Source organism: Thermobia domestica, chromosome 5 (genome assembly GCF_964235325.1).
Source record: "Thermobia domestica chromosome 5, izTheDome1.hap1.1, whole genome shotgun sequence".
NCBI classification, from domain to species: domain Eukaryota; kingdom Metazoa; phylum Arthropoda; class Insecta; order Zygentoma; family Lepismatidae; genus Thermobia; species Thermobia domestica.
Window position 1 is genome coordinate 44,671,273 of NC_137458.1, and position 144,179 is coordinate 44,815,451.

The window sequence follows — 144,179 nt, forward strand, 5'->3', positions numbered from 1 at the left end:
CGCCCTTATGACGCTCTATGGAGGTCCCATGTTCACTCTGTCCTTACGCAAGTTCACGGTGTAACTGAACTGCCACAACCAGGTAGTATGTTGGATAGTTCCACACCAACAACTGACCTTCGCCTTATCTGCATTTGCATTCAACTCACGGTGTGAAGGCCAATTAAAAACGAACTTCACAAAAAGCGGAGGAACTTTCTTGGTTACCTTTATAGAAAAACTATATCTTTTCTTACGTATCTTAGGAAACCAAAGCTTTTATTATTATTACTATTCGATGTTCGATCCAGACAGCATATATTTCTATAATGTACGTGTTTGGAAACAGGCAATCCAGTCTTCTCTACTAGAGGATAACACTGTTCACTCAGTATTTCCAAGTTTTTCGTATTTTCTTAAATTTTCCACTAATACTTTCGTCATTCGTCCATTTTAACTTACGAGGTGTGATGAAAAAATACGGTGAATAATTTTATTAAGAAACAAAGTAACAAGCTTACATAGAATTTGCTTTAATCTCCTTCAAAGTACTGTCTTTGGTTAGCAATGCGCTTATCCCAACGTTGAATCCATAACTGGAAGCATTTCTGGAAGGTTTCTTTCGGAAGGACGTTCAGCTCCAATGTCATGGCCGTCTCAATGTCAATAATGGTGTCAAAACGTTTTCCTTTAAGCACGGTTTTCATTTTTTGGAAAAAGCCAAAAGTCGCGCAATGTTAGATTTGGAGAGTACGTTGGAAGTTGACAGACAGGAATATTTTTTCGACTGATGAACAATAAATTTTAGCCGAAAGTCGGGGAACAAATTTCGCACTCTTCTCATTTCCAAATCGATGGTTGAAATGCTTTGTGCTAACCCGTACGAATGTTTAGTTCTTTGGAAACCTCTCAAATAGTTATTCGCCTGTTTGAACGAACACTCCAATAGTTTGATGCCACTTTTTGCACCATTTCTTGTTTTTGAGGTTAATGGACGTCCCGAATGTTGCTCGTCTTGTACCGACTCATTTCAGATTTAAATCGCTTGTACCAATTGTAAACAGTCTTCAGAAAATGAAACGAAATGAAATCTTTAACGTCCCACGGTTATGCCGGTTAGGCTAAAGGAGACGGTGATAATGAGTGAAATGGTGGAATGAAGAAAGTGGGAGGAAACGGGAGAACCCCGAGAAAACCCACGAGCACGGTGTTTGTCCACCACAAAGTCCACACGGCGCGAGTTGGGATCGAACCAGGGACCCCAAGCACCGGAGGTGAACGCTCTACCACTGAGCCACCACGCCCCCAAACAGTCTTCAGAGTTAGCATCATCGCAAAACGCCAATTTCAACATTTCAGAGTATCTTTGGCACCTTTTTGCAACTTGAAACAGAACTTAATGTTCACGTGTTGTTTGATGCGCGACAGACATGCTAAACACAACCTCACTCTAGCGGCTGTGGACGCTGACTGAGACAGAACATGTTCCAACTTTACTCTGCCTGTCTCAACGGATCAAGCTATGATTAAATTACATCAAATAGTTGTAGCATCAGCAGTTGCTGCTTTTAAATAAATAAATAAATAAATAAAATCACCGTACAAATCATCACACCTTGTACAAAGCACAAATTGGGTGTTAAATTAATTATTTTGGTAAATTTCCTATCGAATTCACCTCTATTTACCGAGCTTACATAACCTACAAAAATCACAGAAGAAGCAAGAGGGACAATCATACAAAAAAACAACAATAACAGTTCCAATAGTTTCTTTATTTCTATATCAGGCCTTCGAACTGATTCTTGTAACACTTTTTTAACATAATAAAACATATTATATTATACACAACAGCATATAAAATAATCAGACATTTGATACTTATACTTACATAATTACAGAACAAATATTTGGATCCACTGTATGCGAACGGCATTTTTTCGGTTTTTCCTTATTATGCCAATCATAATTACTATGATCTTTTTCTTCCTTTTGTTTAGTTTTGTGCATCATCTTAATACTGGAATCTCGCACTGGTAACTGCTTTTACAACTAACCAACACTTACGATAGCGTACTTCTTGCATTTGTGTACTTAAATATTGCACTTAATATTTATATATATATATATTTATATATAATTTCATACAAAGTACATTTTATAAGCTGAGATGAGTGCATCTTTGTATATATAAAGATGTATGTATATATATGTGTACAAATTGTGACGTGTAATATATAAATATATATATTTACTTTCTATATATATATCTATGTACCCTTCCAATTTTTGCAATGAAATTTTCTTTATCCTTATGTCATTACATTTTCCTCCATTTTAAATATAAAAGTTACCTGAGAGGGCTAAACACATCACATTTAAATAAAGGCTTCCAAGTTACGTCAAAACAGTATGTGTTGATGGTAGAAGTCACAGAGAAAAAAAAAATAAACTGTCCCATATGTGTAGTTTTATATTAAATTTAGAAATTGCGTTTGGATGGTGGCATCAAGTGTTCTGGCAATTCTGAAGGTAAATCATGTCCGTCTAATTTCACGTTTATTAAATGCATCGCCAGTGCAAATTCATCAGCATCGAGGAACCCATCTTTATCGATATCTGAAAGCTTCCAGATCTTGCCTAGCACAGAATTCGGCAATTTGGATTTCACCATCTCTGATTTTGCCGCTAAAAAGGAAAAGGAGAAATTAACATTAAAACTTCGACAATTAAATATATCGAGTAAAGTTAAAATTAACTTTAAAATTAAGTTTGGTACCTTTTTAATATAAATTTCCACGATTAAGCCCTATACGACAAATGATATTATGCACTGTAGGCTGAAGGAGACGGGATGGAAATAAAGGATTTTGAAAGAATCAATGAAATGAGGATGTGGGTGGCAATGGCCGAACATCAAGGAAACTTACGGATCACTAACATACGTGAACTGACATTGACTCACAGACTCTTCGCACCCGGGGTGAACACTTTACCACTGTCTCCTGGGATAAAGGAAAATGTTATAAAAGTAGTGGAATGAAGATAAATGGGATAAAACTGGACACCATGAAAAAATCTGTAAGTCTGCACGACTTGGGATTGTACAAACAACGTTTCCTACTAGAGATATGCGTTCTACTAATCACCATCTCCTCCCCTGTTCGAGCAGTTGTATAACGATTATTGCAAGAACATATTCAAACACTAACGCGCGCGCGAGAGAGAGAGAGAGAGAAAGATGGACTGTAATACCTTAAAATTGCACTGTAATAGTTGTGTAATCTAGTTAGCACTATTCTATGAAACTGGCGATTAGATATTCAACAATTCTAAAGGGGAAAGAATGCTGGAAGATGAGATGGGCACAAAGTGCTTATAAATGTAATATTTGCTATTACCATGTAAATGAGAGTTACCATGTCCAAATAAGACACAGATATGAGAGTTTGTTACTGGTTGTTTATGAACTAAGATTACAGAAAGATTATGAAGAAGTATTGGTTAAGATAATGATACAGGATAGGAATGAGAGTTCAATGAAGATTATAGATGTAAAAGAATTATAAGAGAGATACGGCGAAGATTAATTACTATGCTACATTTTATTGTGAATTATAATTATTCATTAATGGTATCCATATTTTATCCACGTCTCCTTGATCCGAGTTTATTTATTTTAAATGAAAACTAATTCGAAAACCTTCCCTTTCGTGCTATGTTGTAAGAAATATAGAATTCTGAATCACCAAAATTATTGTTCGTGAATTGTGTATATTTTTCATTTTCATGTGTGTTTGAAATATATATATATATATATATATATATATATATATATTTGTTTGTTTGTTTGTTTTACTTCTGTACTTGTGCCTGTATGATGCACGTTTTCTTGGTAAGGACTACAACAAACACTTCAATGGAATTGCGAATATACTCCACGACTTTCTGCAACCTTCCACACGCATTTAAATATATAACGGTGAGTGTTAACTATTGATGAGTGTACAACCAAGATGTAAGAATTCACTACTTATAAAACTAATTAACTAAGCTTCAATCAAAAAACTAATTAACTATGTTTCAATCAAAAAGTCCCTAATGACATCTGACTGTCACTGTATGTATGGACTTACATGAACAACAATATTAAAAATTCTTTAATATGTTGCAACGTAGATTGCTTTTGCTCAAATAAATTAAAAGGGTCATCGGTCCTTGCCAAACATTATTTTATTTTTGTACTTATTTTAATATTACAGTAATCAAATAATATTACAAATGTCTGTGCAACCTTCTACGAAGTACAAAATAATAAACAAACCAATGCGTTTCAGATGTTCTCCGTTCTTGCCCAGTTTTTTACCTACGACTATGACATTCATTTGAAGACAATTTTCAACCATGGAAAAATATATCGAGAATAAAAACTGTCACAAAGTGGTATCTTTTAAATCTAATTAATTACTCAAAAGAAATTGTTGTTGTTACTATTACTACTACTACTACTCCAACATTTTGTACAACGTAAGAGTGGAGCGTGAGACGGATAATCATCTTTAAATGGCAAGAACAAACTTTAAGTAGTACTAAAATTTGCAGACAAACCGCTCCAACTGTCGCTAAAGTGTTTATACCACATGCATTATTTTCCATTTCAAGAAGATACGAGGCAACAATCAAATCGAGCTAGTTTAATCCAGTTGATTTATGCATTCATTTCTTGAGCTTCCTTTGGCATTGATCCAAAGGTTGTTTCTTGGACACAGCTGTTTTGTTTGTCATGAATATTGCATGAGTTATAGTTGTCGAATATATTACGACTACATTTTCCTACCACACTAGTATTTATCGAGAGGAAGCATTTCAAACAGACACTGAATAAACAAGGTCCACAAGGCCAATATAAAGGATTCGTATATCTAGTATAGTTTGCTGGGTTTAATTCCTTTTCGGCAGCGAGAATTTATGAGACGTGGACCCTAGGCTAACGTGAGATTGAAATCATATGAGCTTCCACTGAGAGTCAAACTCGGGCATCCATCACTGAAGGTGTGCATGATAACCAATCGATTTGAGTACCACAAAATTAAAATCATTTTCGATGAAAGTATGTAACAGAAAAACTGATGACGCTAGAGGTCCACCTTTAGTCAATTATAGAATTATAAACAAACTACTTTGCCTTATAGTTGTGTTATTTTCCTATTTAGACTAATTTGTACTTCCAATATTTCATTCGCTCAGATTTCTGCGAACTTTTCTGTTAATACAGTTTCAAATAACAAGCGCGTGAATTTCTTGCATTTTATTTAAGTTGAGTTGCGCTGATTTTGAGTTTAACGGTCCTTTGAGCAGCGAGGTTATATGAGACATGGAGCTACTGATTAACGTAGAATTCGAACCATATGAGCTCCCGCTGGGATCGAACCCGGGTCTCCCGTGCCAAGGGCACGTACTGCGTTTTATTTGAATCCATCTTTTTCAAATACCTAAAATCTACACTAAAAGAGTAAAAATAATGGAGTTTGATCAAATAATTTCAGTGTTTTCATAGTTGGGCACGAATTTTAGGTATTTAAGAAAAAAAGATGGATTAAAATAGTGTGTGAAAGACTGTACGCATCTCCTATTTGAAACTGTATTACAAAGAAAATGAAATGAAATGAAATTATTGAGTTTTACGTCCCACGTTTATGCCGGCTAGGCTAAAGGAGACGGTGATGATGAGAGATGAATGAAATGGTGGAATAGAGAAAGTGGGCTTGCGGGGGCTGTATTACATAGTAGTTCGCAAAGTCTCAGCGAACACAATATTGAAAGTCCGAATAGGAAAATAATACGAAATTCTACGGTAAAATAGTTTCATTTATTCTAGTACCTATTTTTGCGATATTTTCACAGAATACAACTGGCTGTTTAATAAAACTTCAAAGAATTTCCACTCCCAGTTTTTCGTGTGGAAGTTATTTTATTCAGCAAAGTATACATATTACCATTTGCTATTTTAAATCACATTTTTCTTTGTTTACGATGTATCAAACAGGGACCTATAGTTTATCGTAGGATTTGATCAACATACTTCGAACAGGATTTTTTAAACCAAATGCGACAATGTTACTAAGACATATAATTAAAGAAAAAATGGATTTATCAGAAGATATTTCTGAGAATTTATCTTCTTTATCGTAAAAGCATCTTTTAAAGACTTGATTTTAATATGTATGTATTAATCGATTTTAACATTCAAACTGACTTTTAACAATTTTTATTATGAATGTTTAAACAAATGAATTTTACTGTGGAAAAAGGAACAATACCCTTTAACGTGCCCTGCTTGTTGCTTTCACCTTGTACAAATACAGTATGTCCTGGAGCAACAGAAAGTCTATAATGTCATGAGGAGTAAGCAAGCAAGAGGGACGTATATGTGAAATTATCTTAAAAATCCTTGTTAACAAGGTCAAATGTGTTTTGATATCGAATCATATACATTATTGATGATCAAATAAATATGAAGTCAAAACTAAAGACTCACTATTACTAAAATGCCTGTTGATGTAAGTTTTAATACTAAACGTACCTGCTCCAGTGATCTTGCCGTCAATTGGACTTAACGAGTCGAAGAGTGAATCGTATTTGTACCGCTCTTTCGCCACAATCCACTCTGGCTCTCCTGAACCTGCATCAATGCCTTCGCCTCTCTTGTAGCCAAATGGACTCACAGTGTCTTCCACACCTTCAAATGCTCCACCTACAACCAGAGACAAGGAAGTAAGAAATCTAGTCATTTACTACAACACATCAAAGATCAAACGAAGTCTTGTGATTATCATAATGCGGTTATATCTTACTTACTATATTTGGATCAAAATGAGAAAAGAATTGACATTTGGAGGTTACCATGTTATCCTGTCTGCACGTTAGTCGTATTCCGCTGAGGTGCTCGCTGTGCTCCCTCCATTCCCATTGACAATACCTCTGAGCGTGTGTTACGCGGAAGTAACATTGTAATACTTTCTCCCTTTCTAAAGAAACCTTCCATTTGTAGCTACCACCACGACGTTTACGACTGGGCCCTCTCTCGGTAGTTTATTAGCCTTGTGATGTAATTTCCCTTTTTAACACAAATTTCCAATGGTACTGCTAACTCGTTGCTAATTTTGATCCGAGTATAAAAGAGTTGCTCAGCATGCACATGAATGGAGATGAAATGACTTGTGAATTTACTAGTTAAGAAAACAAAAGCGAACTCGACAAGACGTAGTACCATAAGCAGTCATCCCGTTATAATGAGAAATACCCTTCAGAAGAAAAGTTACAAACATACTAATAACTTAATTATACCGATGCAGTGTCTCAGTGGAAGAGCATTCATTTTTGCATTATTAAAACAAGCGTGCGAACGCTTACATAGAATTCCGTATTGTTTTCTCTATACCACAGAAAACTGTATATTTATTGATTCTTAGTTGCTTGAATCATCCAACTTCTGTGAACAGGTACCAAGAAGAGAAATAACGACTGACCATATTAAAACGACAAACGCTGGTGTAAAGGACAAAGTGGAGAAAATTTGGAGTATCGTCCTAGTGAAAAGTACGCATAATATTAATCCATCTAACCCTTATTAAAATGGCGATGAGATTAAAAGTATGATCAAAATACTCCCTTGTGCAAATTTTACTACTCCTCTTTACGTAAGTGATTATAAAGAAGTACATAATGGAGAAAAAGATTTTGCCAAGGGAATTCAATTTTCGTATGATAATAAAATATTTCAAAAACAAGAAGGATCCAAACATTCTGTCCTTGTCAATTTTTCCCAATATTTTTTTTAGCAGAAAGACCTTACCCTGATACGACTTTTATTAAACTAAGAAAAATATTTTTTAAGTTAGCAAATAAGGGCAATTTTATTTTAACAATATTATTTATGAGAATTTCATTCGAGAAAATAATTTCTTTACCGTATTTTTTCAGTATCCATTTTTGCAGATTAATAGCATTAAATATTCCGTTTGTTGTCCCCGATCTCTGATTCTCGTACAAAGATATTTAAATGTTTAAGCGGATTTTGGATAAATAAAAGAGAAATTCTGATAGCTTTTTTTGAAGATTTCTTGATATATCATTAGAATGTAAGAGTTAAAAAAAATTAATTATCATTTTCTTCTTTCTTTTAATACTTCAATGTTATCACTGATCTGATTAAACTGTTAAACAACAAAAGTACTTAAGATTCCAAACATTTATACAAAAACAGTTAAACTAAAAACTAAACTCATAGCGCAATAGTTCTTATAGGGACAGGCTCTACCGTCTGGTTTATGGCACTCATGCTTTTAGGGTGATATGTGATCAGCACACATAGACCCCCCCTTCCGTTTATTTTGGTTTCCATGACCGAAGCTCGCTATTTTTCCCCCCCTCTTTCTTTCAAGTTGCTCTCCAATTGTTATCACTACGACGGATGGACGCCGAAATGACACCACCACCTGAAGAATACGAACAATCGACTATTTCCTCTGACCAGACCAAGCACCGCTTGACATCGCTGATATCACGAGACGCGGCATTCCAGTGCGGTTAGGTTATTGGAACACAAAAACAGCCACATAGTCACTACATTCTATTTTGGGAAAATGCAAAATGTTTGTTCCGAAACGATTTACGTTACGAGTGTTTAAATGCCTTCTTCTATTCAATTATCCCTTACAGTTTCCTTTTATCGTCTTAATAAGACTATCACAGTTCAGAGAAAATCTTTACTCTTTTCCATACCTATCTCTGGACTGAGAATTTATGAGTGATAATTTATTATAGGTTATATCGCATGATATCCAATTAAGTATTCACATCACGTCATTCGCTCTGATTTGACAAACAAACAAACAAACAAACAAACAAACAAACAAACAATCAATCAATCAATAAAATAAATAAATAAATAAATAAATAGTTACTAGGAACATAATCTGCTATTTACATTTGTCGGTGACTTCTGCAAACAATTTCTACAGATACAGTACAGATATGCAGTAGGTCAAATCAACAACAATCACTGAACTTACAGCACATCAGATAGCGAGGCAGTTACAATAATGCAACGGTAAGTCGAGAAACTAGGATGCCAACTGCATTTCGATTCTCAGTCCAATTACATTTTTTCATCGAAACCTCACCTATAGGGAATACGGGTAAAAGAAAATAGGTTGACTTCTCTATTTCTCATACAAGCTCTTCAATTATTTCAACTTTTCAGAAAACAAATTACGAAGAACTATTACCGCCACTGTTTCTAATAACAATCATAATAAACATTAGTAAAAACGATGAACAAAGGAAATCTATAGGAATATGAATCATACATTAAATAGATACCAATTGTGCAATTAATTGTTTTCTTTATATTTTAGTCACATGATATATGAGTCAATACACCGACGTTATTTTCTGCCCATTATCAGACCACAATTCATTACTTCTTAATTCAAGCACCTCTCTTAACTGCATCACGACGCTAAGTGAACACAAACAAACTCGGGGTCACCCAATAAGCTAATATGAAGCATTTTGATTATGCTATTCACTCTTCTTAAACTAGGTTTGTTTATTTGCGACTTTCGTCAGATAATTGCAGCAATGGGGCAAACTTAAGGTAGTAGTGGAATTGGTTGTACGTTGGTTACACTGAATAAACCTTAGGTATTTTTGAACAAAATTGCAAGAAACTTTTTGCTTTTATCGAGGACCAGAACCCGTATGCGAAGTTAGTGTATTCCTGGAACACGCTGTATATGAATAAGAGAGGTACTAAACAACTGAAGCATCTCACCTTTAATAAGAGGCTCCGAAACTTTCATAGTTTCTTCATGTGGAATCAATGCCATTAACCGTGCAATGTCTTCTGCAAGCATTTTATCCACTACTTCCAACAATCGTGGCTTCAAAGGATGGAATTTTGTGAAGTCATGGTGCACTAGTTGCTCCTGCAAGAAAACAACACAATGCGCTATAGTATTGTTGTTGTTACTTATTATAGAAAAACAAAATAGTGACCTGCTATACATCTACAAATATGAAATTGCAACTGCAATATACAGTATATAGCAGAACAATACACAGTGTGTCACATAATGAACACACTTACATCAGACACTGTAAATAATATCTCACAAAGCTAACAACAGTATTAAGTGTAGTCACAGTAAAAGAAGGATTTTCGAAGGGATTGCTTATCAGGTCCGAACCACAGTTTTAAACTCACTACTCTCACAAGAAACCAGTTTTAATAGTGAAGTGCTCTGCCTGTACTTTGTGTTATCCGTAGTATCCACTAATTTTCATTGTGAAGAAAAACTTTTAAAAAAAGGGGAAAAAAAGCAAAATAGAGCATAAGTATTTTATTAGAGCTATTGACTGTAATCAATGTAGAAACAACAGAAAATTGTGTTTCCTTAGAAGCAATTAAATATTTTTTCATTATCATAATTGCCTTAGAATGCTGGAACTAACTGAGCAAAATAATCGTAGGGAATGCATCAGAATGCAACACAGAGAATTAATTCTCCCACCCCATGGGAAAAGCGCCAGTTTTGGTCTTTCAACCTATGCTATCAGTAAGTACGGAAAGTCTTAAAGAACGGCTACATCTGTCCATCTGTCTATCGACACGTATCAGAGCAAAAGTGGCAAGAGAGAGAGCTTTTAGTGTGCATTCAGAGTTCCACGAGTAAATTTCGTCTCGGCCTTTATGCCTATATTCAAACCGTGAACAGTGAAAAATCTTCGATTCCGGTTTCAGCACTGACGAACTTAGTATACAAACGATAAGATATTTTTTTTAAATGAATCTGAACTATATGTTAATACAAATAAAATCAAAGATCATTAATCATTACTACAGAATATTACAATAGAAATATTTCACTTATTATCTGATCTATTAATCTGTTGTCGTACACTGCTTACTTGAAATTTTGGAAATCTTTATATAAGCAAATCCTTGTTGAATTGTAACAAAATTCGAAGAAAACAATATTAAATAGATCATCAGCTAACAGACAAGTTGAATAAGTGGCTCTACGTAAATATTTCGCACCCCCACAATAAAACTGTCGTAACTCCGAAATGTCAATTTTACAAGTAAACCCAACAAAATCGTTGTATCTAAAGAAACTTTATTATCTCGTCTGTTTCTGAGAATTGTAACGTTATTTCAATATGTATAGTAATAATTACAGCAGGGAAAACCTTTCTTAAATACACACAAATTGCAATTATTACAAGTTAAAAATTGATAGCAATTTAAAATCTATTTTGAGTTACGACCATCTTATTCTACGAAAAATCTTTTCCTTTGTATCTCAAGTTATCTCAGAATGATTTGCCGCGACAACTTTTCTTTTTCCTTTTTTTTTTTTTTTCCTGAACCAACAAAACAATCAGTTGCATGTATCAGCGCGTAAACTAGCTAAAGGCTTGTATTTTTATCTATGCTGTGGACGATAATACTTCAATCCCTGTGAGGAAACTCATAATTATCATGTCTTCTGTAGATCTACGTCTCATACAATATTCCGAGTTCGATTCCTGGTGGAAGTGGATAAAAATTTGAACGAATTACGATGGTTCGAATTCCACCTTGAACTGTAGGTCCACGGCTCACATAGCCTCGGTGCTAAAAACGGGTGCTTACATTCAATCCAAACAACGAAAGGGACTTTGTAACAAAATTAATTAAATGCACTTCAATTGATTTTTCTGATAAATCGATCTCAATTATCACCACCACTAGAAATTCTAATCAATATAATCACCATATACTAAAGCAAGTGACTGATTTTCAGTTAACTGTCAGCAGCTGTACGTATACGAAGAAAGGGAATGGCTTTTTCCTTTCATTTTAATGTTAGTGACACAAGAATAAATTTTCGAATTAATTCCTTTGATATAAAAATTTCTAGTAATTTCCACACTTGGTAACTTTGACTTTGTTACAGCATTTAAATGTATTGTTTCTATCGTTATCATGGCAACAAGTGTGGTCAAGTATCAACGACTGTGTGGATGATACAATTTCACCATTCGATACTAACATGTCTTTCTTTCCCTCTCTTTTTCTTTCTTTTCACATTGCCATTTTACTTATAATTTTACAATCAGTACGTTATAGCCCTCATTTATCGCTTAGGAAACAATTAAAATATCGTGAAGAAAACACGTTGGATGTAAACTACTGAAAATTTACACCAATATTAACTTTTCTTGTCCTCAAGATCCCACTTAAGTTCCCTGCACACACAAATCATTTGGAAATATTTTTTCCAAACTTTTACCCTTCAGATATATTTTTTTTTTTTTTTTACTTTCTTTCGTTTTTCATTCGCTTTTAGGATCGTTAGCTAACCCCCTTCGCATATATAAATTATCGTTACCCCTCAAAATATAGTTTCTACCCAAATTATGTCCCAAGTCATTTTCTTTTTATTTTAAGGAAAATTAGCGTCTGTCAGGTAGCTGCCTATGCTGTAAACAAAACGAAAGGGAGGGCCCTTCGCCGATCACTGTAGTATTCTTTCATAATATTCTTTGGCACCAAGGCTCTTAAACGTTGAATCTTATCAGATTAAGATTACAGAATGATAATTTGTTAAACGTTTCAAGTTTCCACCTCAGACCTGCTGCCTCCATAGTTGCAGATCGTTTGGCAACAGCGCCTCCAACACATCATGCGTTCTTGCCGGCTTTCATTACAAGGTTCCTACTGATCTGGAGAAATTTATCTCCCTGACTTCTCCTTAACCATCCCTGACCTTTGGCAGGAAATTCCCTGACTTTCATGACAGATATTGGATGACGTTGACATATAAATAAAAAAAATAAATAAGTAAATATTTATATATGAGAATATTTATTCCATAGAGAAAAATAATAATCACTTGCTCACACGTACATTCCACTTGCCACCCATAAAACTATGAGCAACATTCCATACTATGATCATTAATAGTTGGGTAAGCTGAAACGGGTGTATAATTAATGTCAGAAAAAACATTTTCTAAAATTTCCCTGACTTTCCTTGATTTCCAGTCCTTTTTTCGAGTTTCCCTGACCTGCACCATTTTCCCTGAGTTTTCCCTGACTTCCCCGCATTAATTGGACAGCAATTACTTTCTCGTTATTTCCCGCTTTCTCTTCACACTCATATATCAAAAGTATTCAGTCCTTTTTCGTCGCTCTTGTATAATGTTTATGTTTGTGCCCCGCAGAGTAAAATACTCCACAATTTAATGATATCTAAACTCTTTATTTAAAGACCCGCAAAATAACCGTTTATTCTTCCAAAATGCTTCTTTCGCCATTCTTATTCTTGGTTTTTGTTTCACTAAGTTTTCAAAATGCAAATTTAAATTTATCCTCTACTTTTAACCAACATTAATTTTCAATCTGGAATATTTGGTTCCAAACTTTTAGTAACAGGAAAAATTTAAGATTCCAATACTTATTTCTCTGATACTCTGACTGGAAATCTATCCACAATGTAGCTATCAATGTGTACCTTGTACGAGGCAAATGCATATCTAATCTTATCCTTCTCTCGAGCTCAAGTCGCTTATATCAACATTGTTATCTTGGTACTTATAGCCATAATCTTATCATTTTATCAATTATTCATTTCCATACAAAAGAAATTAACGACAATGCGTGGCTTCGTCATGTTGACACACATTACGTTATTTACGGTATGAGTCACTGAAGTTCAGGCTGTTGACCCAGCAATAACAGGAATCAAAAGAAATCGGGTTTCACGTGAACTTGAGTGGTAAAACGTACTAATTTCCATCTGAAAGACTACTCAGGAATGGTTTGTCAAAAGCAATTAAATGAGAATTATACTCACCAGGCCGCCTTCGGACCTTTAGATAGGTATTATTAACATCGAACTAACGTAAGTTAATAATAAAACTTTGAAAAGAGAACTTAATTCTTTATTCAAAGGAGGAATCCCGTTAAGACTTTTGGTACTCATCTTGCCTATATATTTCTAGCAGAATACCCGTTCTTCGTACGGGAAGAACGTTTCATTTTGGACATAAAGGGCTGTATTTGGATCATTTTATATATCCCCCTCTCCCAAGCTGCACCGTCAAAGTGAGACGATAAAATACATCCAGGGCCCGAACCCCATCTATGTTAAAAATTTAGTGGAGATCGGTTGGATGGTTCATTTTGTACGATACGAATATTAACATGAGAAACTTGTTAGACACGCTTAACATTACCAGATTAACAGAGTTACCAATCCAGCATTAAAAAAATATATATATATATTTTTCAAAGAACACTACGTCAGATTATTACACCTTTCAAACCTACATGCTAAATGAAAACTTATAATACCACATTGATTATTCAGGTTTAACAAGTTGTAAAGGCTACTTATCGCAAACATCAACATTTAACAGGCCTCGACAACATAATAAGCAAGTGAGGAGAATATAAAGTGCCTTAGTGTCGAATACTAAGATCATGACAACGTAATTCGAACAAATAGGAACAAAATTATAGGGGAGTGAAGATTTGACCTTCTCAAAAGGCTTTATTTCGAAAAGAAAGAAAGGAAAAAAAAAAAGAAATTTCATAAGTTCCATATCTAATCACTTAGGCGTTTTCAAACAGATGTAAAAATCATAAAATGTTGTTTACAGCAATATGATATTTTGGAAAGTTTGGAAATTAAAAACATGCGTAGTAAAGACTGCTATACTGCTAAAATTACGTGTTTATGGAATTACTTAAAATGACTTGTTATCTTCAGCTTCTGTACAGCAATAGTTTTTGGCAGTTCTAATTATAAGAAATTCAACCAATTACTATGATCTAAAGAAAATCATGTACTACAACAACACATGTTTAAATTCCGATAATAAAACAGTACCTAACACGTAAACTGCACGTATGTAAATGTAACATACTAAGTGATGCTAAAACGCAGAATATTAAATAATTATACGCACACAATAATAATAAAATACTGAAAACGCCTACCTGCATTCTTTTGAGATCTGGAAAATCGCCTGGTGAGATCTGATGTTCCCTTTGAAGTTGGTCATATATCTGACCTAGATTTTTGATTAGATCTTTCTTCTTGCTATCCTTCCCAAACACTGACGGCATATCCTTTCGTAAAGCACTTATTATGTAGGCATGGACCTAGAAAGCAATAAGACTTGTAAATCAATATTCAAACTACTACTAAAGTGCGAAAGAGTTTTCATGACCAAAGAATGATATTGACCACTACAATACTAATCCTGCAATGTATGAGGCAAATACGTCGACTATTAACAAAGCACCAAAATTTACGTTAAAACCTAATTTTTCCTCCCATCTCTATACAGGGTTATTAAAACCCAACAGTACAGAACTAGAGATTTTTTTTTTTTAACTACAACAACATACAAAACAAAATTACTCGGAAAGAAGAAAAAATGGTTAAGTTTTTGTGAACAATACAACTGTTGGAAATTAGCACCCTGGGTAACACGGCAAACGTCAAACCGATAATTCCGTTCTTGCCAAGTGCGTCGCAACATATCCTAGGTTATCTACTCCACTGCACTAGACATACGTTGCCTCAAACCTTCCAGGTATTATGGCAATGACGGAATGTACACAATCGTTCACACACTCCCACAGAAAGAAGCCGCAGAGCCGTCAGATCGGGTGATCTTGGCGGCCAGGTCAGCATCGCCAAATCGTAATATGCATTAATTGCTTTTACAATTATCACTTCTAGCGACTTTGAACTAAACTACAAGCACAGACTATAAAACTTACAACTTTCCTTTCCGACGAATTTTACTTTTGTATGTCGTTTTCGTGCAAAATAAACACACTTTAGTTTTGTACCATTCTTTTTGAATAACCCTGTATATAAAAACTAAATATCCACTGTTAACTGGAGTCGAAGATTTCTGATCACAGTAAGATATTTAGATGTGTAATCATTTTGCAGAAGACATGCCTTTCGTAGAACTAGCTCCATGTTGTAAATTTATATGCAGATCAAACAGAAATCAATCATGTATGAAGCCCATAAAGTAATGGAAAGAGAACTTAGTTAAACCATTGGTCCAAACATGCTCCCTGCAGGCAGAGCTGGAATCTTATACAACCCCCTACTTTGAAACAAGATACACACAGTGTATAGTAGGGAAAGACTGCAAATTTTAATTACGATTTGTAACAGTAATCAAAGGGAACAAAAGTCACGAACGCCGCTGTCTTATTTGGCAGTACATGAACTATTAAGAAAGAAACTGCTCCTGCAGTTATGCACTTTAACTCCAAAAATTCATATTTTGAGATTTTCAATGCCAATCTAACAAAACACGACTATTCTGTTTCTCCTTTTCAGAAGCTATTAAGCTAATTCGCACCTAAATTTCGCTATGAATATATACGACACTATGAATAAAACACTTTTACATGAGAAATACAATAATTCTACAATATTGTTAGCATTTAACAAGAAAAACTACCTAAAGATAAGATATAGATAAATCTCATCTAGCTGAACAAAATGATGTGTAAATACAGGGCGGCCCAAATGTAGGAATACAACACCGCACTGATCTGCATATGACATTTTATATAGTTTCTTATTGTTAGCCGTACAGATATTGACAATTTCTTCTATTGCTTGTTCTTAACTTCTTTTCACTTACATCTTAATCTCGGAACAGACGGAAGAAAATAAAATTCATATTTTAATAAATTAAAATGTCATTCTTGATCAATGCAGGGTTGTACACCTACTTTTGGGCCACCCTGTATAAAAGCTCATTCGCACTTATGGAGAAAAACTAACCTTCTAAACCAAGAAAATTAATGTTGTACGAGATTCACGTCACTCATTGCGGTCAAACTGATACTAAAATATACCATTATTTAAGGAAGACAATCGTGCATAGATTATAAGGTTGTTAATGAGATACAATTTTAAATTTAATATTTACTAATTTATATATATAACTTATAAATTGTATTTTCTGTTCGACTAAAATATTATTCAGTTAGGCGATAAATCACATCAAACTAAACAACATAACCTACTTGAGGGTAATTTTATTTTCATGTATAGTTATCGAGAACATATTTTTTTAAAAAAATAGTTTTGTGATGCTAAAAAAAATATATATATACGACTGTCGTTGCTAATAACTTACAATTACTGGAATATGGTGATATTTGTCTATGTAGTGTATATACAAAACACACCGTTACCTAGCACTGTGGTTCTCAACTTTTTTCGATTGATGACACACTTTACTGAACATGGGGCCACGGTGGCTCAGTGGTAGAGCGTTCACCTCTGGTGGTTCGGGTCCCGGGTTCAAATCCTGCTCCTGCCAAATGAACTTTGTGGTGGACAAACACAGTGTGCGGAGGTTTTCTCGTGGTTCTCCCGTTTCCTCCCACTTTTTTTCATTCTACCATTTCATTCATTTTTGATCATCACCTAACCGGCGTAATCGTGGGACGTAAAACTCCAAAAGTTTCATTTCATTTTACTTCACTGAAACGATCATGACATTGCGACACACACGATTGTTTTTTTATAAATAATAATAATAATAGAAAACCTATTAGTCCTTATAATGAGACTAACACTGAGCATTATTACTGCCGCTGGAAGTGTTGACTGGAACAGTCTGTCTCGATTTTAACCAATTATTATGATTTTTAAATTCTAAAATTTCAGGACACATTGTGGGGCTGCGTGACACATTAAAACGAAATGAAATCTTTAAGGTTTACGTCCCACGGTTATACCGACTAGGCTAAAGGCTAAAAGAGATGAGAAATGAATGAAATGGGGGAGAACCCCGAGAAAATCCACGCACATGGTGTTTGTTGAGCACAAAGCTCACTTGGCGCGAGCTGGAGTCGACCAGTTTGTCGCGCCACATCGATTGAGAACCACTGATCCGGCAGATTGTTGTTTGTTTTTTTCTAAAGGTGATATACTACTTGTAAAAATTGTCAAACTGTTCCATTATCTACAGTACGTAAGTGAAAACATCAATCTATTGAATTTTGAAATTTATCTTAAAAAATAAAAAAAAAAAAAAAAAAATCCTTTAATTTATTCTATATTAAAGATTAGTTCAAACTACTGTGCTATATGTATTAGTTTTCAGCTGACACGTTCTTTCATTTGGTAGTCTAGGTTTTTTTTCCTTAACTAAATTAACTAATTACTATATAATACTTAAAATATACTGAAACAAGGATGGAGAACGCGTTCCCAACAATAATAGTACATACAGAAATACCACTAGTTACATAAAAAATTATGCCAGAAAGCTTGTTATATTTTACTAATATGTAAGAAATTTGCTTTCAAATCATGACGAAACGAAATCAATGACAGCATGATTCTTCATAACAAATGACTCCACTACAGTTTTGAAATTTACAACTGATAAAAACCAGTTACACAAAACGTGACGTTGGGAAACTAGTCATATCGCAATCACTGATTCACTTCCTAGAGGGAAATGTACCTGTTGCTTCAACAAAATAACACTTCCTTTATATACAAACGAAAGTACAGTATAATAAAACCAAATAGTCCAAGAATACATACACTGTCACTATAAAATTTAATACCGTTATTAGACTAGTAAAAATGCAATCCATTAATAGTCAGTGATTATATCTATATATATATCTAACGTACTAATATGAGCTTAATAAATAGAACATGCAATTAACTTACTCCTGCGACTCATTAAGGGCTCCATATTTCTAACACTCTCCCGTAATCCATTAAGACAAGTATTTGTGAAATGTAAAATTCGCATTATATTGCTGCTAGAAAAATACCAAATACACTTCGAAATATATATATAACAGATGATTATTTACAAATATCTGTCTGGGGACAAAATACCTTATCTGCTGACATCCCCATTAAACTAATTAGTCAATCAAATATCTATCGGTCGGAAACATTGAGGTGAGAGATAAAAATATAATTGTGTTCTTTACGTTATTTCAATGCTGTATTCAATATCAATATCTGAATAGACATAAAAGTTACTAAAAACGAACATACTACGGCAATACATAACTATTGTAAGTTCAACACAGCATTGTACGCATCCCTTAATATTTCGAGAAATCAAGAATACTAGCCAAACATGGCGGTATTATAGATTGTAGGCTCCATACATATACACAAATATACAGTGTGTTTCAAAACAACACCGACAACGTTTGGGAAGTGATTCCTCACACCAAGGTAAGACAAAAAGTATAGACCAACCTGGGTGCACAAATGCTTCATTTCGGAGTTATAGGGTGCCGAAAACATGCAAAAATAAACTTTAAAGGTCCATAGCTCCAAAACTATGGGACCTATCGTAGTCGGGTGAAGACTACACTTAGGAACTAGTAGGTACCCTATCCAAATATCCATGTTTCAGAATACTGCGTACTTCCGCAACAATTTTTATAGAGGTAGTTGGTGAGTACTTCAAATTATATACCCGTAGCCAAATTTCCTCTACAAAAGTTTGCGTGAGTATCTTAGGATTCCAAAACAGACTTTTGGATAGGGCACATATTAGTTCCTAAGTGAAGTCTTGACCCAATTACGGTAGGTTCCATAGTTGTGGAGCTACGGACCTGTAAAGTTCATTTTATTCATGTTTTCGGCTACCTGTAACTCGCAAAACAAGCATGCACCCAGGTTGGTCTATACTTTTTTGTCTTATCTTTGTGTCAGGAATAACCTTCCAAACAATGTTGTTGATGTTTTGAAACACCATGTATATTAAATAACAACAACACGTCATATGCTAAGGATACCACGTGTTTTAAGAAGTGTGGTGGACATTTTTGAAGGAATCCGAAAGGTCAGTCAGGTAACCGAAATCAATAAACCAACGCGCATATTGGTGAGTATTCTCAGTGTATCATTTGTTATTATTGTTACAAAAATAAACTATGTATTAACTCGTGAACAAAATTCAACTATTATTACCTTTGCTAAACGCGCTCTTTTAATGAGATCATTTAACTTCCTCAAAGCCGCATTTCTTGGTAGAGACTGCATATCCTTGAACAAGTCCTGCTCTTCATCCTCAAACAATCTACGAAAGATTTAAGCAAGCAATAAATTAGAATTGAGAAACACACTAACAAAAAGAATATAAATGTTTACAACTGGATCTTTCATCACAAATGGACATATACGACATCTCACAAATGATTTACTCATGTTCGTGATAAATATGCTCTATGATTATTATTAATAGTTTAGTTGTCAACGTTAACTTGTCTTAGCTTGAGATACTGAGCACGTCCAGAAAAGAAAAAAAAACATGGGAAGATTCGAGAAACAACTCAAGAATAAGAATACGTTGTAAAATAGGCATAATCCTTAATTGCAAATCCCACTTCTAAAAGTAGATGATTATGGAAAAAAATGGTGGAATGTGAATGTGGAAGAAAACCAGTTGAGTTGATTTTAGTTTAGCGTCCCGTTCAGCAGCGAGGCTATATGAGACGTGGACCTACTGATTAACGTGGAATCCGAACTACATGAGCTACCGCCGGGAATCGGACCCGGGTCTCCCACGCCAAAGTGGAAGAAAACGAACGAACCCGAGAAAAAAATTCATGGGCACGATGCTGTCCGCCACAATCTCATGTGGTCTGGGATACGAATCACGGACTCCTCGTATCAGAGATAAGCGCTCCACTACTTGAGCTACTGTGACTCTTTAAGTATACTATTTCTTTGTTGACGATTAGTGTCTCTTCAGTGCCGAGGCTAGATGAGACGTGGGCCTACAGCATAAGATGGCATTTGAACCACAGCAACGCTTCATCTCCCACCAGGAATCTAGCCCGGGACCACGTGCACCAAAATTGCGCGTGTGCGGTAGTCTCTTGACCAGCAGAGAAAGTTAGAGAGTTAATATCAAAGTCATGTCGTCAACTATTTGACGAAGGGTTGTATCTTACAATCTCACTTGTTCAGACAGAATAAAGGAATAAACAATAATTCCGTACACAGGAAAGCAGATGAAAATGTAATAACTCGTAACTTGGTGCAGATAAATATGTGGAATACATGATCCGTTATTACATATTCAACTGCATTCCTGTCTACTAATTATTATTTCTTTGTCTGAAAAAGTGAGATTTGAGATACGACTCTTTGTCAAATTGTTGACGATGTATACTATGTTCAAGCTTCAAAAATGATCATAAAGTGAATCAGAACCACCTATACAACACTAAAGATATAAAAGGAATACCGAACCTAACCTATCCTCACGTTTATTCATTGAGAATATACAAATATTATAGAAATAATAAGGAATATTTGGATTAGAGCGTAAATTCTGCATATGGATTATAATCACCGGAACTAGAGCCGGATAATATTTTATGAAATAACAAGTATCAATAAAGAAGTAGAGATCTCACTATTTTATTTATATTTTAATCTCACTGTTGTAGAATGAGATTTAGCTGAACATCCTTCCCCCGTGTCCCGTGCTCTAAAAGAAGTAGATAAAAAGGTAAAGTGAATAACGTTAAGTAAATTGATGGAATAAATGAAACGGAAAAGCTCCGAAAAAATTTTGCAAGTACAGTATCGTAAACCATATGGTGTCATGGTCTGGGGCCACTCAAGGATATTTTTTAAACAAATTTGGTTAGCTACAGTACCGATTGTTACGCTCTACCGTAAGACTCAGCTCTAAGAATTAAACACTATTTACAAAACAGCCTACATGAATAACCGAATGCTTCAGGAATTTTCAAGAACAACCAAACATGAAAACGGAAGTTAAATCACAATCCGATATTATTATCTTTCGTGACATTACACATGTAGAATTTCTCCAGTTTTCAACATTCAACTTATATCCAAACATCACGGAAAGAAAAGCAGCATTGTTATCTTGCAATGCCTCGAAACTTTTCTTCACTCGCATTGCATTCAAGTGACCTTCAATTGGATTCTTCCGAACTCTCAATCCATTCACGATTTTCAATGGAATTAAAAGACGGAAGAAATAACAAAAGGTTAGCTATAGGTGATTCAGACAGGAAGATCATTTCTGGTGCTATTGAAAAAGAGTATGAGGAAAACGCCGCATCTTTCTAATTCTTGGTAGATGTCTACTCTTAAAAAACTGAATACTTATCTAAAATATTCCCTTAATTTTTGAAGCAGAAGCGATTAAAAAATATAATACTTGTAAAGCTTATGTATTAAAGAGTACACACAATAATAATAATAATAATAATAATAATAATAATAATAATAATAATAATAATAATAATATAGGGGTATGTAGGTTAGTGGTAAATCGCTGGTGTCCCTGGGTTCTTCTGTTTCCTCTCTACTATTACATCAATTATTTCAAACCAATGGCTCTTATTATTGTGCTGCCAAAATGTCTTGAGCCGTGGCAAAAATGCGAACTAAAGCGCACACCCTCACACACCCACGCGTTCAACCAATAAGGGTTCAGCTGTTGCTAAGTGAGAGAAAGTGAGTGGAATTCCTTCAGCCGATAGCAGCACTTGCGACGGAAGACTAGGGATCAAGTCAATGTGGTATATTTATAATCATTTGTCTCTTTTAGCCTTCATGGCATAATCGTGGGACGTAAAACTAGAAATTTCATTTCAATAACAAATAATAATCAATGATAGTATCTTACTATCACAATGAATACGTTATTATCACGTAATAAGAAGAGGAAATAACATTTCTTTTCACATAATAATTTCTCCCTTGGTGTAATTTTAATGATATTCAAGGACTGAAATAGAATACACGACTGGACCAAGAATCGAACCCGAGTCTCCAGCTTATCGTGCCAGTGCGTTAACTATGCCATCCAATCCGTTCACTTACTAGTCTCACACACATACTTGCACTCTTGAGGTCTTTGCTCTATTATTATATACGTAATTCAACGGCCATAAAGTACAGAAAAATTAAATTAAATTTCTACTCTACGGTCCCTCAACTGAGTCCTTTGGGCTAAAGATGGAAGATAACTAAAAGTGAATGATTAAGAAACAACCGGTGGTGTGAGAATGTGGGAGGAACGGAAAAACTTCGAGAAAACGCACGGATACAATGTTGTTCATCACAAACTCATCTGGCTTAGAATCGAACCAGGGATCATTCGCACCAAAAGTGAGCGCTCTACTATTGAAGCACCGTGCCCACTCCACTGTTATAAGTGTTATGTAATACAGTAACTGGGTTATCAAACCAGGAGAGGAGTTGTGGTAGAATCCATACGGTCTGAGTAGTTAAGAGTCTTCATCCCGGCGAAATTAAAATACCGCTAATTTTACAGTAATTATGTGATATCTTCAAATAGATAAAAGATAATCGAAATGTGGAACAAGAGCGCCCTAGACAATATTATTTTACATGAGAAACCGTTATCACGACTCACTTATTTGCTTTCGATTTCGAGCCATTTTGAAAATCGGCATTTATTTTCGCGTTTCTAAACAGCTGAAAACGGAAAGCCGCTAGGTGACTTGTGATAACGGTACCTCACGCAAAATAATATTGTCTAGGGCGCTCTTGTTCCATATTTCAATTATCTTTTATCTATTTGAAGATATCACATAACTACTGTAAAATTAGCGGTATTTTAATTTCGCCGGGATGAAGACTCTTAAGCACCGAACTTAAAGTCGAAAAATATATGGCTAGTGCTTAGTGTTTAACGTACCAGCATAATAAACTGGAGACCCGAGTTAGATTTTTGATTCAACGGTGAACAGTTACTTATTTTTACTTTTAAATTTAATTAAAGTTACGGCTTGCATTACATATAAAACATTTCACAATTTACTGGGATACAATCTAACTAGCTTTTATATTATATTCTTCTGTACAGTTAAGATTGCTCATGAATAAATGCAATAAATATAGCTACTACATTAGGAAGAATCAAACTTCTTTTCGATTCGGGTAAACATTTTCTAATTTCTGAAATTTCATACACTTCAAAATACATTCACAGTAACACGATCCCACCCGCTTTCAAAACGAATCTAAATTATTAAGACTTCCCCTTGCTTTTCCGAGTTAAAGAAATTAACATTCAAGTCTTCGATTCACCGTAAATGGAGCAAATATAGTGACAAACAAAATACATTCGTAGTGTATTTCTACGAATGACCAAGAAATATTTTACCACAATTGTACAAAATGTATCCCATTTTCCTAATAACAGCCCTTAAACTTTACCTAATTTAAATTGAAACCTACAATTTTAAACAGAAGTACACTTGAAGAATGAAAAATGGAGTAAAAGAAAATTAAATGAAATCATTTAGTTTTACGTCCTACGTTTAAGCCGTGTAAGCTAAAAGGAGACTGTGATGATGAGAAATGTATGAAATACCGGCGTAAAGAAAGCGGGAGAACCCTGAAAAACCCACGCACATGGTATTCGTCCACCACAAAGCCCACCTGGCGCGAGCTGGGAACAAACCAGGGACAAACGCAACAGAGGCTAACGCTGTACCACTGAGCCAGAACAGTCTCCAAAAATTAAATAGGGAAAGTGCAATAATTCTTAAAGAAAAAAAATTACAAAAGTACCAACCAAAAACTAATCACAAATTCGGAAAATGAGTGAAGCTTCTAGTACAGTGAAATTGATTAGAAACTTACTAAGCGATCGAGATAGATGAAAGTCGTTGCGTTGACCATACATCACCCAAGTAAACACGCGCCACTTGGCCAACCATAGCCCTTCACGGGATGTAATGTTAGTTCTAGCTTCATGACAATAATCAAATCAATTTGATGTTTTAAACTCAAAATACACACAAACTAGTTACGATATATATCTGAAATTCGGATGTACGATATCTCCAATATAGGCAATATTGCACAATATTGTTTCTCGCTTCTAGCCACTCAGCAATTATTCAGGTTTCTTTATTTTAAGAAAAGGACAACTAGGCTGAAAGAATGGAGTTAATTTCTCTTGGCTCTCTAATATGTTCTCTGATTGTGACAATTTGTTTTTTATCGTCCTTGCAAATTCGCCATTACATTTTTCTATTACCTGTTACTCCGAAGATCGCAGTTTTATATTTTCCCGTATTTCTTTCATACAGACTGAATGACGTTCAACGCACTCCTACTATATCAACACACGGGAACTCGAAATATGAAATACGATTGAAATATTCCAAGTATAACGTATGCATAAACTATTATATGTGAAATAGACACCAAATAGCCAATTAACTATACTTTACATTCCCTACCGAACTCCTTTCGGCGACATTTTTAACTATCGATGCAACTAATCCCTTCATGAACTAATTCTCTTAATGAATATGGTTTGTTCGTTCCCCATTACATCTATCTTGCTGATAATAATACATTGCTACCACTAATGACGTAATTTATGTAGACTTACAAACCACTGAGCCACATCTCAAAAACAGACAAAAGAAAAACTTCAACTATTGTTGTCATAATTGTTTTCGTTTTATTATATTAAAATATCCCTTTAATGATGGTAAATATGTTTTGTAAACAGCTACAAAGTAAATTGTTGGGGGGAAAAACAAAACTAAATAGGTTAAATTTCAAACAAAATACAGAATATGATTTCGAAAGAAAGGATCTGTCGCACATCCTACACTAGCCCAAGATTAGTGTAGCACTTCGAACAGTGTAATCCATGACTTTTGTACGGTGTGCCATCAGTCAGTATATATATATATATATATATATATATATATATATATATATATATATATATATATATGTTCCGTCTTTATTAAACACAAAAATATTGTGACCCATCAAACAAGGAAATATTCATTTATGAGTAATGTTCTGAAGATCTTATTTAAACACCAACACTACTGTATCAGACTTTTCCAGAATTATTTATTTAAAGAAATAACTGGTGCATTTTTAATACTATTTAAAAAGTGGTAGTATGGCTTCACCTTGTCTATCACGCCATTTACAATTTCTCCCGTACGATTTCAGTCCTTTTATTATTGTGATCTTTCTCAATAGGTGAAGTTTCTAATAAGAAGTACTTATATTAATATTGTTGTCACTCAATAGTGCTTTATTTCTTATGGAGGAAGTTGCATTTCAGAATGTACATTCACATTAGGAGGCCTTAACCGTTATGGGTATAATTATAGTGTCCAGACATGTGCCATAAAAACGACACTGAAAAAAAAAAAAAAAAAAAAAAAAAAACACAAGCCAAGCTATGCTAACGCGGCCGCTACAGAGTTGGGGCATGGCGAAGCTGGTGGCCGCACGAATGGGTCAGCAAGTGTAGGTACGCGTATAAGCGAGTATGGTGGAAACATACTGTGACTAATTTTCTTACTTGATTTTATCTACTTACCCGATGATTTGATCTGTAGGACAGTTTTATCGTTACGGATCATTACACACTGGATTTACATACAAAATCAGTGCATTGGGGTTTCCTTATGGACTACTACTTGGTTTGAAACATACACTTAGGACTTTTTGTTTTTAACCTTTTATTACGCACGTCACATGTAAGATCTCGATATATTTTGAGTACTTATATATTCGTTTCTTGAAACAACACTAGGTACGTGTTTCGAAAATTTTACAAATCTATGATCCTGTAAAATAAGCCAACACCAGACTTATAATGCGATTCTAAAATCTAACTAACCCATCAACCAATCAAAATAGCTACATAAAAATACGAAATGTAGGCTACGAAGAAAACATTCCACATGTCATGAATTTGATGTTTTTAGCTTCAATCCTAACTTATACTGCGTCTTTCAAGTCCTGTACTCAAAAAAATTTAAATTTTCAGTTAACACTAACAATCTGGGATGTAAAGCATCGCCACACTCGCTTTATATTTAGTAGTTTAGAAGTATTGTATAGGAATGCATTGGGTGATAAAGGTGCAATAACAGAATAGGATGCGCTACTATTCTAACTCATTACAGAGGAATTTACGGAAGGTTCTCCTTGCCGGTTTATAACGAATTATACAGCATGTCAGCTACATTACTTACAGACATGAACACATTCAAGCTACGAACTAATCCCGAACATAACTACAGCTAATAAACTAAGCCTCAAAGTACAACTATCTTCGTAGACAGTTAACTTAGTAGCCACAATAAGAGAAGGTTCTAGAATACAGGTCCATCCATATAGGTCAATAGCTAGGTTGGTTCCTTTGTACCAAAATTTAATATTTAAGTCATACAGTAGTGCCGAGCGAGCGACAGCGAGTGAAGGCGGGTTACAGCCCCACAGGGCACGTTGTTTTCCGTCTTTATTACAGCTATTAGAACATTCTATTATGTTCTAGAACCCTGCCCCCCAATAACAACTGTAAAATTCCAAGGCCTAAGGAATGGTACGCACGAATAGGTTGTACTATTTTTGTACTTTTTAACCATTATTTCTGTGGCAAGTAGTAATTTCTATTTCAATTTTGGAACGAAATCCTATACACAAATTACCATACTGAGCTTTTCGCAGAGTAATTCTCGGAATACTGAGCTAAGCTGATGAACGCCCTACATTGCAAGAGTAAAGTATAGCCAATTTATGCCAGTCATTTCATCAGAAAACACTTAGTTAAGTTCCGATAAGCCCTGTACACGTCAAACCTATGTACTAAGTGAACGAAACCAAATCTAACCTAACCTATTCAAACGCCACCATTGTCGTGTTAAAAAGCTAGCGGGGGTTAATGAAAGAAATGCCAACATTTATATACAGTGTATAATGAGTTAGCTAGACTGTACTTCGTCCCGTAATAGCTTGAATTGATATTGAAAAAACTAAATGGAGCCTTACCTTCTATTGACATCATAGCGTAGTGGTTGGTCCCAGAATGATCCAATATAAACCCGCGCAACTTCGGGAGTGTTCAATACTTTTCCCAATGACCACATTAACGCACCATAAACCCTCATAAGTTGTTGATGATCCACCATGTCAGCCTTATTCAACACTATTCGAATTTTGTCGTCATGTCCCCTTAATGCTTCGATTGACCTTCTGAACTCATCAGAAATGTCAAGTTTATGAGCATCAAACAAAAGTATTATTCTGTCCACCCTTTCGGCAAACCACTCCAACACACCAGTAAAATCGTAACCACGATCCACACGCTGTTTTTCACCGGATAAAATACCTGGTGTATCTACTATCGATATTCCTTTAAGAACAGGTGAGTCGACTAATGAACACTGAAATCTATTCAAGAAAGCGTTTCCAAACTTTGAAAGCGGCCTGAATTGTCTCTTCGGATCTACAACCAAGGCATTTCCTGGAATTACACCTTCTTGGTCTCCATGCATTACAGCTATAAACCTGTCAGTCGTGGGTTCGGGTCCAATGCGAATCCCAGGGAAATCTCTCTCCAGAAGATACCTAATAAAAGTTGTTTTGCCTGTGGAATATTGACCTACAAGTAAAATCATGGGCTTTGCATCGAAATCTGGATCATCCAGTTGAGGCGAGTGGAAGTCATGGAATTGATAGTGTTGTTCCAAAGGCAATAGTTTCGTTCTATATATTTTCTTAAGGCCTTCCACAACATTTTCGAAAAGTTCGGGGCTCTTTTTGTTTTCTTCTTTACTTAACCAACTAAACATTTTCACTCCACTAGTCCCTCCAGACCTAAATTAACTACACTAGCACTTGTTAAGGTCCACCTATCACACACTACGCCCAATGCCACCAGACCAAACCAGACAAAAAATGTCACTGATGATGTCAATAGTTAGCCGTGATGGTGATTCATCCTCTTCCATACGGAATAGTTTAGGAATGACGTAATTCAGTTTTTATGAAGAGCTTCCTACAAACCTTTTAAAAGCTTTTGAAGTTGAATCTTCAAAACTCACAAAAATGTTAAGTAAACAAATTTGTCCGATACATTCCGTAACGATTTGTGTTAATGCAATTAAAATGTGGAACTTACTTTGAGATTATCAGCATAACATTAATTATTAACTTTTTGCGTTGCATTGCGTTGCGTTGCTGTCTCCAGAATTAGGATACAAGCACCTCACTCCGTAGTGCATTACGTAAGGAAATGCACAACAAGCATTTTTGTTTAGGATTGGGGAAATTACAATTATAATAATTTGTTACATTATTTGCGTTGCGTTTCAATGCACATAAATAGTGGAAACGGCCTAGTACTTTTTACACACTGTCCAAGCATTCGCTAAAATTGCAGAGTATAACGCAATTCAAAACTAGCAAAATCAATTAAACTGATATAATTATTATCGCAAACTAAAACGCAGATTTTGCGTTCCACTCATGCATACTGTTATCGAATGGGGCTCCTCACTTTTAGAATTGTTTACTATCAACGCGACGAAAATTAGGCACTTTCGTTTGCGATGGTCCGAATAACAGTTAGGCGTGCTATACACCACGAGATCAATCCTAGGAAATGTCTTAGGATTTATCTTCGGAAAAATGTTATGACATATCTTGTAGGAAATCCTACCCTTTTTGTGCCATACACGTGAAGAGTTTTCCTGTCTGACCGAATGACGTGTATCAACATTGTGAAATAGTTCTATTTAATAAAAGTACAAAATTGAAGAATTACTATGCTAACCATACTGCACATCCCACTGATATTAATAACAGACGTTATATTGTTAAATTGGATACCTCTAAAAAAGAACATAAATGTCAGAAGGGTGCTGTATACTTTTGGTGCACCACATGTTAGAAGATTTACAAATAAAATTTAATCCTTTGCATGAAAAGATATATTTATAAGGATCAAATTTCTGCAAACAACAGAATTAAATACAAAGTAATACAGCTGTATTTTATGTTTACAATTGTAGGGTTACTAGTGTAAAATTATTTATAAATGTTTTAACGACCGTAAAATAGGTGAGAGACAATGTTTAGCAGAAAGGGTCCAGCTATTTTTTCTAAGAAATGCTACAATTTCGGTAGTTTCTATTTACATTAGTTTAGTTTAGGCTGGTTCAGGTTAGTTACGGTTATGTTACGTTAGATTATATTAGTATATGGCTCCAGCTAATTTTCAAAAAGTGATAGAATTTCGCTTACTTCTATTAATATTAGGTTAGTTTAAGTTAGTTAATTTCATTAGGTTAGATTTGGTTAGGTCCAAGTACTTGTATCTTCCATTTCTCCTGTAAATTTTGTATGTTTTGCCTACTTTCGGACCCTTCTGCGAAACATTTACCTAAGTGAATGCATATGAAAGATGACCGGTGATATTATTTTCCACCACCGGTTTATTTCTGTATAGTTTACAGAAGCTATAGTTTATGTTTACAAGTGCAGCGCTACCACCACGATACCATGACAATTACTATGCAAACTCGTATCGTTGCCGAAACCCACTTGTTTTCACTATATTAACTGACGCGCCTGCTTCCTTCGCTTGCACCCTCTGACTGACGCTGGGTCCCCGGCTTCGCCCTGCCCTGACGGTTAGATAGCATTCGTACTTTGCAGAGGCCACCTAGCATAACTTGGTTTGCGTTTTTTGCATTATAGTTTTTATGCTATATATCCGCACCCTGTATTTGTACGTAAATCGTAAAAGAATTGTAGTTTATCATCAATTGCTTTTGATGGTTCTCTTGAGGGATTTTATTTATGCTATGTGAATAATTTTCATGTGGGTCAACGTAAATCATTTAGGAAACAGTGATAAATTATAATTTTTCAACAATTATTTCGAGTGGTACACCTAAAGTTAACCTGTACGATTAGACGATTTCTCATCAGTTGTGTTTTCACCTTCTCTTACCTGATGTCGCTTAAATCGAAATCTTACGAATTTTCTTTCCGAAATAGAGCGTGCTCTAAACAAGAGAAATCTCATAGGATCGTTCAGAACACAGGAAATGACATGCGATCTGATGCCATACACGTTGAGATTTTGACTCTAGGACAAATCGTAAGAGATTTCCTAGGATCTATCCTATAGCACGCCTTATCATTACTTGTTGCAAAATTTGAGATGTGTTGCCATCCGTAAACTTTTCGAAGACTGTTGTGAAATGAAGACCGGAGGCTGGTTACTCAAAAAAATAAAATATTTGTATTGTTACAGATATAAAATACTACTTATGATTCTTTTACAAAGCTGAGATTACGTTAGTCTTACCTTTCAGCCATGCCAAAGCAAAAAGAACAATATAGACCTTTATCAATACGCCCACTTCCATTTTTTTAAAAATCCCCTGACTGTAATATTATATATAATAAAGACACTTCTTCAGTATTTTCAAAGAAATCTTCATATTATTATGATATTTCAACAGTTCATTTTTTTTTTACTTTTTAATGAAATAATACGAGAATTCTTAATCTGTATCTCATCAAATTGTTCAAATGCTATTTCTATTCTTAGTATTAACCCTACAATGCATGATTTTTTTATTTTCTGTGTAAAAAGTAGTTTTGCAATTGAAACAAAAAATGAGTAACGGAAGTACTGATACGCTTAGTAGTGCCATCTATGGGGAAACTGTGGAATTGCAACTGGATTTGAACTTTCCCATTCTAGTTCAACATGCATTAGCATGTACAAACCGTTATGTAGGAAAGCACAGATTATTTACCACTATAACCCATATCTGTCCCACTATGCATTGTAGTGTTAACTCTTATGTGTTGATTTAAAAGAACGCCATTTACAATAAGTAAATAAATAATCATGGCTTTCCTGTTTATAATGTTAACTACGTGAACAATTAACGAACTTTAAGAAATACTTAACTCATGCCCACTGTAAATGTCCACGCGCAAGTTTCCTTGACCTATGACGTGTAGAGTGTGGAGTCTATCGAAAGTCGGAACGATAGTTTTAATATACAACATTGTCTCCCTTAGCCTAATAGGTATAATGGAGGAACGTTAAATTGATTGATTTCATTTTCGTATTTAATATATAGGTTATCTGTCAAACAAGTAAATATAATATTTGTTTGTGAGTCTGCCATTCGTTTGGAGAATATGAGAATGAAACCAGTCAAATCTGTAGGTTAGTGAGGATATCCAATAAAAGGACAGAAGTTGTAAGTTATGTACGAGTTATAAGTAGTAGATAGAAGTGACAACATAAAAGAGATACGAGAAAAACTATGAAACAAAGAAAAACGTCGTAAAAGCAAGGATCTTATAAAATAGAGGATCTGCCCATGTATATTTTCATCCTATTGAATAATAAAGCCAAAAATCAACCGAGCATCGGCACGTCTGATTGACTAATCTCGTTTCCGCCATCGTTTGATTGGCTACTTTCGTCTCCGCCATGTTTGTTTGCTCAAAACATTGCGATCCTATTGGGTGGAGTGGGCAGAGTAAGTGTGGCGAAACTGTGACGTATGGCTTCAAGATTTTGTTGTAAGGGCAGATCCTCTATTTTATAAGATCCTTGCGTAAAAGATTAGAAGTATTGCCAGAGACTGGGATTGCCACTAAAAACGTTAATGGGAATGTCATTAAAATCTTCAGGATTACAATTAGGGAAACATACTATCAATCCAACGAGGAGCAGTTCGAATCTAATCAAGAATATCTTTTATTATTTATAATTTTTTCGGTGCTTGAAAGGCTATGCCAAACGTTTTAATATTTTACGCTAAAATAAGATAGACTTGGTATTGTTGTTGATGATAGAATTGTGACGATGAAAATAAGGTTTGTGATTACAAATACTGTAGTATTGAATTTAGTCACTTTCTGCCTTATGCAGAGTCGTTTTGGCCTATGATTAGCGTCATACTAAAGGCCTGACTACTGCAGGAAACATATGTTAGTCGAACTCTTTAGTATGGCACTAATCAACCTTCATAATGACTCTGCTTAAGGCCCTTTGTGTCTAGAACTCTCTAAACATTTCGAATCGATTGCTCCAAACTTTGGCATGATTCATTGTTTTTATTTTACTTTTTTTTTTTCCACAGAGGCTATATAGGGCGTGGGTTCCGAACCACTCGATCTTACAGGGAATCAAACCTGGGACCAGGTGCACTAAATGTAAAAGGAAACAAGCTACAATGTAGGATTTCTTTTCCAAATGTAAGAGAACACTTTCTATAAACTATTTGACAGATCGGAAAGTGTTCTACACAACTTAAAAGTATACAATAAGTTGCAATCAAATTTCATTTCAAAATTTTCATAAACATCGCACGGCATCATATTTCGCAAGGAAACATAGAGTTAATTTAGAGTGAAATTCAAATTGTCTGCATTCACGAGGCAATTAGATAGTAGAGTACTTATTGTCCATTGCCCGTTTATTTGCTCCGGTGAAAATTTCAAGTTTTCCTGTGGTTTTAAGGGATATACATAATGCAAAGCCTATGAGATATATATTTTAGCAAAAATAAGAAAAGATGTAGATCTGATTCTCAGCATCCAAAATTTTACTGTCTTTGTAATGCGCTCTGCTAAGCAAGATTATCTGTTTCGTATAATTCAAATGATTAAACATCGGGACTTGTTCTATCGTAACGCACATATACAAGGCCCCATGTATATAATACTTGAGAAGTTACATTCACTTTTAATTGTGTTGAATTACGTTTGATAAAAATGCTCATTGTTTTGCTCTATGTTTATTTTTCTATAAATTAACTTTTACGAGGAGAGAATCTGATTTGCGAATTTAATTTCGAACTAGCAGTAGTCTATTAACAGACGAAAATCATATTAACGAAGAAATTAAATGTCGACTAAAACCAGGGAATTCGTGTTATTATTCAGTTCAAAATCTCTTGTCGTCGCGAATTCTGTCGAGGAATTTGAAGCTTAAAATATATAAAACGATAATCATGCCTGTTGTTCTGTATGGTTGCGAAACATGGTCGCTTACTCTGAGGGAAGAACATAGACTGAAAGTATTTGAGAACAGGATCCTGAGAAGAATATTCGGACCCAAGAGGAACGAGAATGGGGAATGGCGGAAGCTTCATAACGAGGAACTACATAGTTTATACGGTTTACCCAACATTGTTAGGGTCGTCAAGTCTAGGAGGCTTAGGTGGGCAGGTCATGTAGCTAGAATGGAAGAAAGTAGAAACGCTTTTAAAGTCTTGACTGGTAGACCCATAGGAAAACGACCATTAGGAAGACCTAGCCGCAGATGGGAGGATAATATTAAGATGGATCTCGCAGAGATAGGAATACAAAGTAGAAACTGGATCCAATTAGCTAAGAATAGAAGTCAGTGGAGAGCTTTTGTGAACGCGGCACTGAACCTCCGGGTCCATAGGCCATAGAGTTAGTTAGTTAGTTACTAGCAGTAGTCTTTCAATTACTTAAGATCAACAAAAATACGCTTTAATTGCTATTTAAATGCTATTTATTTAGTTTTTATTATGCCCAATGATTTAGAAATTCCATTGTGCAAAAGTAGGGAACCAAAAGTCTACATAATGTAATATTTCACACGCTAAGGGACAGATTAATCATCACCCAAGTTCTATCCTAATCGGATGAGTTTGGTGCAAGCGATTTGCTTTCGAAAATATGATGCGAAATTCGACCGCCCATAACTAGGTAATTATAAGCCTGCATAGCATAATGTTTCATATGTTTATGTAGAAGGCTAAGGTCTACCATCATGAGAAATTTGATTCCGATCTGATCGTTTACTTATATATGAGTATCTGGAATTTGAAAATATTGCCCAAAATTTTACCGTCAGTAAGTCAGGAACCATAAGACTGTCTAACATAATGAGCTTATTGAGGATTTAACAGAGTAAACTTTATTAGTGAACAGAATGATACAGAGTATTTTTTTCAACTTCTTAACAGGTGAGACTGCCTTCTTTCGTTTTTGTTATTTATACACTTGAGTTTAAAGATATGTTTAAAAAGTTAAATTACACACAGTAGGACACTTTACACATTATCGATACTCTCTGAACACCTCCAGATTACAAATATTCACCTCTTTTAGGTGCTCTGTTGTATAAGTATGTCCCAGATGTGTGTACAAAATGTGCAAAACAGCAAATTCTGAACAGTTAGTTATAAAAGGAAAACTTCTAATAATTTGCCAGGAGGTAATGCACCTAAAATGGAAGCCACATTTCCTCGCTGAACTGCTATGCTGAAACGTTGTATCAGAAAAATAGTAGCCAGCTTGTCACCAGAAACGTGTGTAATACGTTGGCCTACTTCTTTGATGAAATTGAGCACTTCGACGCCCCTAGTGCCGCTCGATTCAATGGCTACTGGCACGAACACGTATCTATCGAGTAGATCTTTATATTTTCTTCTTTTCTCACATTCTCTGCGAGCTGCAATAGCTCCTTCTCGAGATAAAGAAAGAGTGAGATTAGATGACGCGAAAGTGTCAGAGCAGGTGAAATCCTAGAGAAGAATCTTCCCCTCTTCCATGGTACCAACGTCATGCCATCTGGTCTTCTGCCATCAGATCTGTTACACCCCGCAGGTTCACGAACAGATGGAACGTTGCCGATGTGAGTGCTCGCCAGATGATGTCATTCACGTTCGAATACCTCACATGTCTTCCGGAGCTACTTATACAAGACAGAACATTCTGCTTGTAGACCATTCTGCTTGACTGAGGCACCACATTTAGAGGAGCTGTATGATTCACAGATGTCTACTCCTAGGCGAAGTGCAACTGCAATACGAAAACTTTCGTTTGGAAGGTGCAGTCCTAGGGTGTGTGAAGGTAATGCCTGTAGCCAATTCCAATTCCTGTAGGGATGGATGAGCTTATAATTCCCGATTTACGCACGCTTTGATATTAGGTCAAGTTCTACTAGTACGCCAACTTTGATGCACAACTGGATGAACTCGATACATAGGTTTTCTCTGGTGACTTCAGGTTTTCACTAGTAAAAATATGAAATCTGAGCGGCAGAAATGGAAGGATATAGGAGTTGGAAGAGTCTATAGATAACATTGTAATCTCTGAAAAATCTAATTTGCACATTTTTCTCGAACTTGTACAAGCACTCCTCACTAATCTAATGGTTATTGTATGTGTTTTTAGTGGGCGTGGTTCCGGGATCAATTGTTCCCGATGAGAAAACACAACATTTTAAATTCACAATCATTCACTTTCATTACTCATCAATCCCATTTAACCTAAATGGCATAACATGGAACGTTAAACTCTTAAAAGAATCATTTTTAAACTTCTAATATATAAAATATTAATATACAGACACATTAATATTGACAAAGACCCAGAAGATAAGAAGTCCACAATTAATGTGGGAAAAAGACGAGAACAAACATTCATACATCAAGGAGTACAACGCATTACCGTCAAATCACTTATTTTCTCTCTCCTCCAATTCTCCCTTTCTTATCTGAAAAGGTATTGCTTGATGTATGAATGTTTATCCTCGTCTCTCTTCCACTAGTTGTGCAATTCCTGTCTTCTGGACATTCGTCAATCTTAATGTATCTGTATATAAACCAGGGCGAAGCTAAGGGAAGGCCAAGGGGGGCCAGGCCTCCTTGCTCAAATTCTTGGCTCCCGTAGTGGCCCACCTGCACAGTGATATTGCTGTAGGTCGACAAACGGTGAGTGGGTCGTTGCTACAAGTGAAACTACTATCAAAACGTCTCTCGACAACAGAATTACCAGTCACAGAATACCGTATGTTGCAATAATCTCCGCTCCGAATAAAATATCTTTACTCGTTTTTGCTTGTAGTTCAGCAAGACCTAATTCACTGAAATCTGTGGGGTGCATATGCATTTACCTCACCACTTGAACATTCCTTTAACCTCTGTCCCTTATCTAGTTATCTCCTTTGTTTTGGACAAAGAACCAGAAAGAAAAATCAAATCAGTCGGCATTCTCAATCGCTTCAATGTTGAAAGTCATACTAAAATATGAGATGCTTACTTACAAATAGCATACATGTAGAAAAACATTACACTTGCGTTGGAAGAAAGAAGTTTTCGTACATTACTTATTATAATTTGTACACTAAGTAATTAATTCCCATTGATTATGGCGACATAGAACAAATGCATAGCATCCATTAAATAATTTGGCATTATTATTATTTTCAAAGCATCTTAATATCAAGCCGTCTTGTTTAATTAACAATAAAAGAAGAAAGCAGAAGATTTTTATTACTTGTGAAATAATTATTCTCTCTGTTGTATGCATCCCGATCATTTGAGAAAAATTAGATGCTGAATACTACGAATAAGTATTATTTGCTACCGATGTTGGTTCTCCCGCTCAATTATCTTCTGGTCTTTTCTTTAGTATGTCTAGTTTCCTAATGCTCTTGGTCATTAGCAATTCTGTAGAATCCTTCTGGTACAATGTTAACAAGCGGTACTAGCGGCCTCCAGGAAAACGGAGTCAGCGCTTGATGGACCGATACTACTAACTAAAGCCTGGGGAAATGTAATAAAATTCAGTGATTCTTTGTAAATAAATCGTTCAGAAGTATTTTCCTTTTAAAAATTCAACTGTAGTTTAATCCCTAAAATGCTACTTCATAGAGAAATTCCAAAGTTTATCACAGAGACAGTGTTACAATCACCTGATCACTAACCATCAGGTAAGATACCGAAATGATACAAGTTGGTCGCGGCAGTAATGTTATTTTGTGTAAAAATGGTGGTTACTCCCTTGACCAGGTTGTGTCATCCCGTTATCTTATCTGATATTTAGTAATCAGAGAGATATCAGGAATTTACGGAACTGGTCTATAAAGACTCCATTCAGTGAGTTCAGTCATTGAATATCAAATTTTATCGCAGATTTATATATGTTCTTCGTCAAAATATTCTTAACCATTTCCGAGAAAATTATATTATAGGAATTATGCAGAACAATAAATCAGAGGTGACGTGAATTTTGAACAGGATATAAGCCTACTAGTTAATGCTGTGCATTCATAGCCAATCTCAAAACTAACAATATTAATTTAGCATCGACTACAGGATAGTAGCGTTAAGTTACTTCAACTACATTTGAATTTATTTTAAGGCTTTGAAACATCCGAGGCTCAGAGAATAGAAATGAGGGAAATGAGTCAATTGGGCCATAAACATTTCGCTAGTGAACTAAGGAAGAATCCTGGTAAACTCCTAAGTCGCAATATTTGCCCACGAGGATCGATCACATCATCTTCCGAATCTGAAGTCATTGTTCTACCGCTAAGCTCAAATACACATGGTTGATCGTACTTTTGTTTTTGTATTCATATGCAGTTCTATTATCTACCTAAGTAAACTACAGGCTTTTTTGTAATGTAAACTGTTACAAACTGGTATTGATCAATGCTTTTATGTGTTACAGCTGTCAAGCACACAAGTGAAATTAGTAATTCAACAACTATAAGCTATTTTAACAAGACAATATAGACGAAGCGCGAACGAAGTTCTGTTTCTCTTCTGTTGAAATTTATAATCTTCCACGTTTTCTGAAATAATACTGTTCGTTCTACCGTTTAACACAATATAAATTAATTTGCTTTGGCACGTAATAATACTTGTTTATTAAAAGTTTTAGAAAGGTAACGAAAGTGTATAATTTATACAAGTGTTTGAAGTGTTATATTTAATGTTTTTCTTTGTTGTGAGAGTGAGGAAAATCATTACAATAAATAGAGTAAGTTCAGTTTACTTTTAATGGAGTTTCCACTAGTCTGTTTGTGAAAACCTAACATAGCAGTATGCATATCAGCTTGATTCGAAACTACAGCTAAAGTTCTGGTAGCTCTGCCTTCGTATGTAATAAGCAAATTCCTAAAATAACTAGCATCATGATATAAGTGATAATTTCAACGAGGCACTTTATTCCCTAAATCAATCAGTCACACATATTTTAAACGCCGTGATTAGTAACTACTTATATTAGAATGGAAATCAATTGTATAAATGCTCCCTAGTTGTTTGAGGTAGTAAGTTCTTATATTTTCGCTGTTTTGAACAACAATTATGAACATGAATGAAGATGGAAACATTCATCTTGAACACACACACACACACACACCTCTCTCTCTCTCTCTCTCTCTCTCTCTCTCTCTCTCTCTCTCTCTATATATATATATATATATATATATATATATATATATATATATATATATATAATTTATGTGAATCAAGTTTTTCATCCATTGGAGACGGTCCCCTCAAATTTTTTGGGCCCTTCGTTGCCCCCCCCCCTGAAAAATATTCTAGCTACGCTACTGATATAAACATTTCATATAAAACCAGTTGAAAATGCTCCAAGAACATTGCCAGAAGGAAAAGAATGGAGAGATGGAGCAGAAAGGAAAAAATGAAGTGAAATCTTTGAGTTTTACGTCCCATGGTTATGCCGGTTAGGCTAAAGGAGACGGTGATGATGAGTAATGAATGAAATGGTGGCATGAAGAAAGTGGGAGGAAACGGGAGAACCCCGAGAAAACTGACGCACACGGTGTTTGTCCACCACAAAGTTCACTTGGCGGGGGCTGGGATCGAACCCGGGATCCCAAGCACCAGAGGTGAACGCTCTACCACTGAGCCACCGCGGCCCGGAGCAGGAAGGATAACTGTGGTTGTTCCATATGTAAAAGTAAACATTTTTATCTGGGACCTTCTTCTGTTTCTCGCAAAAATTAGCAAAATATCACTTCTCTATGACTTACGGTTTCAGAGATATGGCTCCTTAAATCTCCCTAAATTCGAACTTTTTTCGCCAGTATCTGGGAACGGTGGCCAGTTGACCAGGGGCCACCGGTTACTATTTGGTACCAAAATGTTCACCATCTTCTTAGGTATTGATAAAAAACAATATGATCTCTCTATGACTTATGGTTCCCGAACTATGGCTCCTTAAATCTCCCGAAATCGGAACTATTTTTTGGCCAATATTTTGGGAATGGTAACTCATAGAGAGATGATATTGGTGTTAATCGATACCTAAGAGAATTGTAAACATTTTGATACCAATATTAACTAGTGGTCAGTTGGACAGTGGCCACCGGTTACTATTTAGTACCAAAGTATTTACCATCCTCTTAGGTATTGATCAACAAGAATATCATCTATCGATAACTTACGATTTTCGAGATATGGCTCCTTAAATCTCCGAAAATCGGCCATTTTGGAAAATATATCGGGAACGGTAATAGTTATGCGAAAAATTCCACCATTTTCTCAGATAATTTTTTGATGCTCTATGGAATGGAGAGCTCAAAATTGAAAAAATCGGAAAGAACAGACAGACAAACACACAGACATAGGGAATTCAGTAACGAACTTTTTAAGTTCGTTGATAAATTAGAAAATATATTAGAAAACATAAATTAGAACAGATATTTCTGGGTTTTAAGGTCCCACACTTATGCTCATTAGGCTATAGGAAAGGGATGGTTAATAAAATTGAATGATTATGAAACTAAAATGTGTTCTCCCACCAGGGTTAGAACCTGAGACCACGTGCAGCAAAGTCGCACGCATTATCCACTTTCGCAAGAGGGATTGTAGAAGTCCGAGACTGACGTGCAAATAGACTTCCATAGATTGCAATGTTAGCTTTAGACTCCTGTAACTCGTATACCTTTTAATGTCTGTGCTTAGAATTCGTATGTTTACTAATTTTGGTTAGTACTTTATGAATATACAGAGAGTCCATAAAGTCCTGCAGGAAGTAAAACTCTATAACTTGGAAACTACGTAATGTATTAACAAATACTTTTTGGTGCACTTAGAGAAAGGTTCAAAGTTTTGTTTCAGCTAGTTAAGGTTCATCGCCAAACCTCCAATTGTGCACCATTCACGTCCAAACACTCTTGCAGTATTTTTGGAAAACCAAGAATTGCGTGTTGGCCGTGCTCGTCTGGAATGTTCAAAATCACATCAGTTATTTTGTTCTTGAAATCGTGCAGATTAGCTGGCTTTTGCGAATACACCTTGGTCTTCACGTGTCCCCACAGCCAGTAATCACAAGGCGACAAATCTGATGATCTTGCAGGCCAAGGTGTGGGTCCTCTTCGGCCAATTCATCTCTCCTTAAATTCTTCGTTAAGAAACTGTCGAACTTGAAGGGCATAGTGCGGCGGTGCCCCATACTGTTGCATGTGGATCTCATTAAGGATGCCTAATGTAGTAAGTCTGGCAAAAGGAATGTCTGTAGCATGTTCAGATAATTGTTACCATGTACCGTCTTTTCCTTGAAGAAAAAAGGGCCGATAATGTAGTCCATTGAAACAGCACATCACACATTGACTTTGGGACTACCCCGCTTGTGCTCCTCGAATTCACGTGGATTTTCCACCCCCCGAATTCGGCAGTTGTGCCTGTTCACTTTTCCCGACACATGAAATGTGGCTTCATCTGAAAACAGAAATCGAGACAGAAGGTCACCATGTTCTTGTAAGCGGGTAAGCATTGACTCACGGAATTCCATTATCATGTTACAGTCTTCCTCTATCAGCTCGTGCACAAATTTTAACTTATAGGACCGGACCTTCAAATTCTTGCGTACGATCTTGTGTAATGATGACTTCGGTATTCCCAGTTCCAATGACCTACGTTTAAGCGACTTCATTGGACTCCTGGTTACGCAGTCCTGCAACGTGTGAATCACATCGTCACTCGTTCCTGGCCTTCTACTGCGTGGTAAATCTGACACACTTCCCGTTTCTTTGAACTTCTCGTACCACCTTTTGATACTTGTTTCTTCTGGAGGTGTTTTCCCCAGGAGCGTCATTTCAGATTTTGTTTTGGGGGCGGGGGGGGGGGCAAGACCTCTTGATGTAAGTAAAATTTCGCATTTTTCACTGATTTACTACTATTCTAATGATAAAATCTATATACATCTAAAACTCAGGGGGGGCAAATGCCCTTCCCTACCCTCCCTAAATGACGCCCCTGGTTTTCCCATACATTGTTTAGAACTTTCTCCGCACTGAAACGCAAGATTTTAATTCCGAAAACCACAAAACACATTGTGCCTTTTCTTTAATAGACGCCATCTTAAGTAACGTGATTACTAGCGCAAACGTCATCGAGCATTGCGGCCAGAACAAAACTTTAGACTTCCCTTCTTCCAACCCCAAAAATTTATACACTTAAACGTAACAGTTTCCAAGTTATAGAGTTTTACTTTCCTGCAGGACTTTATGGACTCCCTATATATATATATATATATATATATATATATATATATACAGTGTGCGAATTGAAAAATTTTCCCAGGGGGGGATGAATTTCACCCATATGCGCACCCAGTCCTCCCCCCATATATATATATATATATATATATATATATATATATATATATATATATATATATATATATATATATATATATATATATATATACTAACAAGTACAAAACAGTTGAGATGTGAGATCTTTCATAAATTTTCACTCAAGTAATATTTAGGTTAGCTACGCAAAGTAGACCTATTTATCTTTATGTCCACTTAAAAATACTCCAGAGGGGGAAAAATTTATCCCTGCCAGGGATAAAATTTTTCTTCTCCAGGGTGGGAAAGATTTTTGTCAGGGGGGGAAATCCCTGGCATCCCCCCCGCCAATTCGCACCCTGTATATATAGTCCCGATTGTTGGGTAAGAATGTTCATTTGTAAGGCAGGCTGCTTTTAATGTTTGTCATATAGCTTCATGGTACATCCGTACTCCAAAGTCTTCCGACTGGCTATCGACTGGGCGCGCTTTCTATACAGGGATTCATTTCCTTTGTTGTGGTACTTCTTAAGTTTGAGTACACACTTCTAGACAACAGTTGGTTCTGCTAAGGTAAACAATTGACGGAGATCATTGACCTTATTGAACATACAATGTTCTTTTGAAAACATCGTCTATAATTGCCGGGAGAGCGATCCTTGCTAAGGCAAGTAGCAACCGCAGAAGAACACATTGCGTTTCTTCGAGGCGCAGCGACGACATACCGAAGATGATAACTGCTTTCCTTTTTTTATTTGTAGCCTCTGTTATACATCCGGGTCTAGGTCAAAACCCCCACAGCCAAAACCTCCACACTCAAGAAATGTCAAAACGCCCACACGATCGGTCATAACTCCCACACAAATGGACAAATCCCCCAAACGCACGAACGGTCAAAACCCCCACAGCCAAAACACCCGCACTCAAGAAATGTCAAAACGCCCACAAGATCGGTCAAAACTCCCACACAAATGGACAAAACTCCCACGCATAGCAACGGTCACAATCTCCACATAAATGGACAAAACCCCCACACAAATGGACAAAACCCACCACACAATCGGACAAATCCCCCACACTCTGAAAATATCGTGATTGCACGTCTTTGTTGCGGCTCTTTACGACGCCCACTTTAGTGTTTCTGTCATTACAAAACAGTGCAAGAAGAATAGTTGCAACATCGGTTTAAGTGGAATAAATAATGTTATTAAAAAGTACAAGGGCAAGACATACAACTAGGATCTTTCAGAGTGTGGGAGATTTGACCGATTGTGTGGGAGTTTTGTCCATTTGTGTGGGGTTTTTGTCCATTTATGTGGGGATTGTGACCGTTGCTATGTGTGGCTGTTTTGTCCATTTGTGTGGGAGTTATGACCGTTGGAGGTTATGACCGATTACCAGTGTGGGGGTTTTGGCTGTGGGGGTTATGACCGTTTGTGTATTTGGGAGATTTGCCCATTTGTGTGGGGGTTATGACCGATCGTGTGGGCGTTTTGACATTGATTGAGTGTGGGGGTTTGGCTGTGGGGGTTATGACCGTTCGTGTGTTTGGGAGATTTGTCCATTTGTGTGGGGGTTATGACCGATCGTGTGGGCGTTTTGACATTTCTTGAGTGTGGAGGTTTTGGCTGTGGGGGTTTTGACCTAGACCCGGATGTATAACAGAGGCTACAAATAAAAAAAGGAAAGCAGTTATCATCTTCGGTATGTCGTCGCTGCGCCTCGAAGAAACGCAATGTGTTCTTCTGCGGTTGCTACTTGCCTTAGCAAGGATCGCTCTCCCGGCAATTATAGACGATGTTTTCAAAAGAACATTGTATGTTCAATAAGGTCAATGATCTCCGTCAATTGTTTACCTTAGCAGAACCAACTGTTGTCTAGAAGTGTGTACTCAAACTTAAGAAGTACCACATTTCGTTTTGACATTTCTTGAGTGTGGGTGTTTTGGCTGGGGGGGGGGGGGGTTGACCGGTTCCCATACATCCTACTTGCAAGAAAAGTTTCATCTACTTCCACGGTTGCTCGGAGTCCTTCTATTTAGATGTTTTTAAAAAGTAATTTTTAAAAAGAGCACTTTCTTGATTTGGACTCTTGGAAGAGGGGAGTGTTCCAGAACTTTACTTCTTTTAGTTTCGTGTTACAGAGCCATGTAAAATAATGAATTCCACTGATATAAAACAATGAATTCAGTCCTTTTTGTTTCAATTTGGTACTAATTTCCAGCCCACTGCAGAGCTAGGACTGTGGCAACACTGTATCATGGATCCCTGAACTGGCAACAGCGATTAGGAGCAGAGGGAGGTTTGGTTCTATATTTTCGGAGGCAATGGTAATGGAAATAAGTAGTACTGGTGTTTTCCTGTTTTTTTGAATTGAAGCTAATACGTGGAATAGCTCAAAACTACTGTTAAATACCGTTGGGTCGAAAGGTAAGAGAAATCTTTTAAATTGCGAAAACTTAAGAGTACATAATTACTGTCAATATCTTCGATTGTTGTGCCTTGGAAATTGAAATACTCATACTTTTAAATTTCTTAACATACTATAATGTGATAAAACTGCTGTATAAGGTTATTTCAATACTTTCATTAGTACCACAATAGTAAAGATCTACATCTTAAATAAATAAATGCAAACTTGTGAAAAGGCGGGAATATGAATCAGCTGTCATAATACGGATAACAAAAATTAGTTCACGGGAGCATGAACGTTTGAAGTATACATTTACGTTTTGCGTTGTAGTGATTTATTACGATAGTTCTTGTAATTTGAAAATAGGAGAAGAATCTCTCTCATTCGATGTCATTTTTAAAAGAACTGTAATCTGTAACTTTGCCGCAGAGTAACTATCCATAAATTTGACAGTGCATTGTTTTCTTTCCTTTCTGTGTCTAGTGCAATATTGAATATTGTTCAGGCATTTATTCCTTTATCGCCCACTTGCTTTTAATAAACAGAAACATCAAAAAATTTCAAATCGTTTACGAAAGTACTTTTTACTGTACTGTATACCCATAAAAAGGGATTCATATCTCGATCCCACGGGTTATAGGGCACACAATTACGCGGGGCATAGCAATACCAAAGTCAATACCAGTTTCACTTCTTTTCATAGGCAGGGACAGAGCATGTTGGTTGTCTTTATCCTTAAGTTAGGTTTGTAGATTTTGTGATTTGCGTAATAATATATTTTTTTCACAGTAAAAATGCTTCTTTTAGGTTAATTCTAATTGCGGGGGGGGGGGGGGGGAGGGGACAATACAAACCATGAAGGTAAATACGAACTCCATAACGGAGTACGTTGTCTATGTTTAAATTGTGATAAAAGGTAGAAAACAACTATCCATGCGGGGCTTTTAACCCCCTTCGCTCGCTCACCTATATTTTGTGATGTAATTGTGCTCTCCCCTTCCCATAATTAGAATTTATCTGCTGCTTTTTCATTTGTTAATTTATTAGGCTGATATTTATTGTCTTCTCCAATCTAAGTAGTAGGTGTAGGGTAGTAGTAGTAGGAGTAACACTAGTAGGAACTGGTTAGAAGCCCCGCAGGGGTTGGTTGGGTTCTGTTCTCGATATAAGATAGGCAAATTAAAGAGTTGGGGGAGATACTAAATGCCATCCATTTATTAGGATATTCTCTTTACTTGATATCATTAGTGTTTATTTATCTGGTGTATTCTACCTAGAAAATGCAGAAAGGAGGTAAATATATAGATGTAGTCAATTACATATTCGGTGTCAGTTCTGCCTGCATAGAACTAGCTTACTTCACACAAATTCTCTATTTCCTCGATAAAGTCCCTTTGCAATGAAATAATCTTCCACCACGGCGGTTGTTATCGAAATTTAACCCTTCAAATCATTTAACAACCGGTTCTATAATCAGTATAGTAAATTGATTTAATGTTATTACACGATTATATTGTTATTACTTATTCCAGTGATACTGAATTAGTGACTAGGATGGTCGTAATAGCATCTGTGTATTGATGTTTTGTAAATTGGTTTTCAAAATACCACTAGTGATTTTTATTCGTAAGTAGCCTACTAGATGTTGAATAAAGAGATTTTCAATAACCAGTTCCCGGAATCAGGGATATTTTAACAACCAGCTTGGACATTTTATCCTCGTAAGTACTGGATGTAGAACTGAAAAGAGATTAAGTACCAGTTCCGGGAATCGGAGAAATGTTAACGACCGGTTCGGACGAACCAACTGAATGGCACCACTGAAGATACCTACAGAACAGAACGGTTAAGTTCCGAAAGGCAATCATCCATTGAATCGTACAAATATCAAAATAAGAACAGTGAATACAGGATCATGCATTAAGTATTATATGCATGGTACTGGAAGAATTTTAAGTTTCGTAAGGGCCTTTTTTGCGAAGTGTAACATTCTGCCTCATAGATGGTAGTCTTCGAAACTTAAGCCCAAACATCTAATGAAAATATATACGTTTAACCAATACAAGACTTAAGCTAATTTATATACGACACAGTGTAACTTTTGTCTCACGTTTATGCTCCGAGGCTAAAGAAGACTGTGATGATCAGAACAAAATTATGGAGTGAAGAAAGCGGGAGAAAATAAGGAACTTTACGCATACGGTGCTGCCTTTCACAAAGCTCGCGTAGCGGAAGGTCGAATCGAACCAGAATTGAGTGCTACTTCCATCACGGCCTCTAAAATGTTGTTATAATGAGTTGTTTCATACTTCGAGAGTTTATTATTTATGTTTATACTGAAATGTTAAATTCTGACATGAAGTACAGACTTGTAATAGAAATGGTTTCGTTTTCTTTGCAGGGAATATTTTTCCCAATGTCAGCTGACCAGATACAATATTCGGAAAAATATTACGATGACGTTTATGAATACAGGTAGGAATTTTAACATTTAAAGAAGACCCGTAGAGATAAGAAGATATTAGGCTAATCTTCTGATTAAAAAACTAAAAGATAACCTAGTATTTCGAAATTGTTTATGCTTGATAAATTATAAAATCTTAAATGCCCATGTTGATTTAACACTCCTTGTAATTTTCGTTTCTACAAATATCCTGTTTTATGAATACATATAAAATATTAAGTTGTCTACAATGTATTGAACCTTTGGAGGTCAAACTTGAGGATAAGTTTATTGTGATTTGAAAATAGCTTTATGAAGCCATGTATGCTCCATTTTGTTTGATGACCTGTTTTTTCTTTCTTCGACAAAATCATTATCCTGTCGCCATAGATCTTCTTTGGTTTCTGGTCTCAAAATTGTGACACGTGATGTTAACAGATCTCTTAGCAGGGCTTGAAAAATCTTACTTGCAAGTACTAAGCAGATCAACTCGCCAAATGTAAAAGAGTACTCACCACTGGCGAGCAGGCGAGTGGATTTTTCAAGTTCTGTCTCTTTGGAAACTAACTTAACACCGTTCAGGAAGTTCTGTAGATTCTGAACTAAATGATAGTCGGATTATGCCAGGTCCGGGCTATATGGTGGATGCATTAAAGTATCCCGACGAAATTCTGATCGTTAGTGATGTATGCAGTTTGATGTTTTCAGCGTTGTGTACGACACCCTTTCTGTTGACCAGTTTCGGCCGTTTCTTTTGAATAGCTACGTGCATTTGCGCGAATTGTTGACGGTACAGGTCTGAGTTTATCGTTCTGCTCGGAGGCTGCATCTTATTATGCATACTGTCCTTCCAATCCAACCAAAAGCAAAGAATAACCCTCGTAGACATTAGTATAGGCTTCACTGTAGAGCTTTTCCTTGCTTCGATCATTATCTTTTTCGCACAATATTGTCGTAGGTTATCCAATTTTCTTCACTCATGATCAACCACTTCAGAAATGATTCGAGTTCGTTACGTTTCAGTAGAGATTCACAGATAGAAATTCGATCTAGTAAATATTTAAATCAGATCATGTAGCACCCAAACGTCAAGCTTCTTTTTTCCAGCCACCTTTATGCAAATGGTTTAGCATTGATAATGGATGTTTAGATCTTTGACGATGTCATGACTGCGTACATGTCAAAATTGCTGAACTTTTGTCAATATAATTCGCGTTTGTCGTGATTGGTCGCTCACTGCGAGGAGTGTCTTGGACATAGAAATTTCCAGAACTAGTGCGATTGAGTCGTCTTGTTGATAATTGCTTTTGATAAAGTATCTTGTCCATAAAAACAGTTTTCTTCTCGGGTCTGCACAGATTTGCAGAAAGTTCTCTCATCTTCACGCCGCAACAGCATACGTCTGATAAGGAATTTCCACACTTTTTGCACATCTACAAGCTTCAGCTGTCAGCCGTCAAATGACTTAGATCTGACCCGCTGTGACTCATTTACCTTGAGATTTGAGACGCTAACACCGTCTCGTGCGCAAAAGGCTCACTATTTTATAGACTACCTAGTATTCATCAAAGATAAGACATAAGCCACAGAAAGTAAATTTACAAGAGATCTGTACAGTAATGACTTAAAGAAACTAAACTGAAACGTGATTACAAATATTCACGTGCACTAATCTTGGTATACGACTGTCATTATGATTCATTTCAGATAAGCTGATAGGAGAGCAAACTAAGTTTTCTCCACCATCAAACCCTGCAAGCGGAGGTGTATATAATGTATTTAAATGTCTAAAGAATGAATTATAACTTTCAAAATACAACTACATAATTTATAACACTTCATTAGATTTATTGGTATTAGTGAGATAATTAAGACATCTTTTAACCCGCCGTAGCACGCGCCGCGGGGTCACACTCCGCGAAAAGAGAAATTTTAGTTAAAGGAGTTTGTGCTGTAAAACATACGTGGGCAATTGTCAAAAACATTGCAATGAAAATATTAAACAATTTAATATCGCTTCAAAACAAAACACACATTAAAACAAAATAAATAAATATTGCGGAGTGAGACTCTGCGCGCGTCCCTCGTGGTTACAATTGACCACGCGGGCTATGGAGGGTTAATATAATGGTAAAGTTGAACACTTTTTTGTATTTTTGGCAGTTGAGGTTGTGAAATGTTGGAAAGGCAAGAGATGACCGAATTAAAATTTAATGAACACTTACTGTGTTCATAGAATAATTTGATGATATTTAACCCGAGAGCAAATATAATCTGTGTTGGCACAGTATCAGAGCACAAACATAATAATGGCAGAACTTGAAAGGATAAGAAAAAAAATCTCACATAAACAGTTGTTCTTACAATTAACAAGAAAATAAATATACTGTTCCAATAATAACGTTAGTTTGCTTTGTCTCCTGCAGAAAAGTGGAATGAAATTAGCTTGATTGTCTTTAAAAAATTATCGATCTCAATTAAAAATAGTCATTACAAATTATACTGCAGACAATAATTATTTTGAAAAAGGGATATACAGTAGTTATTATTTAAATTGTATTCTAACGAAAGGTACAAGATAAATATGAAGTATAAAGGTAACCAAGAAAGTTCTGTCGCTTTTGTGGGAGTCTGTGTTCAATTGGCCCTCACACCGTGAATTGAATGCAACTGGAGATAAGGCGAAGGTCAGTTGTGGGTGTGGGTATATTCAACATACTCACTGCTTGTGGCAATTCAGTTACACCGTGAACTTGCGTAAGGACAGAGTGAACATGGGACCTCCATAGGGCGTCATAAGGGCGTGTAGGCTGTACGAGTTCAAACAGGTCAAACACCGCTGCAGCGGAGCGGAAAATACGCCATACCTTTAATGAGGGTGTCGTGACTACGCGAATAGTGCAGCGGTAGTTTAACAAGTTTAACCGGAAGACCAACACATGTACAAATGAAGATCTTCAGGCACTTATTGAGGCGAACAGTGGCCAGACATGTAAGGAACTGGGAATCCAGTGTGTGTGTGTAGGGGGGGAGGCGATGGGTCCCACATGACTTTACTCCGGGCCAGAAGGCAACGCGAGCAGACACTTGTGTTTCTTTGGTTTCTTGTCTGAGAAAAGAGCCATTTCTGGACAGGGTGTTCACATGTGATAAGAATTTGGTCCTGTACCTACCAGCTAGTCAGAGCATCAATGCAACTGTGTACTGTCAGCAGTTGAGCCGTGTTCAAGAAAAACTAAAAACTCTGGAGCCAGCACTTCTGAATCGCAAATGGGTCCTCCTGTTACAGGACAACGCTAAGCCCCACATGGCTAGGATGACCAGGGAAACAATTCTACGTCTTGGATGTGAAACACTATTGCATTCACCATACTTCCTGAACATCGCACTGTCCGATTATCACCTGTTCCGTTCCTCGGACAATCAGCTTAAAGAACGCCAGTTTAAATCCCTAGTAGAGGTGCAAAATGCACTTGATACCTTCTTCGCTTCATAGCCCAGCAAGTTCTACCGCGATGGAATTCATAATTCCAGAACGTTGGCAGAAGGTCGTCGGTGCTGATTGGGACTAATTTTGATCTAGGCACGTTTTAGGTGACATACGGTATCGATGTTCGAAAGTGGTGGGTGAAAAAGCGATTACCTGTCTAGTTGAATTACAAGGAAATAACTAATATTTTGGCATAAAGAAGCTGAAGATGTCGCAGCAGAAATAAGCATTTTAATCCATTCCCGTGCCAAGTCAATCAATCACAAGTTGCCGTTACCCACTCTTCAAGGATCGTGCTTTATATTATCCTCACACTTTCTTCATTGTGGTCTACATAATTGTCTCTTTGTCTTAGGTTTGACTTAGTCAGGGTGCCTGGTTTAAACCGTGGTTTTAAAGAAACGGTTGGTTTAAACTAAAATAAATTAATTTAAGAGCAAAAGTTGTGTGAAATTCATGGTGATATTTCCTCGTAACTCAAACCATCTAGAAGAGTGTTCCCTATGTCTGATCCACAGATTCTCGCTGGAAGGCGAGAGACTGAAATGGGGTCCGTGGGAAATTTTATTTTCATTAAACTTTGTTATCGTGTTGCTTATACAGGTCTGGGATTTTTGTAACATGCATTAGCTATCTTTTCAACTAATTGAAAAAAATAAAATACCAAAAGATTAAATAATAAAATTACCAACCTTGGGTGAAAAAAACATCACTCACCGCATTAGGTGAATGTTAAATTCATAATTTTAGGCTTAACTGGTTTAATCGCATTTTTTTCGAATATCTCCGTTTATAAGAGTATTCTATTGTCATAAATAACACATAAAATGTATATTTTTAAATCATATTTGATTTCACGAAAGGCCACGATATCAAAAAGATTGGTAAACGCTTATATAGACGATCTTTTCTCATACATTGTAAATTCAGAAAAGATAAATGTTTTATTTAAATCACAAATATTTTTTTCATATGTATATCTATAAATGGTTGAGAGCCAAATTGAACCGAAATGCTTCGTATCTTTATTCACTTCTTTTATTGGTATGCGAATTGAACTTAGTCGTTTTATTTCTAACTCATTGAACTAACTTGTACTATCTTCTGTACTCTGTAGTCTTTTTAAATTGTCCATTTATTTTAATAACGTGTAAAACTCTGTGTAGTGATTTCACGTGTACAGTTGCATGTCTTTTTGTTCATCTAAAGTGTCTTTTAAAATATTTACAAAGTATACAAGATCAGTACAGTGTGCCAGGTTTCAGAGAGAGAGAGGAGAAAAAAGGAAAGATCTTAAAATTTGTAGCGGAAAAAGATCAGAGGATGTGTGATATTGAGAATTTACGTATAACAGCATAGTTTTACATAGTAACATAGAATTAATTTTGATCGGAAATTGGGGTAGCTTCATTAAAAATATATAAATCACAAAAAAAAAAAAAAATGCATTACAATTCCCAGTGGGAGATCATGTGGTTCGGATTCTACGTTAAGGTTGGTTTAAAGGGACAAGTCTTGCCGATAGATGTCACTACAGTCTTCATATCTCTCCCATATATTTTTTACCTCTCACGAAAATTCATAATTTCTCTTACAAATTTCAACCTACAAACTTCAAATTTTTAGAGAAAGAACGTCATAATTTATCGAAGGCAATAATCCGTGCCGATTTTTTATTTAGAACTTTGTTCATTGTTGAAATTGCTTGATTGTTGAAATGGTTATCTAAATCTTTAACAATGGAACTGTTTCAACAATAAGGAAAATTCTAAATAAAAAACCGGCACGGATTGTTCCCTTTGATAGGTTATGAAGTTTCTTCTCTAAAAAATTGAACTCTCTAGGTTGAAATTTGTAGAAGAAATTGTAAATTTTCGTGAAAGGTAAAAAAATACATGGGAGAGATACGAAGATTGTAGTGACATCTATCGGCAAAACTTGTCCCTTTAAACTATCCTTAAGCTTCGTTCTCGTCTCATATAACGTTGGTACTGAAACAAACGCCACAGCCAGATTCAACCAACCAAATATATTACACAAATTTTTTGTTGCCTTTTAACAGTATTTTAATGAAGATTGCATCTCTTAACAATCCCAGGTTCTTTTTTAAACGTTCAAAAATACTTGCAGTGGCACATATCGAAATTCACGAACGCACTTGGAGTTCTACTTTTATTCTTTACATCAGTATACCACGATCGATCGAGACGATGACGTTGACAGATGCTAAAACCAAATTATTTTTAATCATAAAGTTGGGGTGTCGGCTAGATAGGAGATGAAAACGAAACCTGTTTTATTTTCTCTTTGAATTCTAAGTTACATTGTGGGGTTGCATTGTTAACATTGTGCGAAAAGTAATTCCTCTGATTGGAATTTAAAAAAAAAAAAACTAAAAGCAGTTTTTAAATTTCCAGGGTTATGATTTCTTTAATTTCTTAAAAAAAGCATAGAAATCGAGTGTTCACGGAGAAAATAAAAATGTATAACGTAAAACTTACGGGAAAAACGTAAGAACTAGCAACCCCTATTTAATCTGTAGGTCCCGTTCTGCATTAGTCGATTGTTGCATAAGGACGTTAAAGCCAAACAAACTTGATTGTATCCATATGCAATCTAAATAAATTAAATCTATTTAAGCCTTGCCACTCTGTATGTGTCATATATTTACATGCTGCAAAGAGAAGTTTATTAGAAGTGTATTATTAAATGTAATGTATGGTCATCCATATTTTTCTACTGGCTGACTGGTTATTTATATATGTGCCGCAACCAAATAATTACTCTCATATTTGACTCTGAGGTATCTAATTGTGAAGGCTCATGTAATGTGTCATTTGTTAATAAACTGAGATTTGTGTCTTCATGCGTAAGACCACTAACTCTTTCCTGCTCTCTGTTTCCAAATGTGAACTAGCGATTGCGCGCGAACCAAATGTTTGCCGAAACTAAAAATATCAGAAACTTATAGAACAAACCAAATTTAATGAGATTTGAGTAAAAAAGAGAAAAGGTGTTAAATAAAAAATCAATTTGGAATTAAATGGGTTAAATTAGAATATCATGAAAATTAACTTCATAACATGAGTTCTAATTTCTAGAAATTCAATTTAATAAATACGACTGAAACTTTTAGTACATAAACAATTATTTTAAACATGAAAATTAAAAGTAGTAATTCCTGGTAGCAGGGTTGAAAGTAGTTAAAAGAACCGCAGTGCTTTCTCAACGGCATCAGGTGTGAGCGAATTAAGGTAAAATTTTAGATATTACAGAATACTGTATATTGTAGGGAGAAGTTAGTTTGATTGCCTATCTAGTAATTGCCAATATTTTCGATTGGAACTTCCATCTTCCTTAGCTCGTTTTCTTAAAGCATTTACAGCAAACTTATCACATTGCTGAGAAAGATGGGAGTTCCCATTGAAAATACCGCCAATTATTTAATGACAGACGTATACCAAGATTAACCCAAGTGAAGATATGAACAGTTTTACATTATATCATGGATTTTTCTTCCTTCATACGGTTTCAGGGCTCTTTTGCATTTCTAAACGTTGCTAAACTGTGCATGTATGCTAAAGTTCCTTCTTTCATGTGGAACCCTTTTGGGAATTAGTAATCTTAATTTCTTAGAACTATAAGAAAATTTGCTTCATAGAAAATGTGTGTTCCACAGGATTGACGGTTATCTCGCGGTGACATTTTCCTCACAGGGAGAATAAAGATTTTATTTGATTTTAGTGTCTCGTTCAGCAGTGACGCTATATGAGACGTACACCTACAGCTTAACGTGGAATCCGAACCACAAGAGATCTCGCGAGGAATGAACTGGATCTCTGCACAAAAGGCAAGTATGCTATCTACGTAGCCACGACGGAGCTCAGGAAGAATAATTAATAATATTCAGGGTGGGAAAAAATCATGATTTTTTTAAAAAAAAATCATTTTCGTTGACTTTTTTGATTTAAATCGATTTTTTTTATTTAAATCAAATCTTTCTTCTCGTATAATACAAGTCGCGAACTGAAGAAAAAGCATTAGGAGTTAGTATTAAATGCTAATTATGCCATTTAAGTGAAAGTATTGGGGTTGAATTTTGAATTATCCCAATCGTTAAGCTATATCAATCCCAAAGAATGTTTCTTAACCATTTTAAATTATAGCTCTTTTCAAAGGTAAATTATAGACTTTCAGTCAAGCAGCTACAGCATCATCCCTATTCATCCTAGGATCATGATACTTACATCACTCTCCTTAGAATAGAACAGCTTTTGAAACGGTAACATTCACATTTCCCTATCATGTCCCTGAAGCGGAAAGTTTTGAGAGTAATCGGCATTTTTTAAACTTTTTTTTTAAATTTTTGATTCCCTCTGGATTCCCCTGTGTTAACGCACAGATCTCAAAATCAACTGGGAAATACTAAGGGGTGTACTGAATGTGTGTACAAAATTTCAAGCTTCTATCTTGAGTAGTAAGGGTAAGGAAACTATTTAACAATGAGCTAAGAACATCCCCACAATGCCCCGGATGTAATATAAAAATTTCCTCAGACATCCCTATTTATCCTAGGATCATGATTTGTACATTATTCTCTTCAGAATAAAACAAATTTTCAAACGGTACCCTTCAAATGTCTCCATCGTGTATCTGGGGCGGGTAAATCACGAAAAAAGGAATTTTCTGTTAAAAATATTTTTTTTAAAAATTCTTACCTCTGTGGACCCCTCCCCCTGTTTTAAGGCAGAGATCTGAAACAAATCTGAAAAATACTGAGGAGTGCACTGAGTAAATGTGCAAAATTTCAATTTTGTAGGTGCAAAAGTAAGCCCGCGAAAAATAGTATTCCCCAAATACCCCAGATTTCCGTATAAAACAGGATCTCAGGTAATAGTTTCCTGAGACATCCCTATTTATCCTAGGAGCATAGTACATACATCATTTTCTTCAGAATAGAACAGCCTTTCAAACAGTACCATTCATATGTCTCCATCTGAGACGGGAAAATCACGAAAAAAGCTATTTTTTGTTTAAAATATCCTTTTTTAAAAAACATTTTTGCCCCTCTGAAACCCGCTGTTTCCACAGAGAGATGTGAAAACATCTGAAAATTATTAAGGGGTGCGCTGAGAGCGTGTGCAAAATTTCAGTTTTCTGAATGCAAAATGTAAGCCGCCAAAAAACAATAATATGCATAACAAAAAATATCTTTTTAAATTTATGACGTCATCACATACTATGCCTCAACGCAGAAAGGCATGAAAACATATGTAACGTGTTCTAAAATGCCTCCAGTATTGAAGAAAACGAAGCAAAAAGCCTTATTGGTACTTTTTTAATCGAATAATGAAGATTGTACGCTATCACCTAAAAATAGGTGATATAATTTAAAAGGTTAAGCATTAAGGAAAAAGTACAACAACGTTTATCAAAATGACACCTTTTATCACAAAAGTTACTGATATTTGGCAAGGGCCTATTTTTAAAAACTCAGAACTAGCTTGCCGCATGAAATACACAAATTTCGCCAAAAGCTATAAAATTAACAAAAAAATGGAGGGGATAGGACCCCTCTAAATACGCCCTATTATCTGGGAACAAACAGACACGCACAAAAAGGAATTTTTATCTTAAATGTCGATGGTGATTTCCCCGTTGGAATAGTTAACGATTTTAAAACCCAAACCCAATGTTACGAAAAGAAGAAAGTAGGATTGCTCCGTTACCTGTTCAAAACGGGATTTTCCCTAATCATCCCCTGCGCAGGCACGTAGCCAAGGGGTGGGTCCGGGGGGTCTGGACCCCCCCCCCCTTCGAGACCAGAAATAAAAAATTAAGGAAGAACGAAACAAAAAGAAACAAGAATATGAAGAATCAACGTTAAAAATAAAGATAAAAATATAAAGATAAAAAAGCTAAAAATAAAAATAATTTTTTGTCATCGCATCCTTGCAGTATCAAACATGTTATTTCAGAAAAGGTTTTCTACTGCTCCTTTAACTTGTCATTTGGAACAGACAGTAATTGACGGAATAATAAAACAAAAAAGTTATGTGGAAAGCAAGTTCTGTTAACATTTGATTCAACACAGAAAGGAACGCAGATATTATAAAATATTTTACAAGATATTATTGGACATTACTTTTTTTAATAGTTGAGATCATAATGAAAGGAGAATTGTTATATTTGGATGAACAAAAGAAGGAACGTAGATATTGTAAAATGTTTAAAATTATTTTTTTAAATATTCTTTTATTCGAGATTTCTTCATAGTTTGTTACTAAAATACTTACTAACATGCATGGGCGCCGATCCTGGGGCCGAGGGGGCCCGTCCTCCCAAAGGTCATGTGGGACCCCTTGTTGTATTTATAAATATACAATATATTGACATAATTTGAATGCAATTTGTCTTAAAATCCTCATATACACCTTCTGCATCTCAATGGACCCTCCCAAATTTACAGAGAAATCGTCGCCCTTAATAACATGTCATAATTTTAAAGTCTTAATATACCAATATATGTTGCTAGTAAAATGTTTAAATTGATCAGGCCCTTGGTGTGATAACCACAATATTTCATATCATATGTCATATGCCACAATATATCATCCCCCCCTCCCTATCACGAAATCCTGACTAAACGAACCAATATATGTTACTAGTAAATTAGTTTAGAATAATCGAACTCTGGTGTGATAACCATAGTATTTCATGTTCCGGACCCCCCCTATTACGAAATCCTGGCTACGTGCCTGCCCTGCGTGACACTTGTTTTCATGCTATACTGTACATTTGAGTCTCATTATGATTATTTACTTCCATAATCGAAATAACAGAACATAAACGGGATTTTACTTATTTTCACTTTAAATTATTTTTTTTTGGAATTCGATTTAAATCAACGATTTTTATTAACAGAATCAAGTGATTTAAATCTTAATTTATATCGTGATTTAAATCAGACTGATTTAAATCAATCCACCCTGAAATATTATAAAACGATAGGTATTAGCAAATTTTATCAAGGTATTCATAATATCTAGGTATACAGCATGTACTAAAGACCTAACTTACCTTCATTAAAAACTTGAAACTGAAGGACTTTGAATGAGCTAGAAAGCGAATCTGTCCACTTTAAATCGGGCGTGTTAGTCACGGGACTGTTTGCTAGCCTATGTTATTGTTTATTAACTATATCCTGTAATATGCTAGAAGTTAGTGTATTCTTTTGTATAAAGTGTTACTGGATTATTCGTATTTTGTATGATTGTAATTATTCATTTGTTTTAGGCATGTCATATTACCCCCTGACATTGCAAAACTTGTGCCCAAATCTCACCTGATGACCGAGACGGAATGGAGGAACTTGGGAGTCCAACAGAGTCCTGGGTGGGTCCATTATATGATGCATAGTCCAGGTAAATTACATACTAATTAGTACAATACATAAAATTACATGGTGTACTATAGCTTCAATAATTTCTGTTAATGGGTTACATTGAATGTCGCTATTGGACGCTATAGGATACAGATTTATGAAATACTACTAACCTTGCATACGTAAATATTAATCTTCAATTATTGCAGTAGTCTCTGCTATTTTTTTCTGTTATTTTACATAGTAGGTGTGCACAAGTTTTTCATTAATTTCTGTATTTCGTAAGTTGTTTTCCAATCATGAAGTTACCCTCTTCTGGGATTGTCCTAAGATAAGATGATGCACAATGGTTCTAGCGTGCAGTTCAAGAAGTTATTGAAGAAAGTAGAGAGTTTAAATACAATCATTATTATATTTAAACGAATACAAAGTCGGTAGTATTTCATTTACATTGAATGTACTTTTTAGCTCATATATTTTCACCAATCTAAATTACTGGGAGTGGGATTATTCGGTCACTAATTATTAATGTCCCAGGATAACCCCGAGAAAACACATGCAGACGGTGTTTGTCTATAGAAAAGCCCACTTGGCTGATTATCGTTAACAGGGTGTCTATCGGTCACGAAAGGTACGAAATAATTACGAAACCAGAAAATGGTCATGAAAGTCAAGAACTTTAGCTTTTGGTTCACGATTTTTTTTATCTATATAAATATGAATAGAGACTGGAAAATTTTGTTCTATAAAACATCAAAATTCACCGCCAAAAGTGTCTGTGGTCGGCTTTGGACGCTACCAAATCGCAAGCAAAGCACGTTTCTATCGCATGCATGAAAAATTCAACAGGAACACGAAAGACAAAACAAAATCAAGATGGAAGCAGAATACCTTAAAGAGTTGAAGAAGAAGAAAAGGAGATTGTTAGAACAGACTGAAGAGAAAGTTGAAGCACTTCAAAAGATCGAAAAAGCTCAAAAAAAGGGCAAAACAATATTAACCAACTTAAAAGAGAGATAGAATCAATCAGTACAACTGTTTACAATCAGTGTTACATTTTTAAAGGATTGCTAAAGATTTGTCAATTTATGTGTAATTAGATATGTAATTTTAAGATCATTGGATTTGTGAGTGTTTCCTGTTAGTTACCAAACAAAACAGATTATATACTGTGGATATACTGAAAGTGATGTGAGAAGATACCAAGTTTTTATTGCTCCAGGGAACAGCCTTTGAATGTTGAGATAGATAAGTGCTAAAGAATATAGATACTGTTATTAGTTTTCTAATATTACGAAATTTTGTGGTTTGGTAAAGAAAAAGGTCACGAAGTTTCCTTTTTGGAATTTTAGTAGACACCCTGGTTAAGATATATATGTGAAAGTAATGTGGATATAGGACAATATATAAAGAAAAGAGAAACGCTAATGAAAATTCCAACCTCAAAAAACTAGTTGCATCTTGAAGTAACGTTTCGAGTTCCAAGAAGCCTTTTGAGATTGTATTTCTTGAGTTACGTTTTTGTAGTTCCTTCTTGGGTTTTTCTCTAATTTCACCATCATTTCACATTCTTTAAAATAATAAAGCCGATTCAAGTAATTTAAAAAGAACAACACCTTGAGGATTATGAAGTAATCTTAAAACATTCTGGTAGTTAAATATCTTGAGATGTACTAAGGAGAGTCATTGCTAATATTTTAAACATGGGTCGATATATTTCCTTGATTAAATCTCCATTAATAAATATCAAAATAATTGCTAGCTGTGGCTGCGTTGGGAACTTGAAATCCTCTGCTATATTTCGTTTACTAGTTTGTGTTAATTTGGTCAGGCAGAAACTTGCACAGAATTTTCTGAATTACTAATTGCTTAATCTTTCTTTTGCTTCTGGTTTGAGAGGGGAGGAATTTTCTCGGCAATAAGATTAAATAATTAGTAAATCTGTAGATGGATGAAAGTTGAGAAACTGATATGTTTCGTCCGATCTGGAAAAGTCAGGGAATTCAGCTTACTCGCAAAAGATCCTGGAATAGTGAGGAAATTTCATTAAAAACTAAGACAATACGGAAAGTCAGAGGATTTTATGTATGAAGTTTTACTTCTCAAAATCCATTGTTTTAAACCATTATTTTACTGTAGCAGGCATTTCTTATAATAAAAGATGGCAATTCTTGCAACTGGAGCCAATGGTTAAACATTTTCTTTCTTAAAAATGTTTTAGAGGAGAGCTTTCATTGACAATATCCATAAGATTATTTTACTTTCATGAGAAAAGCAAAAAGGCTAATACTCACCGCAAAAGATATATAGTAGCGTTTTCTTTTACGTGTAACAAGTAGCGCTTTCGGAAGTATCCTCTTCCTTGTGTTTAATTTTTTGACAGGTTTGTTTTTACACTTCTTAACCTTCCAACTATATATACCTGTTTGCTTTTCTCATTAAATATCACGGCCCGCAATACTGTGATATTTACTTTCATGTTTCTATTTTTGGAAGGCATAGTTCCTACATTTATGTGTAATTTATCCTACATTTACTTCATTACTACGTAGCGACAGTTTTAGAACTATTTTAACGATTAAATTGCAACCTACGTATTGCATTGTTTCACAGAATACGATTTTGTTTAGGTTTGAGCAGTTATACAGGGTAGGATTCAGAAACGAGCCTCACTTTATACTGACGCGTGCGCACCTTGCAGCGCGCTCCGCTTGACAGCGACGGTGGTGGTGGGTGTTGCCTTCACAGCGCAACACTGCGATATGGAAAGTTCGTTAGAGCAACGCTACGCGATCAAATTTTGCTTCCAGTTGGGCAAGTCTCCTTCCGAAACATTCGCCATGCTTCAACAGGCGTTTGGGACTGAGTGTCTGTCCTATTCTCAAGTCATAAAGTGGCGCAAGGCTTTTCGTGAGAGCCGGGAAGAGGTGATTGACGAACCCCGGTCTGGACACCCGTTATCTGCCCATACTGACATGAATGTGCAGCGAGTGTGTGAGTTTTTGAACACGGTTCGGCGTTTGAGTCTCTACCAAGTAGCAGAAGCCCTGAACTTATCGGAGACAACGGTGCAACCATTGTTACAGAGGACTTGCATCTGGGGAAAGTCTGCGCGAAACTTGTGCCAAGAGTTTTGACTGAAGAACAGAAACGGAACCGAGTGCTCCGATGCGAAGAACTGCTGCAATTGTGCGAAGGCGATCCTGCCTTTCTCGAAAAAATGATAACCGGCGACGAAACTTGGACTTTTCAGTACGATCCAAAAACGAAACGACAAAGCGCGGATGAGCAAATCGAAGACGAAGGTCATGCTCATCGCCTTTTTCGGAGAACGGGGATCGTCCATTACGAGTTTGTCCCGCCCGAACAGACCGTGAACGCTGCTTACTACCAGGAAGCCCTGAAAAGGCTGAAAAGAAGCGTCGCGGGCAAGCGCAGGGACATCAAGGACAGCTGGAAGCTTCACCACGATAACGCCCCCAGCCACACCGCCTTCGTCGTCACCGACTACCTGGCCCGAGTCAACGTTCCTGTGGTACCCCAGCCTCCCTACAGTCCGGACTTGTCGCCTCCTGACTTCTTGTTTCCGCGCTTAAAATCAGCGATGAAAGGAAAACGTTTCGACTCCATCGAGGACATCAAAGCAAATGTCAAGGCAGCCCTTGCAGCCATCCCGATCAGGTCTTCGCGGAAGCCTTTGGCTCATGGAAAAGCCGCCTATAGAAGTGCATTGATGCAGGAGGTGCCTATTTTGAAGACTATTAGTCAGTTGCGCCGATTAGCTCAATAAATCTGTCTTTTTGAACGAAGGCTTATTACTTTTGAATCCTACCTTGTATTTAATACGACAGTAATATGTTGTAACGATTTCATTTTGCAACTTAATCTGTATTGTTTTAATAGCGGTTAGCGTACGCGCTTTTGGCGTGGGAGACCCGGGTTCGATTCCCGGCGGAGCTCATGTGGTTCGAATTCCACTTTAATCAGTAGGTCCTGTCTCATATAACCTCGCTGCTGAAAGGGACGTTAAAATCAACTCAACTGTATTGTTTCAATGTATTTGGAAATGGATAGTGATGATATAGAACATGAACATGCTTTGCTCTTTATTACTAAGACCAGGACCGTAATCATATTTAGATTTGAGTATTAATATTTCGGTAACCGCAAGTAAACAATTTCAACTTTTAATTAGGCACGATTTTAACCTATAATGTACAACGACCCAAAGGTTTGGAAGGAAAAAAAGTAGTTTATTTTACAAGACACTGTAGTAGAGATTTACAATACTCAAAACAGGTTATAGCATGCTTAATTGTAGTATTGTTTCCAAAACTATATATTGTCATCAAAATTATGTTATATTAATGCATAAATTTTAATATACTTTCGTTTTTGTATTTTCAAATAAAAACACGACCTCTCCGTGGAATTAATTTGTCATTTTTGTTGATTAGCCAAGAATGGTTCATCACTGAAGTATTTTTATGTTACTAGCTTTGAATTGGAATTTTTAATTTGATTTCCGTTTAATATTCTACAGATAAAGCTTTATTATTTAATTTCAGAACCTCATATTCTGCTTTTCCGAAGATTGAAACCAGGAGCTATTTGTAATGGAGTTTCTCACACAAACACTCATCATATTGCGGTGAATTGACGAAGTTTGTTAATACAAGTTTGATTCCTGTCCTGAGAATGAAGCAGTTCCTTGATGTATGAATAACTTTCAAATAAAACTTTATTCTGATAAAATAGTTTATTTTTATTTATTTATTTATCTCTGGTCTTTTTCAAGTTCAAAACTGCATTTACCAATACGTATCAGATAGTAGGCATATGGACAAGTTTGCATAATTGTTTTCAACGCTTATATGCTGATTGCGTTATGCATAGGGGCAAAAGGACTTACGCCTCCTTGGGGACATTGCCCCACCCGAATGGAAGTACAAAGAAAATACTTAAAAAAAGGCCACATTCACTTCATGAAAGAACCCATGACGTGGGTGTGGATACATGTATTTGAGTATCACAGTCTCCCGTCCCTCCCCCCATCGTACGACTGAATTTTTTTTTCTAGATAGAGCTTTATAAAACAATATGAACCTAATTTATTCCTCCTAATTGAGGTATTATTAGAAGAATAGCAGAAAACATTACATTATTAATGCAGTTTTGACTACTATATTTTAAAAAAAGTTCCAATTGTTAGCTTTTATTTAAATTTAACGAAATGCATCTTAGTTACAAACTTTGTTGTTAGGCTACATTGCTTTATTACAATGTAGGCAGTTCCTGCTACTTGAAGCAAGAACAATAGTGAAATCCAACACATCTGGAGTTGTTGTAGGGTGGTTTCAGGAAGATCAGAATGAAGTTGAACATCTCCCAATTCCCAGATCTGAACATAATTGAACTCTATAGCCGGTTTCGAGAGACTGTTCTAGCACATACTTCCACCTCCATCCTCTCTCACGAAACTGATTGATGCGCTGCACGGGTGTAATATTCCAGTTGTTACCATCATGACCTCTATGACTTCATTTCACAAAGCATCAGTACATTAATCTGGTATGTTACTCTTTTTTTCAGATGTCTCTCTCTCTCTTTTTAAGTTGATAAATATATACTAGGTTTGAGAAACGCGTGACTGGAAGTGTTCCGTCGGCTGAGATTTGACTGCATTTTCATGACAGGTCCTTGCCAATATGCTTATGCTGTGAATAATGACTGATGATTACAAAAGGGATTATGAAGCTATCTATAGATCCTCTACAGAGAGGATAAGCATTACTTCTTATATGTGAAACAGGAGAATTTATGGATAATTCTAATACAAGCATTATTTGTATAAAGTGTTCAGAAAATATTCTTATACTACTGTATTTAGAAGCCCATCGAGTATCTTGAAACACAATTTGTTAACAAGGTTTATCGTATGTGAAGCGCAGCGCTATTAAAAAAAAATGGGACTTTTTTTTTCTTCTTCATAGTAATGCTTTGCACTCCATCACTACACCCTGTCATAGTAGAACAGCCATCAAAGCCCTGTCCAACAAGTTTACATTGTCCAAGAGTTCTAAACTCTTCAGAATTGATTTAGCAATGTATTTAGAATCACACTCATCTAATGGGATGAATCCTATGAAGTATTCGCGCACCTTTGTCACTGGAGTCATAAACGAATTCCTATCGATAACTGCTCTACACTCGCAACAAGGCTCGTCTGCCAGCACGCTGTAGCACTTGGGAGACATATTCCTTAGCTTTTATATTATTTTTGAATAAAACGTTACCGGCAATTAATATAAGCTCATTCTGAATGCGTACTGACACATACTCGGCAGTCTCGTGGGTTCCTGCCACCACAGCATGGCGCGTCCTCAGGTTGCGGATCGAGAAGGCGGCCTCTAGATATAGAGGTTAGCTGCGAATATATTGAATAAGCAGTCGCGGACAGATGACAAGGAGTGGTCCTCCAGCTTGGGGTTTGGAGGGAATTTCCAACGAAATCCCTCTAGAAATTCCCTCATACAAAAAATGGTGACACGGTGTATACATCATTGAAAATGTTTTTTCAAATCCAATGAGGTATAAACCGTGCTTACACTGTAATTTTCGTGGAAGTTATATGTGATTTTATCTACACTAATGAATATGGTAAAATGAACAGTACACATAGCATATTTTTATATAAATATGTTTATTTCTCTAGAAAGAATAATGCGTTTCTTATGAAACTTCGAGGGCTTACTAAGTATAAATCAAGCTAACATACAATATAATTTGTGTGTTTATATACCTAAGGGTAGCCGAGCTACAGATATGAAAAAAAAAATCCCTCTGTCACGGGAAAACTGAGGGTGATGGAGAAAAACTGATTGCAGATTCGAATTCTACATGAAAACTTCTATTAGAATCAGGTATTTTCTTCCGTGTGCCAGAATTTTTTTTTTTTTTTTTTTTGTGTCTACTAGTGCTATCGACCAAATATTTACCATTCACCAAATACTCGAAAACAAGTGGGAATACAACACCCCGGTACATCAACTATTTATTGATTTGAGAAAGGCTTATGACTCGGTTAGGAGAAAGACATTGTACAACGTTCTTACGGAACTTGGAATACCGAAGAAGCTAATTAGATTAATTAAGGTATGTTTAAATGAATCCCAAAGTAAAGTTCGGGTAGGAAAATTTTTTCTACGAGCTTTCACGTCGATAATGGCCTGAAACAAGGAGATGCGTTGTCGCCATTATTATTCAACTTTGTCCTGGAATACGCTATAAGGAAAATCAAAGAGCAACCAGAGCCTAGAATTGAACGGAGTTCGCCAGTTTATGGCGTATGCTGATGATGTAAATTTAATAGAGGATGATAGGAGAACAATGAAAAGAAATGCAGAGATCTTACTAAGCGCTTGCAGTGACTTGGGTTTAGAAGTAAATGCAAAGAAAATTAAATACATGGAAGTGCGTCGGGACCGTAATACGGCAAATCATGGATGTGTTAGTACATTAAATAATACTTTTGATAAAGTGGTTCCAAATATCTGAGATCAATATTAACAGACGAAAATCATATTCACGAAGAAATTAAATGTCGATTAAAAGCAGGGAATTCGTGTTATTCAGTTCAAAATCTCTTGTTGTCGCGAATTCTGTCGAGGAATTTGAAGCTTAAAATATATAAAACGATAATCATACCTGTTGTTCTGTATGGTTACGAAACATGGTCGCTTACTCTGAGGGAAGAACATAGACTGAAAGTATTTGAGAACACCTAAGATCCTAAAACGAATATTCGGACCTAAGAGGAACGGGAATGGCGGAAACTTCATAACGAGGAACTATATAATTTATACGGTCTACCAAACATTGTTAGGGTCAAGTCTAGGAGGCTTAGGTGGGCAGGTCATGTAGCTAGGATGGAAGAAAGTAGAAACGCTTTCAAAGTGTTAACTGGAAGACCAATCGGGAAATGACCATTAGGAAGACCTAGTCACAGATGGGAGGACAATATTAAGATGGATCTCGCAGAGATTGGAATACAAAGTAGAAACTGGATGCAGTTGGCTTACGGATAGAAATCAGTGGAGAGCTTTTGTGAACGCGACAATGAATCTTCGGGTTCAATAGGCCATAGAGTTAGTTAGTTGTTTGAAAAAGCTTGGACACGTTATGTAGATGCGATATGCTATTCAGATTTTTCGTGTGAACGAGCATAGGCAAAGAAGTCACTGTACTTTTGGAATGGGGTTGCAATAAAGACTCCTGAAATCCCCTTTTTTAGTGGACGAAATAAAAATAATTCCTACGTAGCCTTCCCTGTAACTTTTTAAGGTATGAAAGCCAAGGGAACTAACTAAACCGTTAGTATAGAAAAGGACGTTTTCCAGTCGCAGCATCTTGTTTAAAATTATACGTTTGGCTAGGCTGTCATGAATATACTGAGATATTATACTTGTACCTGTGTTGTCCGACAGAGTTGTCTGGGAATTTAAACATCATTGCCAATATCTTTGGGATCATAGTTGATCCTGCCACTTAAAATAGTTAGAAATTGTGGAATCAAATTTGAGACATTTGGAGGCAAATGCACTCAGTTCGCTGTCATTTGATAATTCCACTTCACCACTAATACAACTCCACTTCTGTACCAATACTACTAGGCTTCTACTAGTTTAATCACACGCATAAGTACATTTAAATGAATCGGAAACTACTATCGCCAAACTGTCTGACCACAGTTCACAACACAACTAAACTATCCTTTTTACTTAAAAATATTGACTACCACAAACAGAAATGTATAATGGCTAATTGGCAACAGATGTGGTATTTTATTAACATTCCTTCTTTATCGGTCGAAAATAACATTAAATATAAAGGAAGATTAGTACGCAAGTCATTTACAACCCCTTGAAATATGGATTAGCAAGTAGTCATCATTGGTGATAAGAAGCCGGCCATAGCTTTATGGTTATGGGTCTTGCTTTTGAAGGCAGAAAATATCTTCTTTCCTTGTTTCAATAAAGGAAAAAGAGCGAGCCAGCGAACTTCCTCTTATTATTTTTAAAGGTGTTCCATTTCATGTTTCCCCGTTGCTCCCCAAAGGGATGGGAAAGGCACAAAAACGCCTTTGTTCGATGTATAAAGGAAACCACCCGTTAAAGGCAAATATTTATTTTCAATTGTGCACTTGACACAATTCCATGAACATGTTTGTAGGAATTTCATATAAGCAACGCAGAGAAAGAGAGAGAGAGAGCAATATGTGTTTATAATGAGGCGTGTGTCCTCTCCCTTTCGGAGAAATCTTGGTGATTTGGGAAGACAGAGTAATGCTATCTTGTTTTCTCGACCTTTGACTTTGAAGATCCACCAAGGGTCGAGAAGATAGCCTGACCACAAAAGTTTTTAAATGACAACTGGAAAAACAATTGCAAGATGCTGTCAAAATAAGCATTTTACATCTGTGCATCAAGTCGCCATATAGAAGAAACACTCAACCTGCCACACGAAGTGGATATCAGTATATAAGCTCCAGTTTTGTAAACATTCTTCTGTCTTAACAAAATACCAGGAAAGCAAGAAAGTTCGTGCGCTTTTTAACCACTCCCGCGTCCATTTGGCTGCTGCGGCGACATCTGTAAGCATGAAAGTTTTGACTTTGGGAAAGCTTATTTATTGACGCATCAGCCACGGTGAATACAACAACGCATTTGTTAGTGTGGTGTGTAAAAATTGCTCGTGATCATGTCAATGTCAAATGAGTTCTTAGAGCTTGTTTGCTTTATGAGTTTAAATTGGGGACAAATGGTGCAGAAGCAGCTAGAAAAATGTGTGTTGCGTTCGGAGAGGATGTAATAAGTAAACGTACAGCACAAAAATGGTTCCAGACCTTTTCAACTAGTGACGAGACCTTGCAAGATAAGCCTCGCTCTGGGAGGCCTAAATCAGTGGATATGGACCACCTGAAGGCTGCTATTGAAGATGATTCCAGTCAAACATGTGAGGAACTTGCTCACCGATTCGAGGTAAGCAGGGAAACCATTCAGGGTAAGTCTGCATCAGTTGGGGAAGACCTGGAAACTGGGTCAGTGGGTCCCTCACCAGCTGACCGCTACGAGCCAAGTTCTAAGACTGAATATCTATTCATCTTTGTTGACGAGACACAAAATCTGTCCAATTTTGGACCGTATATTAACTTGTGATGAGAAGTGGGTCATGTATGACAATAAGAAACGGTCATACCATTGGCTATCACCGAATGATCCGAAGCCTTTGACTGCAAAACCGAACATCCATCAACGCAAGGTTTTGCTCTGTGTTTGGTGGACTACAAACGGTATCGTGACTACGAATTCTTGGAACGTGGTAAGACAATTACCAAAGATATGTACTCATCACAACTGAGAACGGTAGCCACCAAACTGACACAGAAACAGCTAGCGCTAGTGAACAGAAGAGATGTGCTCTATCACCAGGACAACGCGCGCTCTCACACCGCAAAACGGACGCTTGAGATAATATCAGAACTTGGTTGGGAGCTTCTACCTCATCCTCCCTACTCCCCAGATGTCGCCCCTTCGGATTAAAATTCATTCTTGGCCATGGACAACTTTATGCGTGGCAGGCAGTTCAAGACTGAACAAGACGTCAAAAATGCAGTTGCTGAGTTTTTCGAGTCTCGGGAACAAATATTCTACAAAACTGGCATTTACAACCTTGTTGAGCACTGGAAGAAGGTTATAGAAGCAAATGGAGACTATTTTGCCGAATAAATAAACCGTTAAAACCCTGTAATTGAGTTTCCTTTCATAATATAAAAACGCACTAACATTCTTGCTTCCCAGGTACATATATTTTAAATTTGAAGAATTACTTCCTATTTTAGAGATATTATCCTGTATTAACTAGTCAAGGGAAGTCGATCGATATGTTCGACCTCACCCTGCGTTCGCTCATGTGTGCAGTTACATCATTTTGCCCACTAAAACGAATTACTACACGCACTTCCAATTTCGACGACATGTGGAACTACGAAGACATATTCGCAACTTCCGCATCAACGCAGCTACGTCACGCGCTGCAGATAAATCTATGCTCTGTTAGTACAAAGTTTCAACAAAATATCCTTGTACAAGAATTTTTACGGTGTATCAGTAACTTTTTGATTAACCCAGGTAAAATAGGAAATTTATTACAATGTGATCTGAAATCAGGAGTGTAATCACCGGGGTCAAATGTAAACTTGGCCCCCAAATGGAGTTCATCTGTTGTGCTTATTGACATGTTTGATACAGTGCTATTACAAATGATCTCGATTATAATCTTGAACGAATTCGTTTAACACCACTTAACACTTGTAAGTGGTATCAATGGATGAAACTCAAAAAAAATTATTTCTGATTTCATATCACATTACAGGTGCTCAATGTGAAATCCTTTTATCACAAGGCACACATCTTAGCTTGTAGTCTGTTTCTTACAATACATGTAACATTGGACGATCCACTAGTGCAACGGTCTCTGTGATGCGAATACATAAAGATCCTGGATGGTAGCTGACAAAGGTGGTCGATACACGTGTTGTTTAACTAAAATCCCAGCGAAGTCATAGGGTGTACGGTCGGAGGAACATGGACACCAAAGCAAACGTTCACTATCATCTCTACCAGTCCGACCAATCCATCTGTTTGGTAGTAGCGTATTCAGTTCACGTCTGATATCGTAAGTGGAGCCATGTCCGTAATATTTGGAAGTGGGTAGTCCCCACGATGTATTACGTTTGTCTACTTCGCTTGTTAGGTGGCTTCATCACTGAACACCGTAATTGTGTGAAACCATCAGTTTCTACGTCAATTTGCATATCCTCGCAGAAGGACTGTCTCTTGATTTTGTTGTCCAGTTTCAGGGCTGCAACAAATGCGAGCGGCAAGGATGGAACTGCAAACAGTTGCGTAAAATCTTCAAGACGGTTGCTGTATGTCTTAATTTCTGCTGGCTGCGGTGATGGATTTTAGTAGTTTTTACATGATACTGTTGTTAAACGCCTTGTGCGTAATCGAGTGCTCACTACATAAATGTCTTAACACTAACTTGATATTTTGACGTCCTATTTTAGAACCGAATAAAGTCGTAGCAACTGATAAAGAAAAACAAGTAGCAATGTCACGTAAAGGAGTTTGATTAGTATTGCTGAAATTTTATCAATATTGAAACACGGAAGTGCTAGAGGTTTATACAACTTCCGGTTTTATAAGAGTGACGATGAAATATATTCTTGGGAATATATATATATACTCTACAACGATCTCTATTAAAACGGGAAATGGTTAATTTTCTGCCACTTCTGGCTTTAATAGAGAGATTAAAATGAAAATGTAATATATTCATGGAACGCTCGATTGATTACTGAAAATCGCTTCTCGCTCTCTCTTATTCTTTTTACTTTATATAGAACCCTATTAAAACCAGGAGTCGTAGTGGATTTCTAACACTTCCGGTTTTAGTTCAAAGTTGGGATGTATTCTTGTGACGTTTGATCGATTGTAGAAACAGTTCTTCTTTATCTATTAGGTTTTACTGTATATCGGTCACCGTTAGAACTGGAAGTGGTTGATTTTCTGCCACTTACCGTTTTAATAGAAGGATTAAAGTGGAAATATATATATATATATAATTCTGAGACGCTCAATGGTAGAAAGCTGCTGCTCACTATGTTACCATTTTTACTCTACAACGATTGCAGGATTCCTACTGATCTGGAGAAATCTATTTCCCTGACTTTCATGACAGGTGTCGGATAACGTTGGCATATAAATAACGGTGAATATTTATATATGAGAACATTTATTCTATAGAGACAAATAGTAATCAATTGCTCATACGTACATTCTACTTACCACCCATAAAAATCTGAGCAACATACCATACTGTGATCTTTTAATGGTTGGCTAAGCTGAAATTGGTGTACAATTAAAGTTAGAAAAAATATATTTTATGAAATTTCCCTAACCAATAGGAACCCTGGATCCCCAACGTTAAAACCGGTAGTGGTTCATTTATATGTTTCAGTAGACAGATTAGATTAGACATGGAATGTATTCTTTCTATGCTTAATGGATTACAGAAAACCGTTCCTCGCGGTTTCGGTTTTTATTCTACTGCGATAACGTTAAAACCGGAAGTAGTTTATTTCTATCAGTTCTGATTTGAATATGCGGTTCCGAGAGATTATGATACCTATTCTTAAAACACTAAAACGGTCTACAAAACCATTTCTCGTTATCTCGTGTCGTTTTTGCTCTATGTAGATCAATGTTGAAACCATAAGTTGTACTGGATTTCTAGCCCTTCTGATTTTAGTAGAGATTAAAGACGGATATAAAACTTTATTCTTGGGACACACAAGCGATCGCTGAAAATGCTTCTTTATTCTGTAGTATATGACTGTATAACGGGTATTTTTTAAAAAAAGTTCAGATGTTGGCAATATTAATAGTAACTTTTCTTCGATATAATGAATTCTTGATTCAATTTCCTACTTAAGCTGATAAGTATTCAATTTTGAAATCTGTTGTAAATGTTGGATTAAATAACTTGTGATTAACATACGTTCCTCTGTAGAGAATTGTTCGGTTACAAAAGTTGTTTGTTTTTGTAGATAAATTTCTGGTTGTTCTTTCTTTACTTAGGGCAGTTCTTTTGACTTCTCATTTTCTTAAATTAACACAGATAATTTTTCTGCTTTCCAAATTGTTTTACACAAAAATGTCAATGCAAGCCTTTCAAAAATACAGGTAACATTTGCAATATGTTTGAAGGTGAGCACGCTAGTTATGCAATCAACAGGTGTTGCACTATCTTCTCAATGCTTAAAAAAATAAATATGTAAAGAACACATCAATGTAAGGCAATACTTTATTTACATGTCAAATAATCGAAAAGGTACTGTATTAATAAATACATATAAAAAAACACGTTCTGTACAATACTGGGCCAATAAAAAAGATACAAACTCAAAAACACATCTACATGTATACAAGGATTTCTACTGTATACTTATACATGGACAAACATTATATATAAAATGACGCTACATGTTCAATGTAGCTATTTGTAGCTTAAATACTGTGAACACTTCGTTAAGAGTAGACTTACAGATCATTTGTTTTCCGTTATTACAATGGATATGAATACACTTTTATACATAATCGCACACATGCATACACATACACAAGCACGCGCATCTACAAAAGCAGAATAACAACTCCACACAAGAAAGTGCATTATGCATTTGTTTCTTTGAATGACACACTAGACAGAAGTTTCTGAATTGAGACGCAACATGAACTTATTGGACTTTGGGTCAATGACTTCCTCGGTGATATTAAAGTGTGGAAGAGCACGTACTTGACACAGGAGAGAGACGTCATTCTGCCGCAGCTGAAAGCAAGTGCCATGTTGAATTGGTCGAGAGAGCAGATCTTCACAGATCAGAGCCCAAGTTTGCACTGGTTTTTGTTCCTTTTCATTCTGTAATAATATAACAAATAGATTAATTAAAACATATAATTTAATGTTAAAAGCATCACTGCGGATAGTGTCCTAATTTACTTGTATACTCTGTACCGTCAGATTTCTCGTTGTCTCTCCCCATACTTTCCAATCTGACTTTCCCAGAGCACAATTTACAAATTTCTATATCAATATATATTGTTAAGGAAAAAAAAATATAGTTTTCCCGACCAAGGGGTTCCTCATCTACTGTGCATATGGTGTGTGTCGGGAGTAGAGAATTTTTGTAAAATGAACTAATTAATTTTATAAAATATTCCCTACCAAACAGCCGGGTAGAGCACAAACAAATATGGATTCTGAAAAGAAATTTGTACTTAAAATTCCCTTACTTTCGCAGATATTCCAGGTCAATCGGAATTCTCACTTTCTTAATTTTGCCTCCGCCTTTGCAGTTTTCCACCTCAGACAAATTAATTTTGCAACAAGCTTTTCCTTTCCGATTTCTATCTACCTATTCTGCACTTTTCACTCGTCCCAACAGCTCGATTACTTCTTACCGCAATAACAGTTTCGTGTAACCCATACTTTCCCTCCCCCGGCTCATATTAGGTTTACAATAAAAAGCGGTAGATTGAAAGTGAATTATGGCGCAAGAACCCAGCTTTAACCCTCGTGGGAAACCAATGCTGCTATTACACGTGAAAATGTTAAATGCGTTGCATGTTCCACGCTCTTTCTAATATTTTGTCAGTACCAGGAGGCTCGTGAGAAAGTGTACTTATAATAAATACGCCCTTAAGAGAAACAACGAAACAAATACCGCAAGGAAAACCAATTTTTGCCAATAGCTTTCAGCAAGTACACAAGACTCCTATTTTGAAGGATGAAAGAGTACAATGAAACATGATTTAAAAGTATTTATATATGATAGCAGAGCTCATAGTAGTCTGGTCTTTTCTAAATAATTGAAACTTTAAACCTTAATGCCAAACTTGGCATAAATTGAATTTTTTCAACAAAATAGGGTCAGCTAGATCATACCTTAAATACGTAGTGCTTTAACATGTTAAGATTAAAACTTATTTTAAGTTTGTCTGCTAATTAAAAAAAAAAATTACTTGTAGTTAGAGTATTTAGAGGTCCATTATTAATTACATACTTTGCACGATTTTGTATTTCAACTTTGATCTGGATGGGGTAAGGCCAAAATTTATATTTTCATTATGTTCAATAATACAAAATTAAAGTACTGTAATTAATACATAGCATCTAGATTGCCATTAACTGGTAATAAAATTTTGTCTTGTACAATTGGCTTGTTACAACTTTGTTTTGGTACCACATGATTGGTAAAGATAGGTATGGCTTCTACCGACATTCCGCATACAATGAAAGGTACTGCAAACGTCATTCTCCTTCAACTCAATAAGATCAAAGCAAATAATGAGGATTATTTTTATATCCTTATTATGAACTTTTAAAATAAATTACAAATGTTAACTAAAAATGCAGTTGTATACAAAATGAAATAAAAAGCAGTAATAAGAACGAATGCTAACATAACGTATACTAGAAAACTGCAAATGCTAAACATAAATCACAGGAAAAAATTATTTTACCCTCCAAAAAAGTAACTTTTAGTGACAAAAAAGGCAACTTTTAGTGACTCGCTATGAGCCCTGGGATAGTACAGTCCCCAGCAAAAAAAAAAAAAAAAAGTTTATTGTGAAACTACGCCTAATAACGCAAGGAATCAACATAACGTCTAAGTGGCACGAATCACGCCAAAACAAACCTCGGCGTCCTTCTCTGCACACTTATTTTGGAGCAAAAGACTTTGTCGTTTCACAATAAACTTACATGTTGGGGTTTTTTGTTGCGGAGTGCACAAGCAAAATCTTGACAAGAACACAAACTGTGAGCAACGCTAAGTGAAAACTAAAAATACTACAGCGGAAACGATCAAAGGTTGCCAACGATTTTTAAAAGAGAGAAATGTTCAAAAAGCTGGTTGTGGGCTTTCTTGTAAAATTGTCAGAGAGAGTTCATGCCAGGTTTTGTTCCGCGATCTTGATCAGTATTGGTTGTGGGTTTATTCTGATTACACAAAAACTTCAAAAACATTTACACAAACAGCGAAAAAAAAAAGTCACGACTGGACGGTGAATCTAACTTAGGTCTCCGAATCCACTGCCTATAGAACTGTCATATTCAGAAAATTTAGTGTGTTATAAAATTGGTTATTCCTCATACCACATATAATTCAAAATTAGTTCCTTCTGTACTAGATTTGCATGGAATGTACTGAAAAACCTGGTGAATTTTAAATTTGGCTGGTTGAAGTTCAGCTTCTCTTTCAACACTGAGGTCATACAAGACGTGAACTTACAGTTTAAAATGGAATCCGAACTCCGTACTGGATTCAAACTTCAGTGTTCTCCTGCCGGAATCGAACCGGGACCCTGTGCACCAAAGGCGCGTGCGCTAGTCACTAGACCGGGAAGAAAGGTAAGGCGGAGTTTAAATGCCAATATTAACACCATAGGCCCAACAAGTGCTACACGTGTAAGCGCTGACCTATGCAATCGTGTTGCCACAGTTGAGCTGTGTATTCGAACAAGGTGGCAGTTTAGTCGACGTGACGCAATCATACAACACGATTTCAATGTGTATCAAAATTTCAAGGTGGATTATTATGTGGCACTGTCAACGGCTAAGTGGCAGAAAGTCTCTTTAATACCTTCACCGTCAAGATGAACAATCTTTGAGAATTGTCCTGACCAATAGTACAAATAACACTACACAGAATATAATGAAATGAAACTTATTTTTACTCCTGTAACAAAATATGCATATAAATGAATATATAGAGACATAAGGTATATGTACTCACTTGTAACACCGGGCAGGGAACAAGAAAAGGCTCGAGAAAGGCACGTGGAGTAAGATCATGGCTAAGGCAGTTCGCCAGATGTGCCAAGATAGATTCCACTGTATGGCGTGGCTGCTGCCGTGTCACCCGCAAGTATTTCTGTAAAGCTCTTGCCATCGAAGGGAATACCGCTTGTGCAGCCTCGTGAGGATCCATGGGGATTGCAGGAGCTGTAATAATAATGACATACACAAAATTATTTTATAATGATACAATAATTAAAATTAAAAACACTTTTCACAGATTTTTCTACATTTACAAATAGTATTTCTTTTCAAATTTCAATTAAGATATTTTATGGTAATGCAGTCCTTTTGTCTCCTTGCCAATAACAAAAATAATTGTTCTTAATTGGACTGAAAACACACCCAGGTCTCTCAGCTATACATATTTATATTTCAACTGTCTTCTTCACGAAATAGGGTTGAAAATTTAGAAGGTTAAGTGCTACACCAACTTCGTCACACCAATTTTTAGAGAGAAAGTACAAAACACTATTTAAAACTAATTATCTTTTTTATATTAATTGTACTTCAGTATAGATTTTATATAAAAATGACTTCTAGAATGTTTTTCCGTTGATTCCATGTTATACATCTCAATGTTTAATTCGTTATCTTGTAATTAATTGAATTTTTCTCTATTCTTCGCATTCGGTTGTACTATGTAGAAATACAGATGCTACAATTAAAGTTGTACAAAATAAATAATTCTACAAATTTACCCCATACAGAACACAGTCCTTTTTGTATTATACGAGAAATTTCTTTAATACTGACAGTTTCATGCCAACCATAACAATGAAATATATCATGCAATACGAAGTCAATAATGCAACAGAAGCATAATTGTTGCACTAATCAAATTAGACCTACACGGACAAAGCTTGTGCTTTATTATCACCCTGATTTATTACATACGCGAACTGTCTGTAACGAAGAAATTTCTCCCGCAACAAATATTTTATTTTTAAATTCCAGGTTTTCTTTTAATTTGTCTTCTTTCTCCAAAATTAACCGATGTAATGAATACGTTCAATAGTAACGATTTTCTATGCAAAAGCGTTCCGCAAAAACACAACGTTGGAAAGTATAACTGAACACAAACAAAGAAAGAACATAGTAACCATAATGCAGAATACCCGCAGCTACAGTGATGTGATTAAAGCAGGGCACTAATTCAAATTGGAAAATGTCTGTGTGAAGTTTCGTGCTATGGTACTCGCTTAACGATATGGCTCGAACGTGGCATTTACACCTTTTACTGCAATGGAGACCGACTGAACGAACAGAAGCAACAGAATTACTCCAAGCCATGGATATCTTACAAAGTGGTAAATCATGTTTATGAAATTCAACGGTTTGGTGATGTGTTACGAATATTTGGCCAAGGTCATGCAAGGACAATTATCCACAAATTGACCGCTATATAGTCCTAACTACCAGGCACCAACTCATCATATTTGCACGTCAGCTAGCTCGAAAGCTTGCGTCGAAGGCTTCACGAAAGGTCTTTCCAAGTAGATCTGTCTGTGTTCCATTAACCTCAGAGCAAAGGGGACACCGTCTGTTGTGTCATTAACATTGTTTTTGAACCCAGATTGTGACTCAAGTTGTTTACAGATGAGCAAAGTTCCTGGATCAGTTCCTGGTGTGTTCTCATCTGGATATCATCCGTCGAGTATCAAGGAAAGAGATCACTACGATGGGTGATGATTTCCTTGTGTGAGGCAAAATCGAGATCGATGCTCGCCTCGATTTCCACATAGCTGGGGGCTGGTTCTCAAACCGCTCGAATATGGACCTGAAATTCTGGTCAGTATGTCCGGCACTTATGATATTATAACAACAATAATGATTATAAACTGTTGGTCGACTCAATAAAATTTTTCTCCTGAAATAACCTCGAAGGAAGGCTCTCCACATACCTTGTTCATTTTGTAGTCTTTTAATGTGAGTAAATGCTTCTTCAGCTGCCGTAATGAGTCTCGCTTTGCGCTTCTTTACCCGTCGTTCATAGTCGTGTTCTTCGTAAAATCGTTCGTTGTGGCTGGAATCTCTACGTCTAGCATGTGCTGCTAACATAGCTCTCGACTGGCCCTGTGAAGGTGTAACATTTATATGTTATATACATTAAGTTTATATTACAAGACATGACATAACAACAACAAAAAATAAAATCTGACTTTTACGTCCCACGCTTATCCCGGTTACGCTAAAGGAGATGATGATGATGAAAAATGAATAAAATGGTGGAAGAAAGTGGGAGGAAACCGGAGAACCCCGAGTACACCCACGCACACGGTGTTTGTCCACCACAAAGTTCACTTGGCGCGAGCTGGGACCAAACCAGGGACCCTATGCACCAGAGGTGAACGTTCTACCACTGAGTTACCGTAGCCCCAACAATATAATAAAATCTAAGAGACACAAAACATATAAAAATATTATTTTTTCACAATTTCAGGTGGAATTCCAGACACTAGCAAAACAGTCTTATTTTTGCATTATGTCAAAAACAGAGCTTGTGACGTACTCTGTACGAGTAAATAACAATTTCATTGTTTGTTATACTAAACATAAAAATACGGAAGTCCCTTCCTCCACCTCACAAAATAACTTAAAGAGAGTGAAAACTTACTGACTATGAAAAGTAAGTTTACATACAGGAATATATATACAGCAGGAAGAAACAGGAATATATAGCGAAAAGGTGAAGTTACGATGATTAAATTACTATTCTGAGTAGTTTAATTTAAACACAATTCTTGTTATTCGTCATTTGTAGATGTTAGGGTACTTTCAGCTCAGAGAATCTTGTCTGCAACTGTACTGAAACTCTCATAATTATTGTAATATTAAACTGTAGGAATTTCGGCTTAAAATAGTCTTCTCAGCGTGTCTTAACAGATATGAGATGAATTTACTTTAAAACTGATTTATTAAGAAAATTGATTTCTTAATTGTTTTTATGATGAATTACTTCCATATATTTGAGCTTACTGCAACAAGCTTGTTAACATTTAGGTAAAACAATGTATCGTTCATTTTTTCTCAAAGAATACCTTTCTCTCTTAATTTATGTTTACAATTAAATTAGATTAGAATATGATGACAAATAAATGTGTTGTAATATTCTAGTCATAAACGAAATAATATGTGCAAGTATTTATTGAACAAGTTCTACTCTCATCACCATTATATCCTGGAATGTAATGGTAGGACTAACAGACAACCAAAATAAGCAAAATGAGTGCGCTCCCTAGTGTATAAAAGACTATCATTCTCATATTTTGTACCGTCGCACAGTGGTCCAGAAACCCCCAAAACCTGGCCAAAAACCAACTCTTTAAAAATAGCAAACAACTAAATATGTTTGAAAGTCAATGACCTGGGGTATTGAAACCTACTTGGGTCTTAAAGAAATTGTCACCCCTTAGTCAAAAATTGACTTCCGAAGTGAGAGGTTGACCTTGTGCATTAATTATTGAAGATTTCTAAGTTAGCGCCAACAAAGTGTGGGAATGTTTTCTACCTAGCCTTCCTGTAGCCAGGTGAAATGAAGTACTTTTGTCACATCTATAAAGATTATTATTTATGATGATGAGTTTAAATTAGTATGTAGCTATTATATTTATCGATTTACAGGGGATGAAATGCAAGTAAGTTGGAGCAAGAAATGTTATGTGTATTTTTTTGTTCTCGTAGAGTTATCTTTTGACTTCCACTTTGGTATCGCACTCTGGAAGTAGTTCAACTCTTCCTCTTTCAGAAACCATAAACCAAACTTGCTCATTTTTGCTCGTCTGTGAAATATTTATGTTGTAGATAAGACTCATTGTACAAAGTGCAAAATTATTTTGTACTGTATTTTTTCTTCTATTTTTCAACCGTGTCCTATCAAACATCAAGAAGACAGCTATGGGAGGTTATTCGGAGGGCAAAAGGAGACAGAGCTGTGAAAAAGAAGCACCTGTTCACGTACCTCAAAGATAAAGCATTTGCTGAATTGTCAAAGGAAGCCAAGCAGAGTGTGTACGTGTTCTGCTCGAAATTGTTTCACATGCTTGACAAGTGCAACAGGAATTACCAAAAATTGGAAGAGGAGAATGCGGATTGGCTGGACGGTGAGTTCTTAATGATGACTGAACCTGTCAGTGAAGACGACTGGGGGCCATCGACTTCAGCAGGTGTAGCTGGACCTGGACGACCAGAGGTGGCTTTCTCTGTGAGCAGCGAGCGCTCGAAGAGGAGAAAAACAGAAACTTTGCGCTTCTCATTCAGCGGTACTACTCTTACTTATGCTACTCAAATGAAATATAGAGAGGAGAGAGATTTGGAAAAAACGGAACTTCAGGAAATGGAAGAATCGCCTACCAGTGCTGGCAAGATTCGAAAGTCAAGGGCACATACCCAAAAACAGAATCCCAAATGTTACAACTCAGAGGAGGCTTTAGCACTTATACTCGAGGGGGATCTGACACGTCAGCAGTACCAGCTGCTAAGAAACGGGGCGAAGGATTTGGATCACAATATATCCTGCTTACAACCATGTTCTGGACGCAAAGAAAGACTGCTATCCTGAAGTCATTAGCGTCACAGAATCTGTAGCTGAAGTAGCTCTACAATCTCTCCTCGACCATGCAATTGCAAGAATTCTGCAAGTACAGGAACCTGTGCTCGAAACCATCCCAGAAAAGTATCAAAAATCTCTGTAGCTGATTACGAAATGGGGATGCGACGGAACCTCCGGGCAAGCCCAATACAGACAACTCGGGAGGAGGGCTTTCAAGACAGTGACATTTGTTTCACGTCAGCTGTGCCCCTGCAACTTTATTATGAGAAAAAAGGAGTTGTAGTATGGCAAAATCAACGTCCCTCATCCACAAGATATTGTCGGCCGATAAAGTTACAATTCAGGAAAGAAACTGAAGAACTTGGAAGGCAAGAAGCTAGCCTAATGGAAGAGCAAATTAGGTGCCTGACTCCAAGCTGCATCAGTATTCCACCGTTACGAGATCGCAGTATAGAAACAACTGAATTCGAGGTTACACACAATCTGCAGTTCACAATGGTAGATGGCAAAATATGTAACGCCGTGACACAAACAAGATCGGCACAAACTTGCTACGTATGCGGCGCTATTCCAAAAGAAATGAACTTCTTCTAGAAGGGATCCAGAGCTGAAAAACCGGAAACTTTCCGATTCGGATTGTCCACGCTATATGTCTGGATTAGATTTATGGAGTGGTTGCTGCATGTGGCATACCATTTGGATATTAAGAAATGGCAGGTGCGGAAAGGCGACCAACCGACCATGATGAAGAAGAAAAAAGAGATCCAAGAGGCCATGAAAGCTGAGTTAGACCTTAATATTGACGAACCGAGGCAAGGCGGCAGTGGTACTTCCAACGAGGGCAATACAGCCAGACGATTTTTTGCAAACTATCAAGTTGCAGCACTAACAGGTCTGAATGAAAAGCTTGTTGAGCAGTGTGGCGTCTTGCTGCAGGCCTTGTCTTGTGGACTGGCTATCGATCCAAACAAATTTGAAGCTTGGGCAAACGATATCAGGGATCTCTACATCAAGCATTATTCGTCGTTCTACATGCCCGCCTCCATTCACAAAATTCTCGCTCATGGGTCCTCAATAATCTCGCACGACCTATTACCCATTGGGCAGATGTCGGAGGAGGCCCAAGAAGCCCGACATAAGCATATTAAACATTATCGGGAGCATCATTCCCGAAAGTGCTCACGCAAAGAAACAATGAAGGATCTGTTGTTGCGGCTTCTCGTGACAAGCGACCCAAAGATATCCACGCTTTGGAATCCCATGGCACAGAAGCGCAAGAAAAGAAACTTATCTTCAGCCGTACTGAACCTTTTGAAAGGGATGGAGGCTCCAGAGCAGCTGTCATCTAAGGATGAATAAGAATAGGGTTAATGTGTAAAAATCATAAACTGTTCAGTTATTCTTTATTTCACGTGCAAAAATATTATTCTCATTTTGCAAATATGTGCAAACATATTATTTAAATTGTTAGTAAAACATTTTGTCTTCTTGTTTCGCATTCATTAACAGTTGTCGTCTGAGGGTGAATCAGATAGTCTTTATGTGTAAAAATCATAAGCTGTTGTTATGCTTTATTTCATGTGGAGAAATATTATTCTCGTTGTACAAATATGTGCAAACACATTATTATACATGTTCTTCCATCAGTTTGTCTTATTTTTAGCATAACATAACATTTCTGCAAGACAAAAAACAGGATTTCAACTTTTAGCACGAAAAGGTAATTTTGGCCAGGTTTTGAGTGTTTCTGGACCACTGTGCGTCGGTCCGAGTTCGATTCTCGGTGAGAGTAAATAATATTTGGATTTCACGCTAAGCCTTACATATATAAGTTTCATTTAACAACTTCAACTCCAAAACACATACATTACAAAGCAAAAGAAACTTTCAAAACGAAATTCGAAGTGGCAAGTTTAGAAAGCCACATAAAACGGTTACACATTAGCGTTTTACTAAAGTGTCTTTCCAGCGTTAATTGAAAGATTACCTCTGTAAAGTCCCTACTGGTGAAATGAACCTAATCAAACAATTACCCAAGAGTACAACATAAAACATTAGGGTGGACTTCGCAAAGGGTACACGGTGGCTCACTGGTAAAGCGCTTAAGTCTCGTGTGAAGAGGTAAATGGTTCGATCTCTGGTTAGGAGATTTTATGGTAGGTAAGACCTTCTCTGGGTTTTCCGAGAGGGCTCGTTTCTTCCCACATTCTCATTCCACCACTAATTTCATATTCATTTGTCTCCCTCCGCTTAAAGAACATAATTGTGTAACATAAAACTAAACATTTCATTTCACTTCGAAATGGGCACACGTTTATATAAGAAAAGGATCTCCCAAACTGATTATACAGGATTCTTCCGGAAAGTAGCAGAACTGATTTTTTTTTAAAGTTATTCACAATTTTGACACATCAACTTAATAGTTTTCAAAATATGCCTCTTCTGCATCAGCACAGCGTTTCCAGTGACTATTACCGAAGGCTTCTTGGAACACAGAAACTGGAATGTTCTGCTCCCTTGTTACGGCCTCCTGAATGGCCTGGACCGAGCCGTGGTACCGTCCTTTCACGACTCTTTTTAGTCGGGGGAAGAGGAAGAAGCCTGCAAGAGCGACATCTGGGCTGTAGATTGGCTCGGGAAGCTATGTGATGCCATGCTGGACGGACGCGGACGACTCGTTTCCTGAGTCTTTCAAGTACTTCCACGTAGAATGCACTTTTCGTCACTTTTTGCCGTTGAAGGTATAACGTTTACTCCATAGGATGGTGGTCCAAATAGAGCAAACATTATATTATATAATCGTAAATAGGACGTTTGCTCGAGTGTTGACGATGAAACAAGTTATCCGAAGAAAACTCCTTTCAACGCCAACTACACATAAGCAAAAATTCTACGTACAACTTTTTATAAAGGCAAAAGATTCAGCATCATATTTCCGAAAATTAACAAATTACACAAATAATAAGTAAAAGTAAATTTAGCACCATGTACTCAAATAGACAGCCACGAGGCATAGGAGATGACATGCACAATCGCAGAAAATACTCGTCAATAGATTCGGAAATTTTAATTATATTGATACTTACATAGCTTTAAACTAGGAGATAAACATTAAGATAATGATATATATAGATGTTTCTTATATTGTGAGAAATAATTCGATTCGACTAAGTACAGTGCATAATTTCATAGTGTCTTGTTGCAGCAGGGTAGGAGAAGCTGTTACACATTCGTCTCTTCGGCGCCAAGTAAGTTGCCTCCCGCTAAATCTCTTCGGCTCTCGCTGTACGCGTGGGTTTCACGCGTTGAGTGACGTAAGAGCGGACAGAGCTGTGATTGCCTGAAGAAGTGCTGATCAAGGTCACATCGCCCACATGCATCCGCTGAGTGAGAGAACACACACATAGTAACATTGTCTGCTAGGATGTGCTAGTCCTTTTAAATTAAAAAGAGAATTAAACTGCTTGAACTGCACATTGCCAAAATGATGAATAAATGAGTTTATGACAAAGGGCGTCCTGACTCATGCCGTTGCTCATCTTCAAATTGCTCTCTTCCCTCCCGAAACAATGTGTGTCACTCAAAAACACTTGATCGACCCATGGCGTCACTCCCATAAGCAGTCTCTGTCATGTCATGGGTCTCACTCACAGTTTTACCCAGTTTGACGCAAAATTTCATCGTGTAACGCTGCTGTAACAACTGATTAATTGTGGAGATGATAAGGTACCTTGAAAAGTGTTAACCTTAAACTCGATCTACACTCCGTGAAGGCTTGGAGGCGACTGGTGCGCTGGTAGCTAAGACCCACCACCATCCAACCAGCGCAGCAACATCCCCCTCATTCACTACATTTAGACGGGAAATAATCAGTCCTACCACTTCCCGGACAAACTCTGTAAGTCACTTGAAATTTGGAAGTCTGGTAAACAAAGAACAGAGAACTTCGATCATTAAGGTAACAAAACAAAAACAAAATTTTGTTCGATAGACGCTATCATAACTCGACTACGAGTAAATAGTTTCTTAAGTTATCATGTGCTATTTTGTAGAGCAATTAAGAAGTCATTATTACCTGTGAATACACCTAAGTTTAAAAGGAATGCACATAGAAAGGTTTCCTTCTTGTGTGTGTGTGTGTGTTTCTAAACTAGAATTTTACCCTCTCTTTTCTTCAATCAATTCGTAATGACTGCTTCGAATTTCCTACTATATCAAAGAGGGATTCTACCTTGATATTACCAAGGTAACTTGCACATATGCACCTATATTTGAAGAGATACACTGGGAATCAAGTCAATATCTAAAAAATATCGTACCTGAAGAGTTGAATTTGTGATCCCATCAACATCATAAAACTTGAAGCTGGACGCTGACTTTCGAGATTTGGACACTGGTAGACGTTCGAGATATGGGTTGTAGATCGGGAACTCCGTGTAATATCGTTCCAAGATCCATACAGCTGCTCTTTGAATACTTAATTGGCCTATTGAGTATGAACGGCTTTCCCCATCTGGACTGCGAACAACCTACAGACATAGGCAGATAATCCTATCAACATCTTGATTAAAAGTACTACATTTATAAAGTAAATGAGGAGCTCTAGAGATACGTACTCTACACATACAATAAAAGCATAAAAGAAAATCTATTAGTATATACTACTTCCGTTCGTCGTATTTGACAACAAAATATAATGAGTTGCCAGTTTTGTACTTTATGATTTTCTGATATGTGTAACTAAATAACAAAATTCAACTACTGACTAAAGCTAATACTATACTACACTGTACTACCATATTAAACCAATGTTTTTTTTTTTTTTTTTTCAATTTGGTCATTTTCGTTATGTTTCAGTAATGTTGCAATGAATCTACTGCAATAACCTATTTCTTAAATTTCTTATATTTTAGAATAATGATAAAACTTCGGCTAAACACGGCTTTTGAAGGATATCCACCAGAAAAACATCCCTAAATTTGAAACCGCACTATATTGCGTACCTGATTTACTCTCTACCTTCGAAAGAATCTTCAGTATTTTAAATTCTCGAAGACAAAAGAATACATTAAAACAGCGTTTCCCAACCTTTCTCAACTTGCGGCACACTGCAGGTGTAACTTGAATGCTCGCGGCACACTCATATAGATATCATTATTATTTGTAAATATAAAATACAGTGGTAATTTTTTCTGTGATTACTGATATCCTTTTCACAGAGAAGAAAGCTTGATCACTGGTTTCTTGACCCCGTGGTGAATATTTTTTTATTCTAATTTAAAAATAGAAAACAATTGCAATGAAATAAAAAGAACTCATGATTTTAAAAATACACTTTCTTTTTCGAAAACTGTATCCAACCTTTCACTAAGAACGAAGATCACTAAATAAGAAACGAACAAACAAATCTCTTTCACTTTTAAAACACAAATGTAGGTAATTTGTCGAAAGGATTGAATGATATTTTAAAATTTCAAGTTACGAAATAGTCTGCAACAATAAAAAAGCGACAATGGTCATAACAATAATAACAAATACTTTTTCCAACATTAAAAATGTACAGAAAAGTAACACAGCATGAAACTTAAAATTGTAGATTTATAGTACAGGTTCATAGTAATGTAAAATACAAATATACATTGTTTCCAATGTCTTCCAATTTGATTGCTATAGAATTAATAATTTTGTTTCGATCTTCCTCGCGGCACACCAGTGTGCCGCGGCACACCGGTTGGGAAACGCTGCAATAAAAGGTAAAAAAATAAATAAATAAATAAATAAATAAATAAATAAATATCTACTTTTCCCATGTACCTGTATTTTTAAATACGTGTATTAAGGTAGCAGAGATTCTAATAGCATATTTTTAAGACTTGTATGTAGTTTTTGAAGATCTCTTATCCTTATGTCAAATTCTTTTCAACCCCTTTGAGATTATCCTTCCCTCTCTAATAATGCTCGGTGCATCTAGTGAAGGTTTAAAACTACAGTACTAAACGTCGTACGGGCATAGGTTGGAATACTTATTTGATACGCGAAAATTTTTAACTTACAATTCGTAATAATATTTTAAATAATAAACTAATGGAAGTAAGACCGTTTTCTAATACGCAAACAACATAGTTTAAATATGTACACGATTTAACAACCATTAACGTATTTTAAGTGCCATGGGATTCTATATTACTTAAGCAACCAGTCTTGTTCTATCATCTGAAAGATATGAATTGAAGAGAGTTAACCTTTAAAAGAGTTTTGTATGTTATTCATCTTAGTTCTTTAGCAAGAAAATTCTACAATTAACCCTTGTGTACTACCGTGGGGTCCTTTTGGGGGACCTCAGAGATATTTAATGCAGTATATTTCTTAAATGAACGTATCTAAAGTCTGTTCTTATATTTTCTCCCCAGTGTATGCTTCATATACACAAAATACCGTTTGCTGTTATGTAAAACTGATTGTTTACTACTGGGGTCGTTAAAGAACGACAAGGGTATGTACCCATGTAACTAATCATTTTTTTGTTTCCTCTCACCAAACAAGCAAAATTAGTAGTTTACATAATTCTCAATAGGTGACAGAAATTATATCGTTCCAGAGTAAGTAGGATGTGTAGTAAGAAAGAAGTTTTCTTACATTATGCTACATTGTTTGTGATCTTGTCTCTTTCTTCCTCAGGTTATAGTTTGAAGCAATAGATATCTTGAAACCTGCTTATATTTTTTAAGAGCTTATGAATAACGAAAGTGGCTAGTTTGAAAGGGCTGAAGCTCGTTACTTCAAATAACAATCCCAATAAAACTTGGCTATTCTAGGTTGGAGTTGCGCCTGTTATCTGGTAACGAGGTCATCAAGTATTACTTTTCTATTCTGGAAAATGATGGTGTCAGTGATATCGAAGGTGACAGTCTGAGCTGGAGTGCAAAGCAATAAAGTATCATTCAGAAATGTATCTGTATAAAATTTCTGTATGGAACACCAATATTTATTTTTAACTGGGGTGTCTAAGAGGCCCCACGGTGTCTCCTATGCTATATATTTTCACGGTAATACCCAAGGGTTAAAGTTAGTTAGTTTGGTTAATTTGGAGTTTAGCGTTCCGTTCAGCACCGAAGCTATATGAGACGTGGACCTACAGGTTAACGTGGGATACAAATCACATGAGCTCTCACAGAAAATCGAAGCACATTACTGAGAATAAACATTTTGGAATGAAACCGTTAATAATTTTATCTGAATTGTTGTGGAGGGTGCCCTCATCCATTTTAACATTGGATGTTCGCTCCTCATGCAATATGAGCCAAATACATTTCTTTCTTCTAGCACTGACGTTTTCCTAATTTGAGCTTTAAGATGATCTAACTTTATCTTTGAACAACACCTACGAATATTCTATGGTGGTTAACGTAAAAATATTTAGAAGCCAATGTTTGTCAATTAGTATCCAGCAGCAATAGTAATGGTTGTTTAAACACATCAACAACTTGGGTGCTGAAACATTGTCAGGAAAATAATCATCAGAATAGGAATCCCAGCGCACATAAAAAAAGGTTAGTCGTTCTCAATCTTAACAAAAATCTAACAGACTTTACCTGTGTTAAAAAGTAAACAACTTACTAATATTCAAGTGAATAACAGGTACTACTATTTACCTTCAGTTAAACTAAAACACGAACTTCTTTTCCTCTCTATCTCTCTGATGGTGACTAATTTTGAGCCGCCGAAATTATATGAATAAAATTAAAAAGAGAATATTTGGATACTGACAAGTTGTTTTCATAGACATCACAGTTTTCTTTCAGTTTTCTTCTTCGCTAAGTTAATAGTCTGTGTCAAAGAAGTATTTGAGAAACGTAAATAAGAAGGGATATAAATTAATATAATTTATTTATCCCTTCTTACTTACGTTTCTCGAATAAGAAATACAAGAATGAAATGTAAAACCCATTATTTCCTCGCTATGCAGAAAATGATGACTGCTATAATAATTACTTAAATAACGTACGGATGCCTGCTATTGTTCTGTGAGATATTATTGTACTCTTGCGTTTCGGAATCCTGTACTTAATTATTCCTAAAACAACTCTTAATCTTTTCCAAGGGAATTTCTGTGTAGGAATCTATGATTGTTACCTGAATTTCCAACACCTGCACTTAAGGTGCACGTATAATTCTTGTGAAAAGTTTCAAAACCTTTTATTCATTCATTTATTATTCATTCAAGTGTATATACGTTGTTTTTATTTTATACAAAGACCTCTTGACAAGTTTGGAATCTCGGTATACCATCCACTTCACAAATTCACAGTTTCAAGTACGATGGTGAATCAGGAGAATGTGCTACTGGTAAAAAGGTTGAAACGCAACTCTACTGCAATACCGTCCCTTGTCTAGCTCTCAAACTTATAGTTATATTCAACTGACAAATATATATATATATATATATATATATATATATATATATATATATTTTAATTTTATTTTCTTAACCCGAGTTTATACTAATTTTCTATTAAAACTTTGAATATATGTTAATACTGAAGTACATATATTGTTACTGCAAATAAAATATTAATGTCCACTTCTTAGACACAGTTCATTTCCCTTCAATATGACGAAGAATACACGCACGCCCTTTTAGTTGAATTATTCACAGTCACTACGTAAGTCTTTTTACTCGTTATTTACATTTATCTTAGTACAGTTTGGTTAGCAAAAATATCTGTGTTGCAGAACTGTGATAAATATTATTAGTTTATTATTGGATGTTAGTATAAGAATTATTGAAGAAACATGTAGTTCATTATCACAAGTTGGGTGTCTTTAAACAGACGTACGACAGGAAATATACTAGATGCACATTCCTTATTTATCAATCCTGAAATGATGTAAGGTTAAGGAACAAATGGAAGGGAAAGGTCGGGTCAAGTTCATGAAATATGCGCTTACCTTGACATAATACATAGGCTGCAAGTGTCGAATCTCAACTAGCACCACCGCCAAATAATGAATAAAGAGTAACGCATCAACAAGGCTTCCTGCATACACCACAAGTGAGTAATACTTCAGTTCTCCCTGCTTTTCGTTCACACGAACTGCATAGAAGAGCCAATAGGCAAATGTGAAAACAAGCACTAACACGAGAACAACTGCACGAAACAAGAAAATGCGAGGCATTGTGGCCTTGGGCTGGCGATAAAATACTGCCCAAGTGCCTACAACAAGAATGATTAATTTGAAAGAGAAGGAGATTAATAGCCCTTCACATTCAGGAGCACATTGGAGATTTTCTTTGCTCATTTGAAAGAAACCCAATTTCGGCAGAAGAACCATCGCGATTGGGCTAAGGAAGGCAGAGAGTGATAATATTGCTGTCACGCACGAACCCAGATATCGCTGGCACTGAAAGCTGAGTCCTGTATCTGGTTCTGTAGGCCACTGAGCAACGTCATCCACAGAGAGTGATTGCTCTGAGGTATTCCCAGTTACAGCCGTCGTGTTCTCTCCCCAGTTATCGTCCTGGAAAAATAATAATATTGTCACTACCATGTAACTGATTGCTAATAAGTAGATTAAGACTAAGCTACTTTGTTCTAAAGAATTTTTAATTATAAATGTACGTTGTTCTTATCTTAACAGAAAAAACTAAATTATTTTCATAAAATTAGTTTTTACTGACGCACTCATATTTTTAAAAATGACTTATTCGCCCACAAAGTGAATCTTTCTGCTCAACTTTCTGATTTTAAAGAAGAGTATTATTTCGTTTTAAATTATCTGCCAAAAAAACTTGTACACATAAGAAATTACAATTATAAATTGCAACACTGAACTCGACATTCAAAGTAACACTTACAGATATTATTATTATTATTATAAAATTAGATACCGTCTTGGTCTACTAAAACTATCTGAACGAATAACTTTGTTCGATATTAAATTACTTCATAATATTTTGAGTGGCAAATTACCATTAATTGAGGCTGTTAATTTTGGTATCCCTAACAGGACAATAAGAAATTTTAGAATTTTCAAATATAATCCTTATTTTAGTGACGCACCGATATACAAATCTTTATCAAATGCCAAGAACCATTTACATATCACTAATGTTTTACTCCTGATTTTTCTTTTATTCGAAGAAAGTTTATAATCACAATGTTTCTATTTATCTTACCACTGTCCGTGTATGGTTGTATCTTTTATAATCTGATTGTAATTTCAGTTAACAGGATGTCTACTAAATTTCTAAAATGAAATTTCGTGACCTTTCCTTTACCAAACCATAAAATTTCATAACATTCAAAAACTAATAACAGTAGCTATATTCTCCAGCACTTATTTTTATCTTATCTCTACTTTCAAAGGCTGTTCCTTTAGTCTTTGGTATCTTCTCACAGTTGAATAAACTGGCTAGATGCATAGGTGGTTTCGGCTGTGCGATACGATTTGCATCGCCACTACTTAATGATGCCAGCTTAAGGACAGTCTCAAGAGCGAATCTGAATATGAATTAGGGCGAATTTTCATGTAGGCGATAGAAGCGTACTTTGCTTGCGATTTGGTAGCGTGTAAAGCCGACAATAGACATTTTTGGCAGTGAATTTTGACACTTTATACAATAAAATCTTCCAGTCTGTACTTATATTCGTCGAGATTTAAAAAAAAAAAAAAAAAAAAAAAGTGACCCTAAAGCTAAATTTCTTGACTTTCATGACCGTTTTCTAATTTCGAGCCTTTTCATGACTTTCGTGACCGACAGACACCCTCAGTTATGTTTTACTTAAATTTCAATATTGTATGCATGGTTGTTTTGTTCTTTCTTGTACTATTCTTGGGAATTGTAATTGGACTGAGAGTCTGTAATTTCTTGATACCAATTAATATTAATAAATTATAATAAATATTAATAAATTAATAAATTATAATAGATAATTGATACCAATTAATATTAATAAATTATAATAGAATTTAAAAGACCGTGACTGGAAATTGTTCACAAAGGAAAAGAAATCTCAGACTGCCCGAGGTCCAACCTTCGCGAAGAGTTGATGATGTTGCCGTCTTATTTCAAGATCGGTTAACAAGAAGTTCACTGACTGAAGTTTGATACAGAGATTCAAGAACTCGAAAATAAATAAGTTTATTATTATTACTATTTTTACTTTTATTGATAAAAACCAAAGTGGAGATATAACAGTACCCCTCTTCTCTTTTTTCCCCATTTAACATGAAAAAACATTTAGTTACAGCATTTTCAAGAAAATATCCTTGAAAATTCAAGAATCAAAGAAAATCGGTGGATACGAAGTTTTTTTTTTTTTTTTTTTTTTAACTCCAATGAATTGTTTGTGAGGAGTTATTAGACGATGCAGTTAAATGTTTAATGGCATTAGCAGCAGATGTTCTGAAAATATAGTAAATTTCATGGTACAAATAAAACTTCATTTTATTATGACTGTTAAAATTCGAGTTGGAAAAAGTTGAGAACACAATCCACAAGTTTCTTACTTAAAACATTTTGATACGATATAGCACTAAAGAAAAAAGGAATTCTCTGAATAATGAAGTCTTACAAGTGTGTTAAACTACTAGCATACACAAAATTAATTTTGTAAACATCTATAATCTATAACATTAATTTTGTAAACCAGACTCATATTATGTTCTAATAGAATATCTGAAGCTCACGATGAAGCTTTTCCCGGACGGAGAACAAGATCTGATGAAACTGTATACCAACACGAAAACTGTTCTGTATCTGTTCCTTGCTTTATGATATCTCTTCCCTGTCAGCTTGAATTTGGATAACAAATAAAACACATATATCAACATGTAGTTTCCAGGCACTTCATAAGATGGTTAGGCAACCAAAACGACATCTGTAAAATCGTATATTGCATAATTCCCACTTGCTGGTAAACAATGCAATGTCAGTTTGAAAACCCATCGAGACAGCCAGATGCTCCGACTGAACATACGATTTATAGGTACTGAAAGTTTTAAACGCACTTTCTTAATTATAGAAACCACTACAGGAAAACAAAAAGTGGTACTTCAATAAGAAAGTTACAAAATCCCTCCCAAAAAAGCGAAAATTTCTTTTTTTTTTTTTTTAAAGGCCCTTTATAAGAAAACTTTCACCCTAAAGAAGCGGACATTTTTTTTCCCATCCCTATACACAACCATCAATCTTTTTCTTCAACCTTTCGAGAAATTATGATGAAAAGGCTTCGTGGAATCATCAGAATACAAGCCAATATAGGGTTATTATGACAGACGATTTCTTTAACAAAGAACCTACCGTGATATCTTCAGTATTTAATACTTCCAATACTTAAAGAATTCATAGGGATTAAGTTTTAAGATGTAGGCTGTTACAAGGTTTCAGCGCATAAATGAGAAGGAACTGAGGACTGATCAATTGAAATTCGTTTGATTACCATAACCAGAATATGGTGTGATGAATAGAATGTAATTGTGGTATATCGTGACATATATCCTTGAACCAGTAGAAATAATGGTTCCATGCTTTTGCTGTTGCAGGAACAACCGTTGAAAGTGGTTCCACATTTTTATCCACAATTTGTCCAAACAAGATCAACATGATGTCATACAGTTCTTCACTGCTGAACTATCTCCAGCAATTGAAGTGTTTCGTCGGACGAAAAACGTATTTAGCAACGCTTGCGTATAAGCAACAAATCGACTAGTAAAGAACGTTTCGGGAAGGACGTGCAGAAACAAGTGATTACTCCTGCCCTGACCAAGCCCATGTTGTTAACACTGAGGACAACTGATCTTTCAACTTGAGTATTTTACACCTTTGGTCCTCTAAAGAAGCTGTAAAAAGGTCAGATGCCTACGGTCTGTCAATGGCACGGATGCTAACCTTGCAAACTTTACATGGATGGCATTCGTAGATTAATCACGCAACGATACCACCAATACTTTCGCAGATTATTCTCTCAAACGGAATTTAGCGGATCACATCATGTAAAGTGCAAGTATTGCTTCAAAAGCTTGTCTTCAAGCGCGGGTAAATGTATTGCAGAAGAGGGACTACCTTTTGAGTGCCTATAAAATTCAGTCGATTGTAGATGCATCATTCCGAAAATTGTTTGGCGTAACTTTCGTAAGAATGCTCTTCTGTATCGTAAACTGTCTAACTTACACGATAGTAAGTGCAAAAGAGAACTGGAAGCATAATTCGTGAATTACTGACAAAGCTAGGATAGTAAAGTCTTATAAGTAAAGCAAGTATACTTAAAAGTTAAATCAAAAATTAGCATTTAGGAATAGCAATATATTACAGATTTCTAATGATAGACAACATGGTACCCCTAATAATCTAGGGTTTTCGTTGATCCTAGAAGTGACTTGCTTTGTACAAAAATATATAAAAATCTTTAAGGTAAAATACAGTGATTTCGAGGCAAGTCAATCAGCCCTTTTTAGTGAAATTTAATTTACAAACTACTCGCTTCAAAAGCATTGTGGCTGTGATCTCGAACAGCTGCTTCAAAACTCGTTGTAAATGAAAAGAAATTTTTAGTTTTATATCCCACATAGGCTGAAAGGGATAGCTAATTAATGGAAGTAAATGATTGTGAGAGAATGTACGAGGAAATGGACAAACCTTAAGAAAACTCACGGACACGAGTTGTCCAAAACAAATTCACATGGCCTTGTGATTGAACGAGGCATTTCGCACATGAGATGAGCGATCTTACCATTATGCTATGTAATCAATAGTAATGCAAACGAAGAGTGAAAAAGATGCGCTTCTGAATGAAAAAGAAATACTCAAGCCACGGAAAAAGTTAATTTTTTTCCCTATATTTCAGGGTTTCCACTTATTTGGCATGGACGAATTCCCAACTTTTCAAGTCTATATATTTAGTGTAAAAAAAGGCACCTGTATTTTCCTCATCTACTATGCACGTACGTACATGTATATTAGTGTGTGTAGGTAGAGAAATTTTGCTAAGAAAAAAAAAGAGGGAGAAAAAAACAAGATACATTTTATAAAATATCCCCCACCAAATAGCCTAGTAAAGCAGAAAGAGAAATGAGCTCTTAGAAGTAAAAATCCGTACATAAATTCCCTGTGTTTTCCAAGACATCTTTCAAATAAGCTGAATTCTCTAACTTTTTCAGGTTTTCCAGGTAGGTGAGAACCTTGTATTAGTAACAACGTGTTTTTTTAAAGTAATATCGGATTGCAGCTAGATACACAAAATCACAGAACTGCGATAAAAACGAAAAATTTCGGCGCAAAATACGATGTATCTATGTTTATAATTTACTACCGAAGCCAGTTATTTCTGCTACAAAAGCAGCGAAACAGTCTTTCCTTCATGAAAGTGGGTTTCTTTTTTGATCTCACGCATAGTTCTAATTCGCCGTCGAAAATGTGTTTTAAGTTTTCCTTTAGTTTTCAACAACATGTTCCAATCCACCATGAATTCAATACTATACACTTGAGACTGGCTGAAGAATTATCAACAGATAGACACAGAGATACTTGTAAATATTATTCTACAGGGAGACTGGCTATAGAACTGGCAACAATGCACTTCGACATTTTATAACATGAAAATAAGTAGTCTTAAAGTCTTTCGAAATGCAAGACCTCAGCTTAGTTTTTGGAAAGTAGATAACTAAGGAAAACAGATGACTTTAGCAGCACTGTCTTTTTGTAATTTCAAGCTCTGATAAGCAATTCAAAGTGATATATTTCCGTAGTTATTCCATAGCATTGACCCAGAAATATTCTTTTGCTACCTTTTCTTGATCTTTATTAAAATGGAAGAAGACAAGTGGTGTTCGGTTTACAACTTCTAAACAAGTAAAGAATTAACTGGATCCGTGTAGCATTTGGCTATAGTATAAGCTAGAAAATAAACATCTGTATGAAAAGTAAGTTATTGTGCTTTTGTCGTTCACTTCGGGGCTGCGTAATGCCGTAATGACATTCTCCGTTTCTTGTCGAGACATTAAGAATTCAGCGCCAAACAATTCCACATGAACACATTAAAAACCATCTATCATCTTACGTAATCTGTAGAATGACAAATATATATGTAACAAATAGATGAAAAGCAAGACAGAGACAAAGTAATGATAATCATACATGTACATTTGTTATATACAAATATTTTTATATTGTTTCAGTCCACATAACATAGTAAAATACATAAATATGATGATAACTTCCTTCGCTCAAAGAATAAATAAAATGTTGATTAGTATGCAGAAGATGAAGAGGAACATAGCAGGCATATAGCCCTTTATTTAGACAATCAAACTGAAGTAGGAGCAACGAAACGTTACACCTAACAAACCCTCGCATGTGATGCTTACCAGAAAATGTTTACATTAAAACTGTCCCAAGGAGACTCGTAGAACTATTCTCATGGATCACATCATTCTTCTTGACGAAAGTCCGTCTCCATGGAATAATTAGAACAACTTTTCTAGTAGAAATATTTTAAATCACTGTTTCATTCTTGTGCCATCCTTGCAAAAGAATCTTACTAAAATTTTACAATGTTTCACCTCCTCAAAATTTTGCGGAATACTGGTCGATAACTCCTGTACTGAATAATGTTATCTACATCCAATCGGAAAAATCTTAATCTACTGTTTAAAGGGTTAACAGCTATTACCATTCCAACAAACTGCAACAAGCTGACATTACAGAACTGTTACTCCTCGTTTCAGTTAGGAATCAGCGTTACCCCGTCAACTTATGATTAGCTTAATCGCTCTTGTTACATGTATTCACGAATTCAAACTCTCCTGCGAATAACATATCGGATGGAAACCAGAGTAGTGATTCCAACCCTACATTAATAGTAGGTCCCAGCCTTCACAACTTAAATGTTCCGAACGTTATATGTCGAAGATTGCTGGAAAATCTAAAAGCATTTCTGCACACATATATCATTATTCAGCGGCCCACAACAACCATAACTTTCCCTAGTTTACAACCTTTTGGCGGGAACAATCATATGACCATTCAGACCAAGGATGTTATAGAGGATCTGCCCATACAACAAAATCGTGAAGCCATACGTCACAGCTTCGTCACACCTACTCTGCCCACTCCGCGCCACTAAGATTGCAATGTTTCGAGCCAACAATCATGGCGGAAACGAGAGTAGCCAATCAGATGTGGCGGCTCAGACGATGCTCCGTTGTTTATTGGCTTCATTAAGTTCATATGATGAAGATACGTATGGGCAGATCCTCTATTTTATAACATCCTTGATTCAGACTGCCACTAAATGATATGCAAAGGGGGCAGGATGATGAATACATTGGACATGGAAACAACCTAAAGTGATTCCTCAACATATATTTTTTCATTGCTCTAGAGGATTCGCCGAGACTTTTGCATATCACTGTAGCAAGGCCTTTGCTCTCTCACGGCAAATCGCTCTCAAATGAGGTGTGATCATAGTTTATACTTCTGCGATGGTTCTCAGTCCCAGTTTTGAATTCAATATCTGGTCATACTCATTTTCAACATTCAAAACAATAAATGAGTATAGCATACAAAGAGTGAAAAAGCGAAAGCGACCGAATGCACCGGGATCCGAACGCGCGAACCCCGGCATACCGTGCCGATGCGTTAACCACTATGCCACCAAGTTCGACCTCCAGAACAGCTATACACCCTCTCAATCCCGAGGTCAGTGCTCTCCACTCGGACCATGTGGGTTGTACTACAGACCCCTGCTGTGCTTGCACAATCCGTGTGTCCATATATTGAACACCTATGACGGTTATGATTTCATACAGATATTAATGAAAGAGGAAACAACCGATTTTTTTAACACACCATATCCACAGGGATTGTCCAAGCACAGCAGGGGTCTGTGATACAACCCACGTGGTCCGAGCGGAGAGCACTGACCTCGAGAGTGAGAGGGTGGGTGGCTGTCCTGGGAGTCGGACTGAGTGCCGTAATGGCTAACGCATCGGCATGATATATCGGAGATTCCGGGTTCGAGTTCCGATCCAGTCGGTCGCTTTTTCACTCTTTGTACGTTATTGAATTCATAACTATAGAGGATATGATGTGTTAAAAATCGGTTGTTTCCTCTTTCATTAATATCTTATATGTAAATGAGCAATTATTTTCAGATAGGATTTCTTTGTAATTGCACCCTGATGGATTTCACCTCTTCTTGTGTTTGAACCGAGCGACGATGATGGTCCTTCACGTTCCCTAGTTGATGTATCGTACTGTGATGAAACAAACTTCCGCGATTCCAAGTTATTTTAACCATTTGAAAATCGTGCTTGGGCACTTCTCACGTTCACATAAAGCATAGAAATACGACAGTATTTATTTTGTTCGCAGTTTGCCTCAACTTACAACAATTACGAATTATTCTCTTCCACTGTTCGATACAGAATGCCTCCGTTTGGTACGTACTGCTGGACACTTTTCGACCCTGCCAGAGAGCAGCACCAGTTGTGTGTGACAGAAGTGATGATGCTGCTTTGTGTAAGTATTTGACAAACTACAACTCCATTAAAATGTGAGATTATGAACGGAAATATACACTGAGCAGTGACGTGTAACTACAGCTAACCAGCAATTAATATTCAAGAAGCAATTAAGTTAGTGGGAACTGTGCCTCAATAGTTCAACAGTTTTCGCATCAAGTGCAAATATAATGGAACAGAGATAAGTAGCACTTGATGTAGACAGATCTTAACTTACCTGAGGTAAAATTTGAACTTCAATTACTTCTTGCCCATCACGATTCTCGTCAGAAGTAAGAGTAACAGCTGTCTGAAAGGGAGCCATATTGTCGTCAACTTTTCTTTGGCTTCGAGTACTTCTAAAATAAAACAAATAATGTTCTCTGTATTAGCAAATCAAGATTAAGAATAGTCAAACACTGAAAGTTCTTCACTAGTTCAAGATCAAAAAGTTGAAACTAGCATCAATATCACGATTACGAACCAGTTAGCAAACCAACATATACGAGGTTAAGAACAGTAACAGTTTCAATAACATTACTGAATTATCACAATGCATAACTCTTACTATTAAAATAATAATTTTAGCAAATTAATCTATAGATTTAAGTAGTATTTTCTCCTTCTAACTGTCTACATCAGTGGTTCCCAACCTGCAGGGACGTATAGATCAAGTAAAGATGGCGCACGCTAATAAGAGAAGTAAACTTTGAAATTACAAATAAAGCACCATTAATAGTGACCATTTACAATTTAGCTTCAGTTGACATACATGTTTTGACATTTTGCCTATGCTCTTCCTATTCAAGATTCCTAAGTTATTTAAAATTAAAAATTTACACAAACTAAAATTCTCTACAAAATTATCAAAAATGAGTACAAAATGCTATTTCAGCGCCGCGACTTCGAAAACATATCTAGAGCAAATTATATTATTATCAAAGACTTGAAAGTTCAAAGTTGAATCTGAAATCGCAGGAATCTTCCGATTCATCTTTTCGGGTGTAGAATAATATTATCTATTATTATGGTAAGTTACATTTCCTTATCTCTTTTCACTTACACTCATTATTATCAGTCTACATTATCATTCTGAGTAGTCTGCCCCCTTAATCAAAGATATTGATATAGTTGTGCAGCGAAAAAAAAAAAAAAAAAAAAAAAAAAAAAAAAAAAAAAAAAAAAAACCACCTACCTCACTCTGAAATTTCCAGAATTCTTATCCACATGCGAAATAAACCCTGAAGTTTAAGGCTCTTCATTAGGGTCACTCCCACTTTCTTTGAATTTTAGTGAATAAAATAAAGACAATGAAGATTATAAAAAAAATAAGAAAGTAAGACAGATAGTATCTACAAAATGCTATTACATGAACTAATATTTAGAAAGTGAACCAGCTGGTAACTGGAAAAAGTGCGTCGTGAGGAAGGCTTATTAGAGAGAGGTAAGTGGCCAGATATTTTGACTAAGATTTGTCATCATCTCAAGAATCAGTTTATGCAGATATCTTCAAACGACATGCAATGTTTAGTTGATCAATGATACCACTGAAAACAGTTTTCTTCCACAAGTACATATGTACTGGCTATATAACAGGCTTACCTATTACTACGATGCGAGTGTATCCGATGGTTATTGCGATGTGTATGACTACGGGACCGTCGGGATCGCGAGCTCTGTTCACTCAGAGCTGACTTCACCGACTCTGTCTCCATCCCTGACCAACACACCGGGGAGCCAGCTTGAAACAATCCTGGCATCTGACGTCCAGTACATTACACTTTAGCTCTTCTTTCGTCTCATATCAACACACCCTAGAACAAACAAAATAACATGATTACTTATAGTAACATGTATATGCTCTACGATGTATATTTAACATATTGTAGAAAAGGAACTCAGCTTGTATCCGGTGCTTTTGTATTGCTGTCAAAATTCTATCTTCAATATTTCAGCCTGGGCCGAAGCAATGATAGGAACACTCTTACCGTAAACTGGAAGAAATCACTAAGATATCATGTACTTTCTTAGTCCTGTAATAACGAAACACTCCGAGTGTCCGCAAGCACTAAAAATTAATTAATACTTAATCGTTCGAACTATGTTCGTTCATTTCTAAGGTTTAAAACCTATCCTTGGGAAGATTTGTCTTATTTAGATTTTTCACTTCTCACAACTTCTTTCGCTAGTACCGGATGCAAGGTGGGTTCCTTTTCTATATAACATGATTTCTTTTTCACTACAATGTATTGAAGTACTCAAAACAGAAGCTTGGAAATGCTACTGTATTTTCGCAATTCAATATTTCGACCGTCAAATTAAACGCTGGATTTAATGGTACATCTTAAAATAAGATACCGGAAATTTTCTTCCTATGTTAGTAACAACACAATATAAGTTCTCAAAATTACTATTGAAACTGCAATTTGTATTGTAAATTCCACACACACGTCATAATCCATTGTTTATCGGTATTAACTGGACGGCCCTCTCTTGCCCAGCATCGGGAAGGAAACAAGAATCTCGATATTCATTAAATTTTAATTATAATGAATTTCATCTATTATTATTATTATTATTATTAGAATGCGTGTTTTTTGCACGTGAAGATTAAGATTTACGGAAAAGAAACCACAAGTTTTCTAGTTTCAAAATACTTTTTGACGCAAGTTTGATGTTACTGAAATTACGTAACGCTCACCTTCGTTTTCGACTATGAGGTCATTGTTCATAAAACTCAATTTTACCGTTAGCCTAGTATAGGATTACCATACTCTGAAACAGCAAAATGCGGACACAACCTACTGTACTCCCTTTAGCACAGTGCTTACATAAACATTACGAGAAATATATTGAGTAATAGTTTAAACACGGGAGGTCAAATTGACGTTCGAGTAAAGTGTGATGAAAATTTTAACTAATTTAGCGCTAAATTACCGAAATGTAAAAAAATGAAAGTGAAAGCAGTTATGAGCGTTTGTAAGTTATGGCGGGCTCTTTCATTTCTATCACGTGACATTTCTATCTTGAACTTTATAGTGAATATATGGAGGGATAGTTAGTAGAACTCTTGTTTCGATACTCAGTCACAACAAAATATCGTACATAATTTTTTGAAGGCAGCACGGGACCTGTACAGACCGAAGTGAAAAGTTGTAGCTGCTACAAAACTTAACCTAATTTAACGTATTGAACCATAAAACGACCTAATGTGAGTACCAAATCACAAAAAAGTATGTGAAACCAAACCAAACCTAATCTAACCTAACCTACCCTACCCTACCAAATTTAACATATTAAACCATAAAACGACCGAATGAGAGTAGGAAACAGAGTTTGCCCAAGTGGGCCCAGCCCGAAAAAACCCGGTGGTTTCTTTCGGGTTGGACCCACCTGAAAAATCCCACTTTAAAATCCACCTGGGTTTTTGAGCTTTTTGTTAGTGTATTATAGGTACAACTAAGGTGATCACATTGAAAGTGATTTTTATCAGATTTTAGACTTTCCTTGGGAAAATCACGTGCTTTCACGTTAAGGTATACAACAACATTTAATATGAAACCTTTATAAAGTTCTAAATGCACTGAATGAATAAAATAAATAAATAAATAAATAAATAAATAAACAGCCTGAGATACTTATAGAACAAATTAATGTATGGATTATGCTTATAGCCTATTTGAAGTAAAATATGCAGTTTTATACTTTAGAAAATACTTTCCGCAAATAGTGTTCTCGGCGACATCGAGGTACGTTATCATTTATACGTTTGACGGGTTTAAAGGCCAAGGTGCCGGTGCTAATAGTAAATATATAAATACATTAGCAAAACCAGGGAGGAAAAAAAAATCATGATTTAAAAAAAATCATTTTTGTTTATTTTTTTATTTAAATCGATTATTTTGATTTAAATCAAATCTTTCTCCTAGTATAATACAAGTCGCGCAAGTAAGTATTACTTACTATTTAAAACAGTCGCCTGCACAAATTTGAACTACAAACATGTTCTCTATGCAGTGTTCGGTGCAGATTTACTATACGAATCCTTAATTTGTAAAATTTACAGAAGAAATTTCTAGAAATATGGTGTGCACTTACCTCTGTGATGCGGATTTACGTGGAAATATACAAATGAAAGTCGAAGGTATATTCTTTCATAAGGTTATTACAGATAAATGTGTAATATGGGAAATGTTTATGATAAATTACAACTAATACTGTATTAAAGTAGTTTTTAAGCAATCGAAGTAGTTTGTGGTTTTACGTCCGACACGGATTGCTACCGAAAAAAAAACAAAAAAAAAAAACAAAAAAAAAAACGTGAAAATGAAGTGTAAAATTTTACACAAGCATTCACGTTCAGTCAGCCATTATGCACAGTATATAAACTGATTGAAGGTGAATCAGGGTATACGAAAGTGAAGAATTAAAAAGCGAAACCAGTGAAATCTTGGTGATGTAGTACGTATCCACTGGAAAATTATCAATTGTGTCCCTTTCCAGAAATGTGACTAATGCCAGTGATGTAGTGCAAAAGTATTAGTTCAAATTGAGGAGAAAATTGGAACTTCGTGATATTGGGAGAGATAAAACGTTGTATAAATTAAGATAAAGGTAGGAAACAACCGAGCCCGGCATTACTGCTGTATCGCCGGACCAATTTGAAAATCAAAAAAATGTACCAAAATGTACTGTATTCGGATATATTTGGTTGGATTACATTACGTTACGTATGATTACGTTACTAGGCGTGTAGTTTTACTATACGGATCCATAATATAAGTAGTAGTAGTCGTGGTGGCAGTGGTAGTAGTAGTAGTAATAGTTGGAGGAGGAACGGGTTAGAAGCCCCGCACGGTTAGTTGAATTCTGTTCTCGACATGACAAATTAAAGGCTTGCCCAAATTTTTCTTGCCCCTTTTACAACCTATGGATCCGTATAATAAAACACGTGTACCTCTCCGCGAAATAGTCCATCCGCCTCCACATACAGTGCCGCTTATAACATCAACAACCAAAAAAATACAACAATTCTCTTAACTTTTACTATTCCCCTTACCTGACTTTCATTCATTCTTCATCACAAACTGAAATAAATTCTCCAATTGACCCGGTAAATTTCCTAAAAGTGGTCCGGCGATACAGCAGATAACCCTCGAGCCCTATAGAGCTTCTCTAACCCCCCACCCACCCTCTCGCCCCGTCGCTCGGCTACGTTTTGTGAAGGTAGTATAAGTGCTATTTAGTGTCCATTTCGTTTTTGTGTAAATCGTGATAAAGGCAGGAAACGATTCCTATCTCCTTCGCTCGCTCGGCTATGATTTATTAAGATAGCATTCGTGATTTTAGTGGCCACCTAGCACAGGTTGATTGGTGTGGGTTATGTCCGACAGATGGGGGCCTAAATTAGGTAAAATACAGAATGTGCACAGGAGAAATCATTCCATGTTACGAAAAGTAATTGAAGTGTGACTAATCTGTGATGGTAGTGATATCGAAAATCAGTGTAGGGGTGTGTGAAATACCTAGCCAAAATTAACCTTAGGTTTAAAAAAGTACTGAAAATTTACCAGGAGGTAACAACTTTTGGCAATAAATGCTGGCCCCCATCTGTCCGACATATGCCTTTTTTTAAAAGGCCTCTTAAAGTAAATCTGCAGCGGAGAATACAAATGCACACCTCAAAAGTAATTTATCAAAGTACAGAAAGTAATTGCAGAGAGAAAGAAGTACGTCTTTTATTCGATTGTGAATGGACCCGTATAGTAAATCTGCACGGAGTACTCAAATTTACCTGCAAATTTTGCAAAATGTGATATACCGTATCTAAACTTGCACAGAACCTAGATATTTTAATTATCCAATTGCTTCCATTACATGCTAAATACATGTTATTCAGTTAAAAATCTGAATAATGTACTACAACAGACGTAATTTAATTCAATCAAGCTGTGGGTACCACAAAATATACGAATTCCGGCTATTTATCATTTTCGCTTCATCAAAATGTCAATTACGTATACACCCAGAATATGATAGTAATAAACGCCATTATGTATTTGACTTATTGCATGACCATACACAAACCAAAAAATATACGCATCTACACACAATACTAAAGAGTACCCAATCTTTTGATCACATTAACAGTTAACAACCTAAGGCATTTATCAATTAGGCTTAACTTACAAAGATAAAAAAGGTTTCCTTCGCTCCTTCCTGCCATATATACACCGTATTTTTGCAACAACACATTGAAAACACTCAAACTCACAGTTCCTGCAATATTATTTTCGAATATCTTCATCAACAACCTTAACGCCTTCCCTTTCTACATATATTCTTCACAATTATCACTCTTCCACCATTTCCCTAGGTCTTTGATCTCCATTCCGAATTCCAACCACAATAAATAATTCGATCCACCACTCTGATAGTTGCGTGCTCATTTCAACTTTTCTGAATTACCATCAGAGGCGCTGCCAAAGTTCTGCGTGCCACATTCTATACTACAGGTCAAAATTAGTGAACAAGAAAACAATGCAAGAATTGCAGTAAACAATTATAACTTTAAAACTGATTTTACCACAAACCAAAACGTAAATTTTGCAATGCGTTGATGCAAATTCGCTATGAAATGTGCTCCATTTTTCGAAGTTTCACAATAATTATTGAGAGCATGTTTGCGCAATTTTGTAGTATATGATTTCACATAAGGAGACTTCCACTAAAGTACTGCTTTAATATTTTAATTAAAAGTAGATGCCAAATGTAGATGTCAAATGTTCAAGATATTTCTTCAGGCACTTTTCAATATTTGGAAATATCAAGGAAAAATAAAAAAAAATACCGTCCGAATTTTCTGCGAAAAAAAAAAAACTAATTTGTGTTGTCCACCTCATAAGTGTCCCTGCCGATGACCTCTACCTTTGCTCAACACAGATTGTGTGAAAAACTAAATAATCATATTATTATGAGACTACAAACCAAGGATCTTATAAAATAGAGGATCTGCCCTAACAACAAAATCTTGAAGCCATACGTCAGAGTTTCACCACCCCTACTCTGCCCACTCCGCCCAATAAGATTGCAATATTTTGTGCCAACAATCATGGCGGAAACAAAAGTAGCCAATCAGACGACGGCGAAAACGAGAGTAGCCAATCAGACTTGCCGATGCTCGGTTGTTTTTTGGCTTCATTAATTTAATAGGATAAAGATACATATCGGCAGATCCTCTATTTTATAACATCCTTGCTACAAACCCTACAAACAACGGATATCTTTCTAGTTAGGAAAGAAGAAATTCTGAAAACTGATTCATCTCAATATCGATTACAGAGAAGCTTAAATAAAATGAAAAAAACACGAAAAATAATAAAGCAGGTATATTAGGTTTCATACACACGAAAGAACCTCTCATAATCAGAGAACGAATTAATTCAACTGAACTGAAAGACGAAGAGGTCATATCTCCCCACTGGCCGTGGTTAAAACGTGTTCCTTTTACACGTTGTTTCATGTTCCATTCCCGTGAGGGTATAATCGTGAGACGTTAAATAAAAAAGTTTAATTTAATTCTTTTCGAAAGTTAACTATCCATGCCTCGAATTTGTTCAAAGACAATCTAAAAATAAATTGTCATTATTTGATTACACTGGCTTACAGTGGTTTTGGTGCCGGGTGTTTCTTAGCTGATTTGAAGTAGAATTGGGACGCTGAATCCAAATATGGCGTTAGTTTTCCCCTAACAGCTTTAGTTTTTGAGATATAGGAATTGCAAGACTGACCTGCTACAACGTTGAAAATTGCATAGGTGCTGTTTTACTGTAAGTGAAAAGAAAACTATGACATTTAAATCTGTTATTTGGAACACTTTGAAAATAATGAAAACCATATAAACACAAACATCAAGTACATAATAACTCTGTAACTACATTTTATAATAGTTTTTATGAATAAAAAATCAAATAATTTGTTCAAAACGATCTATTCAACACTTCGGAAGCTTCGTTTTCGTGACATCCTTGAATGTTTCTTTGCACAGTCTCTTTTTAGGTTCCAGCAGTAATCTGCCATCATATGGGCATCCCATCTTCCTTGGTAGCGGTCCTCCATTGTTTTAATATCTTGGTGAAATCTTTCACCTTGTTCTTCACTCAGACTGCCTACGTTGTCTGGGAAACGGTCCAAATGGCTGTGCAGGTAATGAATTTTGATACTCATATTACATCCAAGTTTTTGGAATGCATTAAGCATCTGGTTCACTAGCTCAACATAGTTATCAGCTTTATTATTGCCAAGGAAATTCTTGATAACTTCTACAAATGAGGTCCAAGCTCTACGTTCAGTCTCATTCATGGACTCCACGAAAGCCGGATCTTTCATGAGTTGTCTTATTTGGGGACCATCAAATATTCCAGCTTTTAATTTTTCTGTGCTGATCTGAGGTAGCTTGTTTCCCATGTAAGCAAAGCACGGCCCGTCCTTATTTAGCGCCTTTACAAACTGCTTCATCAAACCGAGCTTGAGATGTAGAGGTGGCAAAATGATTTTGTCACACTCAACAATAGGCATGTTAATAATATTTTTCTTACCAACAACCATGTCGTCTCTCTGCGGCCACTCTTTTTTTGACCAATGGTTTGCTTTGTCTCTGCTATCCCACAGACATAGAAAACAAGGATATTTTGTGTAGCCACTTTGCTGTCCAAGAAGAAAGTTCACCATCTTTAAATCCACACAAATCACCCACTGATGGTCCTGATATTTAATTTTTTCCATAACCAAAGCAATTGCTTCATATTCTTCTTTCAGTCGTGTTGAATGAGCGATTGGAATTGAGCCATATTTATTGCCATTGTGTAGAAGGACGCATTTTAAACTTCGCTTGGAGCTATCAATAAACAGGCGCCAATCATCTGGATTGTATTCTGGAAGACCCATGTGTTCTAGGAGACCTCTAACATCGTGACAGAATACTAGATTTGTGTCTTCAGTGAAAAATGGTAAAAACTCCTTTTCCCTTGTTCGGTAGAATGTGATTTTAGTTCCTTGTTCTAGTACGTTTTTCTCCTTCAATCTGGAAGCAAGTAATTCAGACGATTCTTTTGAAAGATTAAGGTCCCTAACTAGATCATTTAGCTCATCTTGATTAAACTGTTGAGGAATTGTTGACATTCCCTCATAATCACTGTCACTTCCATCATCCATGTCACAAGAATGTTCACTACGTTCGTTTTCAGTCTCACAAAGCTCTGGCAAGTGGTGAAACGTTGGGATTGGTATTTCATCGGAATGAACAACTGGACGTCTTGCTGAAGGCAGATCAGGATATGTCCACTTGTTCCGGTTATTTCTATTCATACCCGTAACATTTACCAGGCAGAAATAACAGTCATCAACATGGTTTGTGGGTTCCCTCCAAACCATTGGAACACCAAACTTAAGACTTTTTCTTTTTCCAGTTGTCCACTGTCGCAAGTGTTCAGTACACATTTTACACACAATATGTGGAGCCCACGTTTTATCTTGGTCCCCTAGGCGTACACCAAAATATGCATGATATGCTTTTTTTACAAAGTCACTGATATGTTTTCTATTGTCTTTAAATGTGTACTCACCACATATGTAGCAAAACACATCAGGATGGTTAACACAACTTCTTCGACTTGAACTCATTTTATGTTCAGGCCACTAACACGGATGTTAAATATAAAGCCTTAGTATACGCGATACAAGTTATGATTTCAGAACAAAACTCACATGTTCCAACATGTCACTCCACCTGCAAGACAACAACTACGATCCACTAGCCAAGTAGAATACCAATGGAATCTAGTGGACGTTCCTGGAACTACTATATGACTAGTTTCCGTTTAGTACCGACAGATAGCAGCACTAATGAGAAAAGAGCGCCGTTCTTCCAAATAGAAATCTCTATAGAGCACAGTAGGATTTATTTGAGTTGCAGAGTTTATAAGATCATATTCAAACTTGTTATTACGAGAATATTTGTATTTATTTTGCTTATTTTGTATACTATTGCAAGAAGCATGCAGAAATAGTGGTTACATCATTTATAATTTACATATTTATTTTGGATTGTAATATTTCTTCCACATACATTGTAACGTAAATAACACTACTGGTACAGTAGCCTGTATCTACCAAAGTAGAGCTGATAGAAAAAAACTGCTTACATTATTGGATTCTGCGCCCCACACATAGTTAAAATCAGCTCTAAAATTTTAGGCACCAAGACAATTTTTTTTTCTGTAGGCCTGTGTTATCGATCACATTTGTTTTGAATCACTGTAGAGCGGGGGTAAAAGTGAGGGAGAACGTGGGAGGATGTCGTCCGCCCACTTCCAACATATATCAATGGCGTTCTCCACTTCCTAAAAATTACAAGGGTGAAGATAGGCACGGGGGATGGTGTAACGTTATGCGTCCCACCTTTTCAGACCAACTTCTACCCGTGCTGTAGGGAATTGTGGTGAGTCAGTGATATAGCGTTTACTTCTTATGTGTGAAATTTCTAAAACTCTCTCAATTCGCTCCAAGTGAGCTACAAGGTGGACAAACACCATGTACATGGGCTTTTTCGGGGTTCTCCAGTTTTCTGTCAATTTCTTCATTTGACCATTTTATTCATTTCCATCATCACAGTTTCCTTTAGCATGCACGGCGTAATCGTGGGACGTAAAACTGAATTATTTAATTTTGTTTCATTTTTTCGAATCTCTGTACTATAAGGTATTTAAGGACAAATTTATTTATTTATTTCATTTTGATTCATGAATTGGGACGTTTTACGATATATGTGCAATATTAACAAAGTGAATGTATTTTGAAAAGTCCTTTAAGCTCCGTCCAATGAAAACGCTCCCACCATATGTCTACGGAAATGACGAGTTATTTGGATGTAGGGCAATAGAAAGAGTATGATTTGTTTCTTAATTTGATTATATATTTAAAATTGCAGAAAGAGGCAGTGATGATGAGAATGAATGACATTGTGGAATGAAGAAAATGAAAGAAAAAACATGCACATGGTTTTTGGCGCGACCTGGGTTCTAACCAAGGACCCCACTCCTTAGAGGTGAACACTCTACTACTTTTTTGTTTACCACTTTTTTGACACACTAATAAATTGTTGCAAGAAAATAAAGCAAACTTTTGGTTACGAATTGAAACTGCAATAGTTTGCATACGTAACGAAAGTTGGTTGTTGTACTATATTTCAAGAAAGTAAATCCTCACGTTAGGCACGTTTGAATATCCAGACTCCTAACTAGGACTTCAAACTCACTCCAACCTCAATCACTTCACGGATTCAACCTGTTTTACGTAAGTTGTTAGGATATAAAATCGAATGTGATTTACTCGAAAAATACTTTTATACATTGCAAGAGCACTAAGTTTCAAATATACACGGCAAACTCATTCTTATCGAACTAAACAAAAGCGAATGTGGAGCAAAATACTACTTTACACAAAAGTCAAAATAAATTTTACGAATGCATATGAAATAATCGAGCGGTTTGAGACAATAGTCTGGTAATCAGATGTTTGTGGTCCAAAGCCAATGGGAAGTCTTTTCTTTAAAGTGTGTTCCTATTTTCAACTGGAGACTGTGAACTAACTAACTCTATGGCCTATGGAACCCGGAGGTTCAATGCCGCGTTCACAAAAACTCTCCACTGACTTCTATCCTTAGCTAACTGCATCCAGTTTCTACTTTGTATTCCAATCTCTGCGAGATCCATCTTAATATTGTCCTCCCATATGCGTCTAGGTCTTCCTAATGGTCGTTTTCCGATTGGTCTTCCAGTCAAGACTTTGAAAGCGTTTCTACTTTGTGACTGTGAACATTACTTTGAATAACTCTTTAGCAAGTTCTTTTCTTTGAAATTCGATTAGAATGGAACATTATATGAATTGCAAATTCAAAAAGCCATAGTTGGAAACAAAATGTTAACTACGTTCACTGTTCCGTTATTATCCTTTGATTTGTAATGAAAAACTGTTTATAAACAGTAGTGATTTCGGAAGATTCTTTCCGGAGATTTGTCAATCGTTCGCTGAGAATGTCGACATTAAGCTTGTTGATAAATTTGTTCCGTATCTGTTTTTACAGGTGGACATTAGGAAACGTGGTACAGTTATCGATTCTATTGCCTACTCAGGAATTATGTCCACAATCATGGTTACATTAAAGTTTTCCAAACCTGAGGTAGACAGGGATGGAGTCTAATCAGTATCCCTATACTCCCTTAAGTGGATACGGTGCTATTTCCATTGCACCTACTGTTGTTCCCTCAGTGACTATAAGGAAATTATTTTTTAACGTAGGTCTGCGAGTAACTTTAAAGGAAATGTGAACAACAGTGTTCGAAGTGGGAAAATAGCAGATGCGGTATGTTTTATTACGATTTTAACTCGACATACCGGCTATCTAAACGTTGAAATACAGTGAGGGTATGTTGCCTAAATAATTTCATTTGTATTTACATAATAACTGAAAACCACTGGAGAGCTTCCCTTTAGTTATGAGAAGGAGATGGGGGCATGGAGAGACTTCGATTTCTCGCCGACAACTTTCTAAAAAAATCCTCTTAAATTGTTTGTTGTATTATAGAGAATTATGTGTAACGTGGGTTCCTGTCACCACGGCATGGCGCGTCCTCAGGTTGCGGATCGAGGAGAAGGCCTCTAGATATAGAGGTTAGCTGCGAATATACTGAATAAGCAGTCGCGGACAGACAACTAGGAGTGGTCCTCCAGCTTGGGGGTTTGGGTAGGGCTAACACCCTTATCCTGTAAAAAAAGGTACTTGTTCAGAAACATTCACTAGGAAAATTTTTGTCCACGAGCTTTCACGTCCAAAATGGCCTGAAACAAGGAGATGCGTTGTCGCCATTATTATTTAACTTTGTGCTGGAATACGCTATAAGGAAAATCAAAGATAGCTACCAGGGCCTACAGTTGAACGGTATTCACCAGGTGATGGCATATGCTGATGATGTAAATTTAATAGGGGATGATAGGAGAACAGTAGAAATAAATGCAGAGATCTTATTAAATGCTTGCAGGGACATGGGTTTAGAAGTAAATGCAGAGAAAACTAAATACATGGAAGTGCGTCGGGACCGTAATACGGCAAATTGTGGAGGCGTTAAAATATTAAATAGTACTTTTGATAAAGTGGATACTTTCAAATATTTAGGATCAATATTAACAGACGAAAATCATATTCACGAAGAAATTAAATGTCGACTAAAAGCAGGGAATTCGTGTTACTATTCGGTTCAAAATCTCTTGTCGTCGCGAATTCTGTCGAAGAATTTGAAGCTTAAAATATATAAAACGATAATCATGCCTGTTGTTCTGTATGGTTGCGAAACATGGTCACTTACTCTGAGGGAAGAACATAGACTGAAAGTATTTGAGAACAGGATCCTGAGAAGAATATTCGGACCCAAGAGGAACGAGAATGGGGAATACCAGAAACGTCATAACGAGGAACTACATAGTTTATACGGTTTACCCAACATTGTTAGGGTCGTCAAGTCTAGGAGGCTTCGGTGGGCAGGTCATGTAGCTAGAATGGAAGAAAGTAGAAACGCTTTCAAAGTCTTGACTGGAAGACCCATAGGAAAACGACCATTAGGAAGACCTAGGCGCAGATGGGAGGATAATATTAAGATGGATCTCGCAGAGATAGGAATACAAAGTAGAAACTGGATGCAATTAGCTAAGGATAGAAGTCAGTGGAGAGCTTTTGTGAACGCGGCACTGAACCTGCGGGTTCCATAGGCTATAGAGTTAGTTAGTTAGTTTATTATAGAGAATTATACACGAAAATGCTCAAAAACAGAGTTTGTATATTAACAATTTCCTGTGGGAAAGTTGCTGGATCCCCGACTCGATTGAGAGGTATTCCAAATCCCCTGAAGAATCGCTCCCACAGCATACAACACCTAAATCCGCTTATGCTCAAAATACGGTATTTATATGAATTAAGACAAGAAGACATACACATGTACGAAAGAAACAATGTGGCACATATAAATATAAACTAGATTAACTTCTTTGAAGACACCACATTTTAAAAGATAGGAAAAAGATAAAGATGTCGGTGAGTCAACTTAGAAATTTCTACATAAGAAATAAAATATTTTTACGTGCAAAGCTATTCCTCAATTACTGTGTATAAAATGGATTTATAAAAGGTATTTGCCATCTACTCTTCCGAGACGGAATGTCTTGATTACTGAAAAACCAGAGGCGGTATGGCATACCACCGCATACCGTCTCACTTCGACCACTGATGAACAATAACATATTCTATCGATGAAAGACTACGGAGGTTGATGGAATGTTTGATTATGGCACGCTAGCAAATGCGGGGAAACTTAATATTAAGAGCATGGAGCCAAGGACGCCGATTGCAGAGAACGAAAAGAATAAATCATGACAAAAATTAAGGCGAGTATTCTCAAGAACTCAAACCTGCCTATTGATTTTCATACATACAATTCCATACATGTTACAAGAAACTACTTTGGATGTTACTGCACCGTACAAATAGTTTGTGTTATGACAAGCCTGATTTTGTTGTTATCAGACGAGGCGAGAAAATAATGATCAATTAAAAAATGTTAGCAAACTTTGATCATTGCAACGTGACGCATATTTAATTCAAAAAAGACCGGAACGAAGTATTAACTAGGTTTTAATCTCAATCTAGGTTTTAATCAGCCTAACTATTTGAAGGCGTATGCAGCATAGAGGAGATTTAAACGAGCAATTCAAGGAAATACAAACGTTTTACTCAGCAGAGGAATTACTTGCCAATCGCTTTGTTTGTCATCAACACAAGAAAGGAAAATCAACTGACAATTAAAAATCGGACATCTATACGAACCATTGTGTTCATGGAAGCAGTTTCTGATGACACCATGGGCAGTGTTGTACTTTTATGCTCCTACACCTTGTGTATATGACATCAAAAAATAAACGTATAATAGAACAAAGTTGAATAGAACAACGTTCACCCCTTCAAATGAGAGTAGGGTACGAATCGATGCGTTGTGTGCATATGCTCCTGAGTCTTACCTGGTCTCCGGGCACAGCGCACATTGAACGTTCTTGTCTAGATGAGGTTTCCGTACCTGCAACCTAGAACGTATCTTCATTTTTATATTATTAGGGAGAGCATTTTGGGTGAATGAAAGGTACACAGTTTTCGAGGGGGAAATGTGCGAGTATAAAGGAAACTCATTCACAGCAAAGGCAATGTGTGAGGCTTTATTGCGAGTGCCTTTGTTTCCTAAAACGAGTCTAATTTGAAATTTAATTCCCGATAAAATTTTGGGTTGGTGTTGGATTGGAAACAACACAGCCTAAAAGGAAACATTCAGATATGAGAGCAGAATGGAGAATATATGTAATAGAAACTGCAACTGACTCAGATTTGCCAATAAATGAGTACTACTTACGAATTTAGTTCCATCCATTCCAGTTTGTTGTAGTCTGTATTAACACTCACACTAGCACTTCACTAATGCACAGTTCCTGAAGGGTGTTAAGTGTCACTTGTCTTAGTCCGAAAATTGAGGTGGGAAGGTCTTTAGTCCATTAAGCATCTAAATTGCTTGGAGATCAACTCTGGGCGACGACCAATTAGGAATCTGGACTCCAGCATCGTTGACTGCAAGGCAACCATCTCTTCCTTCTTTTCTGTATGGGCGAAGTTTTCGGTGACTTTCCCTCTTTTGGGAGGACCACGAAGGTGTCTCCTAAGGTTCTGAAATACCCTAAAAGTCTATGACAGTCCTTTTCTCATTTTAGCTATTTTCTTCTTCAGATTCGTATATGCTTTAATAACAAAATAAGACACATCGGAGTATCTCGCACACAGAGAAGTTACACGGTTGAAATATCGAGGTAAAAAGCTTAGTGTTACAAGTTGTTGCTTCTATTTGTAACTTCGCTTGGCGTTGTTCGAAGTATCTGGCGTCCCTATCTCAGCAAATCAATTGCTTGTGATGAGAACGTTCTCTTCAGTGTATTTCCATCTTATGTCTGCAGTTTCATTGTATGTTTTTTTTCTATTTTCTGCTCTATCTGCATGTTTGCTTCCGGCTAATGTTGAACGATTGAAAGCTAATTGCATGAGACACGAAAAGTAAACGTTTCTATGCAATGGAAAATTAAATATAGAATAATCGCGTTTCTTGATTATTTCCTTTTTACTCTTTTCTGATTTATTTTGTTTTCCTTTAAGAAATTACAAATTAGATCTGTTTTACGCTCCCTCCGCGACGTTGCAATTTTCTCAAAGACAAAATTGAAAGCTTGAAAATATGCAATAGGGAGTAAAACGAAAAAACATGTTTCTTAAACATATGAAAAGTGAATGAAACTTGAATTTGAAACAAAATTGAAACATATACATATGAGAAATTAAACTCAAAATAAGGGCGAATAAAAATGGAAAGCCCTGTATATCATTCAGGTCGTAAACACGTAAAGTGAGTGCAAGACTAACTATGACATAAACATACAACAATCAAAATCAAAACATAAATGCAAATATTGAATATAAAATCAAAGCAATGAAAATTATTAAAATTGCATAAAAGTATACTGCATGAATCTGGAAATGATTTCTTAAAATTGCATAATGTGTGTATCATTCAATAATCAAAAGTAAATTGAAAATTAAACATGAAGTGAACTTAAAATATATACGAAAGGTACGACAAAAAATTAAATCAATGTACCTGAAATGAAAATTATATGAGCACATACTTAAATTTTCAGCAAGCACTACGTTGTTATGGATAATGGATATTACCAACTAAAATAAAATGCAAAAATGAGTTTGAAAGCAATTAATCTAAAACGACATGTAAATAAATTGAAATCATATTCGCTTCTATAGTCCTGTGTTTCATGAACACACTCAAAACACGAATCCTACACAAATGGAGTAAAATTAATTCATCGCTAATTGCAAAATGTCAATGTCATTTTGTATATTACTGTAGCACTGAAATGAATGTCTCTATTAAGTAGATTCAATGTCTGTTTGTGGAATGAACATCTATCATAATAGTAATCATTTAAAGACAAGAATCCTCAAAATCATATTACAGTTTCTTATAAGGAGAGTAGGGATTTAATAGCTACTATGTTTCTACTCCGTCTCTATGTCAAGTGCAACATATGACAAGATAAACAAATGCGCATGCGCTGCATAGAACAGAGGAGGAGCACGGCAGTGCTGCATGAAATGAAAATGATGCGAAACATGTGTATGTGTAAACAGCAAGCAGATCATCACACGTGGGTATCTAGTCAACTTCCGGTGATAAAACATGCGCTGCTACAAGTACACAAACCAAAAGGCATTCAGGGGAGAGATTACTAAACCAAAATGAAAGGAATGCGTAGCTACAAATTGAGCATATATATAGCGTAAATAAATGTTTCCGTATAGCCCCATTATAAGGATAGGGGTAAGGGAAGGATTCGAGGTAAATCTAAAACAAATAAAACGCATAAAGTAACAAAGGTTTTAGTCTCCCGTACACGAAGTGTATTAAAACGTATATGTAAATAAACGACGCGTAAACTTGGAATCGATTTTCCTATTATAACCTAATCTACAAGTAAAATTAATATGCTAAATAGTTGCTAACAATCGCAAAACATTAAAAAGGGTTATGGAAAATCCAAGGAGGGTTCGCAGAAAACGGCAGATTACCTATTTGAGTCGGCACCTTGTGAGACTTAAGTATTTATCTAAAAGCCGGCTAAAAATATACATATAATAGGAGTTTCTGGTGAATATGCTTACAAAAGAACCAAAATTCTAAGAATAGCAAATTGGACATCGAGTCTGAATGGAAACGACCAGAGACGAGTAAGCTTATTCACACGGAACGGAAACAAAAGGTAAGGATGCAAACGAAAATCCTTAAGGAAAGAGTATCGTATTCCAACAGAAACAGACTCAAATGTATCCGCGGAATTCCAGAACTGGAACAACGTAAACACAACAGAACGAGGATCTACGAAGTTCACCGAGTACGTCTGAGTATCCGCATGTGGTAAGCAGAGCAGAATGACATGAGCAATTGACTAGCGGGAAGGTGCGATCCCTGTAAACTAACCTAACTTAAACTAAGGCTACTGGCAACGAAAACTAGAAGACTGCGTAGGCATGTTCAAAATGCCGGGAGTAAATATTCTAGTTAACGTGCCGTGAAACTACTGCGTTCCCAACATACCTGTTTGACTTGTCAAAGTCGGTGACGTCGATTGGGATTGGGAAGTTTACTGTATGGGGTGCATTGACTACTGAGTGTGTCTAACACCTTGTTTACGTTATGCATATGCCTGTTTTTTTAAACTGGCGTATATGTAGGGTTACGTATTCCGGTCTCTCAAAGTGGAAGAAAGAAAAGTCTGACTACAGGACCAGCCCGATAGGCAAACGGGGATGTGCACAAAAGAAGAAGAAACGAGAAATACACAAACAAACATTCGCACAGTTGAGTTTCCGGTTTGCGTGATACAGTCTAGAGGTGTGTTCGGTAATGCCATAGTAGGACTCACATACGTACCAGTAGCGTCTACTCTGAGTGTGCAAGTCGTGTGTTAACGCCCAACAAAAAATGAAGAAAAGAGTATTTTCATTTAATTAAACGGATCGTCAGAACTTTGGATTTTTTTATTTTCAACGAGACGGAATCAACTGTTGAAGTGCAAAAGAACAGAGAAGTGCTGTGCGGTCTCCGTTATGTTTTGAAGAGGCAACTCTGAGAGTAAGTCGTTGGCAACGCTTTGGCTGAATTTTCACTGCCGTAGAAGACTACTATTGTTCATGCGCTTCGTATTCCTCACCTCGTGCTTGTGTGATCCAAGGCGTTGGTTAGGAAATCAACGTCTTGAGTTTTCTGCTTCTCTCAAGTATTGCCAAGTCTGTAGATTTATTTGTGGATGTACAGATATTTTATAGCAATACGGAAAACATTTTGGGGGGCCAGAGGGGGTATGATCTACGCACTTTTTTATTGCTAAACATATCATTCAACTCAAAAGTTTATGTGTAATCGACTTCTTCCTAAAATACGTGTAAGGAGTACGGTGAAAAGAAACAATTTTTTTCTCGATCCAAGTTGTGTTGGAAGTGTCAGTTGATGAAAAAAAAGCCTGGACGTTAAGCTACAGAACGGTTTTCCATTCTGCCTTTTTATTTCCCTAATTTTCATTTACTTTGTCGTTAGTGAGTCATCCTCAAGACTTATGGTTTCGGGCCCCTATTACTGTTTCTAAAGCAGTAATCCAGAGGTTTCTACGGAAAGAAATACGACTTGAGCTGAAATTCACGTAATTGTAAGTAAATAATTGCTTGTTTTTGATTTTCAGTTTCATATTTTGAGGATATATTTACTTATACTATAATTATTATAATTAAATGTATTCCTTACGTAATAACATCCTCTTTGATTGCTCTTTATAATTTCCAGATTAAATTGTTAGAAATAAATTGCTATTTATAGGTTGGCGTAAATAGAACATTATGCAGTGACAATCATGGTTCCTTACTTTCGAAAATTGCGAGAACTTCCAGGTACAGAATATATACAGGAAATCGATGGGTGGGCAAAGTATAATCACTATTAAATACCCATATGCTGAATGCGAATGCGCCCTAAAATAGTTATGCGTAAATTGAGGCATATTTATCACAATATTTTTGATCAGTAAAAAAATATGGGTGGGCCCATCTTTGCTCCTGTAAAGAGGGGGTTCCCTCTCGCCTATGGCTGTGAAGGTTAATATATTTTTCCTTTCTTGCCAACGCCCTAACATCCACGTCAGGACACGCTACTGATACGTACTAACAAAAGGATGCGCGCATTTGAGTAAGACTGATCACCATGTCATTCCTATTTAAAAGTGCTCACGAGGATGACATGTAAGATTCATCTGGATGTTGAAAGGTACGGAAAAGAACCTGACAACATATATATTTACGAAGTAAACTGAAGTATGAGAATGGAACCTCTATACACGATCAGTTTGCTCCTACCAGAGAATACAATGCAAGTGCCTATGTCATTCCCACATGGGATAAGTACAAAACAAGTCGGGAAAGGAAGACAACGGAGAACAAAGACAAATTGTATAAGTGTATACAAAGCGGACAAAGGGCACGCGTGGTATACATCAAAAAGAGGGAATAAATCGTACACGGTACCATCAAGGCAACCTAAGTGCACTCTGAAATTTATATTCCAAATGCAAATTTTGAATAGTCCAAAGTCTTCCAAACACGAAGTATAAAAGCAGGTGACTGAACAGAATAACGAGAAAATTAATTCGCAAAGATAACATAAACGACCTAGGAGGTGGGGAATCGCATAAAGAAAGGGGAGCACATAACCGACCAAAAAAAATAGGGTTAAAAAATGGATCACAGATTACGGCGTATGATGTGATTCGAAGTAAACAAAGGGATAAAACTCAAAGAAAAGAACAAATTCGAAACAGTGGCAAAAGTACGGTGTACTGAAGTAACTAGTAAATTTCGAAATGTTCAAAAAAAACATCAGTCCGAACAATCAAAAAATCGGAAGAATTGAAAATGAACGCGAAAAAAAATTAATCGAAATGAGTTTCGAAATAAGCGTATGATCTGAAGAGTTTCGTAACTTCCACAAAGTATTTGAAAAGAGGAACAACCAAGAGTAAGCCTGAATACCCTCACTACGAAATGTGAACGATGTACCTCCATACTAACGTGGCTGAACGTGTTATAATCGAAATGGTAAATTCCCTACGGTCATGTCGTATATCCTACGACTAGGAAAACCTCCGAAAAATCCATGAGCTGAACCTGGTATAAGAATTGTCTAAATAAAATCACCCTACACGAGAATGACCAAGCATTCGAAAGTGTACAACTAGAGACGATCTAAAGACAAAAGTAACCGGCCATGTCGTTAAACAAAGTAAATTAACCTCTCATGGAAATGTTTTCAGTTGAACCTGTAGATAACGGAATTAAGAACTCATTCAAAAAACCGCCATGTCGTTACGAAGAAAACCAGACCAAACCTAAGAAAGACTACGAATGTGGGTAAGAGAGAACACTCGAAATGGGACCTTGCTTGGCAAGCGGGAACGGATTTGGAACGCCACAATGGGTGGGGAAACCAAGGTTCACCTCCAAAACTGAAGGAACAATTTGGGCTAGCATTGTGGTACCAAAGAAGGGTTATCTATTCACCACATAATCAAGTCTTTCGAAGCCAATAAGGATAAGGGGGAATTTAGGAGGAACGGTTATGAACATTCTGAAAGATATTATTGTGCTTCTACATCGCGCGGTTCCGCCATAGGATGGGATTCATTATAAGTCTTCATAACTTGAAGAAGGTCGACAGTGATAGAACGAATGCGAATAAATGCATAGACCAACAAACCGGCTAAAATGGCTATGAAAATGAATGCCAATGATAAAGCGGGATAAGTAACGATCGTAGAGTTGAACCAAGTTGGTAATTGGCCATTAACTGACAAGTTACTAAGTTCGTCACTTAAAAGATCCAATTTCACTGTAAACTCGTCAAAATTAGTGGAAAAGGTGAAATTCGGCATTACAACAGGAATGACGGTATGATTAACGTCCAAGGGGGTTCTCGATTCTAAAAGAAAGGAACCAGCCATAAGGGTAGTAAAATCGTCATAAGGGAGAAATCGGGTCAAACCGTGTATGGCTGACATGTTCGTATAAAACGGTCTATTGTGAGAGCGTTTAATAATGTGTACATCCAACAGAGACGTAAATAACAAACCAGCCAAGGTATAGCGATACACAAATTTCTCCGAAGTATGAACGGAAAGAAATTCACAATTGGATGTAGAGTTGGACAACAACAAACCATTAATACAAAGCAAAGGATGTTCTGGAGAGACGACATCAATCTGACAAAGGAAGATATGACTATGCCATTGACAATGGGCCATATTTACAGTTTAAAAATGGGTGTTATGCAGGTAAACAAATGGTGGTAAAATTAGATGTTAACGTGTTTCTAGATAAAACTCCGGTATTAACAATGGAATAGAGGTGAGCTATATCCGTGTGGGATACGAAAGGGATCTCCAATAGAATGGTAATCACATCATGGTCAAGGAAATATTGCAATAAGGAGACCTTCGTAACGGAGTAAAACAAACCTATGTCCGAAAGGTATACTGTATCACGTAATTGTTTGTTTTCCTGTATGTATTGGCGAGCAACATGTGATGGCAACAAACGCATAGTTAAACGATTGGCATATATATCTTCAAACATACGAATTATGTCTTCTCTAGTCAAAATATGAGTCAAATTAGCAATAAGGAAGCCCTCTGTATTCGCAAGATGACAATACAAGGCTCCTAACGAAGACTGAATTCCTGCCAAAGTCCGTCTAATAGTAAGGACAACATCATGCATGATAGAAATTTCCCTGTGAAGCGTACGTTTAAGAGAGTCTATTTCCGACGCTAAAATTTGATCATGTTTTTCTAAGGAGTTTACCAAACCATTTATCTTGTGTATTTGGTAAGTATTGTACGAAGATAGTCCCAAGGTGGTAATACCAAGTAAAAAGGGAATAACAGCCCTTTTCGTACGACGATTGGAACAAGTTAAGTCGTCTTGATTTGCCGCGAGTTGAAAATGACAAGGGATTTGAGAAATAATCCTGTCACGAAATTCCCGATGAGACGACAAATGTCTATTCCAAGTAGGGCAACCAGACAAGCGATAAGTTTGGAAGCTAAAATCCAAATGTATACGAACAGGTACAAAATAGGTGTTCGAATAAAAAAGGGCCAAGCCTTGGGATTGAAACACTGTTCCAAAAGATGGGAATGAATACTGCGCGGATAGTGGGACTGAGAAGGAACTACCACCACTAACTATGAAGACAATTACACAAACAAGCAAGATGACATGCTTCATGATGATAAGGAGGTTATTCACCTAAAGCAAGTAAAAGTCTATGCGTCTGCACGTAACTCAGCTGAAGCTGACACGACAAAACGAGAGAATTGCAGGATATGGGTTAGACAGCATCAAAATGGGATAGTAAAGAACCGCGATAAATGGTACGCTAACCACAATGGTCTGTGTATGGAAAATGTATGAAACATGGTCCCTAGTTCAGTGAAAATCTGGAGAAGTACAGACACCACAAAAGGAGTACGTATGCGGACGTCGAACTCGAGACGAGTTATCCATAGAAAAGTTAGTGCGGCCAACAAAAGGGGATCCAGGGGGGGGCACGAGGACGAAGTATCAGAACCTCGCACAAAACCACGCTTAGGGCGTAAGGGCGACAAAGACCAAAATGTTGAGTGGGTCCGGACTCATGCCCGGGCGGGGAATGAACAGGAAACCCCGGCCACAAAATCCAAGAGCATTGGGAGTGCGTCGTTCTAGTAAAAGAAACACTCTGATGTTCAGCCATAAACAAAGCGAATATCCTGAAAGGCGAAGAACCGTAAAAGAATTCCGAAGGCCCGAGGTACGAATCCGAGTGAAGGGATTACAAAAGCAAGGTGCATACAAAGCACAGGCACCACGTTGTGGATAAATCGGGTCTGCATCACGTGGTTTGTCTGCAGGACCACTACGGGAAAAGCGGGTTTCAGGCAATACGTTGTGAGCCTGTGGCCACAAGGGTACGAGCGGGGTGCGGTACCACGTTGTGTGTGAAGGACCACTGGTTCAAATCCTAGCGGTAGAAGAGAGGGTGTCGGCACCACGTTGTGAGCCAGCGGCCTCAAGGGTGCGAGCGGGTTTCGGCATCACGTTGTGTGCATATAGAATACTCCTGAGTCTTACCTGGTCTCCGGGCACAGCGCACATTGAACGTTCTTGTCTAGATGAGGATTCCGTACCTGCAACCTAGAACGTATCTTCATTTTTATATTATTAGGGAGAGCATTTTGGGTGAATGAAAGGTACACAGTTTTCGAGGGGGAAATGTGCGAGTATAAAGGAAACTCATTCACAGCAAAGGCAATGTGTGAGGCTTTATTGCGAGTGCCTTTGTTTCCTAAAACGAGTCTAATTTGAAATTTAATTCCCGATAAAATTTTGGGTTGGTGTTGGATTGGAAACAACACAGCCTAAAAGGAAACATTCAGATATGAGAGCAGAATGGAGAATATATGTAATAGAAACTGCAACTGACTCAGATTTGCCAATAAATGAGTACTACTTACGGATTTAGTTCCATCCATTCCAGTTTGTTGTAGTCTGTACTAACACTCACACTACCACTTCACTAATACACAGTTCCTGAAGGGTGTCAAGTGTCACTTAGTAGTTTGTTGGCATTATTTCGACATTCATAAATATTCATGAGTGTCGATAATTTTGACATGGTAGCAGTTCCTAATGCACGTTTGAAAAAATGGATACACCCTTTTACGCATACTAATGACACATAATGTATGCAGGTGCAGCCGGAGGTTGTATAAAGAACATGACACATAATAAATGTTTCCGGTAAAAAAGAAATGTTAATTGGACAAGCAGAATACAGAAAAAAACCTTTCGGAAATAAAATATGCAGATCACACACGTAGAACAAGGTAATAGTTTGTTGGATTCATTAATATGCAGCACATGTAACGCGGCAGCTGTTGGAGAATATTCTGGAATTATGATCGTCGGAATGAGTGAAAGAAAGTACTAGAAACGTCGAGATCTTTTTCTAAGCTTATTATTGTTGGAATAGGGGAAATAACACACTCGAAACTTCTGGAAAGATTGAAGGGTATAAAAAATACTGATGCATTTGCATGATGTGTACACAGCAGGAACATCAAGTGTTAAGTTTGCGAAGAAGATATTTTACTACTAGAAGAGACTGGAAGATTGGTAAGTAATAACGTTGTAGTTTTCTTGCATTATACTTGTTCATTTTTATATGGGAAAGGGACATATTATAATTGTCTGGAGTATAAGGGGACGGAACTGTTTGGTTTTATCGGGAATTGATTGCGGATTTCCGGCATTGAAAATGATATGACTCGGTGTACTTTTACGGAATTATAAATTAACTAATGTAATATGGAGGGTACAGGGATTTAATATTGGTCATTGCACTTGGATTCGAACCAAGATTTTCTTACATGGAGAACCGTACGCTAAATATTTTGCTTGCAGTGCGAACTTGTTACTTATACATAACTATGAATTGTGTATGACATAACCGGTATATATAAATTATATTGTACAGAAAGTTAGCAGAATGCGCCCCCGGGAATCGAATTACTATTCTCCCACGTGGAGAACTGTACGACAAACATTTTGCTTGCAGTGCGAACTTGTTACTTATACATAGCTATGAATTGTGTAAGACATAACAGGTATATATAAATTATACTGTACAGAAAGTTAGCAGAATGCACCCCGGGAATCGAATTACCATTCTCCCACGTGGAGAAGCGTACGACAAACAGTTTGCTTAGCAGATGTTGTTACTTATATGTAGCTATGAATTGTGTAAGACATAACAGGTATATATAAATTATATTGCACAGGAAGTTAGCAGAATGCGTCCCCGGGAATCGAACCAGAGCTCTTCCACGTGGAAAGCCGTACGACAAACATTTTGCTTGCAGTGCGAACTTGTTACTTATACATAACTATGAATTGTGTAAGACATAATAGGTATATATAAATTATATTGTACAGAAAGTTAGCAGAATGCGCCCCCGGGAATCGAATGAGTATTCTCCCACGTGGAGAATCGTACGAAAAACATTTTGCTTAGCACATGTTGTTACTTATACATAGCTATGAATTGTGTAAGACATAACAGGTATATATAAATTATATTGTACAGAAAGTTAGCAGAATGCGCCCCCGGGAATCGAATTACTATTCTCCCACGTGGAGAACCGTACGCTAAATATTTTGCTTGCAGTGCGAACTTGTTACTTATACATAGCTATGAATTGTGTAAGACATAACAGGTATATATAAAAATTATATTGTACAGAAAGTTAGCAGAATGCGCCCCCGGGAATCGAACCAGAGCTCTTCCACCTGAAAAGCCGTACGACAAACATTTTGCTTAGCAGATGTTGTTACTTGTATGTAGCTATGAATTGTGTAAGACGTATAACTGATATTTAGAAAGTATATGGTAAGAAGGAAATTTTATTGTGTAGGGAGTTATGACACTGCCGGAACTCGAACCAGGGTTGTCCCAGGTGGAGAACCGCACGCTTGCTTGTACTGTAGACTTTTCTCAGCTATAAATGGTATTTTTTACTGTGTATGAACAAACTTATATTGGATAGGTAGTTAACAGAATCTGCACCGCGAATCGAACCATGGCTCTCTTACATGCAAAGCCAATATGGTTGAGAACGTTAGTGCTATATTGAATATCATATTTTGTAATTTGAAAAGTCATAACACGGTAACTAATTACAGTTTTTTCTTTTCTTTTTAGGTGATAGGAGCGAGAAAAAGCAGAGAGCACGAAAGGCGTGGATTTGAATTGGATTATCACTTAAACAGAGATAAATTAATATTCGGTAAGTATTATTATTATTATTATTATTATTATTATTATTATTATTATTATTATTATTATTATTATTGTAAACTTTTGTGTTTTATTTCATAAACGCTAGTGTAACAATGAGGATATATGGCGATAGAACGTTTAACGTTACCGCAGATTGAACTTAAGGGTTTTTCATGTTGAAAGCTAATGCAATAAAAAGAGACCCGAGATTGTTTGAACATATTACCCAGGACGAAATGTAGTAGTGAAGTTGAAAGGGAAACTTTATACGTATATTTTGTAATTGGAAGTCGTAATACAGCAAGTAACTAATTCTTAATTTCTTTTATTGTTTTAGGTGGTGAAGGAAATAAAAAATCTTAATGGAAATACTGGAGAACAAACCTTATTTTCCTGAATTGTTTGCTGTTGAAATATAGCGGTGTTTTTTAGTGAGAAGGAGTTATAGATTGGTTTTAAAACATGGATTCAATGAAACCGTTGGATCTTAGTACAAGAGGTGAAAGTGATTTTACAGAATTGTCATCTTTGCAGGGAACAGAGGTTTTATTCCAACCGGTGGTGATTTCGCACTTTCCACCACTGGAAACAGAAGTTACCCCGGCCAACTTGGATGTATTACCGGAAACAGAAGTTTCACCCCAACCGGTGGTGAGCCCGCAACCTCCGCTACTGGAAACAGAAGTTACTCCGTCTAAAGTGGATGTATTACCGGGAACAGATATTTCATCCCAACCGGTGGTGAGCCCACAACCTCCGCCACTGGAAACAGAAGTTTTTCCGTTACTTGATGTTGAAAACGAAATAGAAGAACATCCCCCTACACCTTCACCAACAGTGAGAAATTCCCCGGTGCAGAATTGGGATTGGAAGAATTTTTGAAGTTACCATGTGAGTGTACTGTGGAACGTACATCATTGGATTGTATAAAAGAGTGTATAATATATTGGAAACCAGACGATATTTGTATTTGTATTGCATGCGGTTTTTTGGAAGGTTGACAGTTAAAGCATGATTGTTTGATGTTGGATACGGAATGTCTTGAACGGAAAGCTATAGAAACCATAACAAAAGTTGAGGTTCGTAAAGAATTATTATCAATTTACAGAAAAAAGCATGGACATTTGTTTTTGATTACATGGAACTTTATTGAACGTTTCCGAGATTTTGTGTGTGACTTTGAATACAGGCTCACTCTATTAAAAATTTTACTAGAAAAAAATTTGGGAAATATAGTGATATGGTGTAAAAAATGTACAAGAAGAATGTACGAAAGTATGTTAAAAGTAAGCTTAGTGTGAGTAAAAGATTTTTTATATTGAAGTAGAGTGTAGAATATATTGCCAATAACAATAAGACAAATATATATTTTTGCATTTATGTATTTTATTATAATGGAATATAAGTTTATGGAGTATATTTGGAAAATAATAGAACATACATCATGATGTTATATTAACGAATGGTTTCTTGGAAAAGATTTATTTTGTATTGCCTTGAAACATATTATTAAACAGAGAATTTGAATAAAATATTATTTGATTGTAATATAAGACACAGAATGCATAGAACACTTTATTAAATGTAAGGAAAAAAATGTGTTTTACACATGCGCAGAAGCTTTTATTGTAGGTATATAAATAGATGTATTACACTTGAAAAAGTATTTATTTGATTTGTTTTTGCTGAAGAGCAGAAAAATGAGTAACATGGAGACTGTTTATGTTTCACCTAGAGAAAAAGAAATTCAGCGTGAAAACGAAAAACCTATACTGTTAATTCAGGCGTCTGACCCCGATTTGCCAGATGAATTACGTGATAAAGTGAGAATCATATATCCATCACAAGAAATAGAAGAAGTGTATTATTTTAGACGCTATAATAGATGTAATGATGAAATACTCCCGGAAAGTGATGATGATGACAGTGTTTTAAATATTAACTGTTTTGAACTGGAAGCTAATGAGTGCGAGTGTACTAGTGAAACTATTAGTCATACATGTGTTATACAATTATTTAATAAGTACACACCAAATTCAGAATAATTATGTGAAGCATGTGTTGAACATAATGAAAATGAAAAAGATCACAACTGTTTGCTGCAGTATGATTACGAATTATTACAAAAGGTGTAGACGATCTTAATTAAACGTGAAATGAGAGAGAAAATCTATAAACTTTATTTAAAGAAGCATTTTAAAGGTTGTAATATTAAGAACACTTATACTTTGGAGAAAAAAATTAATCTGGTATATGAATACATTACAGAGTGTGATTGTTATATCAAAGAAATAGTAGAAATGTTTTTAGAGAAAGATAAACAATTATTTAATTCTGTAAATGAACACTGAGACACTGTAGCATATGCATTTGATTGCGTATGAATAGAAGAACATATTTATCCTCATATATATATTAGGGCTAAATACTTTGATGTAAGTTGAGAAATTACAAAGGGTTACAGAGAATTGAACTGTTATCTATATTATTTTATAAATGGATCAATTTGTAGTATTGTAATATTAAGAATTTAATAGATTACAAACATTGGACTAACACATGTAAATAATAGTTAGAGCTAAAATACTGAATTACTGGCAACTGAATTGTCAGTGAGAGTAATGTATTTTTATAGAAATAAACTGATATTAGAAAAAATAATCTTAGTTGTTTGTATGCTATATGAAGAAACTAGTGTTTAAGAAGAATATGGTAGGAAACTGAAACTATTTAATACTTTATTTTATATTTTTTTAGAGACATTACCAACGTAAGTAAATGATGAACTATTGTCGATTGAACGGGAATCACTGAGGTTGATACCTTGTGTTTAGTTTATGATATGAAGACTTTAACATTCTTGTTTACTCAGTTACTTTTAAATGAAAACAACATATAATATTGTATGCAGAATGGATTGAATTAAGGGCGTACCTACGCGAGGGATTCATTGGATGCGGACCACATTTAAAACTCTATAACCCAACAAACATTTCAACACTTTTTTAAAGAGAATTATGGTTGCAGTAGGAGAGAAATGCGTGATATACACTAGAAAAGTCGATGTTACAGTACCCTTGTACTCTTTCTTTTCTTAGGGGCCACGGTGGCTCAGTGGTAGAGCGTTCACCTCTGGTGCTTGGGGTCCCGGGTTTGATCTCAGCCCCCGCTAAGTGAACTTTGTGGTGGACAACACCTTTTTTTCCCTGGTACTTTCATTTCCTACATTTATTTATTGGCTTAGTTAGCTTATTCGATTTTTTTCTCTCTTGCAATAGAATCATTACAAGGCTATGATCATACCTTATAATTATTATTAAATAATCCTTATTGAAGGTTTAATTTACTTCACGATTTCTTTGGAAACAATAAAAAAAATACTTGAGATGGATTGTTTCTCAGGGAGGAAATGTCAGAATCATGAGAAAACTTGCTTACATGCTGTGTGCCAAACATAATAAACCCTTGGCGGGCTAAGATCGAGCCATGGACCCATCACGCGCCAGAGGTGAACGATTTGAAGGCGATGAAGAATATTTTATGATACCGTAGTAGTATCAATAACTGTTTGAGATTCTTACTATACTATGTGATACAGGTTACACGAATTTTATTTTGTTCTTTTCAACTAATGTTTAAGAGGACCAGAAGGATAGATTTCAAGAACTACCTATGGCCCACGGATTACAGTTTTATTTTTACAGCTTTATACATTTGCATTCAAAATTATAGGGTCATTAGATGGTTTTATAAGGCTCTTGTTGGAATAAATGTTTTCGCTGGAACCTTTTTTAAAAATTAATGTAAAACTTTAAACACAATGAAGAAAATAAGAACATGCTGAGGTGAAATAAACTTGAAAACTCCCACCGTGTAAAAGAATTAAGGAAAACAGCCTCTTTTCAAGCTGAGACTATCCATGGTTGAGATTGACCACCAAATATAACGATTATTTTTTCAGATGATGAGTTTGTATGCTTATGCCAGTAGCTAAAACTGGAAAAAGTGAACCAGATAGTGTTTGAAAATGATATTACATGGCTCAATCTCAGAACATGCGCAATTGTGATGGACAAAAATTCCATGGGTAGTGGTGGTACTGGACAACAACAATTTCACGAAACATCTGTTGGTATCAAAATTAGCGATACATGAACTTTCAAAAGATGAAATGTTTCTTTATCTGCACTGTTCATACGTATTTGAAATTTCATCGGAACAAGCATTCAACTTAAACTATAATAAATGAACGAACTATCTAGTTGCATTATAGGAGGGCGATATAGTTGTGGATGAAAAGTTTATGTATTGATTTTGAACACGAGTTATGTGCGAGTAATTCAATTTTATTTAACTTTTAATATTAGAGATTATTTTGAATGACCATTTAATATTTATTATTTCTTATACATATTCACTTTCATCATTTGTCCATTGTAATGCTAGTAGAAAAAAAAATGTTTTACTTAACAACATGAACACGAAAACCTACAAGAAAAATATTAGACAACATTCATAATTATTACTGTACGGAATACTTCTTTGAACGGAAACAGTTATTTGTCCATTAATAGAGTGTATCCATTTGGCACGAGGATCCATTAGTTCAATCCCAGACCATGACAATTTGTGATGGACAACACCCTGTGGATTTTCTCGGGGTTCTCCATTTCCTACTACTTTCTTCATATTCAACATTTTTTTACAATCATTAGCCATTCAACGTTGCCTACTTGTAAAATGTTTCAAGTAGATGAGTATATGAGACTCATGCCAGAATAAGTGTTTTCTCTTTGCTCTCAAGCCAGAAAAACAAGAAACTCATATCCACATGCCAGAATAAATGTTTTTGCTTTGCTCTCAAGGCAGAAAAGAAGAAACTCGTATCCACGAAACTTGTGAAATTTGGCGAGTAGCAACTTGAGAAATTTCACTTCGTGGATGTGAGTTTCTTCTCCTCCCTGAAAAACAATCCATCTCAAGTATTTTTTTTATTGTTTCCAAAGAAATCGTGAAGTAAATTAAACCTTCAATAAGGATTATTTAATAATAATTATAAGGTATGATCATAGCCTTGTAATGATTCTATTGCAAGAGAGAAAAAATCGAATAAGCTAACTAAGCCAATAAATAAATGTAGGAAATGAAAGTACCAGGGAAAAAAAGGTGTTGTCCGCCACAAAGTTCACTTGGCGGGGGCTGAGATCAAACCCGGGACCCCAAGCACCAGAGGTGAACGCTCTACCACTGAGCCACCGTGGCCCCTAAGAAAAGAAAGAGTACAAGGGTACTGTAACATCGACTTTTCTAGTGTATATCACGCATTTCTCTCCTACTGCAACCATAATTCTCTTCAAAAAAGTGTTGAAATGTTTGTTGGGTTATAGTTTTAAATGTGGTCCGCATCCAATGAATCCCTCGCCTAGGTACGCCCATAATTCAATCCATTCTGCATACAATATTAATAATCTGCAGTTAATATTTAAAACACTGTCATCATCATCACTTTCCGGGAGTATTTCATCATTACATCTATTATAGCGTCTAAAATAATACACTTCTTCTATTTCTTGTGATGGATATATGATTCTCACTTTATCACGTAATTCATCTGGCAAATCGGGGTCAGACGGCTGAATTAACAGTATAGGTTTTTCGTTTTCACGCTGAATTTCTTTTTCTCTAGGTGAAACATAAACAGTCTCCATGTTACTCATTTTTCTGCTCTTCAGCAAAAACAAATCAAATAAATACTTTTTCAAGTGTAATACATCTATTTATATACCTACAATAAAAGCTTCTGCGCATGTGTAAAACACATTTTTTTCCTTACATTTAATAAAGTGTTCTATGCATTCTGTGTCTTATATTACAATCAAATAATATTTTATTCAAATTCTCTGTTTAATAATATGTTTCAAGGCAATACAAAATAAATCTTTTCCAAGAAACCATTCGTTAATATAACATCATGATGTATGTTCTATTATTTTCCAAATATACTCCATAAACTTATATTCCATTATAATAAAATACATAAATGCAAAAATATATATTTGTCTTATTGTTATTGGCAATATATTCTACACTCTACTTCAATATAAAAAATCTTTTACTCACACTAAGCTTACTTTTAACATACTTTCGTACATTCTTCTTGTACATTTTTTACACCATATCACTATATTTCCCAAATTTTTTTCTAGTAAAATTTTTAATAGAGTGAGCCTGTATTCAAAGTCACACACAAAATCTCGGAAACGTTCAATAAAGTTCCATGTAATCAAAAACAAATGTCCATGCTTTTTTCTGTAAATTGATAATAATTCTTTACGAACCTCAACTTTTGTTATGGTTTCTATAGCTTTCCGTTCAAGACATTCCGTATCCAACATCAAACAATCATGCTTTAACTGTCAACCTTCCAAAAAACCGCATGCAATACAAATACAAATATCGTCTGGTTTCCAATATATTATACACTCTTTTATACAATCCAATGATGTACGTTCCACAGTACACTCACATGGTAACTTCAAAAATTCTTCCAATCCCAATTCTGCACCGGGGAATTTCTCACTGTTGGTGAAGGTGTAGGGGGATGTTCTTCTATTTCGTTTTCAACATCAAGTAACGGAAAAACTTCTGTTTCCAGTGGCGGAGGTTGTGGGCTCACCACCGGTTGGGATGAAATATCTGTTCCCGGTAATACATCCCCTTTAGACGGAGTAACTTCTGTTTCCAGTAGCGGAGGTTGCGGGCTCACCACCGGTTGGGGTGAAACTTCTGTTTCCGGTAATACATCCAAGTTGGCCGGGGTAACTTCTGTTTCCAGTGGTGGAAAGTGCGAAATCACCACCGGTTGGAATAAAACCTCTGTTCCCTGCAAAGATGACAATTCTGTAAAATCACTTTCACCTCTTGTACTAAGATCCAACGGTTTCATTGAATCCATGTTTTAAAACCAATCTATAACTCCTTCTCACTAAAAAACACCGCTATATTTCAACAGCAAACAATTCAGGAAAATAAGGTTTGTTCTCCAGTATTTCTATTAAGATTTTTTATTTCCTTCACCACCTAAAACAATAAAAGAAATTAAGAATTAGTTACTTGCTGTATTACGACTTCCAATTACAAAATATACGTATAAAGTTTCCCTTTCAACTTCACTACTACATTTCGTCCTGGGTAATATGTTCAAACAATCTCGGGTCTCTTTTTATTGCATTAGCTTTCAACATGAAAAACCCTTAAGTTCAATCTGCGGTAACGTTAAACGTTCTATCGCCATATATCCTCATTGTTACACTAGCGTTTATGAAATAAAACACAAAAGTTTACAATAATAATAATAATAATAATAATAATAATAATAATAATAATAATAATAATAATAATAATAATAATACTTACCGAATATTAATTTATCTCTGTTTAAGTGATAATCCAATTCAAATCCACGCCTTTCGTGCTCTCTGCTTTTTCTCGCTCCTATCACTTTATTGTTTGCTTCAGCACCTAAAAAGAAAAGAAAAAAAATAATTAGTTACCGTGTTATGACTTCAAATTACAAAATATGATATTCAACATAGCACTAACGTTCTCAACCATATTGGCTTTGCATGTAAGAGAGCCATGGTTCGATTCGCGGTGCAGATTCTGTTAACTACCTATCCAATATAAGTTTGTTCATACACAGTAAAAAATACCATTTATAGCTGAGAAAAGTCTACAGTACAAGCAAGCGTGCGGTTCTCCACCTGGGACAACCCTGGTTCGAGTTCCGGCAGTGTCATAACTCCCTACACAATAAAATTTCATTCTTACCATATACTTTCTATATATCAGTTATACGTCTTACACAATTCATAGCTACATACAAGTAACAACATCTGCTAAGCAAAATGTTTGTCGTACGGCTTTTCACGTGGAAGAGCTCTGGTTCGATTCCTGGGGGCGCATTCTGCTAACTTTCTGTACAATATAATTTATATATACCTGTTATGTCTTACACAATTCATAGCTATGTATAAGTAACAAGTTCGCACTGCAAGCAAAATATTTAGCGTACGGTTCTCCACGTGGGAGAATAGTAATTCGATTCCCGGGGGCGCATTCTGCTAACTTTCTGTACAATATAATTTATATATACCTGTTATGTCTTACACAATTCATAGCTATGTATAAGTAACAACATGTGCTAAGCAAAATGTTTTTCGTACGGTTCTCCACGTGGGAGAATACTCATTCGATTCCCGGGGGCGCATTCTGCTAACTTTCTGTACAATATAATTTATATATACCTATTATGTCTTACAAAATTCATAGTTATGTATAAGTAACAAGTTCGCACTGCAAGCAAAATGTTTGTCGTACAGTTCTCCACGTGGGAGAATAGTAATTCGATTCCCGGGGGCGCATTCTGCTAACTTTCTGTACAATATAATTTATATATACCGGTTATGTCATACACAATTCATAGTTATGTATAAGTAACAAGTTCGCACTGCAAGCAAAATATTTAGCGTACGGTTCTCCATGTAAGAAAATCTTGGTTCGAATCCAAGTGCAATGACCAATATTAAATCCCTGTACCCTCCATATTACATTAGTTAATTTATAATTCCGTAAAAGTACACCGAGTCATATCATTTTCAATGCCGGAAATCCGCAATCAATTCCCGATAAAACCAAACAGTTCCGTCCCCTTATACTCCAGACAATTACAATATGTCCCTTTCCCATATAAAAATGAACAAGTATAATACAAGAAAACTACAACGTTATTACTTACCAATCTTCCAGTCTCTTCTAGTAGTAAAATATCTTCTTCGCAAACTTAACACTTGATGTTCCTGCTGTGTACACATCATGCAAATGCATCAGTATTTTTATACCCTTCAATCTTTCCAGAAGTTTCGAGTGTGTTATTTCCCCTATTCCAACAATAATAAGCTTAGAAAAAGATCTCGACGTTTCTAGTACTTTCTTTCACTCATTCCGACGATCATAATTCCAGAATATTCTCCAACAGCTGCCGCGTTACATGTGCTGCATATTAATGAATCCAACAAACTATTACCTTGTTCTACGTGTGTGATCTGCATATTTTATTTCCGAAAGGTTTTTTTCTGTATTCTGCTTGTCCAATTAACATTTCTTTTTTACCGGAAACATGTATTATGTGTCATGTTCTTTATACAACCTCCGGCTGCACCTGCATACATTATGTGTCATTAGTATGCGTAAAAGGGTGTATCCATTTTTTCAAACGTGCATTAGGAACTGCTACCATGTCAAAATTATCGACACTCATGAATATTTATGAATGTCGAAATAATGCCAACAAACTACTTCACTTGTCTTAGTCCGAAAATTGAGGTGGGAAGGTCTTTAGTCCATTAAGCATCTAAATTGCTTGGAGATCAACTCTGGGCGACGACCAATTAGGAATCTGGACTCCAGCATCGTTGACTGCAAGGCAACCATCTCTTCCTTCTTTTCTGTATGGGCGAAGTTTTCGGTGACTTTCCCTCTTTTGGGAGGACCACGAAGGTGTCTCCCAAGGTTCTGAAATACCCTAAAAGTCTATGACAGTCCTTTTCTCATTTTAGCTATTTTCTTCTTCAGATTCGTATATGCTTTAATAACAAAATAAGACACATCGGAGTATCTCGCAAACAGAGAAGTTACACGGTTGAGATATCGAGGTAAAAAGCTTAGTGTTACAAGTTGTAGCTTCTATTTGTAACTTCGCTTGGCGTTGTTCGAAGTATCTGGCGTCCCTATCTCAGCAAATCAATTGCTTGTGATGAGAACGTTCTCTTCAATGTATTTCCATCTTATGTCTGCAGTTTCATTGTATGTTTTTTTTTCTATTTTCTGCTCTATCTGCATGTTTACTTCCGGCTAATGTTGAACGATTGAAAGCTAATTGCATGAGACACGAAAAGTAAACGTTTCTATGCAATGGAAAATTAAATATAGAATAATCGCGTTTCTTGATTATTTCCTTTTTACTCTTTTCTGATTTATTTTGTTTTCCTTTAAGAAATTACAAATTAGATCTGCTTTACGGATGTGTGTTATTGTTGTTGCGGATTGTCTGGCTCTAAGACTTGAGCAACATCAAGATGTCTAGCACGGTGAGTTAGCTAATGGGAGACACCTAGTTTGTGGGCAGTGCTAACATACGGAATACACTAGAAGAACAATGGAATGTGAAAAATACAAGTATTACTAAGTACGAGCAAGTGTGCAGGCGAAAGTACGAGTGAATTGAAAGGTATGAAATGTGCCTACAATACATAACTACTTATTTGACTTATCAAGCGAGTGAAAACTGCGGGAGAGGGGAAAAACGGAAATATGGTAAAGTATTAGAAAGTTATGTAGAATACCCGTAAACATACTACTGTAATAATCATATTTTAAGCTTAGTGTTGTGAGACATTTACTTGGTTGAGGTAAAATAACCTGTACTAGATTAATTTAATGTCTTCAAGTAGTTTTCATATATTATTCTGTAGACTAATTGTAAAAATTTTGTTACTTATGTTGGAATTAGCGGGAAGTATGGCTAAAGCTGATATGCACCATATTTCATTTATTAGACCATAGAGTAATAATATAAGAGGTTTCAGCTGCTCTTCCCGCTGAAACTGTGGCACCGCCATTCAAGGGAGTTTGATACCCCAGATAGCAAAAACAACTTGCAACAAACTTGCGGCAGATTTGCAATTCAAGTCTGCAAACTTGCAGCAGACTTGTGATGCAAGTCTGCAAGTTTAATGCAAACTTCCTAGTTGACGCTCTTCAAACTTGCAGCACGCCTGCAGTGCAAGTGTATGGTAAGTTTGCAAAGCAAGTTTCTGCAAGGGGTTTACTTGCACAGCAAGATTACTGCAAGTTTCCACTTGTACCGCAAGTGCACAGCAAGTCGGTAGCAAGTTAGTGCAGGTTTGACGCAAGTCTCTGCAAGGATACCATTTGACCTGCAAGTCTGTAGTAAGTCTTCTACAAGTATATACTTGCATTGCAAGTCTACAACAGGTCTTCAGCATGTGAGTGTAGTAAGTCTTCTGCAGGTATATACTTGCATTGCATTGCATGCCTTTTACTGTATACGAACTGAACTGAACATTTACTGTATACGAACAATCACACAGTATATTTTTCTCAACAAATTTGTCAAACAATACACGTTTAAAATATAAATTATCTCTACATACTGGATACTTACCTAATTACCTTAATTATCCAGTTGTTTTAATGCTTCACGCACTTCGCACCTACTACAAATAGCGGCCTAGCGGGGAGATTTCTAAGATTAGACTTTTGTGCCATCTGTTGGTAGAAACTAGAACTGACACACTTGCTACAAAGTTGCAGCAAGCCTCCGAGGCAAGTAAAATCTAGCAAGTGAAAATCAAATTACGACATTTGCGGGTAACTCTTTCAAAACGCCTGCAGCAGGTGTACAGTGCACGGAAAGTCTAGCAAGTTCAAATCAAACATACTGAAAGACTTGGTGCAAACCAACATGCTATTAGGCACCACGAACTACTAAAAGCACGAACGAATCAAATCATTCAGAACGCGTGAGTCTCATAGGATTAGCCAATGATACACTTAGCTACTGCCAGTAGCAGACGATGCAGTTAGTTACAACTCTAGCCGGTAGTGTCGCAGTCATTTTTGTTGCATTGTAGGAATGATTTGAATTTCCATTAGGAATATACATTAGTGGTTTATTAGGGTAATCAGTGTATTAGACTAAATATCGAATAATTTGTTAACCTTCAAAGCAACTATTCGACAAAAAGGCGGATGAAAATAAAAGGGCGGTCGCTATTGTCACATATAAATTGCTGTATAAAGGGATCTAGTCATCGTCTTGTTCTCCAAATTTCGTATACTTTTGTTCTTTAAAATTACTTAAATCTTGTGCAAAGTAACCCAAGTCTTACGGTATTGAATTGAAATGTTACCATGAGGCTAAAAAAGCAGGACAAAAGCCACAAATACGTTTGATGCAAAAAGGGCTTAATCTCGCTTATTCCCTTATTACATCAAACTCCTCAATTCTGGGAATATGTAAGAAGTACAACTTCAGGTATTAATACATGTACAATATTTCAATTCAAGTTGTGCTTTATACAACTCATCTTTCTTTCTATTGTTTTTATTCAAGTAAATATAAAATTATTATACGAGGGTCTTCCGAAAAGTAAATAATGTTTTCGTATGGTTAAATAAAAACAAAAGATATCAGCACAAAACTTTATTTCAGGGGCGTCATTTCAGACTTCGCTTGGGGGGGGGGCAATAGCACCACTGATATAAGACTTTCACGTTTTGTACTAGTATATTAATACACAGTTGATTAAAATACATGTAATCATCAAACTCTTTGGGGGAGTGCGATTGCCCCCTCCTGCCCTCCCTAAACGACGCCCGTGCTTTATTTACAAAGCCACAGGACCTTACTTTATTTTTCTATGTAATCGCCATAGTTGTCAAGACACTTGTTATAACGTGGAACCAGTTTTACAATGCCGATGTTATACTCACCTGCCGCCAAAGATTTGAGCCAGATACTCACTGCTTGCTTGAGCTTCTCATCATTTGTGAACTGTTTTCCACCGCAAAATTCCTTGAAACGACGGTTTGGCATTTGTAAGCCCAAGTTTAAGCATGAGCGAACATGTCAGCTGGCCCGGGGGATTAACAGGAGCAATGCCGAAGGCGTTGCTTGTTGTTATTGATTCGACTGCAACGAGAATGTTCCCAGGGAATGAGGAATGTAACTATTGCATTTTGCTGCAGCAAAAAGTATTCAGCCAATAAAGCTGTAATTTAGTACCAGATGGAGACTTAAGTAGTGCTAGGTTGAAAGGGCATTATTCAGTATAAATGAAGAGGGTAGAAAAAATCGAGTACATAGGTGGCGCCTATGAAAATGTTCCACTTTATTTTGCCGCTTGAATAATATATAGGCTAGTGACTCATGCCTATATTGACCAATTAAGAGGAAACGTAAATTTGGAAACATTTTAATAATTGATATCAATAGAAAGCGTAATTACTCTTATTCAATTGAGATGTGTAAAAGAACCCCATGAATGATAACTGTGACTTATCTTAACAATCTCTCGTTGCCTTTGCGAACTATACTGGGCCTCAATTCCCTAATAACACCATTCCCTCCAATAACTAGAATATGGAGTAGATATGGTAAAAGTTTCTCTCAACGCCACATACCAATCACTGTGGGCCTTATGCAGAGTCATTTTGACGTATAATTAGCATCGTACTAAATGCCTGACTACTGCAGGCAACATATGTTAGTCGAACGCTTTAGTATTGCACTAATCACGTGTCAAAATGACTCTGCATAAGGCCCTGTTTGTTCCGGTATGACCATTCATTCCAAGGCAAGACATTGCGGAAAGTTGTCACTGAAGTCGGTGACAAAGAGATGCATCTCGGAATATTATATGTGGGTTTGTCTCGAGACCGAAACCTTAAAGACATCTTATTCCAACCAATGTTCCTTTATGAAAGAATTCCACTTAGGCACTCCAAAATGTTCAAACGTCGAAAGTGATTCTATAACACATTCACAGAAAACGATTTTGATTTGAGCCGTTCAGTCTCCAGACTCGAGCTATCAGAAACTGAATTTATCAGACTCTGAGCATGGTAACAAGGACGACACCAGTTTCACGTTAACTGACGGAAGAGACTATCTGTAATTCGGACTCTCCCAGTCAAATATCAATCTCAAAAAAACTGCCTACACAACTACAATTACTATATATCAACCTGATCGTGAGTTCAAGTTCGGTGAATGAAGAGATGAAGACTGGTGTTGCATGACTGCATTCTACAACACTAGTCTATTCAATTGGAAAATCCTCCTGGACACATTGACGTCGTGACTTCTGGTGCTTGGGGTCCTGGGTTCGATCCCGGCCCCCGCCAAGTGGACTTTGTGGTGGACAAACACCGTGTGCGTGGGTTTTCTCGGGGTTCTCCCGTTTCCTCCCACTTTCTTCATTCCACCATTTCATTCATTACTCATCATCACCGTCTCCTTTAGCCTAACCGGCATAACCGTGGGACGTAAAACTCAAAGATTTCATTTCATTACATATTTACTGAGACGTCAGTTGTTGACTGTTATATTAACATGTTACAAGCGACAGTCTAAGGCAAGCTTCATATTTCACTTCATATTACCAAGTAACTAGCCCCATGTGCAGTAACTTGATTAACGGAATACTTCACTATAATATCATAACTCCATCTACACTGCAAAGCCTTTGATATCTAATCACCTGTGACAGAAGAACGAATACAATAAGCTAATCTGATTCAGGACAAAATCAAGATCATTCTATTAGGAAAAATATTGTAAATGATTTCAATGATTTCCTGAGGAATTATGGAAAGAGAATAGGGAAACATATGCCTGTATTTAAGCTCATTTTCCATAACCGTAATACACCTTTAGAAAGTTACAATCCTAACTGGGGTGGTTTTGTTATTCATTCTCTAAAATAATATCTCAAAACTTCGTGCTTTGTTAGATTACGAAATAATATCTGTAAATAATGACCTAATATTGGGTACTTGAATTAATTCCCGCTGTATTTTTAATACAAATGATAAATTGTCATTCCATAAGGACAGAACAATATCTTGTACTGAAAGTATTGTCCCTCAGGAGCTACAACCTTTTCCCACTTTTCGGGTAACAAGTGTATTCCTCAGTAGAAAAATGCGGGTTCCTGTGACGCAATCCACCCATCGAGCCAGTTTTGGACATCTTCGACATTTCTGAACTGTTGGTCAGAAAGGTCATGCTGCATGGATCGAAACAAATGGTAGTCGGAAGGGGCGACGTCTAGTGAATATGGCGTGTGGGGTAAGATATCCTATCGCAGTCTCTCTAAGATTTTTTTCACTACATTTGCAACATGTGATCTGGCATTGTCATGGAGCAGAAACACTTTGTCGTCTCTCTGAGCATACTCCGGTCGTCTTTCTTAAAGTGCTTGATAAAGATGCAGTAATTGTATTCGGTAATGATCAACATTCATCGTTTGACCCGGTGGAAGCAGCTCATAATAAACCACAAAGACTTGATCCCACCAAATGCACAGCATGATTTTCTTTCCATGAATGTCCGGTTTTGGTGTTCATGTTGATGGTTCTCCGGGCCTCACTCATGATTTTCTGCACTTGGGATTGCCATAATGAATCCATTTTTCATCGCCGGTTACAGTGTGATGCAAAAACGACTTCCGTTTACGTCTCTGAAGCAGCACTTCATAATTGGTTAAACATTTCGCAATATCTCTTCCCATCGATTCATGTGGCAACCAGTTTCCCACTTTCTGGATCATTCCGATGGATTTTAAACGTTTACTAACATTTACTAACATTCATTAACATTTAGAGTTTGAGACAACTGTTTAAGAGACTGAGATGAGTCGTCTTCTTCTAAGTTCCCGTCTTAGGTAAACTTTTTCGGCTGACCACGACGCACGTCGTCGCTCAAGTCAAGACCTTTGTTTTTGAATCGTCGAAATCACTCTCTACACGTTGTTTCTGCTAGTGCATGCTTTCCATACGCCTCCACTAGTAAACGATAGCATTCTGCTGCAGATTTCTTAAGACGGAAGCAGAAGAGTAGCGCTTCCCGCAAATCTTGTTTTTTAGACACAAAGCCCACCATGTTCAAGACACTGAAAACAAATGTTCTTTTCACTTCACTCGAAGGTCAAATAATGCTCTGATAGCCCAAGGATAGCACTTCCAAATAGGTATCCTGTACAGTATGCTGTGCTGCAATAGCACAACTACTGCTCTCTGTTCATGAACAACGAGAAATAATTCAAGCACTCAATACCTCACCACATTCTCCTGACGTTTCTTCACCGATTACTATCTTGAGCACTTATTTGGAAGAAGGACTTCCCCTGATGATTGGGCAGTGGAAGTTGAGGGCTTCTGTGCATCATAGACTCCACACTTCTCCCGCCAAGGAATCCAATTGTTGGCTGAGTAATTACGAAGTGTGTGGTTGCAGACAGCGACTATTTGATTAACCACGTTTTGTAGTTTTTTTTTCCTTTCTTTGAAAATGGCGCAATTGGGACGAATATTTCATTCAGACCAACCTAATACTTTAGTGTTTAAAATATATTATTTACTTCTACGCTTGTACTTGATGTGCGATAAAGGCATTTCGACACTGACACAGCATAATGAAGACAAATGGGGAGATATTTAAATAAAGGAAGAGCGAACTGCGGTCAAGAACGCTACAGTTCAAACTATCAAAATGACGCTAGGAATCATGCGAGGACCTAGCATCAGTAACCACTATAAAATAACTTGAACATTAAAAAATCAAAGTTTGTTTATCTGAGTGGTGCGTCGTGTCGTTTGGAAAAGGTTCCAATATTTTGTTGGCTTCAGTAGCTGAACCTGCGCTCTCTACACAGCGCATCCTTCACATATGAGCATGAATCTTCTTGTCATTCCTCACAACATCTGTACGTCCTTTTGCAGACACAAGTGAAAGACGTCTCGGTAAAAACCGGTAATGGGTACCATAAAGGGGAGAATTTTTTCAATTTTTTTTTTCAATATCTCGCACCGTTTGCAATATTTGAGCTTATTTCCGGTTGGAGTTTCTAATTCATGTATGATCACAGTGTTTTCTTTCTTTTTGTATGCAATATATAATAAGCAAATACATTACACACACAATTAATTATAATGTCAGTGATATATGGTGTTCATTGGGTAAAACACTCCAAACAATAAAGATTTATCTTTAGACTGGAGAAATGGTTATCCTTCGTTCTTCATTATCATCTGACCATGAAACAAACGCCGGAGATATACTAACCCGTACACTAATGTAGTGCTGGAATGTATAACTCGTAGGATACAATACTTTCCTTTTTTTGAAATTTCAATACTTCCAGTGTACCCTTAAAAAATGTAATAAAGAAATAATGACCATTTTTTTTAATATTCAATTAGAACTGAGCATATACACAAAATTTGCAATCGATCAGTGAAAACGGCAGCTTTCTAGAGCTTGTAGTTTCTGAGATATTGTCAAAAGAATTGGCCATAAATACATAAACTTTTCTTGATGATATCTCCTTTAGCCTAACCGGCATAACCGTGGGACTAAAACTCAAAGATTTCATTTTTTTTCTTGATGATAAACATATAAACCTATTTGGTCTAGGAATTAATTCGTGCGGGTGGACAAGAGATGGCGCAACGAACGGAGCGTCCCACAGTTCCGTGTATCCACACATGTGTTGCAAACCCCTGTCATCGCGTATTGTTCGTAGTATAGGGCAGTGGATTAAAGCGTCAACAACACCAGTTTGTAGTTAAGTGAACATGGCGCAATTTGTGCCTGATAAAAGTATTTTTGCGGGGTGTCCTGCTGCATTACTTTAACATGCAGAAAAGTGCGACTGAAAGTCATCGTATTTTGGTGGAAGTGTATGGTGACCATGCTCTAGCTGAGCGAACGTGTCAGAAGTGGTTTGCACGGTTTAGAAGTGGTGATTTCGGCTTGGCAGACCAAGAGCGAGCTGGACAGCCAAAAAAATTTCAAGACGAAGAATTGACAGCATTGCTCGAGCAGGATTCGTGTCAAACGCAGGAACAACTTGCAGCAGCATTAGGCGTTGATCAAACAACAGTCTCCAAACGCTTGAAAGCCATGGGAATGATTCAAAAGATGTCACATTGGGTTCCACATGAATTGAAAGACAGAGACGTTGAAAGACGAAAAACCATTTGCGAATTGCTGCTTCAACGACAGAGCAGAAAGGGGTTTCTGCATCGAATTATTACGGGTGATGAGAAGTGGATCCATTACGAGAACCCTAGACGAAAAAAGGCCTGGGTGAAACCAGGTGAACCAGGTCCATCACAACCAAAACGAGATATTCACTGTGCAAAGGTTATGCTGTGCATATGGTGGGATATGAAAGGTGTGGTGTACTATGAGCTGCTGCAACCGGGTGAAACTATGAATGGAGAACGTTATCGACGACAATTAATGCGTTTGAAGCAAGCTCTGGCCAGAACACGACCAGAATGGGAGAACAGACATGATAAACTTATTGTTCAACATGATAACGCTCGCCCACATGTCGCAAAACCGGTCAAAACCTATTTAGAAAATGTCGGATGGGAAGTTTTACCCCACCCGCCGTATTCACCAGACGTTGCTCCTTCGGACTACTACTTGTTCGATTGCATGAACAACGATTTGATTGGACAGCGGTTTACTTCTTCAGAAGATATCGAAACATGGGTCTCTGACTGGATCGCTTCCAAGGATGAGGACTTCTTTCGCCACGGAATCCGTACATTGCCTGACAGATGGGCGAAAGTGGTGGCTAGCGATGGACAATATTTTTCTTAAGGTATTTATGTATTTTGTGTTTGTACTACAGCTTCAATGTGTGCGTACCAACCGCACGAATTAATTCCGAGACCAAATAGAATTTTAATATATAGATTCTTGTCAACTTTGATGAGCATGTTATTACTCCGGAATTATTTCTTGAACTACTACTTATTCCATATTTGTTCCTCTTCCGGTGGATAGAAAAATATATCTTCAGCATTTGAAGTTATACGTCTTCGCTTCTGAAATGGGATAACTTAACTACAGAACACTATACATCGACTATACAGTAGCTGCCACATTTATCAAAATTACAGTATTTTTCATATCCATTGATATTGGGATTAGACAGTTGTGAGGTGTTCACTAATTCGATTGCTACGGACAGTTCGGTGCAATAATGAAAACCATACATTTTTTGCTTATTGTAATTAATATCCTAATAATTACAATTAGATCTGATGTGTATTTAATATAACAATTTTGAAGACACATTTCGCAGGCGAAATATAGATGTGTTTCAATGTCGTTTTGTGATACGATTTTGGAGACTTTAAGGAATATATTAATCCAAGCATTTGACTTCATTTGAGCAGCATTAGCAGATTTTTATTGCGTAGGCATTACTGCATTCGGCTTGGTTTTCTGTGGATAGTGTGGAATTTGTTATCCAATCTGCTTACGATCATGTCAAAAATAATTAATTTTAGTGACGATATTGTTACACTCTGAAAGTGGATACTATACATGCTTATCCTATGTGTAGATAGCAAAACGATGTACAGAAAACTGGCTAAGCAAAAGTAAGTTTAATGATCATTTATTTACGAGATCATTAAAATATTAAACTTTTCTTCAAACCAACTACTACTACTACTACTACTACTACTTTGAAAATACAATTTACAAATAAAAGGATGTTTTAGCAATAGACAGTCCCTTCTCACCAAATACTGTAATGAATTATTACGAAGGCAAAATTTTAGAAGAAAAATTCAGGTTCGCAAAATACTGTAGATATCCAGACGACTCTCTTTGGTTTACACAAAGGACGAGGATCTATTACTTTCAGAGTTTAACATCCTAAAATTGAACAAGTCATTTACAGCAAGGAAACATTTTACTTTCTGTCACAATTAGGTTTTATAGACAATATCTACACATTTAAAAGACGCATCTACTGTATCGAAGAATAAATTTTACAGTCACAGGTTTTGACCATTATTTAATGGCATATTAAATGAAATGTCCCACGGTAATCCGATTAGGTTAAAGGAGACGGTGATGGTGAGAAATGAGAGGAAAATGGTGGAAAGAAGAAAATGGGAGAACCCCAAGAAAACCCACGCACACAGTGATTGTCCACCACAAGGTTCACTTGGTGCGAACTGGGATCGAACCAAGGACCCTCTGCACCAGAGACGAACGCTCTACCACTGAGCCACGGTGGCCTCCATTATTTAATGATACAACAACAAAAATTAAAAGAACAAAAATATCATGAACAGCAGGAAGTTTATGTTTTATTTCCCAAA

At 36.3% G+C, this 144,179-nt stretch overlaps 3 protein-coding genes across 3 annotated transcripts; 1 reads left to right on the forward strand and 2 right to left on the reverse strand.

The window, feature by feature from the left end:
* Positions 1 to 1,733: 1,733 nt before the first annotated feature.
* Positions 1,734 to 28,834, reverse strand: Past1 (putative achaete scute target 1). The gene is made up of 6 exons (XM_081758655.1): positions 27,911 to 28,834; positions 20,042 to 20,150; positions 15,034 to 15,198; positions 9,818 to 9,971; positions 6,563 to 6,733; positions 1,734 to 2,667 (listed from the first exon to the last, which is right to left on the reverse strand). Exons 1-6 carry the CDS (start codon positions 28,711 to 28,713, stop codon positions 2,462 to 2,464), a joined length of 1,608 nt encoding a protein of 535 aa, XP_081614781.1. The 5' UTR covers positions 28,714 to 28,834; the 3' UTR covers positions 1,734 to 2,461.
* Positions 28,835 to 44,552: 15,718 nt separating this feature from the next.
* LOC145685903 (cyclin-dependent kinases regulatory subunit-like) lies at positions 44,553 to 62,765 on the forward strand. The gene is made up of 4 exons (XM_081758656.1): positions 44,553 to 44,710; positions 47,095 to 47,168; positions 57,923 to 58,050; positions 62,579 to 62,765. Exons 2-4 carry the CDS (start codon positions 47,110 to 47,112, stop codon positions 62,668 to 62,670), a joined length of 279 nt encoding a protein of 92 aa, XP_081614782.1. The 5' UTR covers positions 44,553 to 44,710; positions 47,095 to 47,109; the 3' UTR covers positions 62,671 to 62,765.
* A 9,156-nt stretch (positions 62,766 to 71,921) lies between these two features.
* Vang (Strabismus domain-containing protein Vang) lies at positions 71,922 to 103,989 on the reverse strand. Its single transcript, XM_081758657.1, has 8 exons — positions 103,738 to 103,989; positions 99,151 to 99,362; positions 97,787 to 97,907; positions 88,996 to 89,565; positions 84,366 to 84,575; positions 77,399 to 77,570; positions 75,433 to 75,641; positions 71,922 to 72,554 (listed from the first exon to the last, which is right to left on the reverse strand). Exons 2-8 carry the CDS (start codon positions 99,306 to 99,308, stop codon positions 72,336 to 72,338), a joined length of 1,659 nt encoding a protein of 552 aa, XP_081614783.1. The 5' UTR covers positions 99,309 to 99,362; positions 103,738 to 103,989; the 3' UTR covers positions 71,922 to 72,335.
* Between the last annotated feature and the right edge of the window lie 40,190 nt (positions 103,990 to 144,179).

Bases quoted from the DNA above. Each gene is read 5' to 3' on its own strand.
- Past1 (XM_081758655.1), bottom strand. From the start codon at position 28,713: ATGTTTAGTTGGTTAAGTAAAGAAGAAAACAAAAAGAGCCCCGAACTT. The intron at 15,199-20,041 runs GTAATAATAGTT...ATTGCTTTCTAG, and splicing joins AAAGAGCGCGTTTAGCAAAG to GTCCATGCCTACATAATAAG. The intron at 6,734-9,817 runs GTGAGATGCTTC...CTCTGGTTGTAG, and splicing joins TTCGGAGCCTCTTATTAAAG to GTGGAGCATTTGAAGGTGTG.
- Vang (XM_081758657.1), bottom strand. From the start codon at position 99,308: ATGCCAGGATTGTTTCAAGCTGGCTCCCCGGTGTGTTGGTCAGGGATG. The intron at 84,576-88,995 runs GTAAGCGCATAT...CTATGTCTGTAG, and splicing joins AGCCTATGTATTATGTCAAG to GTTGTTCGCAGTCCAGATGG. The intron at 75,642-77,398 runs GTATGTGGAGAG...TTATTATTACAG, and splicing joins AAGACTACAAAATGAACAAG to CTCCTGCAATCCCCATGGAT.
- LOC145685903 (XM_081758656.1), top strand. From the start codon at position 47,110: ATGTCAGCTGACCAGATACAATATTCGGAAAAATATTACGATGACGTT. The intron at 47,169-57,922 runs GTAGGAATTTTA...CATTTGTTTTAG, and splicing joins GATGACGTTTATGAATACAG to GCATGTCATATTACCCCCTG. The intron at 58,051-62,578 runs GTAAATTACATA...ATTTAATTTCAG, and splicing joins TTATATGATGCATAGTCCAG to AACCTCATATTCTGCTTTTC.